Genomic DNA, 111,314 nt, shown 5'->3' on the forward strand with positions numbered 1-111,314 from the left:
TAACTGCTACGTAATCATTTGCGCAATTGCTATGTAATCGCGATGACACGTAATTACGATTAATCAATAGTCAATACGATTAGTCAATAACAGTAATCAATTACTCGCAATCATGATCACAACTTTAATCAAGTTTACAGTAACGAATTACAGTAATCAATTACTCATAATCATGATTGCAAAGATTCATAATTTTAATTACAACTGTAGTCATGATTACATTAATCAATTATAGTAATCAATTATTTATAATTGCAATAACAAGTAATCAAAATATATGATTACATGTAATCTCGATTATATGTCTTGATTACAAGTAATCAAACGATATGTAAATGTCGTACAATCGTCCTTACTTGCAATCCGCAAGTAAAGACGATTGTACTTCAAAGTTACAATATTGATGCTAAGGTTCTCATAATTTTTAAGGACCACATGAACCCTGTTGAATTATTAAAATACCGATGTTTACTTTTACGAGCATAAAATTCTTACCAAATTAATGATCAAAACCAAAATATAAAGCAGTATAATTGATAATAATTTCATTGGCTTCAAAAATTCTAAGATGGATTTAAAAATCGACATGTTTCGAGCGTTTAAATATAGGCTCCCATTCTCAAGACTCGTCAAGCGGGAATGACTTGTTACATTAAACTTTAGCAGCTCAAAACATGTCTACTTTTATTATCATCGATTATCTTTTAAATCAACGAAGTTTTTATCGTTTCACTTCAGTTACTTGGAGTTATTCATTTAGTAACACAGTATATTAAATTAATTTACGCAATATTAAAATAAATTTTTTGTAAGATAAAGGCAAAGACTCTTAGATTGAAAAATAGTTAGTCACAACTTTCTAAAAAAATCAAAGAAATACAATTTTTATTTTTTACTGATAGCCTTAATAACATTTTTTAAGGATCTAAAAAAGTTTCAAAAGTGGAATGAGAAAATAGAATGTCACCCAGAACCAAATTTAAATAGTTAAAGAGACAGTTATTTCACACAAGTTAACGTTTCCGTCCTACTCAAAATTATTTGAAAATGTATTTTTTATTTATCGATTCCAAATTTTATTCCAGATATATTGTAGGCTATACTTTAGGCTTACTTCGATAAAGTTTATTTTTACATCCTTATTCCCTTAAAATTAGTAAATTATTTGCTTAAAATAAATTAAAGTTGCAAAATTTAATGCATTTATAGTATGATAGTAAACGGGGCTTCCAAAGCATAACCTTATCTTTGATGCAAATATCATCAAATTTGTGAAAAAAGCTTAAATAAATAATAATAGCTAAATTGTTTCTCGTTTTAGCTTTGAAGCAATAATATGTTTCGCCCAAACATATTTCAATTTTCGAAATGGAATTATTAAATAGGTTCCTTCGAGCAATATCATTTTTATCCTCTTATGACGAAATATAGGAATAATTTGTATTCCTACTATCTGTAAAAAGTATGTTAACCCTCTCGTTGCGCATTTTTTTTAATCAAAATAAGTTCAAACATTACGTATTATTTTATTCCATATTTCAAATCAGATTATGATTTCAAAAATAACACGGCTTGGAATCTTTTTACAAATTTCAATTTTTAGTATTTGCTGCTTAACAAAAATAAAGCATTTTCCTGATAAAAATTTTTTTTTTTACTATTATAATATCTTGTGAATTGTGCTAAAGTTGAAAAAAAAATTAACATAAGTGCATTATTTCAGCATCTTTTTTTAAAAGAGCTGCTTTCTTAAAGTTAACGGTGTAATATGTAATACGTCAAAATAAAATTAAGGTTCGAATTCGCTCATTTAAAAACAAAGCAAACGGTTGTGGTTTTTTAAGTTTCACTAATATGTATTTACTTTTCACAAACAAAACAAATAAGAAACAGTAAAGTCAATAAATAAATTATTTGTTTGTTTATTCTTAGAGAAAAGAGTGCACTTTATTAATACGAGCAGTCAGACGTTTTGCACTGAGTAATTTTAATATGGAAAATGTTCTTTATTTCTTATCAGCTAACTGAGCTATAGTTCTGAAACTCAAAAAAAAAAATTTGCCAATTATTTAAAACGAGTGTTAATTTAAAGAAAAACTTTAAGTACTAATAAAAATTAAACAAAATGTTTTAACACATTATCGGAAAAATTTATGTGGGAGCATAAAGAAAGGGTAAATATAATGAAATAATTGGCTGAATAGTTCTATGAATCCCACATGTCCAGGTAATTGAAAATTTGATTTTAAAATTAAGATGTTAGAGCAACATATAAGGTATTGAGATACTTTAAGAGCTTAAAAAGCTTGGCTACTTATTCGTCAGCTCTTCATGTTCAGTATCTTTATGCTCTTTGTAGTGACCTTTAAAAAATATCAACAATTTTTAAGATAATCGTTGTTGAAGTCACAAAAGTTTGGTACGGGACGATATAAAGATACCTTTTACATAACTAGTATCTACGTTTACATTTTTATTGTTAAGTTATTAAAATATTACTTAAATAATTGATAAATAAATTATTCCTATTAAATGCATACTATGCACATAGCTAAAAATGAATCAATTGTAGAATGCATAAATTAAAAACTTAAATGCATAAATTTAAAAAAAAAGCAGATGCATAACTGCATTCTATCAAAAATGTGTTTTTATAAAACTCTACATTCGTTAAATATAATATTTCATTCAAATATCTTTACTAAATTAAATATAAATTAGCAGACAACTTAAAAAGAAACATCGTATTTTATTATTAAAAAAAAAAATAAAAAGTACAATATCGAATCAAAACAAGGAAAAATCATGAATGAAATTTACGCTATAGCGTAAGACTTGCGTAATTGCATTGTAAGTCAACCAAATTTAGACATTAATCGCTCCATTTCAATATTTTTTTACTGTCACCAAATTATTATTTTAAAAATAATTAATTTTAATTTTTCTCAGCCTCTACTATATGAAAACAATTGATTAAGTAATAAATAAGTAGATTAATATGGCACAAAAAGAATTATGACTCATAATTGAAAATTTTTTTGTCCAGTATTAAATTAAATAATAAAAAATATTAAGTAAATATTAAAAATTAGTTTTTTCTTGAAATTATCTTTGGGTAAACGAGTTTCTTGACTGGGTGAAATTCTTTTTTTAAATTGCTCAATTCGTTTTAAAGATATGACCAAAAACGCAAAAAGTGAAATTGACATTAAGGGGGCCAAACTTTCAGTCGCTCTCCTGACTAAACTATTAAAACCACAATTTCCAAATTCCAGATATTTGAAGTCCCCCTTACGAACCATTAAGATTAGCACTTAGTACGTGAGAATCCGATCAGTAGAACGAAAGTTATTCAGGTTGATATCTTTTCTATTTTGCGCAATGTACTACTGCAATCAGTATTTCCAACAATACTACTTTTATATGCCAAAATATACTTTTTCAAAGATTTCGGGTATAGTGAACTATCATTTATAGTGGATTTATAGTTGGGTCCGCGGACCGTACACCATAGTGGGGTTCGACTACGTGTAAATATATACTATTTTGATTGAAAAAATTGGGCCAAAATAAAATCGTATCACCCACAGTATAATCCTTAAAAAAATAACTATAATAGTCTTTAAAAAACAGTTACATGTCCAATATAAGATTTTTAAAGTTGTACTAAAAGTTAAAAGCACTCTTCATTAACCAAATCTATTTCCTTCTTATAAAATGAACTTTTACCAAAATTCTTTACTGCTTCGAATCATTTTAAAGCTGTTAATTTTCCTCTAGTAAAGCAAAGATTCTTCTCATGACGTCATTAACTTGATGAAAGAGATAGATTTCCATCATCTTCCATTAAACATTAACGTTATATATCCGACTTAATTATATCAACCCCCAAAAGATTCAGCCTCGGTCATCAAAATACTTTACCACCATTTACGACATTAATCTGTTACAATTCTCTTTACGTCAGTTGACGTTCGAGAAAAAGCGAATATCCAAATCAAGCTAAGGAAATATTCCTTTACACTTAATTTTTTTTTCTTCTTCTTCTTTTTATTGTGTATTTTTTTTAAAACCATTTTTGCTGTTTTAGACAAACATGGCGAATATTATTTCACCTCCGTAGATAACTTAATATTTCTATTATGGAAAAAGTGAGCTCCCAGAGTAAACCTGAAGTTTAACATCCCGCAAAATTTTTTAGAAGTCAAAATGCAAACAAATTACGTTAATTACAGGGTTGGAAGTCCAAAATATGAAAATTAGGGACAATATTGCCTCCAAATTTAAGGACAATTTGAAGATGCTGATTCTCTAATATGAACAATGCTAACATGGGTTCGCAGTTATATAATTGGTAATAGTTTTAAGAAAATTGATTTTTTTTCTTTTGAAATTACGCAAAAATGTATTTTTTGCCTTCTTTTTTTTTTTACAAAAAAGGGAAGAAATTGTCTTAATCTGAAAAATCGTTAAGTAGTAGCAGAATACGAGGATTAACAGTAATTGAAAAACAGTAGAGTATGAAATAGAGATGAGAGCTCCCACATCGAATGCTTTTGTGCCATCAAATCAAGGGTAATTAATTGTCTCTAACGCTGAAAATAGATTAATATAGTACTTGACGCGCTATGAAGACTGCGTCATTCATTTTGCTATTCACTTTGTTTCATGACATATAACATAATTTTTAAATTTCTTCAATTCTTTTTTTAGATAAATAATTTTTATTCTTCCTGTTAACTACAACAAAAATGAGGAAAATCAAAAAAAAATTCAGGATATTTATTAAAATGTTTAATAATTAAAGACATTTAAGGACACTTTCCTCTTTCTTTTTTTTAGAGAGAGAATTTAAGGACAACTTTGACTACTGGAATTACTTAGACACAAAGAAATCTTAAGTAATCGTGCCATAGTTTGCTTACATTTTGAAAAAAAAAGGCTTCAACATTTAAAACATTATAGTTCAGTCTAAGTTTACTTGAGTTCACCTTTTCCGATACTTTAATTTACTAATGTAGGTAAGAGTGTCGGCCGGAATAGCCTGGTTGACAGGGCGCTTCATGTTCGTGAGAACATAGTTCAGCTCCCTTTAGGTCGAAGACTCCCCATGTACTAAATGGTGAATGATGCACGTTAAATCTGTCAGGTCACAAAGTCCTCCATGTTCTCATAACAAATTATGCTTCTGGGGGTACTGAATTGGAGATGGATATCTAGTTCAGATCAAAATTACGATCTGTTGGTGATTGAATAGAGCCGCCCTATAAACGGGTGTGGCAGAAGTCGAATTTTTGGCGAATATTCTTTGCCTTGGCTTAACAAGAGGTAAAAAAAGTTTCGTAGCAAAGGTTTCTCCAGCTGTACAGCTTCCTCCAGAGTTAGATAAAATGAAAAAAAATTCGTGAACACAAAATCTCAACTAAAAAAGCTTTCCGAACGCATTGATTAACACTTGTAATTACTAGTTTCAATCCTTCCGTCAACACCTCATTTTTTGCGAACTAAATTTTGTAAAATCACTGATTTTTTTTTTTTTTTTTTTAAATGTTCGATCTTTATTAGAACTCTATATTGATTCATACCACAGGGATGAGTTTTGTTAAAAAAAAAAAAAAAAAAAAAAAAAAGCTGAAAATAGAAATCCAAAAATTTTTTGCGCTAAAACACTTTTTAAATAATTGAAAAAATACTTGAAATTTGAGCAGAAAAAGAAAGTGTATGGGAACATTTATCCACAAAATGTTAACGTTTTAATAAATACGAGATTTTATTTTATTTATTTAAATTGTGTGAATATGAATCTCGACATTTCATTTCAAAATTGTGAGAATATAAATCTCGATGTTTGATTTTAAAATCGCGTGAATACAAATCTCGATGTTTGATTCTAACATAGCGTGAATGCAAGAATATAGAAAGTTTTTCGATTTTGTTGTTAAACATAATTGCATTGAATTGGTAACAATAAAACGTAAAACCCTTTTTGAGTTGAAAACTATTAAGGACTGTTTAAATAAAATACATACAACAAAATAAATTTTAATTTAGAGATGAATAATATTAAATTTTCCAATTACATATGCACAGATATTTTTCAGAAATAATTTTTAATGTATGCCTAGTAAAAATGAAGGCATATTTGTTTGCTTTTTAAAATTTAACAGTTTAAAATTAATGTATGTAACAAATTTATTCCGGTAATTAATCTCATTTCCTATGTAATGTTCTGTATTTGATAGTTAAAATTTTAAGTTAGGTAAATAAAAAAGCATCTTTATTTTAGTTTGTAAATTAAGAAATATTTCATCAATTTGAATAATATATCTACAGTGCACAAAAACAGAACACCCTGAATAACTTTTGATCTAATGACGGGATTTTCACGTTCTAGGACTCATTCTTAATGGCTCGAATGGGTGACCAAATATACTAATTAATAAGTGCAGATGATATATGGTTACAAAATCAGACATAAAACGTACTTTCTCTGAATAAACAAACATACTTTTTTTTTATGGATTCGGATTTCTGATCTCAAAAATATAGGAGGTCGCCGCAATCTGGGAAATGTGGTCCCCATAGTTTAGACCACTTAACGTTAATTTAACTTTTTGCGTATTTCGCTAAATCTCGAGAACTATTTAAGCAAGTTGAAAAATTTTTGCACACAATTAAAAAAATTCGTATGTCCATTCAAAAAGTAACTTTGAGTGAATATTTTTATCTTATTCAAAAAAGTGTTGAATTGTAAAGTATTTAAATTTTTTTTAACATTTCAAAGAATGTAATTTTACAAGACAAAATACAAATTTTTAGCATAATTGGTCAAATAGTTCCTGATAAATCGAACTTTAAATATCTGACTTTTTTTAATTCAATTTGTCAGGAACTAGTCAACCGATTTCGCCCTAATTCAGTATTTTGCCATGCAAAATAATATTCTTGAAAATAAAACAAAAAATTGCATGGCTAACAATTCAGCATTTTTTAGACCATTATTAAATAAAATAATTACAAATATTTATTAACGTTTATTTTTTGCGAGGAATTATCTTTGAGTAAAAGAATTTTTTAAATTTATGTGCAAATGTTTCAATTCACCTAAAAAAATTTTGAGATGTAACGAAATACGCTAAAAGTAAAATTAACATTAAGGCATGGGGTCTAAACTTTGGAGTGTCTGACGAAACTATTGGGACCCTATTTACCAAATTGCGGCTAAGCCTATATTTTGTTGGTCAGAAATCCGAATCAGTTGAAAAATGGCATGTTTATTCAGAGAAAGTAAGTTTTTGTGTCTGATTACGTAACTCAAAATTTTGTCTGCAGTATTAAATAAGCATATTTCAAGTCACCTCCTCAAACCATTAAGATCGAGTCCTGAAACGTGAAGTTCCGATCATTAGATCAAAAGTCATTCAGATTGGTCAGTTTTTTTTTTTTAATCACAGCACAAGAAAAACAACCAAGACATAAGAAATGATAGGGAAAACAGTGACTTTCTTCCCTTTGCAAGTTCACCACCTGTAAAAAATAATGTTAGATATTTTTATGTTCGCCAAAAGTACATTTAGAGTTTTAGGAGAGTTAACTATTATCAGAGTTATAGGATTTGGAAACTTAAATACATTGTTCGAGAATTTTTCCTTCAGACACACAATTCCAGATGTCCTGTCTAAAATCTTAAACTTGCTTAATACTAAAATTTTATGGTCCCAAGAGAACAGGAAATAAATATGCAGGCATTCAATAATCAAAGATCTTTATTATTATGCAGAAGTAATTTAAACTAATTAGGAAATATTATATAACTCCACGACAAAGCTTCTTTTCTACCAGTGGTACTTGTAATGACAATGGTATTCTGTAAGAAAAGAATTACTGCCTTAGAAAATATAACAATAAAATCATAAAATCTTGCACATAGTCAAAAATAATTATTGCACAACAATTAAAACATGTTTTTTCAAACATAATATTTCATATAATGAAGACCTATACTTATCTTAAACAAAGTATTGAACAATAGAGTTCACTTAAATCTATAGGCTTTGAAAACATAAGTAGTTCAAAGGAATATTTTACAATTATACAAGTAACAACTTTTTTCGTTCGTAAAAATATTTTTTCTACCTTTAACTAGCATATTACGTTCATTCAACAAAAAGAAGAAAAAAAATCTGATTAGCATAAAAACTTTCCAAAATTGCAAAATCTTAAACAAAGATATATAAAAGAAAAAATGGAAAGCAATGTACTGTTTTTGAGGCCCTAAAAAATGTACAAGCAATTTATGATGCCAGTTATAATTATTAATGGTAATAGGCATCTAAAAGGGTAACTCATATGGGCCCTTAATATAATAGGTACTGAGGTAAAAGGTTTCTACTGCCCCTGAAACGGAATAATACAAAATTTAATTGTACTAGATACAAATTTTGAAACCAAAATGATATTGATCAAATAAATATTGAAAAACAAGAATTTTCCTCAAGAATTATTCAAACTAATAATGGTTAAATAACAGATTATATATTTTGTGTATACCTAACAATTTAGTTTTTTTCAAATGCTACTACATTAATTCTTACATTTCTGTTATTTATTAATGGTGGAAATTAAATGATAACATTTAAAAGGGTAAGCTTTTTACAGCTCTCGTACAGCTTTTTACCTCGGGCGGGTAAAAAATTCCGAAAATCTTATTTGCTGTGAGTAAACGGAGAGAAAACAGCTAAAATAAGTAAAAATGAGAAAGGTTTGGTAGCTATGCAGTTTGAATTTTCTGTTTCTCTTTGAAAATCGGTAAATTTTCTGAAAAAGCGGAATACTTATAAAAAAAAATGAAATTTTTAGAAAAATCTGAATTTTTGACAAAAAAGCTGAAATTCAAGTGATAAAAGTGAAAAAAGCGGAAATCCGCTAAAAAGCGGAAAAATCTCATCCCTGTATATAGAAGGAAGTACCATTTTGAGCCTGATTTTTTAAATTAATTCAATCATTAACTGAAGTTAGAAGAAAAGCTTTTAAATAAGAAATAGCCAAATTCGGAACTTTTTTAAGGAATAGTTTTTAAATAAGCATATTTTAAAGCTACAGCAGCTAAACATTTAACAATTACAATTAATGTTTAGTACACAAAACTATGATAATCATTGTTATTCAGGTGAAGTTTTAAGTAAAGCTCATTGCATATTAATTATTTAGAAAAGAGTTATCCTGTTTGTATCAAATAAACTTTAAGACCTACACATACTATCAAAAGTAAACACCACTCAGGGTTTACCAAATGCTAGCATAATCTTAATCCCTAAAACAATATCTACACCAACCTTTTTTCTTCTTTTTTTTGACAAACCTTCAACCATTCTTTTCACAGCCTTATTTAAAATCTTAAGTTTATATTTATTAGCCTAGTCTTTTTAAAACAGCTACGAACCATATCATCCTTTGTGATGCTTTTTGAACAATTTTTGCACAAAAGCAATCAACACAGGTTGATCATTTTCTATGCAAAATTAAATTTCTTAAGATTTCTGTAGCAAAATTAAATAAACAAATTAGAATGATTTGCCTTTCAAACTTAGCAAAATATTTGGTAAAAAAATTCACTTAAAATTTTACTTATATGTAAGTGCTTAATTTATAAAACATGTAAGTCTTTTTTTTCTCTTTAAAATAAAGTAATTCATTATTCCTGTTTAAACGTTTAATAATATTATTAAAATGATTTATAATTATTTATTAATTGTATAGCAATACTTGAGAGAAAGATTTTGCGGAGTAGACTTGGTGAAAACAATAACTAGAGAAGGCGATTTCACTTTGAACTGTACAAGATTTATAAGCCTAATATTATTAAAAACGTAAAAACAAATAGAATGAATTGGAGGGCCCACGTGATTCGAATGAGTGATGATAACAAAATAAAGAAGATATTGCGTTTTAGACCCACTGGAACAAGAAATCGGGGAAGGCAGCTGTTGAGACAGAGTGATTCTGTGAAGTCTGATTTTCCTGCAATTAGTGAAAAGAACTGGAGATCAAAGATAAATTGGAAGTCATTATGGGGAAATCTTCCGCGAAAAGCATTGGCCCACATTGGACTGTCTGGCCAACTCTGATGATGACTTAATATTACAGTACTTTCTAAAATTAATCCACAAAGATTTCAGAATTTACCTTAACAAACATCTACCAATTCAAATTTAAAAAATTTTGCTAACAAAAGAATTTAACACACTATTGCAAAATGAAAAATTGTAACCAAATAAATAATCCTAAATCTGCACATTCTCTTGTCCTAAGCTGTGCAGATTTCAGAGATTACTGCAATAACTAATAAATGGACGAGCAAATAAAAAAATTAGCATTAATAAATATAAATTAGAAATTCACAAAAAATACAATATTTATTCCATAAACCAAAGAATATACACAGGGAAGAAGTCTAGCTTCCATAGCCATAATGTAAACCAGTCCCCCAAGGTCAGCTGCAGTCTCCATGTATTAAGGAGAAAACAACATTTAGGAGAACAACTGCAGAGATTCTTGAAACAGGTTTGTACCCACCTCTCCTCCCAACCACTATTGGGGTTGGGGTGAAGAAGATAAGTTTTCTCATTTTATTTATGGTTAGTTTGTTCTGCACTTTAACTGTGTTATTAATTAAGATATTTCCTTAAGAATACATTTATATTATCCATGTTGAGTAAATCTTCTAACACATTTTGACATAGAAAGAATAAAATAGCAGTTAGTGGGAGACAGCGTACACAACCAAACATGTCAAGTTGTCCAACAAGCGGTTCGCATGAGACACACTTTCTGACTAACACTTTACGTCTCATGCGCATGCGTTTAAATAAAATAGCATGTAAATTACAAGTATAACTATAAGTAAAATATGCTATTATTAATTATTTAGATTTATAAAAGCCATATTGTCTTGTTATTGGCATCAATTATTACAAAAAATAAATCAAGTTGTTAAAATTTTTTTAAACATACAAAGATTAAAAAGGCAATTTTTTTAATATTTATTTCATTCTTAATTTAAAATTTGAAAATTACTTTAGCTACAAAATTACAATCAAAAGAGAAATTTTAAAAAAGTATTCGGCCTAAAATTTGGCCGAATATTCGGTATTCGGCCCCATCACTATTCGTTACATCACTAGTTTGACCTAGGTTTCTGAGGTTTAAAATAGGGATGTAACGAATATTCGGCATTCGGCCCTTTTGCCAGATATTCGGCCTAGCCGAATACTGAAGTTATTCGGCGGAATATGAATATTATTAGATATTTGGCTGAATAAATTCATAATAATAAAGAAAGATTTTTTTTAAATGTGCTTTTAAATATAGTTAATCATGTATATTGCAGAGTTACATTTCAATGCATTAATTATTAGAAAATGTTACATTTACTCAATTTAAGTTGTATAAAACATAAGTGTATTTAATAATGTTACATAAATAAAAACATTTTCTTGTTGCAAATTTATCATCATATGTATTTAAACAAGCATTGGAATCTTTTACATTAAAATACAAATATATATAGTTTGTTAAATAGAAGTGTAAATACTATCTGAATCAGCAATTAAAATTTATATTATAAAGTTCTTATTTTAAATAAAATATATAAATTACAAGTATAATTAGTTAAAATATGCTATTATTAATTATTTAGATTTGTGAAAGCCTTATTGTTGGCATCAAGATATTTAAAATATTACAAAAAATACATCAAGTTGTTAAATTTTTTTTAAAATATAGAAAGTTTAAAAAAGCACATTTTTTAATATTTATTTCATTTTCAATTTAAAATTTGAAAAATATTTAATTACAAAATTAAAATTTGAAAAGTGAAACTTTTTAAAAAATTTCTTAATTTTCTGGGTTTTAATAATTTTTCTGACAAAAGAGAAAGTTAAGAATACATTTAACAGCAGTAATGAGTTCTTATTTTAAATAAAATGGTACATAAATTACAAGTATAACTATAACTAAAATATGCTATTATTAATTATTTAGATTTATAAAAGCCATATTGCCTTGTTATTGGCATCAAGATATTTAAATTATCACAAAAAATAAATCAAGTTGTTAAAAAATTTTTAAATATACAAAGATTAAAAAAGCAATTTTGTTAATATTTATTTCATTTTTAATTTAAAATTTACTTTAATTACAAAATTACAATCAAAAGAGAAATTTTTAAAAAGAAAGTATTCGGCCAAAAATTTGGTATTTGGCCCCATCACTATTCGGTCCCATCACTAGTTTAAAATGCAAACTCTGAGATGCGGACATTCTGAACAATGTTGCCTTTTCAACTCTATAGAAATATTTTAGCCCTCTCTTCCAGCAAGATAAGTACTCCATTCACACTTTGAAACTTGTTTCTCCCCCCCCCCCTTTTTTTGTTGATCAAATGGAAAACTGGACTGTCCTTCTCAAAGCTCTGATTTCCAGGGGTGATTGTGAACTCAAGTCAAAATTCCGGAAAATTTCTCAAGTAAAAAAAAAAAAAAAATTAAATTGCAAAAAATTTAAACAAGGTTTTTTTCTTTTTTCTCAATATTTCTTAGTTTACTTAAAATATATTTAAAATTTTACACATACCTATGATGACCTGGAGAAGTAATTGAAATTTACAAATAGGTCTTTCTTTCTTGAATTTATTATAATAACTACTTACTGATAAAAAATGAATATTAATCTTGAATATAAGCTTATAAAGTATCAGGCTCTCCCTTACAAACAAATAAAGTAAACTGTGTTTTTAAGTTCCACCTTTGAAAATTTGATTTCCGGAAACTTTTGTGATCAATGATTTTTTTAAATGTCTGAACCTTCGATCTTCGGAAACTTCTGGATCACTGTTAGCGAAAAATCCGGAAATACGGATTTTTTCCGAAGCACAATCAGCCCTGGATTTCACAGAACAACCTTATGATAAATTAGAATGCAGTTTATAAAGCCAGCCTAATACCCCACCACTTTAGTTACGATGAATACCACGAAGTCAATTTCAATAGCAACCAGTCAAAAACTGTCGGAGAGTCACCTCAGGCGTGTGCAGTCTCGCATAAATGCAAAAGGGGGCCTCAGCAGATTTTGCACAAAGGACTTCAAATATTAGCCATTAAATTAGACAAATTTCAAGTCTTAGCTAAAGACAAATCTTAAAAAAAATTTCTTATGGTAAACGTCAAATTAAAATAGAAATTTACAATAAATTCAATTATTTTATAAAATTCAAATTAAGAAGTTATTTTAACAGATGGGAAAGAGAAAATGAGCAAACAATGGGAGAAAGGAGGAAAAATTTAATGCTTTAATCGCCATTAAGAAAAGAAAAGAAAAAAAAATAGGTTAGGTTTAATTTTTAATAACTTTTTGGATTAAAGCAGTAATATAAGCATAAACCTGAAGCATCATTTGATGTTTTTGTAGATCCCATGATGTTTTTGTCGATCCCGACTATCTTTTAAATAAATTAATTTTAATAAAATAATTATATTAAAAATATTTAATAAAAGAATTATTACTGTCTCATTAACTTTTTACTGTTGCAATCATAATCATTAAAAAAATTAAATAAGTAAAAGATATGAAGACGATAAGTTATTCAAATAAGTTATTTAATTCTGTTTTATTGGAAACCCAATTTTTACAGGGGATTAGCATCTTCATTGCCAGTTATACTATACTATATCTACGATGAAAATCAAAGTTGAATTTTCTTATTTTAGCAAACATTTTTGATTCCAAATTTTATAATAGGTTATTGTCATGAGAAAACATATTTTCTGCAAAAATAGTTGGATGATAATCTATGCATCCTGCAACCACAAAATCTATTTTGTTGACACAAACTGTAGAACAGAATTTTGTCACGTGATCTGGCAACAAACATATTAATAGGTATTATACAGTAGTTTATTTCATTGTTACATAATCTGTCTTCCTGCTTACATTATTTGAACTTAATATAATCCTAATAGGTTATGCGAAGCATTGAATGAAAATAACTAATTGAATACAAAATATAGTATTTGCTTAAAAAAATTCCTTTTAACGTAATTTTCAAGACTGAGGGAAATATATATTTTTCTTTTTGGTAGAAAAAAATCGCTCGCCAATACTTTCAACAAGACAATTTTTTTCGTCTAATTAACAATTTTATATCATTTGGAAAGGCGGTGAATTACTTACGGTGGACCCCCTGCATCAGAAATCTGTTTGGTCTATACCACTCTGCATGTTCAGATACTTTTAGCCAGATATAATGTCACAAAAATGTCAAAACAAAATTCAAAACCTTGAAACGTTACTTACTGAGATGTTCATAATTAATGACATAAAAGAGTGCCATTATTCCAACAACACATTGAATGAGAGGAACCAATTTTGCATTCCTTGGCTGGAGATATTTGAACTGCCAACGCCACCAAGCTGTGAAAAAATTAAAATTATTATTTCTTCCTAGTGAACTTAAACTACCTAAACCTATTTTAATCAGGGTTGGCATTTTGTCTGGAAGAAAGAGAACAAAATTTTTAAAAAAACTAAAAATAACAAAAGTGCAAAAGTGTTTAAAGTTCAATACATATAGAAACCACTTTTGATTTTAACTAAACCTTTTATCCCTTTACTTTGAAAAAATAGATTCATTTAACATGTTTTTTTTCTGGTTGATAAAAATGTTTGGCAAAAATTTAAAAGTAGAAAAGAGGAAAATTTTTTTAAAGTGGAGTCTTAGTTTTTTAATTTCTGTAGCACAGACTTTTTAATTTTTATAACTTATTTTGATTAGATTGATTTTCTTTATATTATCCACAAATGGCAAGTTTCTCCAACAAAAATGTCCAAGAAGAAATACGCTTCTTTTCAACCTTTTGACAACGTTTAGAAGACACTTAAAAAAAAAATTTGAGACTTAAATTCTTTTAATATTTTATTACTACAATATTTAAACCTACTTATTCAAATTTACTTACCATTTAAATTTACATGTTTCAAAATGATGTATTGTATGGTATAGTTGGGAAATTAAAATTATAAATAGTATTACATTATATCGCAGCTATAACTACAATACAATGAAATATTATTAATTCCCAAGCTTTTCTACATTATTTTTAAATAAGTGAAATCTAAAAAGTAACAATTGAAGGGAAAAAAATTTATGCATTTCTTAGAAAAATAGAAAATTTTCTTATTAATAAGAGGAAGCACAGAGGAACTTAATTTTCAAAACTATGTAAAGAGCTGTTAAAATGTCAATCATTTTCAGAAATATAATCAGGCATGAAAGTGGTCCAAAATAAAAAAAGCTGAACTTTTATAACTCAGTCACGATGAGGGAGTGATATAATTATAATAGTGTGATATCGATGAGATATATAAAAGCAACTTTTAACTCTGCCGAGAGATTTTTATTTAATATTTGAAGTGGTAGAAGCATTTAGACAGTGAAATTTTAATTTTTCTTAAATATAATTATAAAATTTTGACCACTATTATATTAAAGAAAATTAAGCAATTATAGAAATTCGCGCTTTGATTATCATTTTAAATTAATCACCGGTCAATAATTTTAAATTAAAACAGTTGCCAACTTTAACCCTAATATCTTCTGATTGATTGATAGATTGTTACTAACAGTTTTAGTCCCTTTTACTGTTTTAATGAACCAATCAAACTTAAATTTATTTCTGTCAGTAGAATCGATTGAACGCACTTTGTTCGCCTTTCAACTTGACTACCACCGTTAAAATACATTCACCTTACTCATAGGTGCCAACTTGTTAAAAACAAAAATAGGAACACAAAGCCTGATAAGCCAATCAGATGTAATTATGACTCAAAAACATAAAAAATCAAAATAGCCATATATTTTATAAACCATAAACATTTCAAATTTAACATAATTTTTTTGAGTTAACAGTTTTAATTAAATTATTTACTAATGAAGAATATCACATCTTTTTAGTAACTCATTCAAGAAAAAACTTACTTCTTTCAAGAATAGTGATATGGGATTTTAAAATTGCGTGAATATGGATCGAGATATTTAATTTTAAAATCGCGTGAACATGAATCGCGATATTGGATTTTAAAATCGTGTGAACATGAATCTCATTATTTTATTTTAAAATCGCGTCAACATGAATTGCGATATTTTATTTTAAAATTGCGTAAACATGAATCGAAATCTTGGATTTTAAAATCGGGTGTCTATGAATCGCTATGTTGGATTTCAAAATCGCGTGAATATGAATCACGATATTGGATTTTAAAAACACGAAAATACAAATTGCGATATTGAATTTATAAATCGCCTAAATAAGAGTCACGACACATAATTTTCAGAACACGTAAATTTGAATCGCAATTAGTTTTTAAATCGCGTATAAATACGAAAATCAATGCATGATATTACAACCGCGTGATAATGTATCACAATATTGAATTTTAAAAATCCATGAATACGAATCGCGACATTGGAATTAAACTCGCAGGAATACGAATCGCAGTACTGGATTTTTAAATATCGCGAATTAAATATCGCGAATAAATATCGCGAAGAGCGATTTTTTAATTGCGTCACAAACGAATTGCAATACGTAACTTTTAGTTTCATCTAAATACGAAAATCGATTATTTATATTAAAATCGTCTGAATAAGAATCGCGATTTCAGCAGATTCCGGCGTACTTCCTAATATGTAAAATTCCGAAAATCAGCCAAACAAAAGAAATCAAATATCTGTGGCCGTATTGAAACTGCTTAGAACTTCTTTCCGCTCTATAGCGGAAATCACAGAGGTCAAGACAACGGCGTACCTGCTGGAGCTTCACCCATTTTCTTCAGAAGATCATTTTCTCAGGAGGCTATAGCAAGGGGTAAAAGTTCATTCCAAGTCCGACTATCATTCAACGGCTTGGGTTTCTCTTATTGTACTCCCCAAAAATTTAAGTTTTTGGAACAGGGTCGGAAATTTTAAAAATTGGGAGGAAAAAACGGATTTCCGCTTTTTCGAGGAAGTTTTTCATCCCTGTATAATTAACTTCAAACACATAATGGAAATATTCATTTTTTTTTAAAAAAGCATGCACTATCTAAAATCACTAACCAATACATTGAAATTTAAAGAAGCAAACTGTAATGTTTATTCCATCAGTTGAAAATTCTTTTAACAAAGTGATATTTATTAAAAAAAAATTTAAACTATGAATTTTTAAACTAAAAAATTATTTACAGAATTAAACATGCAAACATAAATAATTCTGCGTACCATTATCAGCCAGCACCAATTTTTTCTTTAAAAAATTAGAATAGGAGGTTAACTACCCATAGATTAGATTTTGAAGATGGTCAGCTCTAAAGAGCGGGGCACATCGACCAGAAGTCTATTGTACCCAAAAGCTAAATCATGATTAGCAAGAAAGTCTTATGGTTGAAATAAAATTCAGCAGACACCTTACATGAGCATCTTGCAGTTTCTTATGCAGTGTTGCCCTAAATGCACATATCTTAGAGCAGAATAGATCCCATAATCGCATAGTAAATGTTGTGAAATCTCTTCAAGATGACAACCTCTACAAACAGGATTAGATTCAATACCCATTACGTATAAGTGTCTCCTGTGGATACAGTGTCCAGTGAGAAGACCAATGATCTTTCTCAAACTGTTCCCATTTAGCTTAAGCTCTTTTTGACATACACTGGGACAGCCACGATTCAGCTCCTTAGCTTGTCTCTGACCATCTGTGTTGCGCCATTGCTCATGGGCAATTTTGCCATAGAGCTTGAATATAGATGCCCTGAATGATGTGGGAGAAATTCCCAAAAACTACCCATAACAAGAGGCAGTAATGATATTTTACCAATATTTAATTTTTAGAAAAAATATAATTTTGTTAATAATTCAACAATTTAAACTTAGTATTAATTTTATAAGCAAATAAATAAAATATACATGGCATGGGATTGCTCTATATTTGTATTTTAATGCTGGACATACTTAATTTTTTACTTCTTTGCCAGCAAAATCATAAGTAATATTTTTAATTTTACAGCCCTATGCTTACTGTGCATCTTAAAAATTAATTAAGAAAACCAACAAATATCAGACAAGAGGAGGAAAAATAAAAACAATTCTGACTGACACAGGGTTTGAATAAAACATCTCTCAAATGAAATATATATATATGTTTTCTATTATTTCTTCACCAATACACTATATTACTTGATGCAATCATTTTCTTATTATTAAGTAGCATAAAACTTTCTTTTTTTTTAAATAACTAAGCAAAATATTATCCTGAAAATTAAATTAATAACAAAATAATTAAAAATAAAACATATACTTAATAACAAAATAGTTAAAATTAATAACATATTAGTACGCATTACATCAAAATCTGAAGAAAAAAAAGTTATAATGGATATAAAAATTTTATATTACACCTGGTGCCCTTTCTTTGCTTAACTTTTGCATACTTCTACAGTAATTTGCAATGTTGGAGAAAAATTCTAAATTATTCTAGTTTTATTTCATTCTACCTAAAACATTTTAAATTATTTTTCAATACTATTTTATATATTGTATCTAGCTTTTGATTTATAAAACAATATAAGAAACAGGATTTCAAACAGCCTGTGACATTTCATATTAGTGTTTAAAATTTATCTAGCCAACATCTTTTCAAACAATATCTTCAATATCATCAGTGCAATTTTCAGTCATTAAATTACATAAAAAATGTCAAGTTGAATACCTCTGCCTACAGCTCTCATGATTGCAGCAGGGTTTTTTTGTCTCCTCCCTACCCATGATCCTAGTTCACCAAGTTTCACTTCACCAAAAGGAGTATCCTCTGAAACACATTTTTTATATCATCTTAAATAATTTTTAATCCAAAAACTAAAATATAATCTTTATGGACAGGAATAGATATTAAGAAAAATTTAGTCATTAATCCGAAGAATAAGCAACTATAAAATAAGTAAAATATGTCACTAGTCCATACAAATTTTCACTAATCTGTTAACATGTCTCTAATGCAAACTTATATTTATATAAAGTTAATTAAGTAAGATTAAATAAAAAATTCAATGTAGAGAATGTATAATGTTCACAATTATGATGAAATATGCTACTTTGTTACAAAAACTCCAACCATAACATACCATCATTTTAGAATTATTGCTAGCCCGAGAAACCACTGATTATTAATGACCATCTGAATCACATTATAGTGGTCATGGACAAGCAGAGCAGTGCTCATTGGTTTACTGCATGTTTTAACAGGGTGCATAGCCAAATCTTTCAACAAAAAATAAGCACCTTTTAAGTACTTTTTAAGCACCAAAAAAATATTTTAAGCACCATATATATCAACAAAATGCAAAATGATTTTCGAAAACTTTACATGATCACAATAAAATAACTAGTTTTTAACAAGGAACTCTTTTCTCAATTATATTAGCCATTATAAAATAGATCGAAAGATTTTTCGGTTTGATATCAGAGGGTGGAAAATGAAGCTTGAAATTGGGAATATCTTGCAAAATGCAGCTGAGTTGCACATGAGAGTACAATAATCTCACCGAGCCTAGCTCACATACGGACTCGCAAGTATTTCATCATGCCTGTAAAATGATTGACGTTTTCATACGCTATGGAAAGACGGACGATACACTGAAATGGATTGTGGTTGAACGAATTGTGAAAACATTGAATAGAACAATGTGAAAACCACGTTTTACAATAATATGTGGCAAAAATTGACATTGTAAAAAAAAAATATCTCATTTTAGAAAAGGGAAAATTAGGCACTTTGAAAACACCCCATGAAAAAAGCAGCAGGCTTTTAAAAAACGGAAATCGAAAATAATCACCTTTAAGCACTTTTTAAAAACACTATGCACCATGTTTAAGTATGTGATAATTACTTAGGCACAAACAATTAAGATACAAAATTACTAAATTTCCCAAAACAAATTTTTTTCTACTGTTCATCTTTAAAATATAATAAGGTTAATAAAGGAAATTTTACAAGTGGCCACTTTAAGAATTCCCAAAATATAAAACTGTTTCTTGAGTCATTACATAAAATTAAACAGTTTTTAATAGATACAGAATTTTTGTGTGGAAAATAGGAAGATAAAGAAAAAAAATTTAAGTTTATGGAGACTATATATATATATATATATACATATAAACATCCCACTAGTTTTTTATATGTACCTAACTGTTTTGACACATTTTTTATACAATTTGACTAAGTTTATCTTTAAATATCCTGTTTTTGAAACTAATATTTTAATGTTTCAAGCTAATTTGCCATTTCGATAGCAGCATTCTTGGCAGCTTCCAGGCAGAAGCCTGCAAAAAACTGTAAAAAAAATCTCAAAAGGGGATTAATTGAAAGAGTCAAACAAGTTTTTTCATAAAAACCTAGTTTAAAATATATTTGGTGCTATGGCGATTGTATTGTCGCGACAGATCACGATACAGAAAAACCATATTTTACAGTACAATCAATTTTAAAGCAAATAATTGGTTTACTTATGAAGCAAAATTGTGCAAACAGTCACCCCTTGAAGCTCTAAAAAATTTATAGTACGAAAATTAGCGACTGAAAATAAAAATTTTACATCAAAGAAATGAAGACGGAAATAAGAAATGTAGAGAATATCAATTAATAAAAGGACTGGACTCTACTTTAATTTTGGTATCTTCCTTGCAAATTTAAAATTTTCATAGTAAAGACGCCATGTTTAATAGTAGGAAAATTACTAATGATTTAATGCTAATGTAGAATTTTAACAGTCTTTAATATGAAATAAAGTGAAAACACATCTTTGAAAGAAAAATAAGGTAGGTGTTAAGAAATACAAAACATTAACTAAACAAAAAAATTATGAGAACATATAAAATAACTAACTCTTTCCGTAAAAAACAGAAGGATCATACGGTCCATGTTTTCTAACGTTGTATTCAGCAGGTAGCCGTCCAAAATTTTTAATTATATTCATTACCATTATGATAAGATGAGGCTTAAATTTTAATTAAATATTTCAAATGACCTTCCCTCAGCGTGAACAACAGTCACAGGAACCGATTACAATTCAATTTTGTAAGCACTTCCGACTGCTTACTTCTGCTTGACTCAAGAATCCAGAAGAAATTATTAATTCCTTATTGCTAACTTACAGCTCACTACTTTTTAATTGTAATTATTTAATCAATAATATGGGTTTTCAAGTCTACAAAAATAGACAACCAGAAGCGAAAGAAACAGAAACAACCTATGTTTTAAAAAAAAAGGATGACTTGTTCTGGTTTTTACTAATTACAAACAAAAATTTGACTGTCAATTTAAACATTTTCGAGTCATTGTGTTAAATTAAGTGCATATATTTCAAACATGGAGTTGTTATGACTGAAACTAACATTTTGTTAAGTTACAATGGAGAGAAATGAAGTGTCTTTGCTAAAAAGAATTATTAATGATAAATGTTTTGCCACGGTTTTGTGTATTATTTTTTCAATATCATTGTTCTTCAGTTCATTTGTTGAGTAAGAATGTCTATTGCATATTTTATTCTTAATCTTTTCTTATTTTATTACTTTTTATATGTGTTTTTGTTATTTGGGAGATAGCGGAATCTAACAGATTTGGACACTAAAGCATTGTTTCAATTATGTTTATTTGGAAGCAACAACGTTTCGTAAAAATTTAGTTTGATCATGAAAATTAAAATACAATTAATTATTAATATTATGCTGTATACAATTCGTGCAGAAATAAGCACATCTGGTGTCTCATTTTTCTTTATTATCTCCCACATTTAATATTCCCATTTCGGGGACATTTCTGGCGAAAGTTATCACATAAAACAGGCAGCCTGCTTTATGTGATAACTTTCGCCAAAGAGATTTTAAACTTGTAAACATTTTCTAAAAGCTATGTAGTAGTTTGCTCTGGCAGAGAGGGGATGTAAGTTATATTCTTTGAGTTTGACCTCTTTTTTTAAGTTTCTCACATGGGATTGCCCAGAAGTCATCAAAACATGGCGATTATTTTGTTTCAGGTACCGATTATAAATCTTCCTTTTGTTTGATTCCATTGAACTTTATGACAGTTCAACTAAAAATTTTATTTATATTTCATCCTTAACAAGTGAAAGAAAAATTTCCCACGTTTTATGATGTAATTATAACACCGTTAGGACTAATGTGCCTGATCTAAACTTGAAACAAATATTACAATTATTTTTAAAATTATCAAAATGTTGGCATTTTTTTTTCTGGTTTTGGTCAGGGTTGGCAAGTTTTTGACATGTGACGGTTTAAACCGTCACATCAAAAACCTCGAAACCACTGTCGAAAATGTCAAAAACCTATATTCATATGTGAAATTTAATTAATACATAAAATTTATATATATTTCATAAAGGATAGTTTTTCTAGATATGTTCTAGAAAAAATAAATTTAAAATTTTGAAGAAACACTTATATTTTGAATAGTAACCAAAATCTTGTACTTTTGAAAGCTCACATCTTTTGTAATATTATGTATTCATTTTCATGTGTTATTAAAAATCTGCAGTGATATTATTAAGAAATTTATTTATAACCAAATTTAGTGTATAGTATAGATTATACTAAAAATTTGACATTTTTAAAGATAAACATTAGCAGTTTTGTACATTAGACATCTTTTAAAGAAAAATCTTTTTAATATTCTTTTAAATCTTCTTAATAATCTTTTTAATATAAGACAATACAAATTTAAGTGCTTTCTGTTAAATACACAGAGTAGTTAGTGTCGATTTACAGTATATTCAGTCTATTCATTTACTATGCTGAAAATTTAATTTATCCAAATACTTGTGAGTTTCATTTTGCTGAATACTATATAGTTTTGTTGAATATCTAAATATTCAGCTGTTGAATAATTACTTCTTGCTTTCAAGATATGCATTATTTGTATTCTTAATGCAAGTGGAGAAAACAAAATTAAGAGGTAAAAATTTTTTTAAAATGATAAGTGTAATAATTATAAATAAATATAATAAACAATATGAATTATATTTATCATTATTCACAAATATAACTACTTTTAAATTCAAATTAACATACTGGATAATAACGATATTCGGTATAGCATTAAAAAAAAATTTTATACACTTGTATCAAGTTTGTATTTATACAACATAACTTGTAAGTTCCTTATAAATATTAGTTATATGTTCCTTATATGTCAAAAATTCATAATAATAAACTTTTAATTTTCTTAAGTATCAAAAAAAAAAAATTTTTTTTTTCAAAATATAAATATTTAAAAAAATTTTGTGCAAAATGTTTCTGCACATGCATTTGAATATAAATTTCTGAGATTTTAAATCTGTTATTTTACCTTAATTTTAATTAAAAAATATTTTAAAACCTGCTGATTACCTATAGTATAATTAAATTTCAATATAATGCATGGCAACTGTCGGTAGTTTTGAAGTTTATATATTTTCTTGGCAAACTTCAGTTTTTGACAGGTTTTTGATGATTTAAACTAGTATTATACCCTTGTCATGTCAAAAACCACTTTTTGATGTCAAAAACCCAACCCTGGTTCTGGTATGTTGTTAAGATGAACATTATACATCAGTTTTATTATCTATAATGAAATATTTATTTTTAGATTAATATTGTTTTACTAGTCTATAAAAGAATCTGATTAATACAACAAAAAAAAAATTATTACTTTCTCCAATCAAAGATTTAATTTATGTTATGCAAAGCAAAAGTTTTATTCAATGAAGCAAATGTAAAAAAGCTGGGAAATTTCTATATGGTAAGGGTGATACCTAGAATTCTCATGTAGTATCATATTTTTTATCGCACTCCTTAAAAAAAATCTTGCCATAATAATAATAGGATGAAATAACTGTTCTTTAAATTCATAGTAACAATATAAGTAATTAGTGAGGTTTAAAGTAAGTAAATCTCTTTCTCCTAGTTTCTTATTTAATATTCAAATTTATCATTACTATTCATTTTGGCGCAGCATGTCCTCATCTGGACCTTGCGCCATTAAACCCTACATTCAATTCATTACTATTCATTATTAATATCAATAGATGTTATAATGCTAAAAATATTAATCAGGTGCCTTGTTTACTTGTATATTTCATAAAGCTTTTATACGAAATATTTCTTGCAGTCGGCGTTGTTCTTGGAGCGTTTCTGAGACATGTCAAATTTAGAGGATAAGCAACAACAACAATTCATAATTCTAGTGTATTTATTTTGTATAATTTATATGTCAGTTATAATATCTGTTTTGATCAATATGGCAGTAATTTACAAATATAACCACTGTTTTAAAATTCATCCCTCTATTTTAAAATTTGCTACTCAAAAATTAATAAAGGAATGAAATTACTCTTGAAATTTTTTTTTCTTTGGATAAAATTGCTTATATCTATCTATATATCTTTTTTTTTTGCAATGTAATGTTTTAATTATGTTATTACCAAAATTAATTATGTTATAAAAACTTTCAGAATTAGAAGTGGTGTTGTTATATTTTCAACTTTTACTTTTGGATGTCTTGTCACTCATTTCGTTCTTAGGTAAGTAAAAGAACAATAATGAAAAATGCCTCATCTCTTTGGTTGTAAGTTTCTTTTTATGACTAATAGACTCAAATTTCCAGTCTACTATTATATAATTAATGTTTGTTAAACTTTTGGCTTCACAATCGTCTAACATATTTATTATATTTGAAAAATCAAACACATAATCTTTTTAGTGAAATTGAAAATTATGATTTGGTTTTGTTGAGTTTTCATGTCAAATTCAAACAAATTGAAATTGTTTTAAATATATTTTTGCTAATTCATTTATATCCCTCCCAAAATATGTTGGCATAAAAATATGTTTATTTTGATTTTGTCTCAAAGGTATAACCAGATATGATAATACTTTTTTTATTCAAGAACATTTGTGTCTTTAACAATGGAGACTGTTCTAAATTTCTTCTTAAAAAAATTATCGGTATTTATTATTTTTAATAGCATTTATTAAAATTGTGAATGTTATTATTTTTAAACAAAAGTCATCATTAGCATAAATAAATAAGTAAACTCTGAGGAATTAGCGGGCTTCTTTCCTTTGAGCAAAAAACTATTTATGTATTCAGGGGTCTGTCCAGGCCGAATTTACTACCGTTTAGCGGTACCTTCACAAATTCAATTTTAGGTGAAACGGTAGTTTCGCAAATTCAACTTTAGGAAAAACGGTAGTTTCACAAAATACTTTTTCTTAAAATTTTATTTTTTTATCCTTTAAGAAACGATAAATCTATATTTTTACCATGTTTTTGTATTGATTTTGTAATATAATTTTTAATTTTTCACAAATTATGTCTAAATTTTCACAAAATAGGTACCTTTCAGAAAAACCTAGACAGACCCCTGGTATTAATTCTACCTGTATACTTTAAGGAGACAGTATTAACTACTTAACTTAAACTGAGAGATAATTTCTAAGTTAAGATGACTAAAGTTTTTATGAATGCATCTTTAGGCACACAGTTCTAACAAGTATTCATCATTAATTGTAGCTATTTAAAATTTCATTTTATGAGGTTTTGTTAATTTTTCAGAAAGAGAGATCATTTGCCGAATGTGATATCTGCTTTTAAGCGCCAAAGAAAAGTAAGTCGAATATTTATGTATGGAATATTATGTACTTTTAAGTAGAATGAATTAATTATTCTTTTCAATTCTAAAATAATACCTAAAAATTACTCTGTTTGCTTTATGGGATTTTGTAAGATGCAGCAATAACTATTTGCGAAGCGGAAATCTAATTTTGTTTCCTGCGTGTCTTTAGTTTAATTGCTCATTCATTTGACTTTAATGTTGCTAATTTTCGTGTAATTCTTGCATTTTATTCTCCAATAATTGAATTCAAATTGACAAAAGTTTATAAAAATACAACAGAATATGAAAATAATAAAGAAATTTTAATGCTAAATCAAATATTTTTCCTTATAATATTAATGACAGTATGTAATGTTATTTTTAATATTTCAGTCAATATTAGTTATTCAATCTGCAACAAAAATTATGGACTCAGTTTTTACCCCTTATTAATCTTGTTCAATTTGACATCACTGATTTAGGAAAATATCTGTAGCATTTATTATTTAATACACTAACACCAAGAATTAACTATTGCTTGTAATAATGAAAAAAAATTCTAGTTATTGTAAAAAGTAGTTACATTTGGGGAAAAAAATAATTCTTTCATTATCTTCAGGGTTAACATTAGAATGTTAAAGAATATTCTTATGACTAAAAACTTGAAAAAAATAATAAATTCTCACACAAAGCAAATTCTCCTCGATGCTATTGACAGTCCCAAGAAGCAAACATTGTAGATATTATTTTAACTAAGTAATCACTGGAATTAAACCATGATTAAAATTGCAATAAATAATTTTTTTTTAATGTAATTTTTTTTTATTTGTCTAAAGTATTTTTTATACAATATATTTAATAAATGTATTCTTTTGGATATGATTTTTTAAAGTCTGATTTAATTGATAATGAAGGTTTTAAGCAAAGAGGTGAATGTATGTAAATTATTATATTTCAAAATAGACAACACCAACAAAAAAGAGAGATTTAAAGTAGATAAGAGTGGCATGAAAGTTTACATTATAAAATAAACAATATAATAAGTTTTCTCATCCTAACTAATTTATTCTGCATTGGATATCTAATTAACAAATTTCCTCCTATTTCCTTAATATTCATTAAAATATTGAGCTTGAACAGAAATAATTATGATCTTTTTTTTATTCATTGATTAGTTGGTATAAATTGAATTATAATTTTAGTCATTTTAGTTTAAAAAAATATATATCAGATTTTGCTATTATAATATTTTTAAATAATATTAAGTATTATCAAGCAAAGCATTTTAACAAATGCTGTGGTTGGTAATTATTAAAAAATTATAATATTTAGAAATCTGACTTAAATTTTAAAAAAAAAAAAAGTTTTTAAATGGAGAGAAAAAAAACGATAATTGATTTTTTTTTTTAAATCATAATTTTTTTCCAATTTTGGTAATATGCTAATAATATGATCAAAAAGATAAAATATCACTTTTTTTTTCTTGGTAATTTAAAAATCAATCTAGGACTCTACAAATACTAATGCATTATTTCCCAACTTGTGTATTGCTGAAAGTTCAACTTCTATATCAAATAATTTTGTAAAATAGTTTTTTTTTTCTATTATGCAGTTTTTATATTCAGATGAGCTGCAAATAGTTTAACATGTTGTCAACTAAAAAAATTTAGTAAACAGGTTAATACAAAAATGCGTACTTTTAAGGAATGAATTGATGTTTGTTTAAATATTAGTTGCATTTATATTTGTTAAAAAAGTTTTCTTTTCTTGAAGAATATGTCAAATCTGCTATTAAAAAAAGAAATTTAGTTTATAGAGAATAATTCCAAATCAAATTATTACTTAGGGAACTGGTAGATGATGTTTCACATGAAATAATAAGTTGAAGTTCAAATATGAAGCAGTTAATATATATAAGAATTAACTTTATAAGATGTATAAGAATTAACTTTTTGTTCTTAAAATAACAGCTTATATAAGTTGAAGGCAACAGTAAACAATACAAAGTGGTGTGTTCATGTAAGCAGACCAACCAGTTTGTCATTTGTGACAACAAAAGAGTAACAATTTGAAAAAGAATTGAATCCATTAAATTTCTTTAAAAAATTTAAATTTTATTCCCTTTTAATATTCTGCATAATGGAGTAGAGCAAAATCCAATTTTATAATGGCATAAAGAAACGTTAAAATATCATTATCAAATTTTGTTAATACAGTTAAAAAATAATTGCATACTAAACATATAAACTAATAATAATCACCTATTGAATAAACAATTACATTTCTTTTTTCTAATAAAATGCCATTAACACATGGATCAATAAGTTCCGAGACTAACCCAGAGATGGCGCTCGTAGTAAACCAGTAACCAGGTCTTTCTAGAGTACTAACCTTTGCTTGAAACGTGTCAAAATTTTAAGTCGATCGGACCAGAAACAGCTGAGTTATCGAGGTTGGAGTAAAGTCGTTTTGTAGTTTGTTTAAAAAATGGAAAAAACAGAGTTTCATGTTCTGATAAAACATTGTTTTTTAATGGGTAAAAACACCGTGCAAGCGAAACAATGGATTGACAAATGTTACCCGGACTCTTGTCCATCAAAAGCAACGATTTGTCGGTGGTTTGCCGAGTTTAAACGTGGTCGTACCAACACAAATGACGCGGAACGCTCGGGTAGACCTGTGGAAAATGTGAGTGAAGTGACAAAAATTATAATGAAAGATCGTAAAGTGAAGCTCCGTGAGATTGCTGAGATGACGCAGATGTCATATGGAAGTGTATTTACTATCCTTCATGAAAAATTGAGCATGAAAAAGGTTTTTTCCAAGTGGGTGCCGCGATTGCTTTCAATGGAACAAAAACAGCAACGAGTCGATGATTCAGAAAGCTGTTTATCGCTATTTACACACACACACACTGTTTGCACATGCAGAGAAAAAAAATCCTTTTTCACCAAGACAATGCACCCTGCCACAAGTCGATGAAAACAATAGCAAAATTGAACGAATTGGGCTTTGATCTGCTTCCCCACCCCCCCATACTCGCCAGATTTAGCCCCCAGTGACTACTGGCTCTTTGCTGATCTTAAAAAAGTGCTCCAGGGAAAAAGATTTGGCTCAAATGAGGAGGTCATCTCTGAAACTGAAGCTTATTTTGAAGCGAAAGATAATTTTTTTTATAAACATGGTATTGAAAAATTGGAAAAGCGTTGGAACGATTGTATCACCCTAAAAGGTGATTATGTTGATGAATAAAAAAAAATTTTGCAAAAAAAATTTTGTTTTCATTGTTAGTCTCGGGACTTATTGATCCATGTGTTAAGTGTGAATGTTTAAACCAGATCTTAAATATAAATAATGAAAATCTGTATAATACTAAAATAATTATGAAATTTTGTTTTAGATATATGTGTGTGTAAAAAACTTTCAACTTTTTAAATACAGTACAGAACCCGTTATCCAGAAATCGGAAAACTAAAAAACCGGAACAAAATTCGATACATTTTCCCGCCATTTTTATAAAAAAATACTTTTTTTTTCCTCATAAGATTTTAGGATTTTTCTTTCTTTTTTGAAAGATGTTTACCTTACCATCATTTTGGAAATAATCATTAGTGAATTACTTCATTGTTTTTTCTTCTTTTTAAGATTATTTCCAAATATTTTTTTTTTTTAGTTGGGTTTAACAATAAAAAAGAATGGCTTTTTGTAGCGATTCAGAAAACCAGAAAAATCAGTTATCCCGAATAGCGATGGTCCCGATCGTTCCAGATAATCAGTTCCCTACTGTGCTATATTAAATTTAGTTTGTATAACTTTAAACTCTTCTTCTAGTACTTATTGCAAAGCATTTGTCATTTTTTGTTTCATTCAATTTCTTTGTATTTTTTTTCAATATCTTAAAAGAAAGAAATTTTGCCTGGTAAAATTCATAACACTAATTGCTTGAAAAATTCAATTGAAATTTTTCTTTTGAAGAGTGGAGAAAGTGCTAAACTTCGTACAGTTTGCTCAAGATGTGGAATTATAGAATGTAAAAGGCATCGCCCTGAATTGAATGTATATACAGCTAAGCCTTGGATGAACTTAAAAGTACCTAAAGAAGTTGATAATGCTTTTGAAGAAGTTAGTATTTCCTAATTATTCCCTAGATAGCAACATTTTTAATTAGTTTTCATAAAGTTTCTTTTTTTTAAAAAAATAGCATGCAAACTCGGTTTTAAGGCTGTATTTTTTGTGATTCACCAAAGCATTTATGTTTTAATATTTATTTTTAATAATCTCTCTAAATAATATTTAAAAAAATACAAAGATTACAGAAACTCTATTTTAGATATATTTGGGAATGTGTTTTGTTTGTAGTATTTCTATTTCCTTGTATTATTTATTATCATACTGGTGTAATTATATTCTGTTATTACATTGTATTATTATTATTATACTTGTATAACATTTACTAAACTGGCAGTGCATTGATTTGTTTTAATGAAATTAGTTTCCAAACTGTTTACTATTCATAATAATTTTTTTGAAATTCTAAAAATTAAGATGCATTTTCCTCTTTATTTGCTGAGGCTACTTTAATTAAAGAAATTAATTTAATTTAAGCATTAATTCCTATTTTGATTGAATAATTGTATGCTATTAATAAAATGGAAAATTCAATTTATCAGACTAGCACTGTTTTCTCTACTCTTGAATAATGTTAACTTCATCTTTGTGATCTAGAATTCCCTTATTTTTTATTATTATTATTATTTTGCAGATTTTGAATCTTGTTATTGAGAAGCATATCTATTCTTGGTATAGGTAAGTAATAATTTAAATTTTCCTTTTTTTATATGTTTAATGTATTGTTATAAAATTAAAATGTTAATTAAAACTATTAATTGCTTTCATATTATAATTTTCAGTTAAACTACTATTAAATCCAAATTACTGAAAATGACAAATGCTATTAATTACAACTGATTAATTTTGGTATGGTGATATGGAACTCCATGGTGGAATCACGGTGACATTGACACTGAACATTACATAGTTTGTGCAGAAAGATTTTTTCTTTGTGATGTAAAAAATTTTGTTTTTCTTTTCTGCTGTAATTTTCGAAAGATTTTTTTCCTTCCAAAATTAAATTCAAAAGATGCCACTCTCGCACATCAGAAAGGAAAGAAATGCTTGTGATTCTTCTATTCTCATTTGAAAATAATGAAAAATTAAGAATCGTGAAACATACCTGCCAAGTCTCCTGTTTCTAAACGAAAACTCCTGCATTTTACGACTATCTCCTTTTTACCCGTAAGTTCTACAATTTCTCCATATTTGTTGAAGAAATTTAAAAAAGTTAAAAAATTGCCTATAAATATCCACTGATAGCAAAAATACTTCTCTAATTCCTCAACAGATAGTACTATTGCCAATACTGCAGTAGGTTGAATGTTAATAGTTTAAGTAAAAATATTCTCAGTTGTAGACTGATCGTGGGTTAGAGACTCCTCACTGTCAGGCTAACCGTGGGAGGGTTTTGTGTTTTCCCTCTTCGTGTAATGCAAATACGGGTTAGTTCCATCAAAAAGCCATCTACAAAGGCAAATTTCTCCCAATACTTGATCCATGAGTTCTTTTGTCTTCTGCATATTGTTCGAGATTACAAGGCTGCAGAGTTAAACATTAGTAGTTGTAAACCCAAAAAATTGGGCCGACTGTTCAATGACTGTTATTAAATAAAATAATTTTAGGAATTAAAAATAATAGTTTTAAAAAAATTAGACTAAGATTTGTATACATATTTTTTACCTCGCTAAATATAAGTGCTTACATTATTTCCAATTTTGAAATTCTCTTTTTGACTTAGATGATTATGCATGATGTATCAAAACTTTATTCTTAGCCTAAAAAATGTCGCTAGTAAAATCTCCTTTATTTTATTTCTCCAATGTTGGCAGGTATCGCGAAATATGAAATTTTGGTTTTCTTTACTGCAGAAACTGTGGGAAGACTTTCTTTTTCTCCAGAATTATATTCAAAAATAGCTTTTCTCGCGCATTGGAAATTCTCGAGTTTTCTTTATTTTCATTTGAGAATAAAAAAAATCAATAATAACTGACATATTCTCGAAAGTTATTGATATTGATTTTGACGTGTTTTTTAAATATCCTGATATATTTCTGAGAATATGGAAGATTCGAATTGCGTATTTGAATATTTAATTTTTAAAGTAATGACTCAGTCAATTTTTTTTGCAGTTATTTGTATTAATTTCCACATAGTTTTTAAAATCTGATATTATTTTTATTACAAATGAATTTTAAAATGAAACACACATTTAGCAACCCCTTTTTGAAGAGTCTGATTCTTGAGATTTTTTGGCGTAGTTACTGCCACGGATTTCATGATTTTTAATTTTTTTTTAATGTGGTGATGATTTACAAAAAGCAAAAAAGGAAATAATAAGTACATATTTTCTCCTACAAGATGCGAGAATATCATCCATAATATTAGAATAAGGAAAATAATAATGCATATTCAATTTAAAAAATTATATACAATTTTGTTTGATTCATATACTTTTTTTTATAAGCACTTTAACTCTGTTACTTAATTTGTATCATGCATAGCTGAAATTATTAAAAGTATCGTGCAAAAAGATATTAGTTCTAGAGTGATTTGCTACAGGTCTAAGGAATAACATACACAATTATTTGTATTGTAACTAACAAAAATTTCTTATGGAACTTGGTTAAAATATTACCCACAATCAGCTTGTATGTCCTAGTACATTTTTTCTCATTGTCTTCATTTATTTTTATTATAAATAACATTTTTGAAGTTTTATTTCACTCTTTCTTTTCTCTACTGCTATATTTTTAAAGAAGTTGAACTTAAAATTAAAAGAAACTTGAAACTAAATTTAACTAAATTAAATCCAGATTCCCAGTTATTTACATTCTGAATAATGCTGCTTTTATGATATTATTTGGAGTCAATGATAATATCACTCTTAAAGTTACTTGGTCATCATCAATGCCTTTTTGTTATTCTTGTGGGAAATTCTCCATTTTTTGTTCATAAAATTAGAAACAGAACCCTTTTGAGGACGCCTAGTGTGGCTGAGTGGTAGCACGTCGCGCTCTCGTGCCACAAGTTCTGGGTTCAACCCTCGGGCCATGCAAGGTTGACTCAGCTTTTCATCCCTTCAGTGGATGGATAAAATGAGTACCAAACATGCTTTGGAACTAATCACTGGAGGTTCTGCGTTTGACTGACCACCCAACCGGAACATCTGCTCCTGCACCCCAGAGTACAAGGGCGAGAAAAGAGATGGGCACAGTAGGCCTTGGCCCCTCTGTGGACTGTCACTGAGTTTACTTAGAACCCTTTTGAGAGATCACCTCCACCAATGACAAGTTATAAAAGATGCCTATTTTTACCCAATCAACTTAATGTTAAAAATTCCCCATAGTTAGATTAGACAACCCAATGCCAGATAAACAGTCTCGCATTAAGAAATGTTCCCACTTTGTCCCGACAATAATGTAATTATTAGGTTAATAAAAAACAACTTTAAAAAAAGCAACTTTTAAAAAAAAAAAAAAAAAAAGGAACGCAACTCTTTATGATAAAACATTTTTTTAAAACAGCATTCTATCATTGATCAGCTTACAGGAATATTCTTTTAAAGAAAAGGATGAATAATCAACATTTTAGATTGAATCTTTCAATCAGAGCTGTGGAGTTGGTGTCAAATACAGTATCCAAGTCAAAAATATTTGCTCAAATTGCCTTCATATATGTTAGTTATATGTTAGATCCTATAGGTTAAAAAGACAAAATAAAGTCTTTGATTTTATAAAAATCATTTAAACGAATCTTTATGATCATGTGAATAAAAATATTACTCTAATAAATGTTCTGTAAATAGTTAAAGTTATAATTTATCACAAGAATTTGAACATTCTTTGGTGTATTAGTGTGTAGAGAATCTATCATTATTTTAAAAAGATAAATAAATCTTAGTAAAAAGGGAAGTCAACAAGACACTTTTAGTTTAGGAAATTTTTATGATTAGCCCATAAGGAAGCATTATTTAGTTGCAAAGTGCTTTTCAAAAAGTTCTGATACGCATTTATAGCTAATAATTATAATTATTGGTTATAATTATTTATATAATATATAAGCTAATAAATAAATTTTTCATAGCTTATGATTATTTGATACCCATTATAACAAAAATGCATGCACTTCTCTTCAAATAATACATAATTATTCAGTTATAAATTTTTTTATACATTATCTTTTGACTACTAAATTTATTTAGGTAAGTTGCAAAGTTACATTGAAAGATACTGTAAATGAATTTAATGTTTCAGCAATTTTCTAGGTCATGAATATAAGTTAAAGAATCTTCTTGGAATGAAATATTTATTTTCAAGTGAACTACTAATGTCTAGTTCTTTTCTTTTAATGGTTTTACACAATTTTGATGTTTTGTAAATGTATATATTTTAAAAATGTATATATTATATGTTAAAATTTATATTTGTTACACTTTGAAATGTAATTCTAATTTTTCTTTAAAAAAAACATACTTGGAAATAAACATTTGGACAGTAATAATATTAATACTTATCTAGGATTTATAAAAAAAATTTATCTAGTATAAGTCAAGGTCGAGCATCTCAACCATTGATTCCTTAACTCTGGTTTCTGTGTATTGTGCTATTCGTTTTTTTTTTTTTTTTTTTTAATTGTCATAGCTATTTTCTAACATTTTATTTCTTCCAACGTAAGTTTGAATGCGAATTGTAAAAAGTATTTTGATAATTTTATCCTCCAGATTTTCAATTTAATGCTGAAAATCTTAGGCTATTGTGCTATTTAATTCTATACCACCTTTTAAAATTTCAACTCACCAATGATCATGATTTTATCAAATATTAATCAGTTTAACTGTGATATATATATTTTTTAAAATATGATATAACATCCTTTTGTTCATATAATATACAACAAAAGTAGTTCGCTAATTTGTTTAATGATATTTACTTTTTGTCATTATATGAAATTGCTAATTATTGAATTCATTTCTGTCAAATATCTAGTAACTTAAGTAAAGATGATGATTTTGTTCAAGAAATCAGGACATCTCTGAGATTTGTTTTTTCCAGCCTTTTGAGAAGAGTCTGTCAGGTATAGAATTATATATAAAAATGTATTCTTTGTGTAAATTATTTTTATCATTTTTAATTACATTATTATGTATATAAATTAATGTAACTTCAAAGAAATTTTTGGGATAAAAAATTTTAAATTTCAGAGATCTGTATATAATTGATAAATATAATATTTTCTTTGAAATATTTCTTTATTTCTAATATCTTCTTCATTTTTGTGATTTTTGATTCATATTAGCTATTTCAAAATTACTTATGTTCAATAAACTTGTATGCTCACTTGACTTGTTTGTTTTTAGATATTACAATTTTTGTCTCGAAATTTATTTATTTTTTTATTTTCTTTTACTCCATAAATTAAAAGAAAAAATTTGCAATAGGTTATCTTTCAGTAATGATGGATATGCATTTCAGGTTGACTTGGTGCAACTGATTACTGAGAAAGCTGCCAATGCTTTGTGCAAGCACTTGGATTGCTATCTTCAGGCGAGAAAGTTCCGTAAACCGAATTTGCCGATGGAAGAAACGGTTCTGTTCTTTCTCGGAGATAAGCTCCATCCAGCCATGCAAAGTAGACAAGAGGAACTTGACTACCTAAGAGAACTCACATCAAATCTTTTGCCCTTTCTGGTTCAACAGAAGTATCTGAATTGCAGGTTTTGATTTTTTTATAATAAATTCTATTCTTTTTCTTGTCCCTTGATATGGGCATAAAAGCACTCTTACGTTAATTTATCTAACAATTTCATCATCTTTAAAACAAAGATTTTAAAACATTTTGTCATTTCATACTCATACATGTTAAGTTTCATCTTTGTTGAAGTGAGGTTTGTTCAACCATTTTTTGCAAAAAGAAAATTATCATGTTGAGGGCTATCATCAAAACGAAACTGGGTTTGTACATACCTTAAAAGTACCTAATAGTACTTAATTTTGCAGCTCAAAAATTAAGCACTCTTAAAGGTCATTTTAATCCATGCTTTTTCTACCAAGGAAATTTTACTTTTTTTTATGATTTTAAAAGGAAGAATTCTGATTTTTTTTACTTTTTTCAATATAATGTTGTTAAGACATGCAAATTTAAAGTTTAACTTATCATTTAGGACATGCTAGATTTCATTGTTATTTGGCCTGGATTTTCAATTGTTTTTTAGACATTTTTCAAGTTTATTTTTTCATTCAGTTCAATTTCAGATTTGAGAAGTGACTATTTGTTAACAACTCTATTTTGGACACTTTTAATTCCATCATGATTCCACGGCATTTTTCCGGCTATATTCATTTTTTTGTTCAAGTTGTTTCTTTTTAACACATCCCTTTAAGAAGGATTTACTTAAAATTTCACGCCATGCCATGTTAGTTTTTTGGCTCCAAAATCCAATATTTTTAATATGGTGTTATTATGACACTCAAGTTTCAAATTTGAGTTGTCACTTTTTGGCGCCTTTGATTCATGACAAGTCATGAAAAATTTATGCCCATTTCTTATTGTTTTTTAATCCATTTCAACATAGTCTTCCAAATTCTGATATTTTTAATTAATACAATATTATTACAGCATGCGAATGGCGAATTTCAGTTATGATTATTTGGAAACGATTCATCCAACAATCACTTTTTATTGGTCTTAATTTCTTCGTGATTCCATCTTTGTTTGTGTTTTTATCTGACCCTTTTGACTGTAATATTCTTAAAATGTTATAATGACATGCAAATTTCGAATTTGAGTTTTCACTATTTGACCACCTCACTTCACACTGTTTGACCATGTCGTCAGGTTTCAAATTTCAATGTTTATTACAGCGTGAAAAGTTTGAACTTGAGTTACCAGTTCACGACAATTATTTTACAATACCTCCTCATTTATTAATAATTGTTTGGCCGTTATTTTTATGTTTTCTTCAAATTTTTACATGGTTTCATTTTTTTTTTCGTATTTTAGTATGAAATAATTTTTTGATATTGTTTTGCAATGATTTCATTGTTAAACCACATTGTTGTTCTACTCAGGTTATTTTTTTTTTTTTAGCAGTTATTTCAATTATTGATTAGCTTTTTGCCATTTCCACATCCTTTTTAAAACCCCGACATTTTTAATACAGTATCATTACAGCAGCAACATTTTCAAAATGCAAAAATTACACTTGACTTAGATGTGAATTATAGAGTATGTGAATTTATCTGAGGAATTAATTTTTTAAATGAATTATTTCTCTTTTAAAAATGTTTTTTTTAATTAAAATTTTTTGATTGTTTTGAAAATTTAAGGTAAAAAATACAAAAGAGCGATGCAATTTTTTGTGAAATAGTATTCCTCTTTTTTGGTTATTTGGTTAAAGTGCTTAATTTTTAAATCATAAAATCAATACAAACCCTGGTTTCAATATGAAATAGTATTTTATTTATTTATTTATATTTTGAATTTGCAGTTATTTAAATTATTCATTAGTTTTTAGCTATTTCCACATCTTTTTTAAAAACTCGATATTTTTAATACAATATTATTACAGCAGTAATATTTTCAAAATGTGAGAATTACGCTTCATATTTTTTTAATGGATTATTTCTCTTTGAAAATTAAATTCTTTTTTTTAAAGAATAAAGAAGCTTCCATTATTTTGAAAATTAAAAATACAAAAGAATGATGTAATTTTTTGTGAAATATTAGTCCCCTTTTTTTGTTAATCGGTTAGAGAGCTTAAAAGTGCTTAATTTTTAAATCATAAAATCAATACAAACCCTGACTGCAATAGTAAATGAAGAATAATATGCTTGACTTACAAATGTGTCTTTAATTTCTTTCACTCAGGTGCAGATGATAAAAATGACAATAAATAAATAAAAGTATTTAATGTAAATAAATATATTTATTTATTTTTTGAATCCAGTTACTAGTTTATTGGATGAATTTGCAAAATTAGAAAATGTAGTCAAAAAATTCAAAGCAAAGTATAACAAATGTATAGGGATACTAGAAGAAAATGTTGAAAATTGAAAATTTTCCTTTCCCTTAAAAGATAACTTTTACTGTTATTGAGAAAAACAGAATTTGTTATTATAGCTGTCAACTCTTCTACATTTTGCTGAAACTTTCTGCATTTATGTCCCATTTTCTGCCTTTCTGCACTGAGATTCTGCATTTTGAAATAAAAAATTTGTATCTTAAAACTGGTAATGTATATGTGAGTGAGAATAGGTTCTCAGACAATAACATCTTGAATTTTCTTTTGGCTTTACCCTTATCAATGTTGTAGGTCAGTAATTAATACAAAATATAAGATGTTTAATATCTGATAGTACAAAAAAAAGGAATCCTATTTTTCTTGTATTTTGAATCCATTTGAGCTGATTCCATTACTTGAAGAATATTGTATTCCAGTAAATGTTATGTTGATTCTTTGAATAAGCAATAAAAGTTAAAAAACTCATTTAAATAATTTTATAGTGATTCTTGTGCATTTTGAAAAAGGGAAGATTTGTAGATGTCTACACAATATACTCTTTCTTTCTTTTATACTTAAAGGAGTTCAAGGGTAATTTCAAGAGGCTACTTTTGACCTGTGAGTGTTAGGTTCCTTGTTTGTGCATTCTTAGGTACCACAATGACAACCATTGGTTACTGATATTTTTAAGTCTTCAGAATTTAACTCATATAATATCAACAAACAACTTGGAAATTAATATATATCGTAGGCAGTTTTGTCTTCAAATTATTTTATATCAAGAGTTTTTTCCGCATTTTAGCCTTAATGGCAACGTTGATTCTTTGTCTGCATCTTAAGGGTCAGGAAATCGAAAAAAGAAGGAAAAAAACATCTCTAAGCGGTCCCTTTAGAATTTTGACCCTTTTTATACAGTTTGATCCTCTTACTTTCACCTTGCAACATAGTTTGACTTATTTTCCCACTAATTTGTTAATAACTTCAACATCTAGATAGAGAAAGGGATAACTTTGTGCTCTGAATAAATAAAACAATATAAAATAGCACAGTCTAATATTTCCCATAAACAGGCATGCTATAATCATTATGGTGCTAGTATAATAAAGTGTCTTATTGGGTGTCAAAGCACAGAACAGAAAGAGAGAAACACTGAGATGCAGATGAAATTACATGTTAGGAACAAAGAGGCTTAATAAATGGGATTGGTTAAGAACTTTTTGAGATGAAAAGAATTTTACTATTTAGTTCTTGAGTTGTAATGCTATCTAAACTTTTTTTTGACATATTTACCGTTCTTTATTTTAGAGCAGCAACGTCATTGGTGAGAGAAATATTTTGTGGAATTGTTCTTCTTCCCGTGATGGATATTATTGGAGATCCGGTAAGTGTGTTTTTAAAAAAAACCTTTGTCATTCGCAGAAGCTTTTATTTATTTATTTGTGACTTAAGCAATAATAAATTTGCATCGTGTTTGAAAGAATTTATTACCATAGCTTATATGTAAAACTAGAAAATATTGTTGGAACTATACCGTTATGTCAGGTGTCGAGTAGCTCGGTTGGGGGGAGGAGGAAGTAAGAGTTTGATAATTATAACATATTAATAATTTATTTACAAGAACTTTATTTACAGACATTAAGTTGTTACATTGTTCTGCGCATCAGGCTTACTTGACGCGCACTCCTACGCTCTCTGTTACAAAATCATCTTTGTATATCCACATAATTACTACTGCCATCTAGTGGACAATCATTTTCTTTTAAATTTAAATAAAATTAAAGCTTAATGTTAACAATATATATATTTATATATATATATATATATATGAAAAAAGAGTCTATGATTTATTTCTCTTAAAAAAATCAAGGAAACTGCTACCAAGTATCTTAAAAATAGCTAAAATTTTAATGAAATTAACAAAAGAATTTTTAAAACAATAAATGGAGATATAAATATATAACTTGCTGCTTAGGAGACAAGATAATGCATTCAAACCTCCTTTCAAAATTAGTTACAAATTTGGTCAACAGATGTCACTGTTGAGTGAAATATTTTAATAGGGACCCACTTTTTGTAACAAGTATTAGAAGTCCTGCGTCCTAATGACCTATAGCTGTATCACAAACTTAACTTACAACGATTCAGTTTCAAAAATATGTATAATGATTTAAATATATGTTTATAAATAGTCATTTGTATTTAAATATGATTATGCAAACAGCTTATTTAAATAGTTATTACTTATTATTGATTAAAAAAGGGTCTATTGTTGTACTTGGTTAATATTTAAATTTTTTTTTCATTATAAAATGCCAGACAGCATTAAATATTTAAAATAAGTTCAGTCTTGCATTCTCTTTAATCCGTGTAATATTTTGTAGCATTCAAAATAATTGAAATTTGTTATGTATTTACTATGTGCTACAAAAAAATTTACAAATGCATACTTTTTGTTGTTAAATTTAGATATTATTTCGTTATTCATATCATGTCATTTTGTTTATTTTATAGGATATGATAAATCACCTATTAATTCTCTTTTTTGACAAAACTCCTGTAAGTATCTTGACTGTTTTTTAATAGCAAAAGCAATTTTTATAATTCATCAGCTAATAAAAATTACATTTTCAGATGTCTGATCTTCCACTCAGCAAGGAACCTAAAGTTGAATTTTTGTCAAACTTTATATTGACCCATTCTTCTGTAAAAAGACCAGTAAGTTGTATTTCTCTAAAATTAATTACATGTGAAAAATTAGTAGGTGTAAAAGTATCCCAATTACTATATTTTTCTTTACCTGATTTTGTGTGTGTGATGATAGAATCTGATACCGTTTTTTGATTGGCTAGAGTGCTGAAATGAAAAACCTGATGAAGATGACAGTGCAAGTTTCATTCTTTTTCAATCTGCTATGAGCAAAATTTATGGCAATGTTATCACCATACGTTATTGACCCTCTATTAAAATCCTGTCCATTGTAGGTATCTTAGAATGCTTAAATTTTAAATGAAGCTCTTTGTTCTATGACACTACAAGTTTCGGTCATTTACCAAGAATTTATCAGCTTACCAAATTTACAAACCTGTTACAAATTATTTTTTAAAAAATATATATATATGAAATATTTAACTAAATTTATTTTTGCCAAAAAATTTGTTTAGGTAAAGGACTATTAAAATAAGATTCAAATCTGTCCACTCAGCTCTTTATTTATTATCTAATAAATATATTCTAATGAATGTAAATATTAATTTTTTGTGATTGATTCTTGTGCAGATTCTACATACTGATTTGCAAACCATTTTAGAAGATCAGCGTCTTCTCTACGTTTTTATGCAGTTCTTAAAAGAAGAGTCTTCTCTCAATGTGCTTCAGTTCCACTTGAGTGTTGGTAAGAGACATTTATCTGTACAAAACATTCAGAGATATTTTTAGTGTTCATCAGGGTGACCCCAGAACAAGAAGTCGAGCAGATTAGAGATAAATCAGGAAATTATATCCGTGGATGCCTCTATTCAGTACTGGGGACTGAAATAATCAGTAGATTAAGTTTCATAAATTAATACTTTTTTTTTCATTTGTTTTTAATATTAAAATTTCTGTTTTACCTTAAAAAAATTTCTGTTAAATAAAAATTAAAATTGCATTTTAAAGTAAGCATTGTTAATTTTTATAGTTATTGCAAAATGATCAAGTATTGGTGCAGCTCAGTTATGAAAGAATGAGATGCAACTTCAATAAAATTTGTACTATTGTTATATCTAAATTTTCTTGTTTTTATTTTCTCAAGGTTTGGAATGCTGGCCAAAGTTAAATTGAGATTATTATTGTTATTTTTTAATTTTATAGAGATAGGACAAAAAATAGATAATGGAGAAGTGAAAAATAAGTAGAGATATGTAGGGCTTCATGAACAAATTAGTGGTTTATTATTCAGTGATTAATGTAAAGCGTTGTATAAGGTTAGCCGTTATTTTTATCTTCTTTGCTGTGGGGGATGAAGGAAAAAACTAGATAATTTATTTAATATATGACTCCTCCTCATAGAAAGGTGCATTTTTAAGTCAATGAGCTATAAATTTCTGAAAATTCTAGTAAACAGCTCTAGATAGTGTTACTTTATCAAAAAAATAAGTTCAGTCTTGAAATATTTTTAAAGTGGCACTATGTATATCAATCCAGAAAAATAAGGAAACTTTCAGGGAATTAAACTAAAATACACTAAAAGTCAGCGAGTTTATGTCCCAGGTACCTTAAAATCTGATATTTTTCAAAAATAATTTGTTATAACTTTTTTTTAAAAAAAAATATGCTTTCTTTCAACTTGCATAGCACATTTAAGTATTTTGTAATATATTTTATATCTAATAACAAGTCTTGAATAAAAAAATTATTAATAAAACTCATAAAACTAATTAAAAAATCTAGGAAATTCAATAGAATCCGTCTGGAATGTATTCTATTTAGGTAGTAATTAATCAAAAGTTAAGTTATCAATAAAATTAGCTGTTACAGTAGTTTACAATTAAAAACATTAAATTTAGAAATTGTTTTTTTTATTTATATTTCCCATAAAAAAATTAATTAAAAATATAAATAGAAACACTGACTTTCAGAAGCAACAAAGTATGAACATGTACTTTTTACTTTCCCTACTTGTATTTTTTTCCTAAATAATTAATTAAAATTACAAATAGAAGTACTGACTTTCAAAAGCAAAAATGTATAAGCATGTCCTTTTTATTTTCGCGCTATTTTTAACATCAGTTATAGATTTGCCATGTATGAAGCTCATTGCCTTAACCTTAATCATATTTTGTTACAATGGTTCCGTAATAGAAATAATTATAACTGTAAAATGCTTTAAAAGCATTTTTTGCCTTTTTTATACTTTTTAATGTGTTTTTTTCTTATCTAGGAATTTTATTTTCCAACCTAAAATCTCATAGCTTAGTTCTATTTTAAAATGCTTACAAGAAATAAATATTTTTTCATTTTTTAGGAATCGATTGATTAATTTCAATTTATTTAAAATACTCACCTGACAATGAAATGTTTTTTTTTAATTATATTAAACGAAACGAGTATTTACTTGAAATTATTTTCCCACAGATGAATTCAATACAAGAATATTGAATCCAGATTTGACGCATGAAGAGCTGGAAGCCCTTCACTTGCAGGCTCAACAAATGTATAACACTTACTTTGCACCCCATGCTCTTGACAGAATTAACTTTGATGATGAAATTGTGCAAGAAATCAAAGATAGTAAGTTCCATTTTTGTTCAAAAATGAAACAATTTTGAATAAATATATTTTTTCTCATGATTATTTTTCAATTTTAAAAGCCTTTATTTGGTACTTAATTTATGGTTTATCACACTGGTATGCAAAGAGGGGGAAAGTGACTAGGAACACAGGCATTCACCATAAGAGGCATCCATCGTTAAGACGCCGTTCCCAGCAGATCACAGAAGTCAAGTATCACTGGCTGCGGTCAGTGTGCGGATGGGTGACCACTTGGATCAGTCTGCGTAGGGACCGAGGGTGTGCTGTATTGGTCCTCGTTAAACTGTTCTACTGTAAAGTGCTCAACTTCACGTGCATGTCGTTGGGCTACCGAAGCAGGGTGCCATCCCCTCTGCAGAGGATCAAAATTTTGATGGCATGTTTTCGGATCATTCTCAGGGATGTTTCCCAGACTGTCACCAATAGCCCATTGTGCAGCTCTAGTGTGACGTAAATGAACTACAACTAAGACACAAAAAATTTAAATCCATTACAATTTATAATAAATTTATACAAGGCAAATTTTTTATGAAGTATGGTTTTCAAACAAATTTTATATTATTAAAAAATAAAGATTTTTTTTTATTTTTAAGAATAATCTATTCGAAATAATAAATATTTTATCTCAACAATTCCAACTTATCTTACATATAAAAAAAATTAAATATGAATTTTAAATTAGCTTATAATTATTATTAAATTAGCTTTTCCCCTTGAAACTATTACACTTCTCATTAAAGAAACATTTAATGAGGGAGCTGGTCCCAGACATGCAAAAGGGCAACCGAGGTATAAACCTAGTAAGCGGCTGCGTAGTGGGCCCCGAATAAAGGGGGTGCCATAGTCAAATAATGCACTGGAGCCTTTCTGTAGTCGGTCGTTAAACCAAAAGCTGACTGTGTCCTAAGGCTCCATAATGGAACAACTAAATAGAAAAATGCAATTAAAAATTTGAATATTGAAATAAATATGAAAATTTAATAATACACAAAAAATAAGCGTTTTTCTGTAATGATAAATGGGAAGTTGCAAATAATGGTGCAACATTGGTCTATTCACAAAAAACAATTAATACAAAATTTTTAAGGGAAGCAAGCGAAAGGTGGTTTCTGATTTGTCAGCAAAATTAACAATTAATATATTGAAGGGAGAATATAACAGACACTCCTTGAATTTCCTGCTGCACAGTGCTTTGAAAAGAAGTATCCATCTAAAATTGTTATTAATTTTTCAAACTCTAAGATTATATCAGAAATTTCTAATGCAAGTTATACTTTTTGCTTAATCCTAAAAGTTAATACGAAATTTATTGCTTTCCTTCAGTTAAATGATAATTTTATAAATTTTCACGTATGAAAATGTAATATCAATTTAGGAATTTTATGATCATATTGTTTTTTTTTTATTTTATCAATATATGATTTCTTAATAATGCTTTATTTAAAAGAGAAAAAAATTTCAAAAACATAAAATTTTTTTCCTTTTAGTTAGTTTGAAATAATGTGAACTTGTTAGATTAGCAAGGTCTGTGCCAAGCATTTGCCGAATAAAATTATGTTTTGACTAAAGTATTGGCGAATGATTTTTTTCAATGGAAAGAAAAATATATGTTTAACTCGATCCTCAAAATTACGTCAAAACGAATTTTTCTAAACAAATCAGTGTTTTTTATTTTATTATAGTAATTTTCGGTCGATGTGCTGCATAACCAATTAGAATTGAGTTAAAATAATATAAGTCTGAAGCAAACTACCTTAAAATTTCCATTTTGCGAAGACTTTCAAAAATTGACAAATACTTTTGATATTTGCCTAAATTACTGGCTAATAATATGAAATCCTTAGCACGGGCCCTGGGTTAGTATTCATTACTTCGATTAGTTAATAAATTTGTCCTTTTTTCTCTGTTCTATTGCATTTTCTTTTATTTTTTGAGATTTAAAATATTTTCATTTAAAATCATTAGTTAATTATTCTGTAATTTTATGATTTTATCTAGGTGGCTTGTTAAAGCAAATTTTTAAAAAATAATATGTATTGTCATTGATTAAATGTTGATTTTTCTCAGATTTCAAAATTTTATGTGCTTCTGTATTTATGAGACTTAATTTTCCTTATTTGTTACCCTATCCTATTAATAAATTATGATCTTAAATATGTGTTAATTTTTTTTTCAAAAAAGTTCAAAATGTTATTTTTTTTTTCTTATTTTAAAATTTAGTAATAATATTTATATTTTAAATATCTCATTTTCAGATTCTTACTGTTTTTCTTTAAATAGAAATATTTTTAAAATTTCTTAAATATTTACAAAGTAAAAATTATTTCACAATATTAAGTTTTTTCTTCTAATATCCTATAAAAATTTTGAAATTTTTTAAATGTGTCAAATTTTTACTCTATTATTAAGATGTCAAAACATTTATGGTATTTATTTTTAAGTTTTAGTTTAGTGCTCAATATTTGCTAACACTTAAAAATTAGCACGAACCAGCCCTGCATGCAAATGCCTTGACACAGCTTTTTTATCTAATTGAGGAGTTTGTTTTAGGCATATTCAAACACATTTACACACCGCCGGGCAGTGGTCAGCTTATAAAATATACATGATAAGGGAATGAGTTTAAAAAATTGAGACTTAATGTAACACTGCATTGTTTCTATCTTTTCAGTTATTTCTGGTCGATCAGAAAATGTGATAAAACTAAGGACAACTACACCTCTCTTCAGAGCCTATGACCACGCCTATCGTCTGTTGGAAAACACTTATTGTCCAATGTTTATGCAGAGTGAGAGGGTTGGTACTTTCAAATAGTCATATACTCTTTAAAAGAAGGCACTTACTATATATATATTAACACTTTCTATTCCTTTTATAGTATTTTAGCTTGCTTTGTGGTGAACGAAACAGCAATTCAAATGCAAAGGGTGGAGGAAAGTAAGTTTGTTTGGTGTCTTTAAAACATTTTTATTAGTTAATTTAAATAATTTGAAATTGTATTGAAATATTTTACTGTTCCTTTTTATTTTATCACTATGAGAAGTTTATTTTTATCTATGTAAGTAAATTTTAATAAAAGTGTAATTTAATACACTCAATACATTTGTTTCTATTCTCTACGTCAGAAGTTAGTCAATACAGCATCTTTTAGTTGTGCCAACCGCCAGATTTGAGAGGAAAAATTGAACCCACTAATTACTATACCTGTAAAAATTTCTCATTTTGGTGTACAGTCCGCAAAAAAAAAAGATATCACCCTGAATAACTTTCGTTCTAATGATCCGATTTTCATGAACTAAGTGTCAATCTTAATGGTTCCTGGGGGTGACCTCAAATATGCTAATTAATTAGTGCTAACTATTAATTAAGTTACGAAATCAGACACAAAAACGTACTTTCTCTGAATAAACATATATTTTTTTTACATATTTGGGATCTAGACACTTGAATTAGGGGGGGTAGACAAAATTTTAAAACAAATGGGTCGTAAATTGGGTTGCAATAAAGGTTTATATATTTGGCGATAGTCCAGAAAACCGCCAAAAAAGTCGCCTGCGCAAATAAATATTTTAAGATAACCCATTGACTGATTCAAAAGAGAAACGCTTAATTTTACTAGGTTGCTAGGCAACCAATTTCTGACTGTAAAAAAATTGAAATAATGTTTTGTGATTGCTCTGAGAGGTTTAGTTAATAGTTAATAGAAAACATCTCGAAGTTTCTAGGCAATAAACAATTTTTAAGTTCATTTTTGTCCAAAAAGCAAAAAAAAAAAAAAATATTTTTTTATTCTCCTTTGAAAAGAAAATTTGAATCGATTTATAAGTTTTTAGAATTTAAATACATGAACTTTTTATCTGATATTATTTAGATTATGCTATTTTTGCTATGTTTATTCGAGGATTTCATACTAAAATCAAATTAACATAACTTATACAAAATTTTAGCTATATACAAAATTAGCTATATACAAAATTTTAGGGATAATGATTTTTACAGCTTTAATCGAGTCTTCTAGGCATGAAAGTTTGAAGAAGAAAAAAGTGCTTGAAAAATAAAATGTAGATTGTATAGTAATTCTAATGCACATTCACAAGGTTTTCTATAATTTACGATATTTCTTTTTTCTATAACTCAATGAATTGCTGAATGTTTAGTGACATTTTAAAAACATTGAAATATTTTATGCTTAAGAATAAGATATTGAAATAATATGTTGCATATTGTATGATTCATTGTTTAAAAAACTGCTTCATTTTGCTAGATATTTACGTTACATGGTTTTCTTTGGATAAAGATGACTAGCAAATAGCATCCACATGTTTCGATACATTCTGAAACTTACGTTCGCAAATTCACCATAAAATGTCGCACAGCATATTCTTCAATTACGATAAGTTACATTTACCACCAAATACTGCTACTATGATTATTTTTGTTTTCTTATATATATATATATATATATATATATATATATATATATATATATATATATATATATATATATATATATATATATATATAAATATATATATATATATATATATATATATATATATATATATCTGATATGATACTCTCTTTTTAAACAGAGCTCGTAAGGCCCTTAAGATACTGAAATGGGGGCACGAAAACTTAAAAGATTTTTTTTTCCTAATGCCCGTCAATTCAGGCATCTACAGGGCGACAGATATCTGTGTGGCCTAAGGATTCCTAACGAGCATCAAACATTCTCAAAATTAAGTGTTCATTCACTGGAAAATTTAGTGTTTATTCAATTTAAGAACTGTTCCTTCACTTGGTTATCTTACTACTTATTATTTAAACCACCTAAAGCTTAAAACAATATTATGTAAGTAATCTAAATTTTTTTTACATAATTTGCATTTAATAACAAATATGTCGACATGCATTTAATAACAAATACGTCATTTAGCTAAAATTACAAATTTTGAAATTTTTATGATTTTTTTTAAAGACAAGCTAAGCTTAAGTATTCCATCACTGGTTAGTTTACCCTATAAGATTTTGAGAAATTTGCGATGTTGTGAGAGATGCTTAAAAATGTTGACTACGTATTTTTATTAATATTTATAAAATATATATTCGAGAAATTGATGAATATTTTATTCCAAATTTATTCATTCGTATGTATATTATTGAAATTTTATCAGTTATTGAGAAGAAAAAAAACTAAAAAATAAAAAATAATCACATTAAAGACAATCTGTTGTATAATCATATTCTATCAGAAGCATGCTTTTATAAAACTCCACATTCTCTGAATAAAATGTATTTTATTCAATAAAATGTTTTTTCAAATTTCTTTACTAAATTGCAAATAGAATTTTAGACGACTAAAAAGGAAACATCGTATTTTATAGCTTAAAAAATAAAAATGAAAAGATAAGCAAACGATTATTAGCGAAAAAAATATGAATGAAATTTTATGCTAAGCGCGCGAAGTCAAGTTCCTCGCAAGTTTATCACATTTTAATATTAATCGCCTCATTTAATCATTTCTTCATTGTCGCCAAATTATTTTTTTAAAAATAATTAATTTTAATTTTTCTCAGCTTCTAATAAATAAAAACAGTTGAAACTTTAGATTTTTCAATTGAAAAATAAGTAGATTAATATGGTATAAAAAAATTCCTACCTTATAATTCAAAAATTTTTCTTCCTTAATTTAATTAAATAATAAAAAATAATTGACAATTATTAAAAATTATATTTTTCATGAAATTATCTCTGGGTAAATGAGTTTTATGACTGGGTGAAATTTTCTTCGAATTGCTTTATTAGTTTTTAAAATATGACTAAAAACGTAAAAAGTGAAATTAACATTAAGGGGTACGAACTTTGGATCGCTCTCCTGGTGAAACTATGGGGACCATATTTCCCAGATTGCGGCTACCCCCTATATTTTGAAGGTTAAGAATCCAAATATGTAAGAAAAAATATATGTTTATTCAGAGAAAGTACGTTTTTGTGTCTGATTTCGTAACTTAATTAATAGTTAGCACTAATTAATTAGCATATTTGAGGTCACCCCCAAGAACCATTAAGATTAACACTTAGTTCGTGAAAATCCGATCATTAGAACGAAAGTTATTCAGGGTGATATTATTTTTTTTTTTTGCGGACTGTACAAACGATTATTGTTAGATATTATTTTTCATTACATTTTGTCTTATGATTCTAAATTTAATGTGTTGAAAACCCCTTATCATTTTGATCTTATTTTAAGAAGTACAATAAAGTACTTGAAAAATCTCTTTGCAGCATTTATTGTTAGCAGGGGTCTGTCCAGACATTTTGTAAAAGGTCCTATTTTTGTAAAATTGTGAAAAAATTACTTGTTTGTAAATATTAAATAAACGTTAAGTCACATTCTTCCAACCAGGATCCTGCTTTTGTGCAAATAGGGTCCTGTTATTGCAACAAAAAAAAAATTTCAAAGAGTTTTTAAATTGTAAGTAGAACAAGATTATGCTCAACATTGTAAAATTATAATAAAAAAAAAGAAATTTTCAAAAATAAACAGCAATTGCTGCTACTAAATTAGAGATGCAACATACAAATATTTGGTATTTATACTATACTGCTGTACGCAGAATATTCATTTCGGACGAATAATGCAGAAGCATCTGCCGAAGACAAAACTTAATTCGTTTACATCCGTCTTTCATTTTTTTCCCCTGGGAAGGGCTTATTAGATTAACAAAACAATAATGGAGATGAACAAATTTGTGAAGGGTCCGCTTAAAGGATAAATTATTTTGTAAAGGGTCCGTTTTTAAATTTAAATATTTAATGAAGGGTCCGTTTTCATGAAAAGATATTTTGTGAAGGGTCCGTTAACGGACTCAATTTTTTTTTTTACATAGACCCCTGGTTAGGAACCGCAGCCTTGCTTTATGAAGATAATGAAAAGTACTCATACGTAATAAAAAAATTGAAGTATAAAAAAATATGTTTGTAATGAAAAGTACATAGAGGAGACCCAAAATAATAAAGCATTTTTTATTAAAAAAATTTTTATTAACTTTTTACAATATTCCTTCAGTTACCTTCAAAGTACTCTCCATTAAATATGACGCACTTGTCAAGTCTTTTTTTTTTCCTTCACTGTTTGATGTATCTCTGAAACTCTTCAGCTGAGATATCACCCATTGCCCTTTGCCAAGCTGCTTTTACTGCCTCAACCTCATTATAATATTACCCTTGCAGATTTTTCTTCATTCTCAGAAACAGGAAAAAGTTGCATGGGGCTTGGTTTGGCATATATAGAAAGTGAGAAACGACAGGCTATTACAATTTATTAATTAATTTATTTTTTTGATCCTGTGTGAGAAATTGAGAAACAGATTAAATGGGAACTGTGTCCCTTTTAAAACCCTTCGTCAAAATCCTCTGGCACGAGTTCCAACTCACACCTGTCTTTTCTGTAATTCGGGTGATCAGAAAATTATTATCCTCGTTGTTTTTTTGGTAGATTTTTTTCAATAGTTTCATCATTTCGATATTGAAGGGTGCTCAGAATGAGCACAGTCATAAACACTCATATCACCATGTCAGAGAGAACGCCATACCACAGGAGGAAATTTTCGTCGCAAAATCTCTTTCACCTCCATAATTAATTTAAAGTAAAGAAAAAATGAGTTCAGACAAACCTAGAGTAAGCCATGAAGTTTTAAATACTGAAACGAAATTTTTGAAGTATCAAAATGAAAATAAATCATGCAGAAATCAACTTAGGATTTCGGAGTGGAAAAATTTTCTTCTAATAATTTGTTTGTAATTTTATATTTCAATATTGTTTTTTAGCAATTTAAACTTATTTGCTTACTTTAAGTTTGCCTCTACTCAATTTTTCTTTCTTTTAAAGTAGTAATGGAGGTGAAAGAAAATTTGTGATGAAAAGTTTCTCTCATGGTATGACATCCTCTTAAGGCACCCGAGCTACTCGAAAACTTGGTTGCTACTCATACCATTCTTTTAAATAAAAAAATAAGCATATCTGTTGGTGATGTCCTCCTGGTTAGTGAATTCGATTATAGGCTGACTACCAGATTTAAGCTTTAAAAAATTTCTAAAACCTTCTTAGATTCGGAAATATAAGGTAAGTATTATAAAATTTATATGTAGTAAATGTTTATAAATTTCAGCAAGTGAACATTGTGAGCAAATAAATTTACTATATATTCTGTCAAATATATATTTATATTCTGCATTTAGATGAGTTTATATTGGTTCACTCATCTAAAATAATGTGTGAAGCATTGGAAGCTGTGTCAGATTTTAAAAATATAATGAAAAGATGAACATGCCACAAATTTCATTAATTTATAAAAATGCTTCAATATTTGTAAAATGTGAAACTACAAATAAAATAAAAGAAATGTAATTCTAAATTAAAATTAATTGTGAATCATTTGATGATGTTTAAAATTTGCTTTGCTGTGCTTTGGCTTGCAACTTTGTTAGAAAAGTCTTTGAATTCGTGATATCAATATTTCTCTGTATTACGAGATAAATAATAGTCTTTAAAGATTTTTGCTCAATTTATGCATTTCAAATTGTCATAATTTATTAAAAATCTTGAAAGGCTTCTTTATGGTATATTATCTATTTTTTTATTTTCACAGAGGCTCAAAAAAAGGAAGTTCCAATCCTTCAGCTATATCAAAACTGGGCAACAAGTTGAAAGGTGTCTTTACCGCTCATGTTGGTATGTGTCCAATCTAAAAAAAAAATATTATAAATCATTTTTCACATTTATACAATTTATTTAGAATTTTTATTTGTAATGATTAGCTCAATAGTGTGCAAGGACTATCTCTCCTATTTTTTTATAAATTTAGATTCCATTTTTTTTTATATATTTTTATAACAACAGTAAATTGTAATCAAATAAAAAAAACAATGAAAAATATATTAATGACAACCGAAGCTGAGGTCGTCAGGGAGTACCAGCCCCGAAAGTCATCAAAATAGTACCAAATCTTTTCTGTCGAGAAAGCAAGACAAAGGTCTAAAATTTGCTCTCTCTGTCACTCAAAGTACTAGTCTCTCTGTACAAATTTTAGACCTTCGTCTTGCGCTTTCGATAGAAAAGGTTCTGAGTTTGTTTTTTTTTTTGGAATATTTCTCTTGTGAACAATTTATTTATATTTTCTACAAAATAAAACGCAGCTAAACGAGGGAATATTGCTTTTCTTCGCCGAACCTTAGAAAAATCTTGCAATGAACCTGCTAAAAAGCCAGTCCTGAAATTCACAATAACAATAAGTAGTCATTGAGGTTTAAAGAAAAAATAAATCTAACAACTAATTTAATAATTTTATGTAAAAATTCTGTAAATTCTGTTTATGTAAAAATTAAATATATATTTGTTCAAAATATTCTTCCTTAAGCAGTTTCTTGTATCAAATATTTTTCTTAAATATTATAAAATTCTGAAATGGAAATCCCTATAAATATTTAACAGTTAACATTAGCTAATTTTAGAAAACAATTTTGAAACATGCAGATAAATGTTAACTAGTTAAAACCGTGTAAAAAATATTTAAACGGCATACCAAATAAGCTCGTCAAAATTCAATAAAATGAATTATTAAAAGTTAGTTATTTATTTGCTAAATTACTTTCCCTTAACTTACGCACCTTAACTATTCATAATTTTATAAGCACCTTAACCTATGCACTTTAACTTTTCTTAACTTTACTTATGCACATAAAAGAGGATTTTATTATTTTTATTAGGACTTCATTACTTATTTAAAATAGTTCAAGCTCACGATTATTTTTTTTACCATGCAGCAAATCCACCACCAACCAGCCAATCTGCTTTATATTATTGATATCTTCCGATCGGTTCGATGTCCTTGACCGGCCAGCAAATGGTTGTAAAATTATAAGCCTCAAAAAAAAAAAAATTATAATTGAGTTTATATTAGAGTAATTATTAATATTAGAGTAATTGTTAGAGTTTAGATTCAATCTTGTTAAATAACTGTATAGAGCTGTGATAGTTTAAGGGATGGAGTGTTCTCCTTCCAATGAAGTGAACCAGGTTTGAATCCCAGTACATACGAATTCCGCATCCGGCTTGCACCGACCACAGTGCTGACGTGAAATATCCTCAGTGGTAGATGGATCATGGGTTAGAGTCCCCTTGTCAGAAGGCTAATCATGGGAGGTTTTCATGGTCTTCCTCTCAGTCTAACGCAAATGTGGGTGAGTTCTATCAAAAAGTCCTCCATGAAAGCAAATTTCTCTCAATACTTGGTCCAGGAGTTCCCTTGTCTTCTGGATTGGGTTCAGAATTACAAGGCTACTTAGTTGAGCATTAGTAGTCTTAAACTCAGAAATTGAGTCGGCTGTTCGACGACGGTTATAAAAAATAAAACAAAATAACTGTATAATAATGTCTTTTTTCATGTGCAGATGATGGTCAGATGTATGAAGAAGAATCTGGGATTGATTTAGCTGAAGCAATGTTTGTGAGTAGTTCTCCTTATCTGTTGTCTTTTTGCAAGTCTTAGTTTGTAAAAAGGTGATAATGAACATTTACTTGTTTTCCAAAGACGGATTCCTCGTCCATAGCATCTGAAAGTGAGAGTGCATACACAATGGAGGATGATCCAAGATTGAAGAACTTGAGTACGTGGAGGGTATTCATTCCCCAGGTGATGATGCGCATGGACAGCAACTGCAAGTATTACCACACCTTCAGAATTGAAGTACAAAGGATTGATGTTGGGGATAAAGGTTGTCATTACGTTTTTTTTTTCTCCCTTTTAAGTTCGTTTTTTATTTTAATGCTGGTAGACGCTCCTAAGAGAGTGTCTTTCCAAAACAGAACAGATATTTTCTCTGGAAAGACTCACAAATTCTGTGGCTTTTATCATGAATTCTCATATACATAAAGATACAAAGACAAGAAAAGAAAAAAAGGATTTTAAATGAGAGAAAAAGAAAATGTTTTACAAATTCTTTTAAGATTTTGAAGCTTTTAAAAAAAAAGAGACTGATTTATCAAGTAAAAATATTGCACAAATTCAAAATAAAGATGCAAATAGGAACGTAGAAAGCAAGAAGGGAGAAATGTTTTTTCTTGAATTTTTGTGATTTTTTTACTTGAAAAATTTATTTTTACGAATTAGTCTTTCTCTCTTGTTGTGCACTGCTATATTATTATATTGATATATTCTGTTTTCGCTGCATTAATACAATATTAGAAAGCACTATTTTTGCAGATATAATCGTGTAGGCTGATGGGGAAATTTTATCTTTTCATTATTTTTTTAATTTTAATCATTTCTTTTCTTTTTTTGTTTCTTTTCTTATTTTCTATGTGATTTAATTGTGTGTTATGGGTTCTATATACTTACAGTTTATGTGCAGTTAATAAATCTTAATCTTTCTTTGAAATATATATATTGTGTATATATATATGTATATACATGTATAAAACATCTGACAAGTTTTTTTATATTAATTCTTTGTCTAAAATCTCTCTTTTAATTCATTATCCAGAATAAAAACCTTTCTCGTTATAAATTATTCTATTCTCATAATTAATTTGTTTCCTGCAAAAAGAAAAAAAGAGTTTTTATTTCTTAGAAAAAATTATCATAAAAGTTTTCCCTTCAGACACCTCAATGAGGAAAACTGCCCAAAATTCAAATTTTTTCCTCCGCTACTTATATTTTTACAAAAAAAAAATAAAAATTTATGTAAACTCCACCAATTTGATCAGTTGTAGTCTCATTTAAGTTATTAAATATTTTTTTTACTTAAAATAATGTTTGAAAAGAAAGGTAATTAAATAAGATTTAATATAATAGCCTTTCACAAAGAACTGACATTAATAGATTATGTTAAAATAAATCATTCTTCTTATTTTTAATTTCAAAGTTGTAGTAAAATTTATTTTTTGACTTAAATGAATAATATTTTCTTAATTTCAGACACTCCAGAAGATATGCATTGGACAGTTGAAAGGTATTTTTTTTCTTCTCTGACATAAATTTTGTAGAGAAATAGCTCATAAAAATATATATGCTTCACATAACTTTATATTTGTTTTGAATAATAAGAAATGTACTATACGAAACATTATTATTAAAATTTACAACCAGGCTAAGTATGCAAATAATTCACTGTTATTATTAATAAAAAATCCAATTTATTTTTATTCTTTTTTCTTATTTAAAAAGATTTATTATATATTTCATTAAAAATTATAAAATTATTGATATAGAAAAAAATAACACCTATATTTCTATAAACCAATTTTTCATGCTTTAAAATTTTTGAATTTGATACTTATATTTAAAACTGCTTCGATTTTAATTATTTGAAATTTTTACCTTTTTAAAAATTTTTAAATATGTCTGAAATTTGAATTAAGTTTTTGCAATAATTACTTGAAAATTGTATGGCAAAAAATTTATTTGGGTTTTAATGTTTAAAAATATTATTGCATTTTGTTTTTATTTAATATATTACGCTACATCTTATCAAAATGTGATTTTCAGTTGTTATTGTTCATGTAGTTGTTATTGTTGATTTTACTTGGTTTTTTTTCTTAAAAACGATTTCTTTTTAGTATTTTGCCCAAATTAATATGCAGTAAATTATCTGTAGTGATTGGGATTAGACCTATCCAAGCATTTGGACTATGGAAGTAACATCAATAAATTATTAAAATTAAGGGGTTTTTTGAATTGCAGTGCTATACATATTAAACTCAATTTTAATATGTCCATTTGATAAAATCTTTTAGTGATACAAGTATAAATATATTTTATTTTAAAATTCACACACATATTATTGATCTCTTCTCTAAAAAAAATATTTCATGGTGGTCTCAGGTTAATTTAAATATTTGAATGAAAGAGGATCTAAAATTTCATCATTTATAAATGCATAATTTGGAATCCATAGCACTTTAGAACACACAACACAAAAAATATTCATATCACTATTTTTGTCTTCATTTTTGGCAGGAATTCTAAATATATATTTAAGGCGGTGATTGTGGGACACCCTGTACACTCCTTTAGCATCACACATAAAAATCAATTTGTTTTTCTTTCTCTCACATAGACGATACAATGAGTTCTATGTGTTGGAGGCTAAACTTACAGAGTTTCATGGAGAACTTCCTGTTCAGTTGCCAACAAAGCGATCACAACAAAACAAAGGATTGGCCTACCTTGAGAGCAAAAGACCTGAATTTGAAAAGTATTTGCAGGTAATTTTTTTAATGTTATTATCGTCAATGACCAAATCTGAGCTGTGGTTGCTTCAACGATAGAATACTCAATGAGATGGTGTGCGGTCAAATCCCATCGATTGCTAGTCATTTTCAATTCTGCTCCTGTCTTACACCAGCTGCAGTAAAAAGTAAAGCTTTTCACATTGCTAACCTGAAATATTTTCAGTAGTAGACGAACCATGGATTAGAATCCCTTTGCCATCAGGTTAACCATGGGAAAGTTTCTTCTTCATGTTACACAAATGCGAGATACTTCCATCAAAAAGTCTTCCGCAAGGCTAGTTTATCCCAATGCTTAATCCAAGGGTGACTTTGTCTTCTGAGATTGGTTCAAAATTGTAAGGCTATGGAGCTACCTTTAAATAATTGTAAAGCTACTATTATAGCTGTAAACTCAAACATGGGTCAACTGTGTATCGTCAGTTGCAAAATAAAATGAATTAGTCTATTCCTTAAACTTCTAAAACATTGATTTCTAGCCAAATCCCGAATATACATAATTTATGCAGGAAAATGAGACTTTGTTAAGAAATTCATTTCTTGCCTCCTTTATATTAATTTTTTTTTTCTTGGCTTTTTAAGGTTTTACAAGTATGATCGAATAAAAGACTTAGAATTGCAAATCCTGAAATTTATAATTGTGTGTGATTGGGGAAATTCTAGGAATTATTTGCTCTAAATAGTACTGAAATGTATATAAATCAAGTAATAATCTATATTACAGAAAGGATACAGCTGCAACAAAGTGTGCCAGAGCATACTTCTTGCGATAAAATCCCATATTTTCTTGCATGATTTAGTGTCAAACTGCGAAAATGTCAATCAAAATCAAAACTAACTTTAAAAACAAAACCCATTGTGTGTAGATGATGATACATGTAGATGATACTCTTTTTTTAATAAGTTTTCAGTCATAGGCCGTGATGATTGTATTCTGCATCAAAAAACTGGTAGTTTCTGTAGAGATGAGTTATTTATCCTTTCGCAGTGTTAGGAAAATTGATAAATTAGGCTTTTTTGAAGAAAATTCCACTTTTTTTTATCTGCGACAATGCGATTTCTGCACTCTTGTAATGTCAATAAAAGATATTCGTTCATTTCTTTAACGAGCTTCCCTTTTAAAATTACTAGCTAATAATCTTTATTTTCATACATGCATTTTATTTTTGCTTCCATATGTAATGTTTGTCCAAGTTTTAAAATCGTTCAGTGTGTTAACTATATTATCCTTAATACTTAACTACTCATTATTTTAATTTTATTATAATAATCAGACTTTTATGTTATTAGCATTTCCGTTTATATAATTTTTATCATTGATAATCCAAATTTATGTTTACAGATTTGCTTATGTTCTCTTTGAATTACTAATTTTATCACAATTCATATTTTACAGTTAATATTCATGTGATCAAGGTCTTATTACTTCACATTTTTATTAATTGTGTCTTTCTATTCATATTTATTTCATTTACAAATTACATATATCAATTTAATCTCAACCTCCGAGTCACACTTACAAATTCTGAGTCCTCACATCAACTGAATTTTATAGACAAATAACACTTAGCATATACATGCTATTAAAGGAACCGCTTGTGATTTATAGTCATGCCATTTTAAAATCAAATATTGTGATTCGAATTCACCCAATTCAAAAATCAAACTTCACAATTTGTTTTTATGTGATTTAAAAATATAACAATGTAATCATATTTACACTATTTAAAAACGGCACAGCTTGATTTGTATTTCACAATTTTATATCAAATTTAGCCACTCTATTTAAAAGCCGCTTTTATGATTGATTCCTGACTAGGACTAGGCTATAAATCGATACATTGCGACATATCGATTTAACGCCTGTATCGGCAGGTTGATACACTGACTTTCGTTCCAGGCAATGCATCAGTAATCTGATTTGCCGTCGAGTAAGGAAGGCGACCGATATACGATATAGCGATACAAGACACGCAAGGATGCCAACTCGCGCTGGGGAAGGCGATGTACGTATCGTTATATTAAAACGGTCTTGATGATTGAGCGGTGGAATCAGAATCAGTTTTGAGAACATATATCATGATCTCGCATGTTCGTTTCCGCACCTCTTAGGTTTTTTTTCTCCTTTGTCGGGACTTGATATCGTTTCTTGTAGATTATTTTCAGTGGGACTGACTTTGTGATTGCTTGTTTCTTAACTAATTAGGTAAAATATTTTTTGAAACAAAACTTTCTTTTTTATTTTTAAATGTGAAAATTAAGTTTGATATTATATGTTTGAGTATTATTTTACATTATTGAATTTATTACAAACAGAAATCTAATTTAAGGTGCCCATAAAGAATTAAATTAAAAAGTAATTAAATTTGTTAGGCTATTTTTTACTTTATTTTAATTTATTAAAAACTTTTTGGATAAAATAATAATTTAATGGATTTTTATTACTGATTTGAAATTTATAAATCTTTAGTTATTTTCATTTTTATAAATAAAATTATAACAAGACTTATTTTTCCTCTTTTGGATTCGGACATAAGTCAATCAACTTTGTTAATTCAAAAAAATTAGTAATGTTTGCGATTGCGACTTCTTTTTTTAAAATCATTTAGCACTTTGTTTTATTAAAGAGTATAATCGTGTTTTTTAATTTTCTTTCAATATTGTCGGTTGAATATATTATCGAATATCATAATTCTTTTGTTTTTATTTTTAAGAAATTAAATCTTACTTTGTTTTTTCGTTCAGAATTCGGTAATTATTTAATTTAACTTTATTATTTATGTTAAATAGTAATGATAAAAAATAGCGTTTTAAAAGTGTTTTTTTTTTTTTTTGATTAATTTATTTAGCACTTTGTTTTAAGCATACAAATAATTTTTAACGAACTTTTTTTTTAAATTTTCTTTCTATATTGTTAGGTAAATATATTGATAAATTTCAATTTTATTTATTTTTTTATTATTTATCTTTAAACTAAGAAATCTTTCGTTATTTGCGCGATCATTTTTAGAAAATATAACATTAATATCTTTCTTAAGCAGAACATGTACATCAAATTCATGAATTGATTTAAATCAATCTGAGTATGAAGTTTTGATAGAAATCTGACTTTCTGCACCTTACAAATAAATGAATTTCAAAAATACTATATTGCGATACATCTCTATATCGCGATGCAAAACTGACGATCCATCACGATGTAAAATTTCTTATATCGCCCAATCCTATTCCTGACTTATGTATCAGTATTAATAATCACATGATTTTAGTATCAAACATGGAATTACTATTATTTCATATCAGGTATTTTAATTTATCTACCAACTATAAAGCTGCGTGTGTTAGATCAGTTATTCCCATAACTAGAAATTTCCCTTGGGAAAATGCTATATTTTTACTGAGACAAAGTGAGGCCAAACAGCTATTTTACCTGAGATAAAATGTCATTTCTAATTATACAGTTTCTGTTTTTGCTGTATCATCCCTGATATTAATTATATGAATTATAGATAAATCAAGGTGCAACTTTGTACGAAATTCATATCAACAAAAGTTTCTCTGGATTTATAAGTTAAATATATTTTTAAAACTTTATTTTTATCGAAGTATTATTTATGCAAAGTCAGACTTAAATACTTAAATATCCAATGACGAGCAAGGAATGTGTTACGTAAGAAATTCTGTGGGTGGGAGGCTAGTGATCACAACAAGAAGGAGCTAAAAAATAAATATGCTTTTAGTATGATGTGAAATATGTACTTATGAGTTTATAATTACATTTCTAAAGTATTTGTATTACTTTTGCAGACCCTGTTGGCCCTCCCTGGTTTGCAGGGAAGTGAGTTGCTCTTTCAGTTTTTAAAAAGTCCTGTTCTTTTCACAACAAGTTTCCTACCTGACATCAAATTGGGTATGCTATCACAATAGACCTCTTATTTCTATTTTTTTTCCTCTGTGATGTATGCAATCACAGTAGATCTGTTATTTTGGGGGTTTTTTTCTCTTATGATGTTTGCAATCACCATAAATCTCTTATTTCTGTTTTTTTTTTCTCTATGATGTATCTTACAATCAATGTAACTAAATGCATTTTTTTTTTTCATTTTATCCTTTATAGGGTATTATTTTGATCATTTTTTATTATTTTTTGTATTTTTTTTTCCTTTCTTAGTTATATTTTTATGCATTTTAATTGATTTTTTTAAAGAGCATTTTGCTTGAGAATTAGTTTTTCTCTTTCAAAATTATTGTTAATTTTGTATTGAATCCCGAATTTAAATATGTTCCAATAACAAGTGTTGGTATACATGCAATTTTTTTTCAAGAGGTGATAATTTTCTTTCGGATGAAAGAGGTTCTTTCCATTTTAATAGCATTAAAAAATTGAATATTTAATGCCGACATTCTTGAAAATTGTTTCTTAAGATTATTAAATGTTTGTTTATTTTTAAGAAAAGAAGCCAACAGTGGAGATCTATTTTCTCTTGTGTTTATTCATTTGATCATTTCTCATTGTGTTTATTTGTATGTTAAGTGCGCAGAATTTATAAGTTTGGTTATTTATGAGATCAAAAGTTAAAGATTATGGTCAATTCTTTACAGTCGATAAAATTTTGGAAATCCCATCCACCTTCCTACCAAAAGGAAATTGATCTTGAAAAGAAAAATAATTTTAGATAATAAGCTAAATGAATATCTTTTTGTAAAAAAATCTCAAAAATACTTTAACATAACATTATTTAAGAAAATGGCCCTTCAAAGGCTTAAATATTAAGTTATATCATTTAAACATGAAGTGGTTACAACCGTTTTTTTAACCATTGATTGAACCTCAACTGCCCAGGGTTATTGTTTACCAATGAAGTTTACAAATTAAATAAACAAAATTAAGAGCCATTGCTTAGTATACACTTGTGTGATTTCCTCTACGCTACTGTTTCTTTAAAGTATTCCTTACACTGAGAGTTTTTTAAGGCAGAAGAATTTCCATGCATATAGAAAAAGTTCTGTAATTCTCTTAAAATGTTACTTGGCAGATTACAGTTATTCCCCATATTTTGAGTAAAAGAATCTAAATCCATTGAAAATAAGGTATGTTTATTTTAAAAAAAAGTTTTTTTTGTCTAATTTTATAACTTTAAATATCGCTTGTACTGAACAGCATATTTCCAAGTTAACCCTTAAAAACTATTAAAATTGTGTTTTACTGGTATGTGTTTATTAATATGTGTGTTGGTTTTTTCTTTTTCAGGAAAAATGATTAAAACAGTGCCAATGAAATTAATAAAGGAGGTAAAATACTTTTTTTTAAATTTCTTTCAACTATATTTTGGTTAATTCATTCAAGTATGGAATCTCTCAACTCTTTCAAATATTCTTACTGTTATACCCTCTTTCGCTTTATAATCCACATCTTTAATAATTTCTATATTGTTATTATTTTGCTTTTTTTGCATTGGTTTCTTAAAACCGTACTAAAATGGTAAAATTTTAACAAAAGCAGGGTTCCCACGGTCCTTAAGAATCCTTAAAAACTGCTTAACTTTTATTTTGAAAAATAAGGGCCCTTAAAAGTACTTAGTTTTGGTACAAGGTTCTTAAAAATGCTTAATTTTTCAGCATCACTATAGTTGATAGAAACAATTTTTCAGTTCAATGTTTTAAAACAAAAAGTCGTTCTTTTATCACCTAGAATTAGATCATGTACGGAGAGTAAAGCATTTTAGAGAGACAAAAAGGGATGTGTGTGAGATGGCTACAGGCAAGGAGAAGAAAGCATGTCTTAATTATATATTGGTTCTTTCATTAATATATTCTGCCTTTTGCCTCGAATGATACTCTATGAGAAGAGTGACATTCTAGAAGAAAAGAATTGAGTGTGGACAAGGGAAATACTGCAGATGGAAGAGATAGTGCTTTCTATTTTGGGGGGGGGCAGTTCTAAGGTATTTAAGTAAAAGTAGGAGACCCACACTGACCTTCAAAATTGACAGAATTCTAAAAATTCAGTTTTACTGGTAATGCATCTGCTAATAGGAATAAAGTAAAACCCTAAGAAAAGAAGCATGAGAAAAAAGTTTTGAACTAGAATCCGTAACGAAAATTATTTTCAAAAATCTTGGAAGTATTAAATAAATTTGTATAATATATCAGTGTGTAATAAGTAACTGTAAATTTATTAAAAGCGGCAACATTTTTCAAAATTCATGATTGTACTAAAAATTAGACAGATATGTAATAAAAAGGGTTTGAAAAATCCCATCCCGCCTAGGTTTTATATCAAAAACCTGAGATTTATTGAGTTTTTGAAGAAAAACTCAATAAATCTCAAGTTTATTCAAAAATATTTTAAATTTTTATTTCTGAGTACTAAATAATGCATGATTTGCTCCTAACAAGGAAGTTAAATGTTAGGTAACTATTTATAACTTGTTTTGCTTCAATGTAATTTTTTTTTTAAAGTTTTAGATTGTTACACAGTTAGATTGTTATTGTTTTTGTTTCTTAAGGATAAGAAGATTGTTATATAAAAATTTAAATCTACTCAATTAAAAGATCCCAAGCTTTTTGTTATTAATGTCTATTAGAATAAAATTCAAACTTAGATTTTAATAATCATTTTTCTCAGTTAACATTGCCACTTAATATACTGTCTCTTTTTTATATATTTTTTTTAAAGTTTCTATTCAACTTTTGGTTGCTTTAAAATTAGTAAATGTTTTTCGTCTGATTGTTTGGTAATATTAAAGTTAATTCCTAATATCAGTTTTGGCTGGAAATAATTGTAAAGCTCATCTTAAAAGTAAATATAAAACATTTGCTGTTGAGGATTAATTTCTAAATGGTTACGTTACACATTACTTTCAATATGTTTTTCAATAGATTTTTTCAAAACTATTAATTTACCATAAAAATAAAATATCAAATCATAATAATCTATTATATATAATTCTCTTACGTGGCTCCCAAATTTTGGCTGTATTTCTTTTCCGCCAGTGGCAACGTTTGCTTTGTTTTGAAAACACCAAAGCATTCTGCCTTTTAATGATGCGTTTCTGATCTAATATATATAATTCTCTTAAGTGGCTCCCAAATTTTGGCTGAAGTACTTTGTACAACTAAATAAGATTCTTTTCACAACAGTTAAATATTTACTTTATTTTCTTCATTCATAGAGAAAGCAGTCAGCAAAGAATTCTGTTAGGTTAAAAAACATTTTGCTAAAAAAATATCTAATTCTAAAAGAAATAAAAATAAACAACTTAAAAAATAAAAATGCTGTTGCCAGCCATAGAATTTTTTGAAAGTTAACTTAGCAACATAAATTAAAATGACATAGAAGCGCAACTAGATCAAAATTATGATACCTGAGCGCTTGATGTAACAAATCCTTCAATTCTAAAAGTGTTGTATCGCCAAATGCCCAAATTAACAATTGTGTTCTTAAAGAAATTCTATAAAAAGCTTTAAATAAACAACCTACTTCTACAACTGCTTCTTGAAGAACTTGGCTCATTGATTAAAAATATTGTTTTAATTTTACAGTACTAACTTTACTTCTACTTTCATTACTACTATGACCCTCTTTCATTACATTTTACAACTTCATGCTAAATTTGAGGACTTTAAGTTGTTTTGTGGTTGAATACTGACATTTAGAAAAGTGTACATAAAAAAAAATAATATTTAGAAGTTAAGAGTTGCCTCAGAAAAATTTGAATTGTTGACATTGAACTTAACAATGGAAACAATCGTTTTTGTGAAAAATTGAATTGTATTGTTGACATCAAAACTAAAAATATTGTGTTTCAACTTAACAATACTACCTTAATTTATACTTTAGAATTGCCTCGGAGAGATTTGAATTGTTAGCAATGACTTAAACAAAAAGTTTTATTTTAACTGATAAATACCATATTATAATTTTAACTTTTTCTATGACTATACTCATTTTATTACTCTTTTCTTTGTTTTTTATACATTTTATTTTTTTGTGATAAAATAAAAAACTTATAGTTGTTCTGCTTCTGAACACTGATGAAAACACAAAATGATGGACTTCATCAACAATCAAAAATATATACATTTATTTTACAAATTCCATATTATTAAGGTGGCGCCCTTCAGAGGATTAAAAATGCAAAATTATCTTCATCAAAGCCGATGCTTTACATCTGGCGTTCAGTGGCAGACTACTATTTCATATTGTTTTACAACACATGGCTTTAGCCCTCTGGTGGCAAAGACTTTAAAACAAAACTTACAACAGTTACTTTTCTCAACAACTGAAATTTAGAATAGTGTGATTAAGAAAAATATGTGAACTGTTTGCAATTCCAAATTAATATTGAAATGTACAGGTGTATAATTTTCTACAGTGAAAAGTTTTCGGAACTTCAGTATTCAAAAAAGTATACAAAACCTAGACGTTAAGAACGTATCCAATGAGCAAGCAAAGCGAGCATTAGATTGCGAAGCAATCCGAAATGAACTGTGAAAGCAGTTCCGGGGGTTGGTGGGCGCCAGCGAGCAGGGGGCGAAGCCTCCTAGTATTAGAGAATAATATTAAGAATTATGCAGGATGGTAAAGAAATATTATAAGTAAATGTCTGTAAATTATGAAAAAATGAATAATTTATAAATATTTGTTAGTTCAGTAACCGTACCAATTTTCTAGCCATAGGAATGTGTTGATACCTTTGAAAAATCATTTTGGACCCTATTATTAATATGTTTCACCGAGAACTATTAAAAAACATATTTAGAACATTATTGTTTGAACATTATAGTTTGAAAATTATAAATCTTAAACATGATTGTATTTTTATTCTATAAAAATTTTATAAAAATATTTATTGCAGTGAATTTAAGAAAAATATATATTAAGTTAAGCCTAAAGGAAAAAAAGTGGAATGATTTAAGGTGCTTAAATATTAGTATAACCCGTTTTTACTTAAAATAGGACTTCATTTGACATGACATACTTAAGAAAACAACTCTCATGCATAACTCTAATTTAACTTCTTAGTATTAATTTTTTTTATTATATACCCGTATAAATGAAACATTTTGTTAATAGAGAAAAAGAATTTTTTTGGCATAATTGAATATTTACCAGCTCACAGCTGAATATGTGATGCATGTCTAGTAGCGAAATATAAAAACTTGTAATAATTTTTTCAATATTTTTCCAAAATTTCTTTATTTACTATATTTCTACACCTAATTTTACAATTCAATTTCAATAAAATGATTGAAAAGGGAATGCAGATAATTTTCATAGATGTCGTTAATTCTTAGCAATCTGAAAATGTTTTTAAAAAATGTCTGGTTCCTACTTTGGCGAGCCCTGAAACAATTATTAAAACAATTTTATCAGTACTTACATTATAATAAAATTGTTTTTTTGTTATTTTTTTTATTGATTTTCTTTAAGAAAGTTAAATAATTAGCACTGTCACTGGTTGTATATATTTATTTGATGATAAACAATCATACTATTTTGAAGGTCCTTAATTTTTTTAAAAAAAGTCCTTAATTTTTTCAAAAAAAGTCCTTAAATGTGTTTAATTTTTGCTTTGTTAAAAGAGTGGGAACCCTGAAAAGGCTTATTTTTGTAATTTTGCTTTTCTTACAAAAATATGTACATAGTTATTACTAAATCTTTCTCCAACAACTTAAATTATTCTGTTAAAGGTAAATAAATAAAAAAGCAAGAAAATCATAACATATCAGATTAAAGTCTTAAACAAATAATATTATTATCAGAAACTTCATTACTATTTTCATTGCATCTAACTCAACCAGTCTGCCAAAATTTTACTAATAAAATCCTTTTTTCCAGTGTAGATTTCTTATGAATTTCTTTATTGAAAATGCTTTAAAAAAATTATTATTTAAAACTTCTTTTTAAAATTTTTGCCATATTTTAATTCATTCTTTTCAGCCAGATAGCGTAAAATTAAAACTTCACTTTATTTTTTATTATAAAAGCTTTTTTTTTTAATTGCCTTGTAGAATGAAATTCAAAAAAATATGTTTAAATTATTTAAATTTACGAAATACCATAAAAATTCTTGCAGAGTACCATCCTATGTTACGAAAAATAGATTGTTAAGAGAGGTAGTTGCTCTTAGAACTTTGAACATTTATCCAAACAAATAACTCAAAATATATAGCAAATTTATTAGTTATAATAAATAAAGTGTAAAATATAATAAATAGTAAATTCAAATCTGAATGTAGTAAATGGTTTAGCTTTTAATGTATATGTAAGGTTAAAACCTGTTTATAAAATCAGTAGATTTATGAAATCAAATGTCCCCAGAAGAGTGATTTTATAATGCCGTGGGCACTGTATTTTCGTTTTTTAAAATTTTCATTACAATCAATACTCCACACGTCTTTTGATATACATTTGCTCAAGGTTTCCTTTACACTACCTTGTATTTGTACCATCTTTTTGAGAATGTTGTTGTACCATATTAACCCACTCTCCATGGGTTTCAGCAACATTTTTATGTAAGTTTGAAGTTCTGAAACTAAATTTCATCTTTCAGGTCCTCTATTTACATAAAATTAACACATTTATAGAAGATATATCTGAAATTATAATTTAATTCTAAAAATACATGTTGTAGAGATTTTCAAAAAAGGCAAATTTCTCTATATTATTGCAAAAGTACATACTGTCATTCTAGGTATAAATTTCAATATGTACACTCCTATGACGTTAAAACCTAAATGAAAAAATAAGCATCCTAAATAGTAGGAAAAGTCAGAAGGTGCACTATTTAAAGTTGGAGTTTCTGAAAAACAAAACTACTTGTATTTTTTACTATTGCTACTATTTTTGAAATTACTAAAAAACAATAAATGAAAAAGGCTCCACATTGTCGTGTTTCCGGCAAAGAACGTTGTGACTCTATAAGGGGGATAACATAAATTCCACAATTTTCTTAAAAGTATGTTCTTTTGAAATAATAATATTAATGTACCTGAATCATTGATTTTTTCATTTTTTCTGTCTATTTTTTATTTATACTATTTTCTCTTTGCTTAGAAAGGACAGCATTTACTTCCATTTTTGCAAGCTTTTATTCAGTCTACAGAAGCAGCTAAACCTAAAGCTAGGTACTCATTATTTTTTCCACCTTAATATATGATCTGAGTTTACTCTGATAAAATTTCAGATGTGCCTTGTATAATCAATTAACATTGTAATTATTTTTACTTCATTTGCAGTTGTCATTCATGCAATAGAATAAAAATAAAATGTTTAAAAAAGCAATGCATATAAATTTGTTTTTATTAACATAAGAATGTGGTTGTAAAAAATAATGCTCAACGCTTAATGTTTTGTTCTATTCCAGTAAAGAAGTGTGGAAAGAAATTTATGAAGAGCCAAGTAAAGCATTGGGAGAAAAAGTAAATATCTATTCTGTTTGTGCTGCTTGTTATATTTTATAATCGCCAACCCAATTTTTCGAATTTGTGACTACTAATGTTCAACACCATAACCTTTTAATTTTGAAATCAATCTAGAAAATAAGGGAATTCCTGTATCATGCATTCGGAGAAATTTGTCTCTGTGGAGGACTTTTTCATGGAACTAATCTGCATGTGTGTTACATGGAGGAGAAAGCCTCCCACAGTTAGCCTGAAGTCAAGGGGACTCTAACTCATGATCTGTCTACCACTGAGGATATTTTATGTCAGCACTGTGGTCGGTGTGCAAGCCAGATGCGGAATTCATATCGATTAGCCATCTCTGGGATTCAAACCTGGTTCACTTCAGTGTTAGGTGAATGCCGTATCCCCATAGCCATCACGACTCTACTTATTATATTATGCTTCAAGAACTTAATTTAATAAAATCAGCTTATAAAGCATAATTTTTTTTTCTGTGAAGTCATTAAAAGTAACAATTTTTAGTGGCATATGTTTCTTAAACATCTTCCTGCTACTATGCTTCTAAAGTTGACGCTTTCTAATATCAATTCGGACCTCTTTTTGCTAACCTCTTTAATTATATTATTAGTTACACCGAGTAAGTATGTTTTGTCAATAACTATTTTTTTTCAACATCAAAGATTTTCTTATTTTTAAAATTGCATCATAAAACTTGCATATTTTCTTCTAGTTTTTGCTATTATTTTCTAATTTTGCAATATTTGACACAATTTGTTGATCACATAAGGATAATTGTTTTTAGTCCCTCACCTTCAAATAAAAAAATTAACTGGAGCTGTTCAATTCAAATTAATTGAATAACTTCATTCAAAAAAAATTTTTTTAATTTTTTTTATTTAATTTTTATTTCAATTTCACCATGAAACTCCCTTCATCTGAATTGTGCTTTATCTTAACTTGGCATAACAGCAAATTCTTTTTGCTTTTTGTAATATTGACGGATCAGAGAGAACCTGAAATTGTCGGGGAATTTTATTTTAACTCTAAAAATCAAGGAAATTTGAAATTTTTTACAAAAACCTGGAAAATTCCTGTTTCTTACCTGGAAAATAACCAAGTCTTAGAATTATAAGTAGCAATAATCAATTATTGAGATTCGAGTTAATTGTAACATCTATTCAGGGCTGGATTACCCATTAGGCCAGACTAGGCCATGGCCTGGGGCCACCAATGATTAGGGGCCCCCTTAAAATGGATTATTTGAAAATACATTTTAAAAAATTAAGAAAAACAATGATTTTTTTAAATTTTTTCAAAATGTTATGATTATTTTTTAGTTCTAATTTAATAAAATAAAGTAAAATTTAATTTATTATTATTTGTTTTTATTTTAAATTTGCTTTCTTAAATGAAAAGATGTATAAATACTTTTATATTTGAATAAATAAAAAATATACGAGAAAAAATTTTAATCTAAGGGCCCCAAAAATTTGAATGGCCTAGGGCCCCACGTGCGCTTAATCTCGCCCTGCATCTATTACAATTATTATATAAAGTTCCATTTTTTAGTGAATTTCACTTTAATTCTAATGTGTTTTTGCTCACAAAATCTAATATCTGGAAAAGTCGAGGAATTTTTTTTTCTGAAATTGAGTGGAAACCCGGATTATAACAATAACTATCTACAAGCTCATTTTTTTCACTGTTTGAGTCTGTTTTACCACAAATAAGCTGTTAACCGTTATTTTTTTGTATGCTCGGCCCCCTGTTCACTCTGCTTACCAAACCTTATGGTTTCTTCTTATTTAGTATTAATGATTAAAGAGGAAAGAAAAGTTTCTTTCTTTTTTTTACAAAAATTTTGACTGACTATTTTCATAAAAATTATTAAACTGTTGCATTTTAAGGATTACTAAATTGTGGCAAATCAAAAACATTAAAAATCGGTATGCCCACCTACTCGAGAGTTATTATTTTGCGAAGATGGGCTGTGCTGTAAAAAAACACTTCCAGTGTAAAAATTTGTTTTCTCAGAATCAACTTTAATTTACATCACTGTTTTTCCCCCTTGTTCTTCTTAAAAGTATAAAAAAAGATCCTTTCATTTAGTAAATGTGTAATTATTATAATTTTATGTAAACTCATTTTATTAATTTGTTAATTATAAAAAAATGAAAGATTGACTGGATTTAAAAAAATAATAAAATGTATTTGAAGAAAATTATACTTCGGAATAAAAAAATATGGCACATAATTAACAGTTATAGATGAGAATTTTATTAACCCTTATATCATACAATAATTTGCATTGAAAACAGTTTTTATTTCTCTTCAGTTTGTATGTTTTTAAAACTTTCATTGATTAATATATTTGTTCTTCAGCTAGTTTCAGGACTATATAAAGACAATTTTGCAAGCTTGAGTATGAAGCAAAGCAAGTTCAGTGGAGGTTCAATTGTATCCGTTGTAGACTTGAAAGAAATTTATGATTACATTTTGTATATAGGTAAAGCTCTTTCAAATTATTTCACTATCTGTTAACTTGCATGTCAGACAAGCTAAAATCAATTATCTTGTTGAATTAATTATTTTATTTTGAAGGAGCCTGATCCTAGATGACTAAACCTTCACAAGTTTATATCAGAAATAGAATGATATTTTTGGATATTCTAAACTAGTTTTGGATTGAGCACATGCGATTTACACTCCAAAACTATGCTAAAGTGCCAAAAGCATATAATTCTGAAAATAATTAACACATTTAAGCTCTAAAAATACTTATTGCATATAAGAAAAATCCTGCTATATTTTGTTGATATTTAATTTTAAATATACACTCCATTGAAATCTCACACTTCATTGTGTTAAGATTATATTACTAAATTATAAAATATATAATTGTATGAAGTTATTGTATAGAACTCAATCGGTAAAACTTTGTTCTTAAATTTCATTATACTTCGAATATTTCCAATAAAAGCAGCTATTACTTAAATATACTTCAAAAATATAGAATTTATAAACTTTTAAATATATTATACCTGATAGTTTTTTTTTTAACTATTATGCATTGACTACATAAGACTGCTCTACAGTATCTAGTTTTAAACAGTTTACAACAGAATAGTTGAAAACAACTGTAATTAAATTTTTATTCAAATATACAGAATACAAAAAGTGTTTTGTGTATTTGAATTTTTTTTTAAATTTCAATTTTTAATACAAAAAGTTTCACTAATACTTAGTTAATTTTACACCATACTTTATTGCTAACTCCTCAAACTCTCAGAATTACTTAAATTGAATTTTAGGATTTAGAAGAGTTTTGGGCAGTTGACAGAATGGTTTTGAACACTTTAAGATAGTTTCAAATGAATAGATTTAGCTTCATAATTCATTAAATGATATTTCATCAAGTGAAGCTGCATAACCTTAGCCATGAACCAGTCTCATATCTTTGACTCTCATACTGCATCATCCGTTGCACATGTAAAGCAGGGATGCGTTCGAGATTTAGGAAGCATAACAGTTATTATAAAGTGTCTTTGCTTTGATTCAAAAATATCTAATTTGCTAATTTTAAATGTTTTTATTTTAACCAAACTGTAAGATGTCACACTTCTGGTTAGTCCTCCTTCCCTTACAAGCCTGACATCATTTATGAATAGCCCCCTAAACAAATTTTGTAAATTAAAAATTTTAATCGTTGGTGGACACTAATTCATTTGTTATATCATATTGCAACTGGTTCGAAGAAGGATAAAAAGCTTATTTTATTATTTTTACTATTCTGAAAAACATGATAAGCTGTTTGAAAGCTCTAAATGAATAATAAATATTAGATTGCATATTTTAAAAAAACTGGGTTTTTTTTTGCAATATTAAAATATGTTGATGAAATAAAATTGTGTTTATGGGGCAATCACTTAGTTTTTCCAGAAATTTGTTTTGCGAAAAGTTGACATTTTAATAATTTAAGCATAAATATCTGTTTGTTTTTTCTGAAAATTGTATTATAATTATAATATATTATTATTTTTATCATAACTTAATTTAGTGACCAACCTTCATTGAAATAAATTTTTGGATTAATCTCTAAACTGCATTTGTAAAAGTTAGTTAATGAATATTATTCATTAAATACATTAATTAATTTTACATTGGAAGAAAAATTTTAATGGATCTTATTGCTAATCAAATTCAGCAAATAAATTTTATAGAATCTCATATTTTACTTAAAAATAGAAAAAAAACTATGACACAAGTTTAAAAAACTCATGAATTTATTTTGAAATTAAAACCACTAAAAAAGGGTTTTTGTTGGCATTTGTTAATCTTATATATGGCTTTAGGAAGTTTTAAATTTTCATGGGAGGTTATGTTCCCATCCATGATTTGTATGGCCATCTGCTGATAACTTCAGAAAATACAAAAGAATATCAGTGAAAGTGTTTGTTTGCATAAATGTAAATAGTAAAGGTTCGCGTGAGATCAAGAAGGGAGGATGGAGCTTACACAGAATTCGTAGTTATGTACACAGAATTTATAAATTGGGTTATTTAGAAGCACAAAAGTTCAAGTAAAATTAACTTAAAAATCAAATTAGTTTTAGCTAATAAACTAAATAAATTTCTTTTCAAAGATCAATCTTAATCCCAAAAATATTTTAACATAACTTTAATCAGAAACAATAGCCGTATAAGGGTTAAAATGAAATTATGATTTTATTTTGAAATCAAAAAACTTGAAATTAATTATGATATTCTTTTGAAATTAAAAGAATATCAGTGAAGGTGTTTGTTTACATGAATGTAAACAGTAACGGTTAGCGGGAGATCAAGAAGAGAGGTCAACACATACACAGAATTTATAAATTTGTTTATTTATAAGAAAAGAAGTTCAAGTAAAATGCATTCAAAAATCAAATTAATTTTAGCTTGAGCTAAATAAATTTCTTTTCAATGATCAATCTTAACCCCAAAAATATTTTAGCATAACATTAGTAAAAAAACAATTTCCATATAAAAGGTTAAAATATAATTATGACTTCAAAATTAAAAAATGATATAAAAGGTTGTGATGATAGACTTGAAAATCTCAAGTTTTGTTTCTTTTTTGATCACAGCTATTGAGGTGGTTCGTGTTCCCAACTTGATCGTCCAACTGCTGGCCACTTGCGACATTCTACTGAGACAAACGCTTCAGGCTGGCATTGAGTGGTACCTGGATGTCAAACTGCAACAAGCATTCAAACCTCAGCGTTTAGCACAACTTTTGAACTTGTTAAGAGGTAAAAGTTTATTTTTGGAAAATGTGTTTTGAGATAATTAATGTAATTTAGTTGTACCTTCATAAATATTTGCCATTGATTCCCATCTCAAGTACAGTAAAACTTTTATTATCTGGTTTGAATTATTTATTACTTTGACTAATCAGTCAGATCTTCTCCTGTATTATGCTTTTTCTAACTCATTGAATATTAAGTTTGAGGTTGTGGCATTTTTTATGAAAAAATTTCATACCTATTATGTTTTCAAAAAAGAAAAGTATTTTGGAAGTAAGGTTGAAACTAAACTTTTTACTTGCTCTTTTCTTTAATGATTTGCAAAATGCTCAGTGTATTGTAAATTAGTTTATGACCCAAGTACAGTTTTGTATAAAAGTCTGAGATGCTTTGATATATCATTGCTTGCCTTTTTATGTTAAGCTTGTTGCTTACTTAATGTAATTTCGCAAGAAATTAAACACTATCGCACGTTTTATTTTAATTTTGCAGTGAAACCTCCAGGAGATACTGTGGCATCAGCTAGGTTAACTGTAACTTTGTATTAACTGTTTATGTTTAGTTTAAGTTTCTGTATCTTGTCAGGTTGTCATTAAATGTGTTTGCTGTGATATTAGATCATGCTCATCTATTTAATTAATATTCAAATTATACATAACCACGCAGAGATCATCAAAATCTGTCCTAGCAACCAGACAAACCTCTGCACCAAATGTGTAAAAGCTCAAATACGGAAACTCAAAAGAATATTAAAATAAAAATAACAAAACAAATAAGTAAATTCAAATGTATTCAAAATATTTGCGTGAGACTCTAATTTAAAGAGCTCTTTTTAACGATCTCTGAAATAAATTGACAGAGATTCAGAGCACTCTATAGACGATTCTATTATGATTTAGTTTTAAAGTTAAAAGTTAAATAAGAAAAAAAAGCTATTTTTGAAAAAACTGAGCATCTGAAACAAACCTCTAATTTTAATGATTTTTTTCTAACAATTTCTGTAATATAAAACTAAATGAAAACATAATTGTTCATTTATTTAAAATAGTTCTATCATTCAGGTAATTATGTCATTAGGAATAATTTTTATTGACACTAAATTTTATTCATCAATCCAGTTTTCAAGGCGCCAACACGAATGGCATTTCCACACCGAGGAAATGGCACTGAGTAAAATTAAAATTGCCTTTGAAAATTTATGTGCCTTCGATAACATTGTGAATCCACTGGAGATAACCCCTGAGAATGACCATAGATAACCTCCATTAACTACCACTTTACTGTGGAGCAGAGAATGGTCACTCCTAATAGGTTTCACTGTATAATGATATATAAATACTCTGATCATTTAGTTCTAATAAAAGTTTTGGGTTGTTGTTAAATCAACATGCCATCTCTCAATATGTACTCTAACTCTGCATATACACCTAACAATCTAAAGTAATTATGCCACACTGATTAATATGTCATTGTGAAGGACTGTGGTTCAATCCCCTGTGGCAGCTGGATGCCCAACTAGCTTCAGATTGATGGATACCAATTTGTCTATGATTATCTTTAAGGATTCCATATGCATTGCTAACCGCACTGCCACCAGCAAGCTTTTGGTCACAAAATTATGGAGTCTTAATCTCCATACCTCCTCTGGCTCTCTATGGGCATTTTAGGTAATGGTTTACATATATGAGGAAATTGAAATCAAAATTCCTTTGGATTGCAGAAACTAGACCTGCTAAACATTGCTTTTTATCCATGAAATCTGATGATCTTAGATTATTCGAAATAAGTAGGACCAAACCTTATTCCAGTTACAAAGGTTCTACTTTCATCAATAAAATCTAACTTACCTGTTACCTTATATATTTTTTAGCAGGAATTGTATCCATGATTGTCAAACTAAACTACACCAGTGAATAAGTGGATTAAAAAAACAAAAATATAAAATTTTCTGATTCCTTTACTAAAACAGTATCTTTGACCATTCAAACTTTATTTTTGTTGGATTTCATTGCCACCTGTTTGAGTCACAAGGGTTCTACTTACTGAACATCTACTTTCATCTATAAAATCTAAATTATGTATTAGGTGAAATATTTTTTTTAGCAGAAATAGTATCCATAATTGTCAAACTAAACTACACTAATGAAAAAGTAGGTTAAAAAATTTAAATTTTCAGATTCCTTTACTAAAACAGTAATATTAGACCATTAATGGTTCTCTCTGTCGCAACTTTAATATTGGTTTGATTTCATTGCTGCCTCTTTTTGATTGGCTTACATAATGTGATGCCAGTGCTCTTAAAGGTTGTCGTTTTCATTTTAAATTTCACTACAAAGAGTAATTTTTTAAATAAAGTACATTTATTGAGAATTTTGGCTCTTTATTACGTTTGCTTAATAGCATTAAATAAAAAATAATTTTTTTGTATGTGTCTTTAGATTATTGTGGATGTTCTAAGTAACTCAGTACGACATTTATAACAATGGAAAATCTCTTCTCTGTCTCTTTTGAAAGATAATTTATGTACTTTTGTCTGACCAAAAATAAGTTCCGCAGTGGACTGATTGTAAAGAAACGCTTCCCAGCAGAACACCGAGGTCAAGCATCACTTTCTGCTGTCAGTAAACGGGTGGGTGACCACTCTGATCAACCTGCGTAGAGACCGAGGTTGCACGTTATAGGTCCTCATTAAACTGTTCTACCATAAAGTGCTCGACTTCCCACATGCAGGTTGTCGACTACCAAAGCAGGGAAGCCTTCCTCTCTGAAGAGGATCAAAATTTGGGAGAGGAGAGGATGTTTCTTAGACTGTCGCCTATAGCCCATTGTGCAGCTCTAGTGCAACGTAAATAAAATACCTACCTGACTGAAAATAAATTAACTTTAGTTGAAGTTAGGATACGTACAAAATTTGACACAGTCGTTACTTAATCATAGATCCATAAACATTCCTCTCCCAAACTGTATGTAAAATACAGGAACACTTCTAAAATGAAAGTGATAAATAGCTAAGTTCCTTCCTAGATTTTAAGGTGAAAGCTAAATGAATAGTGTATCTGCCATCTATGTTTATAAATCAATTTATATTTTATTATTAGTAATTTATAACTTTACATTTTATTTTACTTTACTTTCTAAATTTAAACTATTTTGCATTTAAAAGAAAAAAAAGTTTAACTTCCAAATAAGTCTCTCCTCTCTCTTTAATTTCAGATGCTCTATTCTTTGAAGATGATCCTCCAAGGTAAAACACACTCACTCATTGCAGTATATATAAATTTGATGAAAATATGTTTTTAATAAATTGTTACCTTTTTTTCAGATCCAAAAGACAAAAAGCAGAAAGAGCACGACATGCTTTGCGGCAAACCAAAGACTTCTTTCCCCGTAAGTGTTTTTTCACAAATTAAACACAATTATTACTAAATGCATCCCTAGTGCCTCCTACAATGAGGAATAACCGATATTTTTACCTATATGATTAAATTTAATATGATTTTTCTCCCTTCTAATTACATTCCTAAAAGTGAACAACATGTTTTCTTTTCTTTTTTTTCCTTAACATTTTATATTATTCCTTAATATTTATATACACAACGTTAGTGGAAGTGACAAATTTTTCATTTAAGAGCCCTACTTTCATAAAAACAGAAAGGTGTCTGCCATCTATTTAAAGCCAGAACTTATGTTATTAGAAGCTTAAGGTTTCCATAGTTTAATCTTTAAAAATGTTAGCCCCTGAACAAAACATGGAAATTTATACTTTTAAGATTCAGTTTTTGTTACTTTTTTTTTTTAGAAAATCAAGCAAATCAATGTAGCTTTAATATTGAAATTTTTTATTTTTGCAAAATTTTCAAGTCAAAATCTTCAAGTTATTTTTCTTTAACTATTAAACACTTTTTTTTATTGTTGCAAAAAATATTTCACAAAATTTTAAGGGCCAAAACTAAAGATCCTCTGAAATTTTTAAAGAGACACATCAATTTACAAGTGGAAATATTTTTTGTGGAACAAGTGAATAAGTGCCGTGTTTTACTCGTTTCACAAAAAGTATTGCCACTTGTCAATTGATGTGTTTTTTCTCAAAATTTCAGACCATCTGCAGTTTTGAAACCCTAAAACTTTGAGAGAAAAATTATTTTTGCAAAAATAAAAATAACATGTGTAACAGTTTTACATAAAGAAGATATACTGAAAATTTCAGGAAAAACAAAAATGTCAAGTATCCAATCCTGCCAGACTCTTAAAAATATTATTTTCAGAAACATAAGCTTTGCAGGTAGTTAAATACTTTAAAGCTTTATTTCAAAGTTTGTCTCCTAAATGCACTTGTATCGTAAAAGTTGAAGGATTTACCTATCGTATTTTACTTCTTTAAGTTTATATTTGTCAATTTATTAAAGAGTCACATAGGTTTTTTAAAAATTAATTTGCTTAAATATTAAAGTCCATTTATACTGCACTTATATAAAAGAAAATATATGCAAGTAAAAATGATTTTAAAAAGATAACTTTTTTTGATCTAAGACATAAGATAACTTTTAATGCCCTGGATAACTTTTTTTGATCTAAGTAAAAGCAAAATAGCAGGCAGCATATGCACTTTTTGAGGAAACTTTTTTCCTAGTGGTAGGGAAATAAATATTACATTGATAACTGCAATTGGAAATTTTTCAAATTTTGTCTACTCTTAAAACTTAAATCAATTAGATACAGTTGTGGTCAGAATGTCATTTGAATTAAAATTCATGTAGTCAAGAATGGAATATCAAAGCATAAATTTTGCCACATCTTTAAACAAAAATCTTCCTGTATAACCCAGAGTTGGTAGATATATGCTTCTTTGAAAAAAAAATTTCGTATAAATTGTTTGTACTATTTTTCATAGTTTTGTAAATGTGCAGTTTTTTTTTTAATATTTTAGGTTTTATGCTGACAAAAAAATTTGATGAAAGCATAAACTTAATGTTTGAGATCCTCCAATATCCACTTCTTAATAAACAGGTAAATTGGTCTTCCAAAAAAATTCTTCTGTATTAATTTGAAAAGGTTTTTGTTTCATCTCTTTTTTTATTTAGTTCCTACTAACTTTATTAATCTAAGTATAATTTGATTATTATTCTAGAGTAGTGTAAGTCAGAAATATGTTAGTGTGGCTTCAAATAGATTTTTTATTGCCATAAAAAAATCGATGCTTTATTACTTATCAGAGATGATTATGCTCCGGAAAAATCTGGATTTTTTGCTAGTTGTGATACGGAAATCCAAATTCCAAAAATTTCAATAAATCATTGATCGCATTTAGGTATAAAAGTTCTTGTATATTTTATTTAAATATATTAGAACTACAATTTTTACTTGGCATCTCTCTCATTTGTAAATATTTTTTCTGGTTGAATAATTAACATGATTATCAACAAATGTTAACTTATACATAATTATTAATTTAAATTATGCTGCAAATAATTTATTTCATATTGGAAAATATCAATGATTTAAATTTATAAAGACATTAATTTTTTTAAATGCATCATTACTGATTTTACTCAAGAAATTTTCGGGATTTTTGAGTTGGAATCACAATTACCCCTCCTTTATGGAAAAAACTATCTGAATCTATGTTCTTCATATGGAATGCAAATTTGTAAATAATTTATGAAACGGTATTATTGAAAACTCTAAAACCATACATTAAACTGAAAAGCTAATTATGAAATTCAAAATTAATACATTTCTCTTTATTATTCTTTATTTCTCTTCTCAGAATTTTACATTAATATATTTTATTTTATTACCGATATTGAACAGCTGACCCAATTTTGCATTTACGACTACTAATGTTCGACTCCGTAACCTTGTAATTTTGAACCCAATCCAGAAAGCAAGGGTACTTCTGAATCAGTAAACCCAGAGGTATTGATTTGTTATGAGAACTTGAAGGACTTTATGACCCTGGGGGGATTTAACGTGCACCAGTCATCATTTAATACACAGGGATTCGACTCCCGTTCTCACAAATACGAGTGCAACGCCCCATCAACCAGGCCATTCTGGCTTACACATTAATGTAATTAGGAAAACATATCTTCAGAACCTAAACTCATAAAAAATATTAGCATTTACGGTTAATGCCATTTGATAATGAAATTTATGCCTTAAAGCGATCAGGGTCAACTTGTGATAGTCAAGTTTTTAATGTTATAAATAAATTTTCTGGTTAATTGTCACTTCAGTATGTAATTTTTTTTAATATCAGTTGCTATTAGCTCCTTGTAATTTTGGTTTAAAGAAACATGTTTCAAGTGTAACTATAAACTAAGCAAACATGTGGTTTCCACTAGTTTTCCAAATACTACTTTGTTGAAGTTTCCAGTACGTGCCATTTAATTTTTCACCTGAACTACATGCAACAAACTCTTAGTGAAACTCGTTTTTAATTAAACTGAGCTATATGTTAGCATACAGTTGTCATTAAAACTCTGAGGTTGTCTTTGAAATAATTAAACACAAGTGATCTGTAGTTTAAATTGATACAGCGCAGGATGGTAATGCTACAAAAATGTCTTTTCTTCCACTACTTATGACAAACAGTTTTAAAAATTTTACAATTTTAAAGAATTGGGATTAACTATTCTATTCATATCAATTTTCCAAATTTCAAGATCCTAACACAAAATGTTCTAGAGTAGTGAGAGAGGCACATACCTTCAAATTCTTTCTTTTATTATTTTAGTTGTCTACATTTTCCTAACTTGTTACTGTTTTTCTTTGATCTATCCATAATGAAACTCTAATAAACGTTTTCATGAAACATTGATTTAATTAAGCACTTTCATTTTATTTGTTTGTAATTGTAATGTGTATACCAGTAGTCTGAACTAATGTACTAATAGCAACAAAACTACTATATTCGCTACTTTTGTTTTAGTAATTTGTAGCGTAATGAGCTATGTTGAAAATAAAACAGTATGTTGTGATTCTTGCCAACTACTTGTTAACAGTAGTTCAGTGAAGAAACGAAGTTCAAATGCAAATAATTTTTAAAATCTGATTGGTGCAAATCAATCAGCTTGTGCAGTGACAGAATGATTTCAAAATGAGAATTATGCACTTGACTTTAATCTAACCATCATGTAGAATGATTAGCATTTAATCTAGCCATTGTGAATAACAGCTAATTTCTTACTTTACCTATAGTATATATCTATACGTATGTGCACCCATAACCAAATTAAATGAATATGTGAGTATTATTTTAATTAGAGATGAACTTTGCTATTTAATTTTGGCTATAGCTTTACCTCTTTGAGAAAGTTAAATGTTTAAAACACTGGAAAAAATCACAAGTATTTGATTAGTTTCTAGCATTTCTTAAATTAAATAATCCTATCAAGAACAGTATAAAAAGTAAAAAATAAAAAATTCGTCAAAAAGAGTTTTGAATAATTGATTGACTTGTTTTAACATCTCTTCTCGTTTATATTATTCAATTTATTATTCTAAGCCATTATTTATAAATTGTATAGATTGCTTGTAGTCTGCCACTGTTTTAATAAGTGTAAATTGATTCCTTCAGTAAAATTTATCTCTTAAAAATAGTTAAGTAATGACTATATTTCAAAAGTAGTTTGTAACGAAATATAGAAAAATATTCATGGTTAACTACAAAAAAAAGTAATTTTTCAAACCACTAGTGTATATTATGAAAAAATGTTACAGATATCTTATGTGATGCTGGATATTTTGGCCACTGAACTATTTCCGGAGCTTTTAGAAATGCACAGAACTGAATCAAGAACCTCTTTTGTTCAATAGTTGCAACTGATGTGTCAACATTCCTAACTGACTAGTCTTTTATATTTATCATGTATATAAGGTGAAATTTGTTGTCTCGACTCTATTAAATTTATTCTTTCACATTATATTTCGTCTCTTTTTCTTATTGTCTGAAAAGAATTTGAATGCATCGTTGTTAGACTCTTTTAGAGCCCTTGATTATTTTCCATCTGTGGTGCCTTGTTGGAAAAATACAATTTTTTTCCAGTATTAATGAATTTTTTTCCTTTTTAAATTTTATTCCTTAATATGAACAGCTTAACGTTTTTTTTTTCCTTAAAAATTTTATATCTTTGTTTAATTGTATAAACACAACATTAATGATCCTAAATAATCATCTAAAAATCATAAATGCTTAAAAAAATCCTACTTAATTTTTTATAGATTTTGATATTTTTTGTGGAAATCCCAAGGTAATTTTCAAATTTTTAGTGATAAATGAATTTTTTGAAACTTGAAATATTTAAAATTTTAGAAAAAAATCGCTTGAATATCACCAGCACGTATCCCTTGAAGTGCTGAAAATAGCTCGTCCCACACTCATATCAGCTCCGAATGTGCCATGAAATAACTTATTTGATAATAGATTTAAGGACAACTTAATCTTCCACTGTTTTTATTCCTTTCAAAACATACTAAGCATAATTATGATTTTTATGCCTTTGTTACCATTGAAGATACAAATTTGATTGTCTCATTAAATCACCCCAATAAAAGCTTAAAATTCACTTTTATTTATACAGTTTAATGTATTACTATTTGATTTATTAAATTCACTCAATTCATGCAATAACCATATATGGCAACGTTACTTTTAAAAAGTAACGAGTAAAAGTACAAGTATTTTTAAGAAAAGTAACGAGTAAAAAGTTCTTATTTTAAAAAGTAACGAATAAAAAGTACAAGTACTAAACAAAAAAAGTAACGATTTAAAAGTACATTTCTAGGAAATCGAAATATCAAAGTAACCTAAAATTTTATTGAATAATATTCTTATGCTCTTTAATGTTTTTGCAAAATTGTTGTTATTTATTTAATTATTTTTAATTTCGAAAGTTATGGACATTAATTTATTTTTAAATTCGGAAGAATATTATAATATAATTTTATAATATAAACGTATAATATAATTTCAAAATCAAATATAATTTTAATATCAAACTTTTTATGGATTTGCACGAAAAAGAAATTTTCAAGGTCAAGGTATTTAAACACGAAGTTAGCTGTGAATGCATATATATTGCACATTAATTTTATAAATTAAAAAAACATAAGCATTTCTTTTTAATTTAAATTTTTTTTTTTGGAAAGCTTACCGAGTTTTAGAAAAAAGTAACGATTTAATTCGACATTTCCGTTACAAATACTTGTACTTTTTCCCTAAAAAAGTAACGAAAGTACAAGTAAAAGTACTAAATTTAAAAAGTAACAAAGTACAAGTAAAAGTACGTACTTTTTACTTGTACCGGTGGAACAAGTAACGAAAGTAAAAGTACTGCCATATATGGCAATAACGCAGTACTTTATTCTGTTATTAAGACAAAATTTATCAACTGATCTTTAAAAGCATTAAAAAAGTTAAAAATAGAACTTTTTTTCCACTTATTTTGAAATAGTCTATCAAATTAAAATGATTAAAAGCTTCTAACAAATCAAAAAGTATATATCTTGTTAAGATATTTTCAATCATATTTATAAATACTTTAACCTCTGATCAAATAAATTTGAAAAGTGATCCTAATGAATGGAAATCATTAGACACACACACACTTATTCATTTTGAAAAATATTTTATTCATTTTAAAACAGCATGAAATATCTGATATATATACAAATAAAGTGATGATAACCTGAGACTGTTTGATTAAATAAAGCTGCAAATATAAATGAAGGAGTCCTTTGTAGAAATGAAATTAAATGATTCTTAGAAAGGATCCCATTTTAAATAAATTTGATTACATTCTGCGTAAATTAGATGCAGTTTATTTGCATTGTTCTGATATTGCAAGCAAGTTATTTATGTTTTGCTTTAAATTATCTGTGGATAGAAGAGTTAATAATTTGCCTAAATAGAATTTGATATGTCTTAATAGTGCCAAAGGTATATGAAGATCCAAACTTTTGACCTCTCTCCTAACTAAACTGTTGTGGCCATATTTTTCAGATTGCGGCTATCTCCCATATTTTGAAGGTGAAAATCCCAATCTGCCAAAAACAATGGTATGTGTATTGGAAGATACTTATTTGTGTCTAAAATTAATTATTATATTAAAAGTTTAAACAATTACCATTTCATGAATGTGAACCTATGAGCCATTAAGATTGCATGTGAAAATCAGATCGTTAAATCAAAAATGTACTGCTCTTCTTACTTGATGCAATGTACATTAAAAGAAATTTCACCTCTCATGTGATAACAGAGTTAACTAAGATATATGGGGGGGGGGTGTATGCAACTTTCTTAAGGAAGCAGGGGAGGAGATTCGTGATTTGCTTATTTTTGCTGACTGAGGGATAATCCAAAATTGCAAAGAAAAAAAATTGCTATCGTAATATATGAACGCGCAAAAGGCATGATTAGAAATTATAAATGGATCATAATGATATGCTCGTGAGAACATTTTTATGAATTCGAGTAATGCAATAATTTGTAATATTGAAAAACAAATGCTGATTGGAAATTTTATTCAATCATCTCATCGACGCTGCACCGGTGAACCCTCACTGACAAAGGTCTGATTTTGGTGTTATGTTTAGCGACAAAAACATGTACAAAAAACGTCTGAATACATAAATTCATTAAAATTTAAAGAATGAAAAGTTATTAAATGATGTGCATACAATTATTACAGCTCAGTAATCGAAATACTTCTTATGAGGCATCTTATCAATGTTCCACACCGTTTTTCAAAAAAGGATATATCATATGATGTGTGAAGTATCACTTTTAACTCAAATGTAATAACTAATATTCATGTTGTTGTTGTCTTGTCGATCTAGTCTATTTTAATGCTAAATGTATTCCAAAATTTTGGAAGGTGAGTTTTACGAGTTCCCATGCCTGAGAACTATATAGTATGTCATCTGATGAAATATTCTTGTATTTTTTTTAAAAAAGCTTTATAAATGCATTTTAACTTGTTTTATAAGTTTTACCATAAAAAGGTTTAAATTCGTATTATGTTTAAATGTTACCTTACATAATAGTTTATTGTACACACAGAAACATTCGTAATTTGTACCTTATGAGTGACAGATGTAGTTGTAAATAGGAGAGGCTCCCGTTATCTCCAGTAATAACCTAGAGTCTCATTAAGTTTAAATTCTGCATTTGACTAATGTTATTGCATATACTTTAGTATATTATATATTTTAGTACATACAATGTATGTATATGTTACTGCTAATGACCAAAATGGGGGCTGTCGACTTCCACTGGAGAATGTTGACAATTACATAGTCGCTTTGGTAAATGTCCGAAATAGATACTAGGTCTAGTTAAGTGCCACTGCTCGGTATACATTTGCCCGGTATGCCCTTCATCAATGTTTTTAAGGTCAAATGCCACTGCCCAGTATACATTTAACCGGTACTCCGAACACTGATGTTTCTCCTAATCTATCCTCAGCTGATATTAAAATATAGATTAAATATAATAATATTAATGTTTAAATTAATATCAAATCGGATGTAACACATATTTCGGACATTCACCAAAGCGACTGTGATTGTTGACGTTCTCCTGTGAAAGTCAACATTCTCTTGATTTCGGTCATTGGCGGTAACATATATACTACTATATTAATTTCATATATACCTATATCGCAGAGTATTTCCTGTCAGAAAAAAATACTAGTGATAGAAATGAATAAAATTATGTACACATTAAAAATTCAGAAGATGGATGCTTTTGACAAAATTCCCCTTCATTTCTGTTGGCACATTCAAAATTCTCAGAAAGACAATCAACATTAAAAATCTTCGAGTCACTGATTGAGAAATTTTTGACCTGAAAAAAAAGATTGCATTATTTTTCTCAGATAAAATCTCTACTTATTGAACTAAATAAATTTGCTGACATTTGTTTCAGCTTATTGATTATTTTTGTGTAACTTCTGATTGTACGGAGGGATTCATATTAAACTGACAGTATTCAAGAAACTGCAGTTCCAAATTTACTGAACCGACGGCATCTAGGTTAGTAAGGGGTGGGATAGGGAAGTTTATGCAACAGAAATATTTCATTAGATCCTGGGGAAATACTTGAATATTTCACATTTTATTTTAAGGATGGTATAAGAGAAGGCTTAAAATGTATAAAAAATTTCACTTTATCCCTGTTGTGAATTAGGCGAATCTTTACCCCCTTTTGCAGTTTTTTAAGATCAGATCGCTTATTGTATATTACGTTATTTTAGTCTGGCCTTGTATAAATGACTGTACTTTATTTTAGGGTAAAAAATTTTAAATATCGATGGTATACATTCTGTGAAATCTTTCGTTTATAAATTCATCAATGTGACCACACATCAAAAGACCGAATAACCACCTTCTGCAGAGCGGACCACCGCGAGACTTTCAGGAAGAGAGTCAATTAGATTCTTGAAAATGTTCAGTCATTGCGACTCCAGTGCTGATGAGAGCTGCGGTAGGTTTAAGTCTGGGGAGTTTGGTGGTCAGGGGAGGTAATTGGTCAGGGGCATCTGCAGCGGAGGCTCATACGCAGCAACGTTAGTTGAGAGGACACTCAGGGGTGTTTGTATTCCGGGTGTTTCGTATCATCCTTCCAGGTCTAGGAGCCGGGCATGTAATTTTTACGCGAATTCCACGTATTTCAAAACCATTGATTTGCTGACTTACGCGAATCAAAACGTATAATACGGCGAAATGTTCACTTACTTCCACAATCTAAAATTCAAGTTTTTAAACTTTCGCTAAAACGCGTTAACGATACGTTTACCTACATGTGATTCTTCCGCCAATTTGATTTTCTTTTTTTTTTAGTTTGTCTGATTTTTAACAACTTAAACTACTCCAGAATCCGCTACTATCGCGATTCGAATTCACATGATTTTAATATCAAACTTCGATTTTCGTATTTACCTGATTTAAAAGTTGCACATTGTAAATCTTATTCACGCGAATAAAAAATCGTTCGTTGCAATTCGTATTCACATGACTTAAAAATTTAATATCACAATTTGTGTTTACGCATTTTTAAAAATCAATATTGTGATTCGTAATCACGCTTTTTTAAAATTCAATGTTATTTGTAACTTCGCTTTCTTAAAATCCAATATTGCGATTCATATTCACATGATTTTAAAATCCAACATCTCGACTCTTGTAGGAACTAAGTTTGTTTTGTTTTTTAAATTAGCTGCTAAAGAGATGTGATATTCTTCATTGATAGGGTAATTTAAATACAAATCTTAGTTCAAAAAATTATATTAAACACTTATAGTATATAAATTGATATCGAGTGTATTCACCAAAACTTTTCAGGCCTTTACACTTCGTGTCACAATCACTGTTGGTAGCCCCTTCCTTGGTTCATCTGAGCGATGGCACGTCTCGCTTACCTCTGTTTTCTGTGGCCCGTGGTGCACCACATTTGCTCCGTCTCTGATTTTCAATAGTGCCATGCACAGTATGTATTACTATGGTGGCCCACAAACTATTTGCGAAATTAGCCGTTTCGGAAATGATTCAATGATTCCACCCATGCCCTGAAAGCCAATGGTCATTCCCCTTTGGACGTCAGATAAATCGCTCCGTTTCTGCAATACGCCAGCGATTGCAATGTTGATTTCCCTTTCAGAAATATGACCGAAAATTTTAACAAGAAATATTTTATATATGACCGGAATCAAGAGAATGCCGCCTTTCATCGGTGAATGTCGACAATCACATAATCGCTTTTTGAATATCCGAATTATTTGTTATATCCGATTTGATGTTAATTTATTCGTTGATATTATTATAATTATTCGATATTTTAATATCTGCTGAGGATAGATTCAGAGAAACAGTGTTCGTCGGAGTACCGGTTAAATGCATGCTGGACAGAGGCATTTGGCCTTAAAAAAACATTGATGTAGGGCATACCGGGTAGTGGCACTAAACCTTAAAGAAAAACATCAGTGTAGGGTATACCGGTCAGTGTCATTTAACTAGACGTAGTATATATTTCGGACATTTACCAAAGCGACTATGTAATGGTCAACATCCCCCGATTTCGGTCAGTCACAGTTAACATATACACTTCATTGCAATGTGCTACCACCTGCCTGTTGTGATTGGTTATTTCACGTTGACGTTGGAAGTAGGTGGTAATCACATTAATGTGACTGGGCAGTGTAAAATTTGATTTGGTTTGTATACATTCTTTAGTTCTAGGAATTTAGATCCGGTATAAAACTATTTTTTTCCGTATTTCGGTGCTCAACAATTTTAAGTCCTTTATTCTATCATGAATTCATATAAAACTTTAAGATACTGTTTAAGAAAATAAAGAAAACCTAGTAAAAGATCAAATTCACTTTTAAAATAAATTAGGTTGAATTGGTGAGTAACGTCGTTCAATACATTAAAAATAAATTAATATAGATTTAAGTCCCAATGTTTATAAAAACTCACCGAAATCTTCTCACTCTTTTAATAGTTCCGATCAGGAATGAAGTAATGAGATGGTGAAGGTATGAACTGATTCATATCAGCAGGAATCGGAGCTCTCAAGCCCTGGAAGAAAATATCACCAATTATACACTCATTAAATAAACTAGTTGTCTCACGATTAATTGTGCCATACCACCCCTCTCCGTTACCGTGGTTTCGGTGAATCTTAAGTCTTTTATCTGTAAATACCACCCTCTTAAGGAACCCAATCGCCAAATCCATGGTAACGAAAAAGGGAAAGTGTGAAACACATAACCTAAAGGCGTCCATTTTACTCTGTCTAGAATTTTTTTTTTTTAAATTGCATATTTTCTTGAATTTCCTGATACCAATGAGTGAAATGTAAAACTACTGCTTCAAACAAAGATGTAAATTTTGTGTAATACATAAACGTATGCGTGGACGGAGCTAGTTGAGCAATAGACTTTATAAGCGCAAATAGCAGAATCTTCCCTTCCTTCACTCTCACATCTTCTTGCTTTTTCTTAAAATTTAATTTCAAACAGCAAAATCGTGTAACCACCAACGTTTAGATGATGGAATGAGTCGGCAAATTGTGGGGAGATTTGAAGCTTCTCAAATCTAGATGAGTAATTGCCATCGTCGTGTGAAATTTATGAAAACAATTTCAAGATTTCGGATCTACCGGGAGAAATTGTGGCTTATAAGTCGGCCAACGAAGATAGGTATTTGTCGATTACAGCTAGGCGTATGCAACCACTGGAAGCCAAAGTTCAAGGGTTAGTCTTTCCAGAGAACTTCATGAGAGAGGGCTGTTAGCAAGAAGATCTGCTTACAAAAAAGACCGTTTAAGATGGTGCAGAGCATGTATATAGACCGAGTATTCTCTTCACTGATGAGTCCCGCTTCAGCCTGGCCACTGGCTCTCGGAGCGTACTTTCATACGGAGAGGACCAGGCCTCTGCCCTCTAATGTCCAAAAAATTGCACATTATGGAGGCTGAGGTTTGTTGGTCTGGGTAGGCAAAACGCTGGATTCCCGCATATCTTTTGAAGAGGTACTAGTATGAGGTCTTGGAGCATTTTCAGAGGTGCAGTGGTACAATGCAACATCCCACAGAGCACTTCTGGTCGACCATTTTCTGGAAAATGAAGTAATATCTTTTTGTGTGTGTGTACTGTACAAAATAACAGTGTTTAACTGAAAATGGAGCCGAAAAGCAAGTTGCGGATCATTAAAAAAAAAATTAGCAGAAAATAAATTTTAATAAAAATCTATTCAAATGAAAAAAATTTAAAATGTACGTATAAAAAGATCAAAGGATTTTGATCAATAGTAAATTATTAAGCAAAATATTTATGTGACTCATCGGGAAAAATAAAAATAAATATTCTAAAAAAATTTTACAAAAATAAGGATATGTAATGCTGTTAAGTTTTAGTAAACTCAGTTTTTCTTTTCATTTGACTTATTCATTGTAGTTTGTAACTCTAGACGAAATTCTAATTTAATTTACATTTAATTATCATTTTTGAATTGGTAAATTAAACAGAATTTGTAAAATACTGAAGATTATATATTTTCCTGAAAAGGTATGAAACAAGAGATAAAATGAGTGTTACTTACAGTCGGAGGATGGCAATGGAAAGTTTGCTGAGGAAGATATGCTGGATAGAACAGGTTCGCCTGAAAAGATACATTTTCAGCTCTCCTTTGCAACTGCAGCAATTTAATACAAAGTGAACATTTTATTTTATAACCGTCGTTGAACAGCCGACCCAATTTTTGGGTTTACAACTACTAATGTCCAACTTCGTAGCCTTGTGATTTTGAACCCAATCCAGGAAATAAGGGATCCCTCCTGGATTAAGAATTGGGAGAAATTTGCCCTCCTGGAGAGCTTTTTGATGGAACTAACCTACATTTGCGTTATATGGAGAGGAAAATCTCTTATCTTATTTTTTAATACATGATCTTATTTTTTAATACATTATCTTAAATTTAGTGACTACAATCAACATATTAGCTGATCGAATCAATCACTTTTAAAACTATAATACTGAGAATCAAATGGTTTAAAACATTATTATAAAGGAAGGAAAAGAACACATCATTTATTTATTTTTTATATCTAAAGAGTCACGTTGTTACCAATTTGTAAATATGTGGATAATTTTGCAAACATTATTTTGTTATTAGGCTAAATATCTTAGTTGGACCCTAAATAAATAGTTTAATTAGAAAAATTGCTAGGAAGTCGCGTAGTTCTACCTTAATTTCGAGAGAAAATAGTCAGGGCTAAAGAGAATAGAAGGGCTAGTTCACTCCGCTCTTAGAGCTGAAGCTACGATTTCCCTCCTCATGACGTCACTGTGTCCACAGATCTCGGAGATCGCAAGCAAAGATATGATAACTTTGCATCTTTCTCTTACAAAGAGAAAGATGCAAAGTTATCATATCTTTTTATATCATGTAAAAATAAGTTAGAGTTTTTCTGGTTATTAGCCTTCAAACTTTACGTAATTAACACATTATTTCCGTTCATAAACATAGTTCAAAGAAAACTTTATTGGTTATTATATTGAAAAAAATAACATTTTAAACTTATAAAAATGTTTTGCTAGTTAGTGAAAATGACACGATAAATACTTTATTTTAAAAAGTTCAGTTTTAATTTTAACTATTAAGAAAAATGAAGGCATATATCGACACTTTTTTTTTACCTACATATTCTTTTATAACGATAAGTTAAGTTAAATTTAGAATCCCTGATTTTAAAATATGTCGTTAATAGCAATTTGTTCATACTTAATCATTAGGAAACATCAACCTTAAACGCTAATTACTGAAACAAAATAATAATTTAGGTTCATAATGACATTAGAAATTTTACAATTGTTTATAGACATTTAAATTTACGATGATATAATTTATAGATATTTAAATTGAGGAGAATATAATTTTTAAAAAAAATCATAAATATTTAGAATAACTACATTAAAAAATATGTTATGAAATTAGGAGAATTTCAACTATATACTATATATTTCATTTATACTTTTTATTTACATTTTAATTTTCTTTGACTTTATCCATTTTTTAATTCTTTTCACCTGCCTTTCTTTATGAAGTAACGAGGCGGTTTCTATTTAGATAATGAATTTTTATAAAAGTTCTTTACGACAGAATAAACGTATTGTTGTTTTATATTAACTGTGTCATTTCGGAATCCATTCTTTACATAGTTGTTCATTTACTTTAGGGAACACGCGAAAAATTATACTTTTTCCTTTTGTTTTTGTATCAGAAGTTTTGCAATCGCGCAAACTGGCATTTCGATAATAGTTTTAAATTCTTGTAAATTCACTGCAAAAACTGAGGAAAGTCATTATAGAAAATAACAAATGTCTTAGAATATCTCGCAAAAAGAAATGATCCAATATTAGTTAGAGCTAGTAAGGCCAAACGCTCCGTTCTTGAAGTATAAGTGCGAGCTTTGCGCCAAAGTGACGTCACTAGAGTGACGTCGGAGGATCGGCGCGGCGAGAGATACTTCAAAGGAGTGAACCAGCCCTTCTATTCTCTTTAGCCCTGGAAAATAGCGCCCAATGTATTTCTTATAGAAGACTCCATTTGGCGACATTGTTGCCGACTTGGCGATAATCTTGGAGATATTTGGTGACCAAACAATAGGTTAACTTTGAGTTTCAAAGCGATAGGCCCAATATTTACGGAGCTATGTGAGAATCGTCTAGAATCATGTCGAAAGTTCTGGGCTTTCGTCGCCAATTCTATATAAAAAGAAGTTTGAAAGGCAGAGAGTGTTAGTCTGCTTGTGACTGTAGTTGTGTTCTGACTTGAGCTAGCTCATTGACTCGTTTGAGATTGTGAAACCTTCGTTTCGTTAAGTACTACAACTTCATTGAGTGCTAGAAATAGTTATATTTTCTGGAAGATTCTGCTAATTAACTTTTGGAGTCTTAAGTACTGTTTTTATTCATCTCCAATCGAAACGAACCCATTTGCTCGGAATAATATCAATAAATGCATCTAAAAATTAAATGATAGAATGAGAGAAACAAGATTTTCGAAATTTAACGATCTAGAAACTGTTAATGCGCACAAGGTAAATTGCGGATAACTCTTGATTCCACCCTTTAACGAATCACCCTTGTTAATCTTCAGAATAGCTAGGTTAAGTGCGTGTTAACGACGGCTTTAGAGGGGTAACATGCATACGCTTCCAAGTGATTAAAATTCTAAAAATACTTATGAATCTCCCTTGTGATGACCAACCTGAGGATAGACGTTCTCTGGTGATCCAAAAAATGTTGGATACGAAAGAGGAATTCCACCACCCGGATACAGTATGGTCCCACTCGACACAGTTGTGGCTGCTGCTGCAGGCTCTGCTGAAATCATGAAAGAAAGGGATCGAAATACTGATCACATTTTATTTTAATCTTAGAAAAAAATAGAATTCTTACTTACCATAAACACGAGCAAATGGCTGAAAAATAAAATATAAAAAGTATTAAACAAAACTAATTTTGACTCAATGAAATAAATGAAGTGCTTAATGCGAAATAGTTTTAAACCACAGTTAGGTATATTTTATTTTATAAGCTGGCGTTGAACAACAGATACAGTTTTGGGCTTACGAGTATCAATGTTCATCTCAGTAATCTCTAATTTTGAACCAAAACAGGAAGAAAAAAGAATTCTTAGATCAAACATTACGGCAAATTATCTTCGTGGAGGTCTTTCTGGTGGATTTAACCAGCATAGTGAAGAAACCTTCGAAAACCTCCCATGGTTAGTCCGACGGCAAGGGGATTCCAACCCATGATCCGTCTATCTCAAAGGTTATTTTTACGTTGACTCTATGGTGAAGTTATTCTACTATGGTTAAGCTAAGTTACTCTCTTAAGCTTACATCTTTTTATTTGATTTAATCGCAAAACTAGGTTACTAAAATAAATTTCAAAGTCAAAGCAAAAACCTAGGTGGTGTTCCAACTTTCATACATGAGCATGAAAATGAGTTTAGGATTTGCTTATTTTTTCTGACAAAGGGGGTGCGAGAGTCCACAACTGCCATAAATATGCTTACGTAATATTTGAACGCCCCTAATGGAAAAATCTTTTCCCCCGAGTCCCCGTGGCTCAAGGTATAAATTGGAGTAAAGTGCTGGGGGGGGGGGCTTAGGGATTAAAGTATTCGCTTTCTAAATAAGGCTAGACAATTCGAATGCTCCTACAGGCTAGCACCGGCCCAAATGCTGAATAATAAACAAATTGTGAAATATTGAGTATGCTAGGTTAAATGTGAGATGTCTTTGTGGTTTTCCTTCCCATGGATGGGGAACTGAATGTAAATAATAACCAAAACCAAAACAGAATTTTAAAAACTTCCGATGTATCTCTCGACTTATGTTAAATTTACGAGATGATATCAGAGGAGGATTTATAATCTAGAAAATTTTATGATCGTGATTAAATTTGCACTCAATTTTACCATTCATAATATTTCTCAGTGTTTTACGAATTTTTAAAGGACGTCAGTCATCGATCGATTTAAGGACATTAACACAACGGCATAAATAAAGTAAAGGTTCCCATGTTTTGAGAGGCATCTTTAGTTTTTCATGCCTTCAGCTAAAGTTAAATGAATTTACTCAATGTAGGATAAATAATAGTCATAGAATAAATAGTACAATAACAGCGTGTTTTTTAAGTTTCGGTGTGTAAATGAATCGGTAGTAGCAACCTGGAAGTCTTATTACGAATTTTAACCACTAGCGCAGCCTGTGATGAGCTTTATGGATGATTGACCGTGTAAAACTAAACACAGATGGCGCTAGAGGTTAAAAGTCGTTGCAAAACTTCCAGCTCACTACTTCCGATAGAATTTTACGTCTAGCTCTGAGAAAGCGCGCCATCCAATAATATTACACTTGTAGTGTTTGCAATACAATGCGTTCTTTCATTTTAAATTATAACGAGACAAGGAAATAAATTAGTAAAACTCCGCAAGCACGCTTTGATACTATCCAAGAAATAAGAAACGGCTATTTTTTCAAACAAATATAGCCAGCTAAGAGATAACACACTAACCATGGCAAATCTTACTCTTTATTTATGCTGCGATATTGATTTTCTTAAATTTATTTTAAGTTCATGAATCAGTTAGAATTTATAAGTCACAGAAAACTCTTGTGAAAAGTAAAATCACAATAACAAAACTTCCTAGAACAGGGATGGCGAACCAGTGGCACGCGTGCCATTTATAGTACGTGGCACAATATTTTGGGCACCCCACCTATCGCAATTCTTATTGCACTATGAATTGTTATTACACAAATGTTATTACATTATGAAGCATATGTAGCAATTAAATTAAAAATCACAAAAACATACAAAATAATAAACAACTATTAATAAAAAAAATAACAATTAATGCTAAAAAAACAATTAATGGATGGTGTTTTCAATAGAAATGTAAACAATAACAATCTCGAGCTTGGGACCTACTCTAGTTCCGGTTAAAAAGTTTGCAGCTGCTTACTACATGTTATTCTGATAGGCGATGTTTTCAAACGGATAATTTTGTTTTCAATAAAAGAAATAAATTAGATAATTTCTGAGCTCAAAGCTGCCGTCTTTCATAAGATATTAATGTTATTATGTAATTCTGGGGAGTTTGGAGTGAAAATGTGTTTTAGTTATTTTGTTATTTATTATTAAAAAAGGTGACATGGTTGCTAGATTTTGAACAACTCGCTTTTTTGGCAGTCTTGATTTGGCCTCTTTCCATTTGTTTATTAATGTTTGCTCGTGTTGCAAGCTGTGCACCATCTTACGTTAGTGTTAACACTTTTAGTATTGTAAACACAAGTATTGTTAGCATTGTAAACATAAGTAATCAAATACATTGTTTGCAAGAATCTCAAAACACAATGATGCCAAATGGCTTTAAAATACAACTGAAACAGTAACCCGGAAATTTAGGCAGTCCCGAGCTTGCAGCGTTCCCTAGTGTAGAAAACACCATCCACAACCATAAAAAAAAAAACAAGTTAACAATAAGTAACTAGCAAAAAAAATTAACAGTCTTGCTTAAACTAACATCTTACAACCTAATATAAGTTATTTGTTATCTAATCTGCAGCAACTGAAGTCACACTGGTGTTACTTTAAGTTGAATTACGCCTATAACTGTTCAATGTAAATAGTTTTGAGTTGATATTATTTAGTATTATTATTTTCCCAATAATCACGAAGTCAAAATTACTTGACGGCACGTCTATGACATCATTAAACAGTTTTTTTCGAAAAAATGGCACGTAGGTGTATAAAGGTTCGCCACCCCTGTCCTAGAATATTAAGCCTGTTCACACATAGCCTCGTAACCATAACATAAGTGGAGTGACACACAGGAAGTTTTCTAAATTTCTTCCTGTTTTATAAAGCTTGTTATTGTTTACATTCAGTCAACTATCCATACGATTCTTCAACAAAAATAACAATCTTAATATGTCCTCCACGGACGCGACTTGGTCCCAGTGCTTGATTTGATTTGAGTTTAAAATTACAAGGCTACGAGCTTGAACATTAATATCGAATACATAGAGGTAAATTTGATATAAATCGGGATATAATAATGTACAAAATAAAAAAGTAAAGAAATATTTCAAACTTAATAAGTAATATATACGTTTTTGTTGATGTTATTTTATTTTCCTGAGTTATGGATTATATTCATGCAAAACAACTGAATTTAAATAAATTATAAATTTCATGAATTTTTAACTACGTTTTTGTTTCCTCATTTTCGTGCCTATTAGGGTAGAATGTCAAACTCAAAATTCGAATCCTTTCCCAACTATCTTGAGTACTTAAAAATCAAGCAAAAGCCCCGTTGCCTAAATCAATGCAAGTTGGGATTGAGGTGTGATATAAACAGAGTTTATCGCCACTGTAAACCGCCAATCAAAAAGTCAAACAATTAATGACTCGCTAGAGTACTCAAAAGAAAAACATAGTTAATTCTAAAAACTGTATAAATTATTCAATAAATAATTACCACCCTTAGTATGTTTTTTTTTTTTTTTTTTTTTTTTTTTTTTTAGTTTCCTTTTAAAAACTGAAGTTAAAAATTAAACACAATTTTAGTCTAAAAATTTAAAATCAGTTTGATTGTCTGATAAGATTTGAAGAGGTTTCTAATACTCTTTTCCTGGCAATCAGACTGCCGTTGATATTTATTATATTTCAATTCGGTTGTAATTTATTATATTTCAATAGCGTTTATGAGTTTACCTCCCTTAAATATTAATTTACAATACCTAATGTGTGTATTTTTTGATATACGTTAAATCCTTTTTAAAGTTATTAATAATTGACCAATTCAAAAATAAAATAGTTAAAATAAAATAATTAGAATGAATGAATTAAAATGAAAAATTTATATGTATTAAAGAAAGTTGGAATGGAACTTAAATAATAAGCTCTCTTATAATGTAAATATAAAAATTAAAATAATTGTATAACAATATTCTAACTTTAATGTCTCCTTTTTTCTTGTAAGTTTTATATTAGGTATTATCCTTTAACAGTTTGATTAAGGGAAGAAAGAAATGTGTGACAAGCTAAAGAAATAGATAAAATTTAATAATAATTATATTCCTTTAATCATTTACTCTAAAACATTGCCTTTATATCACACATTTCCAAATGTTATTTATTTAATTTGTTCTAACAGGATTTTTTAAAACTTATTTTTGAAAGGGACTCACCTGCTTTTTAATAGCTGGAGCTATATTTAGTTTCCGGTCTTTGAATATAACTGCTGCCTATGGAAAAAAAAATAACAATGATTATGCAATGACTTCGTTTGATTGGACTGTAAAAAACAATATAAAAAACAACTGTAGTTGAAAAGTACTAAAAAAACAGACGAAAAATATCCATCAACGATATTCGATAGAAATGCTGCAGAAGAAGGGGGCGCTGCGTTAAGAAGCCAAGTCTTTCAAGACTCAATTCTCCTAAGTGACACATACTATATTCTTTCACAAAAATTCCTTCATAAAGATTTTAATATATACTTCTACCTTAACACTAAGGCCGACGCGAAGTCATGTAGAACATAAACAAACTGATTATGTATCGAAGTTGGCAGGTGCACAAAACGGTTACAAAACAATGCATAAACAAATAATAAATCTAAATTAAGTAAAAGATATAAAAGAGTGCGAATTATTTTTCAAGATATTCGATGTGCGATACGGATCTGTATTTAATTAACATTTTAACTTATGTGGGAGAAGTTTAGATCTACTTAAACACGCCATTTTCCTTACGAGCGATCAGCTGGCACTGACGCTATATATCCCACATGTGTGAGTATACTTGATCTTCTTCTTCTTCTTGAAGTACTCGATCTTTTTCTTCAATTGCACTAATAGCTCAAAAAAATCTATTACCCTGCACCTTACACTAAATTAAGAAAGTGTATTACATTATCTTTATTGCATTAATGGGGAGAAAAATGAGAGAAACTGAAATATAATTATTATAAAAGTATTAACAGTTTCTATCACACAAAAGAAAATAAAAAACAAATATTGCGTTGTTTTTTTATGTGCTTGAAATATAAGAGAAGTCGGCGTGATGAGATAGAATACACAATGAAACCAAATATTAATTTACCTCTTTCTGGATTCTCATAGCTTCTTCTTCTGTTTCAAATGTGACAAAACCATACCTGCAGGCACAAATATTGATTTTACTCAAAAGAAAATTTTGAAGATAAAAAAAGAAACCCCTTCGACCATAGGGCCATTTTGTTTTGAGATTAATTTATAAAAATTATATTAATTTTTAATGTCTTTTTTTTTGTTGAAAAAAGGGTGATTTTTTTAAAAAATTTTACCTACTCTAAAGAATTGACCATACACTTGATCATCTGCGCTGATAAATAACCGAATTTATAGGTTATGCGTTCATAACTACAAAAAAACTCGATGAATAATGAACAAAAGCATAACTTAGAAGAGAAAGTAGATTCCCTGTGCTGGCCTCTCTTCTTGATCTCACACTAACCTTTACTGTTACCAACATTAGTATTAAGAAATCCCTTCTTATCAGCAGCTGGCTGCACGAGTCACTTTAAGCTTAAATGAAATGCTAACAATTTTAAAAATAATGTTTTATTACAAATGTTACATTAAAATTTTAAAATACGTTTTGCAAACTCTGTTTTATGATTTTGTGTGTTTTGTGTTTAAATTCAATTCTTTACATTTCGTTCAAATGAAAGGGAGAGAATGTCATCACTCGAAGTTACCTTACATACAATCTTGCAACAATGGACTAATGGTTAGCCAAAGCAATGGGAATAAATAATATTGAGTATTGGTATGGATATATGGATTGGTATGGATATGGTATGGATTGGTATGGATATAATGGGAAAAATATGGGAATAAATAATTAGATTACCAACAATTAAACTGATTTCTAAAATCAATTGATCTAGTTTGGCTGGATAAATTGGACATTTTTAGAGAGTATTCCCTAATCACCGCATTTTATACATATTTTTAGAATCTTAGTTACCAAAAATTAATATATTAGGGGTCACAAATAATTATTTACGCAATGTAAAAAATCAAAAATAGTGTCATAATCTGACTAATCTCCACCGAGAACGAATGAAGAAAAAAACATCAAAAGCGGTTTAATTGCTTGCCAAAAATATGGAAGTGTCCCACGAATGTCTTTTGACACGTCTGCTTTTTTTTGGTAATCAAAGAGGTTTTGATATTTTCCGTCTCACCTTCCTTAGTAGCGATTTGTTAAATTACGATTTTGTTTTTTGCATCGCTTATAAAATAATTTGCAGTATATATCTGACAATGATTCTTAATGCATATATTAAGGGAAGTGATAACAAAACACCCTGCTTACATAAACTTGTCCAAAAAGAAGAAGAAGATGGTGTAACTCACCCCTTCGACACTCCTGCTCTGTCGAGTATGATTTTAGTTGCTTTCACATTACCGTATGTGGCAAACAAAGAGTGCAGCTCTGATTCTATCGTCTGCAACACAAGATTTTTCAAAAACAATTATCACTCTTATTGTTTACAAGAGGTAAACAAAACTTTGGGACGAAACTTGATGTTTTAATTCATTGGGTAGGGAGCAGTGAAAAACTAATTAAGAGAAAACAGCATATGAAAATACAAGCAAGATTAACATGTAGTTTGTTTATAGAAAAAAACTCCCTTCGCTGCAAAGTCTTAGACCGTCTGCTGCTATGGAAACAAGAAACAGCTCATTTTAAAGAGGGGGGCTTCTTTTCTCCCTGATTCTCGTTCTCTAGCCGGCCCGGACCAAAACCTGTCAAATACTGACCCAACACCCCTATCTGAAGTAGTTAAACCTCGTAACCACAGTCACCGACACTACTCTAGACGAATGACGAGGTGAGTTCCTTACACAGACAAACTATACTATAATCTTAGTAAATAGAATAGGCATCTCAAAGTTACGCGATTTCTCCAGTCTCCACATTTTACATCTCGGCGTTACCATGGTTACGGCAAATATCGCTTTTATCCGTACTTCAATAGGAACTTGAAATATACTTGCGCAGGGACAGAGCAAGATTTGCCGAAATTATGGTAATGGTGATGTGGAAAATGGGTAAACGCGTAAACTTGAGACGCATATTCTAAAGTGTGTATGTTTAAGGTTTCACACAGACGAATAACGCAAAATTCTATGTGAAACTGTAAAATGAGCCAAGAACATAACCTGATTATACTTCGTTTCAAGTTAAGGAAAGACAAAGATTAAATTTAAAAAATTTAATGTAAGCAAAAGTGATGTCCCCGAGAATCAAATCCCAAGCGTATGGCAGAAAATAGATCCAACTGATTATTCAGGTGGCACTATTTTCGGCCATACTCTAAGAACACCCATAATAAATCCCAAGAGCGGATAAAGCGTACGCGGGGCCCTAGGCCATTCTAATTTTTGGGGCCCTTAAACTACATTTTTTTCTCGTATATTTTTTTATTTATTCAAATATAAAAGTATTTATATGTCTTTTCATTTAAGAAAGCATATGTAAAATTAAAATAAATAACAATAAATTAAATTTTACTTTATATAATTAAATTAGAACTAAAAAGTAATCATAACATTTTGAAAAATCTTTTTTTTTCTCAATTTTTTAAAATTTATTTTCAAAAAATCTATTTTAAGGGGCCCCTAATCATTGAGGGCCCCAGGAGGCCATGGCCTAATGGGTAATCCGGCCCTGATAAATCGTTACCTGTTCAAAACGTAAGTAATAGAGAAAACCTATAAAGAATCGCAAAGGAATTCTTAAATGAAGAAAAAAGAACGAAATTATCAAAATCTTATGAATTAGTAGTTTATTTTATTTTATAAACAGCGTTGAATGACCGTTTATTTTTGAGTTTACAGCTATCAATTTTCAACTCCATAGCCTTGTGGGAAATAACCAGCATTAGCGTTGAATGAAGAGACAAACCAACAAAACCTCCCACGGTTTACCCGACGACAAGGGGATTCTAACCCATGCTCCGTCTACCATTGAGGATATTTTTCGTCATCAATGAATCAGGAACAGAATTTGCATCGACCAGCTATCACCGGGATTCGAACTTGGATAGCCGCATTTGCAGGCGAGCGCTCAAACTGAGCCACCTCGGCTTGCAAGGTGGGTCAAAAAACCTCAAATCCAGATAAATTGATTGATAGTAGATGTTTCTAATAAACGCCACTGAGTCGTGGTGGCTCAGGAGATAGAGCGTTCGCCTTCCAATGAATGAGGTGGACCGGGTTCGAAACCCAGCGATGGCTGGTCGATCCGAATTTCTCATCCGCCTTGCATCGACCGCAGTTCTGACGTAGAAGTATCCTTAGTAGTAGATGGATCGTGGGTTAGAGTCCCCTTGACTAACCTTGACTCGTCAGACTAGATTTGGGAGGTTTTCGTGGTTTTCCCATCCATGTAACGCAAATGCAGGTTGGTTCCAACAAAAGTACAAATTTTACAAAAGTACAACAAAAGTACACAACAAAAGTACAAAAGATTAGGTACAAATTTACAAATCAAGTGCCTGATTTACTCATGAAGTAAAATATGTCCCACTAAAGTTTCGGTTAACTAAAAAAACTAGACCTTTTAAGCCGTATAAAACTTAAAAAAATTTTCACTAGATATGTACCAGTGGTGTTATGGTTAGGTTGCCCTCCTTCTACCAGACAGGTCCGGGAAGCATGTTGGACATTTGAATTTTGACTTATATTTCTAATCGAAAAAGGCGGATTTGTATTTAATATGATTTATTCAATTTATAAATTATTATATTTCTCAACTGAAATCAATTTTAAAAAATATTTACATTTTCAAAAACAAAAAATTAACAAATATTTATTTATTTTTATTTTTTAATTAAAACACATGGATTACTGGAGAAAATTACCAAAGGTTAATTTAAATTTCAAATTAAAAAATGTTCAAAATTATTACAAAATTTTTTTTAAACTTTAAATTTTTTTTTTTTCTAAAAAATAAGCAACGTATTTTAATTAAAAATATTTTTAAAAAAAATTAAATATCCATTATCTTTTTTTGCTTTCAAATATTTAAATTTTAAAAAAAAGTCATTAAAATAACTAATAATTTGTAATTAGAATCAAACATGTTAAATTGTTTTCAACCTAAAAAAGAAAATTTGAGATAAAATTCAAACGATCCTGACGGGATTTAGAACTTGTCTGGAAGATGGCGAACAATCAAACCGAATACACATCAGCTGGAAAGTCCGATTTGTTTAAAACTAAATAAATTTTAGTGGGCATTATTACTCAAAGCGGCTAATTTGTACCCTATCCAAGGTACCCTAACCCATGGGCGGATCGTGATTTTGTGGGGCCCTGGGCTGAAACTACTTTGGGGCCCTAATAGCCATTTTGTCAAAAAAACTGTTTTCTATAGTGATGTAGATAAGTATATAGAAAAAAATAGGACAATAAAATAATTTTATTAATTTTTTTTTACTTATTTATTTTTATTTGTCTATACAAACAGCAACTGTACAACATTATTGCAAAAGAAATTGACAGGTTAGGTGTAGTTATGTTATATAAATTATAAGGCAACCTTTCTGCAATTTTGTGGTGCAAATTCCTTTATTTTTTCAGCACATTTTAAGTCCTTCGTTAAATCACAATTTATGGAAAGAACTGATAAATGATTTAGTCGATGGTTCGACATTGTTGTCCTATATTTGTTTTCTATGTATGACATCCTGGAGAAAGAGAGCTCAGCTTCACAGCTAGTGATTGGCAAAGTTAAAAAATCCTTAAGATAGTGTAGCATAGAAACATCATAGAATGAAAGCAACCTTTCAATATCAACAAATTTCAGTGGGATGAGAGGGTTGCTGGTAGTCAAGACAGTTATTAGTAAACTAAACAAGTTTGACACTTTGACGACGAGAACAGAAGAGCGGAAGAAAAAATTACGTCGGGAGTTAAGCGGCGCTGCGGGAAGTCCCCCGTAATAGACGCGAAAAAATACACTGACCAAAAACAAGCAACTGGTAATTCCCCGTTCCGTTCGATAGACGCGCACATGCATGGGTTGATTGATCTCAGGGTTGCCAACCTTATAATAGTTTTTTTTTTTAAATATTAGATATTTTTTTAAATTCAAAATATCACCGATTGTTTTCAGTGGGGACTGGGGCCCTTTGTATCCACGGGGCCCTGGACTGCAGCCCAAAAAGCCCTTAAGTAGATCCGCCCCTGCCCTAACCATGCTGATTTATGGTTTATTAGTTTTAGTTTAGTATTGTTTAAATAGAAATTTTTCAGATACGTACTTCCCTTGTTAGCTTAATGTGTTCGTTGCCGGTCTTGCACCAGCGTGGGTTACTATTCAAGTAGACTATCACGCTCCATAGGCGCACTACTTAACACAGAGTACGGGCCTTAAAGACTAATAGCAAAATTTCTAAAAGTACAATCGAAAACTCAACATTTCACCGTTTAAAAAAAAATTATTTCTGTTAAGGAATCCCTATGAATTATCTCTGTTCTAAGAACATTCATTTTTGGAAAGATTAAGCAGTTAGTTCTCAAATATTTGTATAGAAACTTTACTACTAGTTTTTTACTTTCTTGAGGACGCTGGTCTGATTAGCCTAGATGCGAACATTTGTTTTTGAGCTAATTTCTGCATGAAAGTTGGAATTTTTTTCTTTCTTTATGTACAACGTAATTCAGTTTAGCAAAAGCTATAAATAAGCTGTAGAATTATAATGTTTGGCAGCCTTTTATCTGAAAATGTGCAACACTTCTCCCTTGTTTTAAAAGTTTTGAATTAGTTCTTAAGAAAGAAAGAAAAGAAGACTTACATTTTCGGCGATTCCTCCGACGAATATTCTGTTGGGAATGAGTGTGCCGAATTTAGGGGCATTGGGTGCAACTGGAGAGGGAGATTCGGAACCATCTTTGCTGCTGCTGGAGCTTGACTAGATCAAAAGAAGAATTTATGAGAATATATCATTCAAATGAAACCTAGTCAGTGCGTCTAACTTTGTATGAAACGTAATAGGACGCTACATAGCTGGGTGTATAGCGGCACCATTTATTGGTAGAGTGACTGACGCATGCGCAACTTTTAAGGTTGAATAGCGACAGTGTTGTTGCACGCCGGAGAGAAGGTGGTCACACAAGTTATCGTCCACTACGGAACATGCAAGCGAGTAAGTAGGAACAACCAGGAGTGATTCAATTTTTAGCGGCGGAGGGAGTTGGAGGCCGTGAATAAGGTCACGACACGCTTTTTTGACCACGAGAGCCCACTGCTTGTCGAGTTCCTGGAACGGGGAACCACCATCAATGCCCAACGTTATCAAATCATTTTACAGAACTTTAAACGAGCCATCAAGTCGAAACGGCCATGCATGTTGCCCGATGGCGTTATTCTGCTGCATGATAATGCCCGCCCACACACAACTAATGCGGTGAAGACGTCCTTGCAGCAGTTTCGGTGTGAAACGCAGGAACATCCACCGTATAATCCAGACCTCTCACCGTGGGACTTTCATGTTTTTGGACCTCTAAAACAAGCTATTCGCGAACATCAATTCACAACGGACAACAACGTGTGTGACTGGGTTCAGACCTGGATCTGACAGCAGCCTACTAGCTTCTTCAAAGATAGAATCGAACGGCTAGTGTCGAGATGGGATAAATGTGCCAACAGTTTTGGCGACTATTTTTAAGTATGTGTACTGTGTTTGTGAGCTAATAAAATCGTAACCGTTTCTTTACACTAGTGACCGGGTTTCATTTGAATGACCCTCATATATTATATATGCCACTTTCTAACCAGTTTCATATTTTAAAAGCTCATTTAAAGGCTGTTTTTCGAAGACTCCGTCGTATTACGAAATGATGTTTTTTTTTTCGAATAATATGCTATTTTCATAACTTCTGTGAGTTTGCAACAGTTACTCATGAGTAATAGGTCAAGTTTAGCTGATATTTAACCAGCGCTGTCTGCGCTTATTTTGACAATGGTGCAAAACGTCAAGATGGAGAAAAGCCACAGTTTTGAGAAAATAAAAAGCGTTTGTGGTCGAATTTTTTAATATTTAAAAACTTACTCCAATGCTACATTACCTGGGTTCATAAAAATTTACAAAAACTAAGAATTCGGAAGTGAGTTTGATAATTTCATTCTAGGCAGAAAAATGTCGCAAAATTGGCGATTTTTAAAAAAGTTTAATAATTTTTAAAATATTTAAGTTATTTGTCTATTTTAAAGCCCAGATAATTCATCATAGCAAGATTATATATATAGTTTAAAATAATTGCATTGCTTTAAGTGTAAAACACTTAAACTATGGCTTTTTATTTTTGTTGGCGACAGAGCTTAGAAAAACACAGTTACGGAATGAAAGAAAAAACTAAACTTAAGTAAAATTCCACCGACCAGGGAAGTTGGCGTGAATTCCACCAAATTGACGCCAAGTCGTTTCAAATTGTAACGGCAGTAAAAACAAAAAAATATTTAAAAAAAAGTTTTAAATATTATTTTAGAGCATACGATTAAAAAAAAATTGCGCCACAGTTTATTTGCAAAATCTTTGCAAAGAGGTTTCGATTTTGTGGTTTTAGTGAAAAAAGTCGATGGGTTTTTACGCAAGTACGAAAAAAAAGAAAGAAAACGAGGACTTAAGGTGTGAAGGATTATAAGAAAAAACGACAATGTGAGCAATTGGGTACTTGCACTTCAAGAAGAAGAAGACTTCCCATACCAACACATGGGACCTATGATGTCAGCGCCAGCTAATCTTTATCTGTAAAATGGCGTATTAAAGTTGATCTAAGTTTCTCTACATGAGTTAGAATGTTAATTAACGATAAGTTAATTAAATTCAGAGCCGTATCGCACACCGAATGAGTTGAAATATAATTATTTCTCGTCTACTTCTTTTACTTAACTTAGATTTATTATTTGTTTATGTATTTCATTGTAATCGTGGTGCAATTTTTGTTTCGTGCACCTGGCAACTTCGATGCATATTTAGTTTATTTGTGTTCCACATGATTTCGTGCTTGTCTTTGTGTTAAGTAAGAAATATATTTAAAGAATTGAAATATTTGTGAAAGAATCATTGCGTAAGAATATAGAATGTGACACTTAAGAGAATTGATTCTTGACGGGCTTGGCTAACCTGAAATAGAATAGAAAGAACAATTGCTAACGTAACCAAATGCCACGTTTCAACAACCAATAGGGATCGAGATACCCATACTAAGTCACTTGCAGGCATCCCATTGGATTCAGACAAGTGACGCCATCGTTAGTAAATCACGACATTCCTTTATGTCGGAAGCCAATCCAATATGACAAGCACACTTACAGGTCTCCAAATAAATATCAATCGAAAATTGATTCAGCTTGATAGTAAAACAAGCCTAATTGCTGTAACGTAAACCCGCCTAGCACAACCACGTGATTATCCCCAACCATGGGATTTAAATCGCATTGTTGGGCCTAATCACCTATTTATCATCTCGAGTTGTGACATAGAATGAGTGGTTTTGTTTGCTTATAGTCATCAATAATCAAAAAAGGAATTTATTGAAACGTTCTAAAAAGAATTTTCGCCATGGTATATAAACTTAATAATCAAAGTGAACGTGGTTGCATAGTCGGATTACGTCATTTAAATTAGTATTTCTTAAGTACTCTGACACCACGTGTTTATTTTTAATAATCATAATGGGATACTTGCAAGTGAAGTAGTGTGGGTATCTGGATCCTGGTTGGTAATTGAAACGTGTCATTTGTTTACGTTAGCAACTGTTCTTTCCATTCTATTTCGAGTAAGCCAACTCGTTAAGTATCAATTCTCTTAAGTGACACATTCTATATTCTTTCGCAATTATTCTTTCAAACGGATTTAAATTCTTTCACGATACATTTCTTACTTAACACAAAGACAGGCATGAAGCCACGCAGAACATAAACTAAATAATTATGCATCGAAGTTGCCAGGTACACAAAACAAAAATATATCACGATTACAATAAAATACATAAACAAATAATACATCTAAGTTAAAATAAAAGAAGTAGACGAGAAAGAATTATATTTCAACAGATTCGACGCTATATTTAATTAACTTTAAGTTAATTAACATTCTAAACTATCTAAAGAAACTTAGCTTAACTTTAACACGACATTTTGTATATAAACGATCAGCTGGCGCTGACGTCACAAGTCAGATGTGGGGGTATGAGTGAACTTTTTCTTCTTCTTGAAATGCAAGTGCCCAATTAATTTTTTTAATCATAATAATTAGTTTCTTAAATAATATTTTTTTTATAATCATAATAAACTTTTTTAAAAACGCATTTCTATAAAAATAAATAATTCAAAACCAACAATAATTGAAAGAAAATGTAAGTTACGTACTGATAAGCAAAATTAATGGAAAAATACTCATAATTCGTTTAGGAGAGAGCGGCTCTTAATTAATTGGAGTAATATATTTCAATTGAGAAAAATAAGTAAATAAAATATTAAATTAGATACTAAAAGAGCAAAATTAATGGAGAAATTGTACTAATTAGTTCGTTTAGGAGAAAAGTAAAAACTCGCCGTGCTATATTTCACACCATTGGTGCGTAAATAATTTCGGTTATAGATACTAATTTTATTTTATAGCCGTCGTTGAACAGCCGACACAATTTTGGGTTCACGACTACTAATGTTAAATTCCGTAGCCTCGTAAGAGGGAGATTGCAGCGTCTTTCTTACTTAAGATGGGATTGGGTTTAGGATTTTTCTTATTTTAACTGACAAGGGGGTGTCCAAAACTGACAAAAATATGTTTACACGTAATATATGAACAGGGACAGCGGAAATGGGGGGGGGGGAGAAACAGCCACGTCTAAAATTACAATTCTTCACTCTATTTGCGTAACTAAATTTACAATTAAAATAGATAATTTTTTTTTGTGAATGAATTTTTATAAGAAATGTCTTTATTTCAAGCGAGCTTTAACATTTACTTATTGACAACTACAACCAAATAATGCCTTACTGACTCCCCCCCCCGCAGAAGGAATATACGGTCTTACTGCTGACTAATGGGGAAAATTCTTGGTTTAATATGTCACAGTGAACATAATTTAAAAAAAAATGAGAGATAAATAATTTATAGACAATTCCTTTTATTAATTTTATTTTAAAACGATTCGAATCATGAAGTTGAAATTGTAAGTTCGAATTCTAGAGATTGCCATTTTGTGAGATATATATATATATATATACACAGGGACGAGATACTGTATATGAATTGCCCTAAATATTTAAAAATACTTATAAAAGAATGCGATAAAATGCATGCAATTTGTTGAGCAGATAAAAAAAAAAAAAAGAATTCTCACCATAGATCTAATCAAATGGTTGACTTTCGAAAACAGGTTTGACGTTCGGCATAGCGTATTCCGTAGTAGAGTCTAAATGATAATAATCCATATAACATGAGTGTATCACAAAGCAATATGGGTTATTCAAGGATTGAAATCGTTGTCGACCTCAAAATCGTAACAATGATAATGACAAGCCTCCAAAGAAATTAGTGTCACAATCAAAAATATTCTCTTGTGCATCAGTGTAAAAAGCAGCCTGGCACTGTTCGGATAAATTAAATTTAGAACAGTGTTCATTAGGATGCTTTTCTCCTTGAGAATAAGGAACGATTGCGCAGGTCTAAAGTGAGATTTTTAAAAATAGAGTAGGAACTGAAAGAAGTTCCATACCACCTCGCATTTCTTCTTCTTCTTCATTTATTTATAAGATGAAAAAAAGTATTCCACCTGCACTGTTGCTGCCATCTGTTTTCTTTTGATCTTCCACTGCTCTTTGTTATAAAGCAATTATCAAATCGAACTAACTGTTTCGGTTGGAATGAGCGCGTTTAAATGCTAATCAGGTGATTTCGACTTTTCTTAAGGGCTCGCTGCTTTGTGGTTCCTCATTGTGCAATCGTACATTTTTTTTCGAACGATATTACGCATTTAAATTGGAATAAAGACAAATAGTAGCCTCCAAAACAACGAAAAATAGAATAATTATGTATAATTGAAATTCTGATAGTAAAAAAAGATGAGCATCTAGAGCAGGGGTTTCCAACTGGCGGCCCGGGGGCCGCATCCGGCCCGCGAAGCCTTTATTTGTGACCAGCGAACTAAACTATATTAGTTGACATTTCTTTGCGGACAATTTTCGTAACGAATCAATATGGGTTTAAAATACTTTTCTCGTTAATAAAAACCTAATTTTTTTCGTATCTGTGAAATTTAGCATACCAACGGTGCAAAAAAATTTATTTCTCAGGTTTTGCACCCAGGAAAATATTTATTCAAATGCAAAAATAAACGTGAATGTAGCTCTATTTTATTTAATTTTTTTGTATTTTGTGAAAATAATTTATCATGTGCGTATCAGAAATTTTCTCGAAGAAATTATCCGATTTAACTTTTGAAACCACTCACGCATTTCGGACGAAAATATTTACACACACATTTGTAAATTTTGAATGTAAATATCTATTCTGTGGTGGTTGTAGCAGACAAATCTCAATTTTCTATTGAATATTCTGAGTGCTACTACGTAAGTTTTAATACCAACCTTTTTAAAGTTTTATATTTTTACAATTAGATATCTGTTGCACATTATTTGTTTAATACATAGGTGCACATTAAAGTTATTGTAGCCCGAATTTTTATTATTTATTTAATATTTTTAAAAATATTAATAACAATTAAATATTTTTAAAAATCTACTTCATATTTTAATTTTTAATTCAATACTTTTGTTTTGTACAACTTATTAAAAATCAGACAGTAATATTTAATGTTCTTTCAAACATAAAAAAGTCCTTCATAAAATTTTGATAAAGTTGTGGCCCGCCATTTGATTTGTGTTTTTAATTGTGGCCCGCGGCCTCATGTAAGTTGGAAACCCCTAATCTAGAGTATTAAACACCTATTTATCATGGCGAGTTGCATGCACGGCACGTCATGGTGACAACCAGTAAGCTATACGCAAAAACTGTATATTGTATATATGTAACATAAAAAGCTTCTATTAATCTTTTTATGTTAGTTTCTTTGCTATAAAACAACTCCTACTTTATTACTAATTAATTTTTCTATTCGAAATTCTTTCTCACACTTTTAAAAGCCACATCCTGTTCTTAAATCTATTTTTGGCTCAACTATGCATTTAATTAAGAGCAGGACATATTTCCCTTTGCTCTGTGTGGGAAACGCTCGATCTCTTTCATAAACCAATAGTAATCCTTGGGATTTCCCTTTTCCCCTCAAATATAATAAAATAGAGGGAAATTCCATTGCTACTTTCCCTAAGATAAAAACTTAAGCACACAGTTTTTGAGTGCGATTTTGAGCTCCACCTTTGCTAGAAAATGTCTTAAATATACTATGTGAAGCTAATAAAATATTTTTTGCCTTCCAACTGCTATCTGCGTGGCCTAACAACACTCACCATGACTGCTACCCTTTCATATATATATATGGACAACCTGAAAGATTGTAAATCGTAGCCACCTACGGGCAAGTCACTATACTTTTATCACTATAAATCCCGAAGTGTGTTGCGCTAAAAAGTACAGATAACGGAACGATTTAAATTGTAGAGCAGAAATTTTAACCGTTCTTCCTCACAAATAATGTACTAAAAATGTCCCAGATTAATTGCAAGATATTTTAATAATATTATAAAGTGTGTAAATTGCACACAAAAAAATATTAATATAATAATTTAAAAAGTGACTTTTTTATGGTTTTGTACAAAAAAGTAGAATATAAAATATTGTGTGTAACTTATGAGAATCTAGTTGATTTACTCTCGGTTAACCTTCCTGATATTATGTATATTCAGTGCACAAAACAAACAAACGGACCACCCTGGCCTTGAGACCTTTTGATCGGATCTTCACGCCCTAGGACTCATTCTTAATGATACGAAGAGGTAACCTCAAATATACTTATTCATTAGAGAAGACGATATTTTAAGTTATGAAATCATGCAAAAAAACTTACTTTCTCTGAAAAAACATACCTTTTTTTCGGTCCCAAAAATATAGGGGGTAGCTCGGTCAGAAGAGCCGTTCAAAGTTTTGACCCCTTATTTTTAAATTTACATTTTGCGTATTTCGCCGTATCTCGAGAACTTTTACGCAAATTGCAAAATTTTCGCACGCAATTATAAAATTCTTTCATCCAATGACAATTCCATGCAAAAATTAAGTTTTAATAAATATTTATTATTTCATTAAATATTAGTCGACAAAATTTTGAATTGTAGGGTATATAATTTTTTCAATCTTTTTTAAAGTACGTAATTTTACATGGCAAAATACAACATTTGAACACTATTGGCTCCATAATTCCTGAGAAATTGAATTTTGAAGATCATATATTTAAGATTCGATTTCTCAAGAAAGATTCAAACAATTTCGTTCAAATATTGTATTTTGCCATGTTAAATGACAATGATATATATATAAAAAAATTTGTACCTTACAATTCAAAATTTTTTCGACTATTATTTAATAAAATAATAAAAAATTATCAACCTATACTAAAATTCATTTTTTACATAGAATTAATTATCTTTGGATAAACGTATTTTATAACCGAGTGCAAATATTTTTTTAAATTCACTTCGAATCTGTCATCGAAAAACAGGTATGTTTATTCAGAGGTTTTAATACGTTTTTGTGTCCAATTTCGTAACTTAAACTATCGTCCTTATTAATTAGCATATTTGTTAGCTTAGCAATCTCTCGAGCTATTAAGATTGAGTCCTAAATGGTGAAGATCCAATCATTAGATCAAAAGTTATTCGGGGTGGTCCGTTTTTTATTTTGCGCACTGTACATTTTATATAAAGTTTATCTTAAAATGTGTTGGAAGAATTTCTTACGCACTTCTTTTTTGAGAAAGCATTTGAAAAAGTAGGAGTTTTTTATTCAATTATTGTTATTCGAAAACAACCGTATTTTCATCTGCTTTCTTTAAATCTTTTATAAGAAATTCTTGCAGAACA

General features: G+C 28.9%; 3 protein-coding genes across 5 annotated transcripts; 1 reads left to right on the top strand and 2 right to left on the bottom strand.

The window, feature by feature from the left end:
* Positions 1–7,748: 7,748 nt before the first annotated feature.
* Positions 7,749–21,170, bottom strand: ATPsynF (ATP synthase, subunit F). Its single transcript, XM_016059795.4, has 4 exons — positions 20,973–21,170; positions 18,801–18,899; positions 14,353–14,469; positions 7,749–7,867 (listed from the first exon to the last, which is right to left on the bottom strand). The coding sequence occupies exons 1-4, from the start codon at positions 21,067–21,069 to the stop codon at positions 7,836–7,838; spliced, it is 345 nt and encodes a 114-aa protein (XP_015915281.1). The 5' UTR covers positions 21,070–21,170; the 3' UTR covers positions 7,749–7,835.
* A 112-nt stretch (positions 21,171–21,282) lies between these two features.
* Positions 21,283–81,050, top strand: LOC107445409 (sorting nexin-14). 2 transcript variants are annotated; one of them, XM_087149755.1, is made up of 29 exons: positions 21,283–21,607; positions 24,595–24,663; positions 25,698–25,749; positions 29,713–29,859; positions 30,500–30,543; positions 34,836–34,923; positions 35,322–35,563; positions 39,155–39,230; positions 40,361–40,405; positions 40,481–40,564; positions 41,126–41,240; positions 42,962–43,117; positions 45,810–45,934; positions 46,017–46,075; positions 51,790–51,872; positions 53,591–53,646; positions 53,731–53,914; positions 55,117–55,150; positions 56,258–56,405; positions 60,237–60,339; positions 61,681–61,721; positions 67,492–67,562; positions 67,802–67,856; positions 70,224–70,347; positions 72,967–73,131; positions 76,339–76,369; positions 76,448–76,512; positions 78,053–78,132; positions 80,848–81,050. In XM_087149755.1, exons 1-29 carry the CDS (start codon positions 21,498–21,500, stop codon positions 80,941–80,943), a joined length of 2,748 nt encoding a protein of 915 aa, XP_087005881.1. In that variant the 5' UTR covers positions 21,283–21,497; the 3' UTR covers positions 80,944–81,050. The 2 variants fall into 2 exon arrangements, with proteins under 2 accessions (XP_087005881.1, XP_087005882.1); XM_087149756.1 differs by lacking the exon at positions 21,283–21,607 and adding an exon at positions 21,838–22,122.
* A 1,687-nt stretch (positions 81,051–82,737) lies between these two features.
* LOC107445402 (protein boule) lies at positions 82,738–107,874 on the bottom strand. Of its 2 annotated transcripts, none has more exons than XM_043039667.3 (10): positions 107,624–107,874; positions 103,069–103,185; positions 98,618–98,709; positions 97,317–97,371; positions 96,401–96,457; positions 92,095–92,113; positions 91,900–92,012; positions 89,230–89,289; positions 87,604–87,705; positions 82,738–84,973 (listed from the first exon to the last, which is right to left on the bottom strand). In XM_043039667.3, exons 1-9 carry the CDS (start codon positions 107,624–107,626, stop codon positions 87,622–87,624), a joined length of 600 nt encoding a protein of 199 aa, XP_042895601.2. In that variant the 5' UTR covers positions 107,627–107,874; the 3' UTR covers positions 82,738–84,973; positions 87,604–87,621. The 2 variants fall into 2 exon arrangements, with proteins under 2 accessions (XP_042895601.2, XP_042895600.2); XM_043039666.3 differs by having other exon boundaries at positions 91,900–92,015; positions 107,624–107,828.
* Between the last annotated feature and the right edge of the window lie 3,440 nt (positions 107,875–111,314).

The sequence above is a fragment of the Parasteatoda tepidariorum genome, chromosome 8 (genome assembly GCF_982258835.1).
Source record: "Parasteatoda tepidariorum strain Cologne lab strain chromosome 8, Ptep-v5.0, whole genome shotgun sequence".
Classification (NCBI taxonomy): domain Eukaryota; kingdom Metazoa; phylum Arthropoda; class Arachnida; order Araneae; family Theridiidae; genus Parasteatoda; species Parasteatoda tepidariorum.

Coding starts and splice junctions, on each gene's coding strand:
- ATPsynF (XM_016059795.4), bottom strand. CDS start 21,069: ATGGTAATGAATATAATTAAAAATTTTGGACGGCTACCTGCTGAATAC. Junction 18,900..20,972: donor TTCTGTTTTTTACGGAAAGA/GTTAGTTATTTT, acceptor AATGTGTTTCAG/AGGATACTCCTTTTGGTGAA. Junction 7,868..14,352: donor CATTAATTATGAACATCTCA/GTAAGTAACGTT, acceptor CTTTTCTTACAG/AATACCATTGTCATTACAAG.
- LOC107445409 (XM_087149755.1), top strand. CDS start 21,498: ATGGAGAGAAATGAAGTGTCTTTGCTAAAAAGAATTATTAATGATAAA. Junction 46,076..51,789: donor AATGCAAAGGGTGGAGGAAA/GTAAGTTTGTTT, acceptor TTATTTTCACAG/AGGCTCAAAAAAAGGAAGTT. Junction 56,406..60,236: donor AATTTGAAAAGTATTTGCAG/GTAATTTTTTTA, acceptor TTACTTTTGCAG/ACCCTGTTGGCCCTCCCTGG.
- LOC107445402 (XM_043039666.3), bottom strand. Junction 96,458..97,316: donor CTATGAGAATCCAGAAAGAG/GTAAATTAATAT, acceptor TTTTTTCCATAG/GCAGCAGTTATATTCAAAGA. Junction 87,706..89,229: donor TCCATTGCCATCCTCCGACT/GTAAGTAACACT, acceptor ATTTTCTTCCAG/GGCTTGAGAGCTCCGATTCC.